Source organism: Coenobita brevimanus, chromosome 46, assembly GCF_032717465.1.
Source record: "Coenobita brevimanus isolate Jiangsu-jjx chromosome 46, ASM3271746v2, whole genome shotgun sequence".
Classification (NCBI taxonomy): Eukaryota; Metazoa; Arthropoda; class Malacostraca; order Decapoda; family Coenobitidae; genus Coenobita; species Coenobita brevimanus.
In genome coordinates this window covers 56,149,549-56,293,727 of record NC_136999.1, presented here as the reverse complement: position 1 = coordinate 56,293,727, position 144,179 = coordinate 56,149,549, and the positions used below count along the sequence as shown (strand labels likewise).

The following is a 144,179-nucleotide window of genomic DNA, read 5'->3' as shown; positions in this document are numbered from 1 at the left end:
TGTGCGAGTCATGAGTAGGTTTTTGATAGGATGTGTGTAGTTTTAAGAACGGCCCTGGCCAACACAGCTGGATAAATACAAACTGCCACAGCCAACACAGCTGGATAAATACAAACTGCCACAGCCAACACAGCTGGATAAATACAAACTGCCACAGCCAACACAGCTGGATAAATACAAACTGCCACAGCCAACACAGCTGGATAAATACAAACTGCCACAGCCAACACAGCTGGATAAATACAAACTGCCACAGCCAACACAGCTGGATAAATACAAACTGCCACAGCCAACACAGCTGGATAAATACAAACTGCCACAGCCAACACAGCTGGATAAACAGGGGTCGGACTGTGATGGCCTGGGGTCAAGCTATTCTGTCCAGTGAGAAGCAGTTCCATCACCCCAAACGTCAGTCCCATTACATATAGTCCATGGGCCACCGGGGTGCCCATAGCCACCTCACACAGCTTAGTCATACCATCTTATCTCAAGGTCAAGGTCAAGGTCACAGCAGGGTCAAAGGTACGGCCTTGGACCTATTGTAGGCAGCGTGTATTACACTGTGAGTGCTCCTTCTTGTTTGTGTTTGTGATGCCAGGCCTTGATCTATATCCATGTCATTGATTTGTAGTATGCCAGGCTGGGATGATCAACACATAATGGTGTGCAGTAAAGTCTGTTGTAGTTGTACCTTCATGCAAGGATATCTGTATTTATGGTAAGGACAAACTGCTTTGTTGGACGGCTTTATTTGTTGTCCACCCTCCACAGTGGCGGCTCAAGGAATCTGGCCGCCCTAGGCCAAAGTCTGAAGAAGAGACCCTTGTTTAATCGTTAATTTCACTCGACAATAGGTACGTTTTACTGGACGGATCTTTTGTTTACCTTTTTGTATTATATGAAAACCAGTTGGAGGGATATTAGCCATAAAATATTTGGAAATCCATTTTATCCAGATAAATACTGACTTATAAGTAAGAGTTACCTCATCATCGTCAGTATCATTATCATCAACATTATCGCCACCATCATCCGCGCCTATTTTCCTACCCGTAGGTGGGGTAAGGTATGACCCAGAAAGCAAGGAAACGTAATAAACATGAAATGGGCCACACACTCATTCATTCACCATTAAAGCCCCCTGAATCCTGATTGTCCCTAATAGGCACACCTTTCACGCGAAACTTCATAATTACCCATCAGACAGAGTCAATATGACGATTGTTGTGTTTACAAGGGAACACCAAATCCTTGTCATGCATTCCTCTGTACAAATTTCATCCACACAGCCTGAAACCTTGTTTGTTGTTTAGCCTCGTCGGCTTCCATGCATCTCTTTCTCACCCACTTTCTTACCACATCTGTCCACCTTCCTGGCCACCACGCCTGCCACCTTTAAACCCACTAACATACATTTTTAACCACCCTTTCATAAATATAAATATGATTCATGCTTGAATCAAAATGATAAAAATTCAGTAAGATAATCTTGATCCCACAGATGCTTTAACAGGGCCAATAAATATCAGGCTTTTCTACACTTCTACTTAATGTAACCTGCAAAGTACAACATTCCCTCCCTCCCTCAACTAGTTCTTCCCCCACCCCCCCACTAATTTGTCTGTTTCCACCACCACCTCCCCTCCTTCACACTCATTCTTCCTTCCTTCCATCGTTTTCTCTACCCCCCTCCCTGTCTCCTTCCTTTCCCCTCCTTATCCTTCCACAACTTGTTTTTCTCCTTCCCTCCACTCCTCCCTGAAAAGTACGCTTCCTCCATCCCCCTCCCCCTCCCTCCATCCCTCCTTACCTCCTCCCTCCCCCTCCATCTCTCCTTACTGCTTTTCTCTCCTTGTCTGTAGTTGATAGATTAGCTTTGTTATCCTTCCCAATACCAGACAGCCACTAACGGACCAACAGGTCTGTTGCTGTTTGCTTTCAAGTGGAGGGAGGAGGTAAGGTGGGGAAGGAGGGAGGGGGGATGGAGGGGATGGAGAGGGAGGAGGTAAGTGGGGAAGGAGGGAGGGGGAATGGAGAAAGAGTGCTTTTTAGGGGGGAGGAAGAGGTGGATGGCAGGATAATAAGAGGTGGAAAGACATGGAGGGAAAAGGAAGGAAAGGAAAGGAGAGAGAGAGAGGAGAGGTGTGACGGGAGGGAGGTGGTAGAATCAGGCTAGTTAGTAGAGGGGGAGGGAGGGAACATGTGGAAGGAATCTGGAAGGAGAGAGAATTTGCCGGCAAGATTTTAAATTCTTGTCAGTCTGGCCTCTGGACTCTGCTGCATGGTTGTGGAGAGTGTGAACGTGCGTGCTGCCTCTCCTCTAGTTGTAGGACTGTCCCACCGGCTTCAGCTTTTTGTTTCACAGCTAGGATGTTTCTAAGTTAGTTAGTACTCAGTCTCGTCCCTTCCCTGTTTAGAGATATAATAGGCGTTTGTATCTATTCCTGAGATTACCTTTGCTTACCTCTGGGGTGATCTCCCAACTGATCGCTCTGGGATGTGAATAAACACGGACGCGACCTCCCGAGAGTGGTTTGAGAGGGTCATCTTAGACTTCGTGCTGTACCCACGGTATCTTGTCCCTTGCTTGTCTTACTCATTCCTCCCACTTCCTCAGAGAGGGGGAGGTGGTTACTACGTCAATCCCCCTTTCTGCCTCTCCCTTTCTTAGGGAGGGGGGAGGCTCTGATGATCCTGCTATACTGCTACATGGACTGACTTACTAAATGACCGCCCCCAGACTCGATCACCGCTAGCCATCCCTGTACATAATGCGACATTTGTTCAGATACATGTTACTGGTTCTACTTCCCTGGCTAATCTCAAACCTTTCACATCAAGAAGGTAATCGATGGCTGTGTTGGTAAAGTTGAATAAGCGTAAAAACTTGCCTGTGGAGATCTGCTTTTCAAAACAGTAAATTCTGCTCAAGTTAAAGACTTGCTAAAGCGCACAAGCTTCACTGCTATGATGTTGAGCCGAGGATCCCTCACTCCATGAATTCCTGCAGGGGAGTTGTCACTTGTAGAGATCTCATGATCATGAAAGAGGACGATATCGTAAGTGAACTTGCCATGCAAGATGTCACTGATGCCAAGTTTATAACCAGATTCCCGGAAGGCATAAGGAAGAAGACTGCTACAATTTATTGACTTTTGGCAAAGTTAAACTCCTATCGAAGATCAAAGTTGGTTACGAAATTTTTTACGTAAGACCGTATATAATCCCTAACCCTCTTGGATGTTCAAAATGTCACCTCTGTGGACATAATGATAAGTTTTGCCGGGCCTCTGGCTCGGAGTGTGGCAAGTATGCAACTGTGAGTCATTCTGCTGACCACTGTACATTCCTGACTGAATGTTGCTTTCACTGTAATGGTGCTCACTCTACTTCCTCGAGGGATTGTCCCAGATGGAAAGAGAAGGAGGTCTGCACAGTGAAGGCAACGGAGGGCATATCCTACTACGATGCTAGGAAGAAGGTTAGGGAGTAGCATATAACTCCCAAGCCTAATGTCTCCCACTCGCCCCATACATCTCAGGTGCACAGGTCAATCAAATAGACTATAGCTATAGCATTGTCTTACGCTGCCACTGAGCTGTGAATTGGACTGCATAAGGCAAAATCAAGGGCAGTCTTGCAGAAGGTGGAAGTAGTAGTGACATCTACTGTATAACTGTATACCCTAAATGTAAATAATTTATTCTATATTTCTATAGTCATTGCAATGGTGTTCCTGTGGTGGCCTTGGGTTCGTGTAGATGTGAACGAAGTATCAGGACTGGTTCCAAAGAGGACAGCCTGATTGGCTGGTTCAAGGACGCTCATGCCTACATTACATACAGCCAAGGATGAGATGGAGGGCTGGAGTGGATAGATGGGAGAGGGGGTGAGAGTTGAAGGCAGGGCAGCCAAATAGCAGACGACAGTGCAGTGTGGAGGCAATTTGTTTGTGGCCACCCCAGTGGGATTAAGGAGTTTGGAAATATAGATAAGATAGACAGCTAGATCACTGAATTTCAAGCAACCACACAGTATTGATGTGGGAGTTAGCTCTGTCCACTGAAAACAAGCATATAGTAACCAAGGAGACTCATTTCTACCTCCATAACGATAAAGTTGATGAAATTTTGTGTAGTCACATAAGTCCTAAAGTTGGGTAGGCCAGTTCCGTCAGGTGAAGAAGACTACAGTATAACTAAGCAATAAGAATTTTTCACGTTAAGAAATAGAAATGAGATGCAGTTTGTAGCTTTTTCTTATTTTTCTCCTTTTATGTTTAATACGATTTATGTGCAAGAATGACATTACCTGCTTATATACCTTTGCCATAGCACTTCTTTGAGTGTTTTGATATTCTAATTCAAATAGGCCTACTGATGTTAGAGCAAGTTAATAGAGCATGTAGTAGACTATTCAAAAAATATTAGAGTACAGTTGTGACTAAAAAATGACGCCTAACAACACTGTTCTTGAGAACAGAGGTAAAGGATATCTATGTAGGTGCAGTCATAAAAATGTGATGTAGACTATTTCACTGTGCAAGTAAAGAGGATGCTTCTAATATTTCTAATACAGTACTTATAATACAATAATTTATTTTCTTACTTTTGTCACTACTGTTATTGTAAACCTTGAGTGTGGAGGGTGAGAGGTGTGAATGTTGAGGGTAGAGTTGAGAGGCGGACTGAAAGGGATCTGAGATGAAGACAGTGTGGCCTCAAAGAGACTGAATAGAAAAGGTGCTAGAGATCAAGCAGCATGGAGAGCTGCCTTTAGGTGATCTTGGACTTTTATAAATGAACGAATGAAGTAAATTTTAATTAGTTCTCTTTTTCTGAGCCTTTATATGGTAAAGAGGTTGAGCAATAAATTAAAGTTCTTCCTATATTGTGTTTTCCCAGTCCTGTTTTCTGAACCCTGCCTCGCCCCATCGGGATGAACGAAAACTAAGATTCACCAGATAATTTACTTTTTGCATTGGCTTAACTTGAATAGAGAAACATCATTATACTATGTAGGAATAGATGCATTGGTTACTATGTAAATTATGGTGCCAAGGGATCTTTGTAGGCAGCATGTGTTAGGGATGTAATGCTGTATGGCGGTGAGCCGTGGGCAGTAAAGGAAGAGGATTCTCGTATTCCCAGGCACAAATGTACAGAAATGATAATGATTAGGTGGATGTGCATTGCGTCCTTGAATGCGAGGCATGGGGGTACTAGGTTTACGATGGAAGAGTTACGGATCGGTGTTGTGATGGAGAGGTAGCTTGAGATGATTTGGGCATGTGGAGAGGATGGGGGATAGCAACTGGGTGTAGAAAGTGAGAAGTGTCAACGTTGGGGGTAGGGCTGCGAGAGACAGAATGAAAAAGACCTGGGACGAGGTCATAATGTGATCTCGGGGATAAAGGATTGAATAGGGAGACTGCCAGAGTTTGTACAGCATGGAGAGCCACCATTAGATGACCAAGGCCGACGCACGTATGCGTGTTGGAGCCTTTGGTAAACGTGCTGCTGGCAACATATGAAACTGTACAGCATAACACTGTAGCTTGGCTCTGGCAGTTGGTACGCCTGCAGCCCGTGACGTATTCTCGTTTGTTGTGTCTAGGAGAATGAATGAATGGGTTGCCAATCACTGGTTAAAGCTGACACGTAGTTACGAATCATATACTTAAATGATTCTAGTATAAATAACCATATGTACGAGTGTTTTCTAATAATGCCGTCGCTCATTTCGCTGATAGATAAACCTCAAGTGCAATGATAATCAAATAGTATTAAGAGGTTTCGCATCACAGACGGATCCAGTGGGTGCTCGCTAACATTGTCAGACGGTGGAACACACTCTTTATTCAGATCACTTCCATAAGGATGAGATGGAGGGATGGGGTGGAGAGGTATATGAGAGAGGGGTGTGTGAGTTGGGAGCGGGGCAGTGAAATGGCGGGGGACAGAGCGATGTGGAGGCGATTTGTTTGTGTCCACCCCGAACGGGATTGAGGCGTCTGGCAATAGATAGATAGACTTCTATAAACTGCATAATGGCATAATCTGCTTGTAGAATTAGTACGTCATTCGCAGATGTGGGTACTGGCTGCAACTGCCTTCATAAAACATCATCCTCCCTTCCCTTTCTGTCAATTTTTTCATTGCTGGAAACTTACTCCCATCTTCCCCTCCCCCCACTCCCTCCCCTGAACCCCCTACTCCTCTCACTCTCCCCTCCCCCCTCCCCACTCCCCCTTGACTGAGGGAGGTGGAGGTTGCAGAATCTGCTCTCCTTACATCTTACACCCATAGTTGTTACCTGCCTGAATGACCCTAGTGCGTCGATAGCCTGTTTAAAATGACAGTTCTCTCGCTCTCTCTCTCTCCGGCCACCTCACATCAGCAGATCTTACCGTAGCTGTGTTGCCAGTCTATAGTGCCACAGGGCTCTCTGACGGGAGGCGAGGACACCTGAGAAGCCACTAACCTCTCTCTCTCTCTCTCTGATAAATATAAGCCTATGTTTAATCATAACTAGATGGATACTTTATGTAGAATGACTCCTGATTTCAAGCAGTTTTATTTGGCTACAGTTGGTCTTCGCGGGCTGGTGGCTTATGGTTTTCACTTGTATTACTCCCCTCACTTCTGAAGGTTCTCTGTCGCTGAATAACATGGTCTGGAGGTAAGAAAAAGTAAGTATGAAGTCTCCTGTCAGAATGAGTTTACACACCTTCAGTAGTCGACACGTATAGGGGAAGAGTGAGTCTACGATAGGATAGTGTGGGATGTAAATGACACGCGAGAACTATTACTATCCATCTATAGTGTATGAATATTCTGTAATAACAAATACATGGCGGGAAAATCACATCACAAGCTTGACGTCTTTTAGTCAATAACACAACGCCTTATATATTGCTAACGTCATGTTATTATGCACGTGTGTAGGTTGTTTTGTTGTACTGCTGATCTGATTGTGTCTGAGGCAAAGCAATTACCGTAACACAAACAGCGAGCTACTTAATCATCAGAATTATAAGGCTGATATCCACATGAGCGTTTTTTTTTTTTTTTTTTTTTTTTTTTTTTTTTAGAAGAGAACAAATGGAAGGTCAGAGATAAAACCTGTAGATGGAGTGAGAAGAGACGAGAGAACTTGGTAGGGAAAAGAATATCGCCAGTTTACTAGGACTGAATGGGGAAGGCGAAGGAAAGTTGGTAGTCTGCTGTTCCAGTGGACGCGGGGTCGGATCCCGGTTGGTGCAGGGAACTGTATATGGATATGAATTTCGTTAAAAACAGACTTTGCCGATTTATGATCCGCCGGCATGTGGCAAAAACACCCTCACTAATACTAATACACCAGTCGTGTATGAGACAGCTCTAACATTTACAGTGGATGTTAGTGCCGAAGTGGTGTCATGTGGAGGTGTGTGGTTTACAGGAAGACTGCTGGGCTTCAGGGAACGGGCTCTGAAATCCTACGCCGTGAGTATGACACAAACAAAAATTCCAGTAGGTTATGTCTGGGAGAGCCCTTCTTGCAGTAGTCCACCACGGGCTGCTCCTGCTGCTGCTGCTGCTGACGGTCCATTTGGCTTAGAGACAGGATTAGCCAGTATGCCTTTGTATGTGTGATACAGGATCATCCGTAATCCCATCGTGTACAACAAGAGGCTGCCTATACCATAATCATGAATATTAAAGCGACATCTCTGCTGGTATCCTTTTGTAGAATCGAAAACTCCAGTTCTCGTGAAGATTCGATCCCCAGCGCGAGAATGAAGGTTACATTTCCATTTGCTGTTCCAGATCATAGAGTGCTCGGCCCCACGTCAACTGAGGTGCGTTGGATCGGCCCTTTTTGAACATGGCGCTATGCAGGACTCAGGAGGCCAGGTGAGGTGGAGGGTTAGTGGGAGGCTCTCGTTGCCGCGTGTAGATGGTGCACGTGTTGCCAGTGGGACGCACCTGCCACAGATTACAACAAGCAAGAGTCATACACAGTGTAGATCGAGCTAATGAAATGATAACATTGCCAGTACACGTTGTTTTTATCATTATGGCATATATTCAGGCCATTAATGTGCTTGGTGTTGATGTAGTGGTGTGGACGTGTGGCCTATAACACTATAAAGCTGCGTGTGTGTGTGTGTGTGTGTGATGTGGTGTGGTTATGTTGGTGGGGTTGGACTTTCATATACAATTGCCAATGTTGAATATTGTGTAGAAGGGTGGGTCATAGGCTGTGTGTGTGTGTGTGTGTGTGTGTGTGTGTGTGTGTGTGTGTGTGTGTGTGTGTGTGATGTGGTGTGGTTATGTTGGTGGGGTTGGACTTTCATATACAATTGCCAATGTTGAATATTGTGTAGAAGGGTGGGTCATAGGCTGTGTGTGTGTGTGGGTGGGTGGGTAGAAGCAGGCGTGAAAGCAAGGCAAGGAGAGTGTAACGGCTGGCAATCCACAACTCCGCCTTCCTCCCCTCTTCAGCTGCCTACCGCACTAGCTTATTGCATTTTCACTTACTACAGAGTGAATATTATGGGCGTTATGTAGTTTACACGGGACCTGATGTTTTTGTAATTTTTGTGTTGGTGATGAATATTATGTTGCCATGACCCTCACACCAGCCACATTTATGGGCCTGGATCAAATTATAGTATCAATATTGCGGGCCATTAGTATGTAATAACCTGTAATTTCACTCATTGGCAGCATATAATTGCATGTCTAACCTATTACAAACCTAATCCGACTTAGGGAAGTGTGAACTTTAGACACCCACTGCTGGAGACGGAATTTAGTCATTTAAAAAAAAAAAAAAAAAAAAATCAATTTCTATATGGTATAACATTCTTGTAGCAAATGACATTTTGTTTATACTCTTGAACACAAATTAGCCTAAGCTGCACTAACTTACCCTTCCTAATTTTAAAAATGTGTGAATCTCCCCACACCACGCCACGTACTGTCGCCACCACAGGACAGAGCCCAGTCGTCACAGAAAACCCAAGTTCTGTGTATTACTCTTGCAGGCAACACATCCTAATCTGTATTAGCCTAACCAAGTGTTAAAAAAAGTATTATTTGCGACGAAACTGGTATAACATATGCAGAATTTAGGTTTTGTGTTATGACAGTCTCGGAAACTGTCGTGCAAAAACTACACAATTGGCAATATTCTCCATGGCACAGTAATGTAGTGGATAATTATGACTCAAATGTATAACCCTTGTCAATGCTATTTCCAGTGTGTTATACATGTCTAATCATAAAACGGCCAAGTTCTAATCACATAACTGCCAGTACTCCTGTCGCCACTACCTCCCACTTAATGATCGCCTTCATACACACGAGTCGTCGGTAATAAAGTATTGGTGAGGAATTGAAACCTTACACACGCAATATCTTCCACCTAATTTAACAATCACATACGTAACTACTTACACTGGCAAATCTAGAAATAAGAATTTCTGGCTCGTCATTCAATACTGTGCTGAGTTGCAATGTCACTGTATGCGTTTATAAAATTCACCTGACTTGTGAGTTAATGTGTATAGGGTCAGGTGAACAGTCGACTGGGTTTATAATGTTGGAAGCCTGTTGTGTAACACTTGGGGTAATAGCCTAGTATTATCTATGTCTTGCAAAATGGACCTAGTTAGTCGACATCGGTCCCAACAGAGGGTGCATAGGCCAACGCACCGTGCAGACCGTCCCGAGGTTATTAGCAAACTTGGGGCTTTACCAGCTGTGATGTATGCTGAGACTGCCTGAAATGTGAGACACTATGACACTCGTCCCCCACCCCAACAGAACTTCGCCCCTGCCAGAATAGGAAGTACAGCTCTTAGCTGGCATGACAATGGCAGGCATTGCACGGGCCACAGTGCTCAGCGTGAGAACTGTGACTAAGTGGATACGGCGATCACATGGGGAGGAAACTGTTGCTACCCGTCCAACAAGTGGTAGACCACGACTGGTAACTCCTGAGGATGATTAGCGAATCCTCCAAGCTGTAATTGAGTGACCACTCACATCAACTGTTGACGCTCAATCGGTAGAGAGGTGGCCTGCGGTCCTACCGGTCTCAAGTTCAAATCTCCGCTGGGGCAGGGAACAGTTTAAGGATTTGAATTTCATGTTAAGCAGACTTTACCAGTCTACCAGAAGACTCGCTGACATGTAAAAATACCCCCGCTAATACCAATACACCGGTCCTGTATGAGACAGCCCTAGCATGTATTGAATATGGACGGTGGGTGTTAGCGCCGAAGTGATGACATGTAGAGGTGTATGATATGTAAGAGGACTACTGGGCCTTGGGAGCAGGCTGTGAAGCCTATTCCCAGAGTCGAGCATAAAAAAAAAAAAAAAAAAGAGCTGGGTTTACCGTGTAATCCCGAAACAACGAGACGCCATATTAGTGAGTGCCGTACAAGGTGGTGTATCCCAGCTAAGAAGGAAAAACTAACGCAAGCAGATAAAAGAGCACGACTGGAATTTGCTGGACACTATACCCGTGATGCATATGACGCAATTTCTTTGGAACTCGGTAATCTGGACAGACGAAGCATCGTTCATGACAACTGCTGCAAAGGCCGTGTTTGTTGGCCACCTCTGAACCCCAGGTATGAGGAACACAACATACAGGAGTTGAGATGTGGACGCTGTAGTATGACCTTCCATGGTTGGACGTGGTCTAGGGGACTATGAGACTTGACAAGAATAAATAGTTTCCTTAATTCAGAGAAATATATACAGATACTTGAAACAAATACCTCTTCCATTCGTGCTACAGCCATTCCTGCTCCTAACCCAAGTCGATTTGTTCATGTAAAAGCCTCATCCGCACCAGCCGCTTGATCAGGGATTGGGTTGCTGAACAGCCATATATTCAGGTTATGATATTGCCAACCAAAGGATGTGACGTCAGCGTAACTGAGAAGGTGTGGGCAGTGATGGTGAGAACATGGGATGCACAAGACGAACGAAATGAGGCAGCCATAGTAAATCATGCCACAGCCGAATGCGAGAATTTAAAACACTTATCAACCTACTGTCAACGTCATTTTTATTCAATTCCAGACAGGCTGAATACAATACCTGAGGCCAGTGGGGGAGGGGGAAAATATGAATTGTTCAGGCCGTCTGCAATATCATTGACTGGATTGTCACGAATCAATTCGCGACATTTCCTTTTTGTGAGAAGCCACGAACTATTAGTGGAAAACTCACTGTGTATCGCTCAGTTAACCGTTTCTCTCTCCATTTCGGGGTATACTTTCCAAATCATTCGTCACTTTCAAAAGTGACCGATTTAATGCACGCCACTAAGTGCGTTACTGAGCGATACAATTGTTTCTTTATCGTTCGCCTCTGCTTGCATAAACCGTTAGCCACGCCTTCTTTTGGTGGCTTGTCGTCCTGCCTATGCATTATTTGAATTCAGTTTAGTGTTTGCTGTGACGGAGACAGGACCTGTGCAGCAGTGCGAGAGGTCAGCTAGTACCCAAACTCCACTTACAGTTTCTCCAAGCTCCCACCTTTAGTTCTCCAGCTTTGGGTGATACACCGCATTCATTGACTAGTATTTCCTTTGTGTATTTTGTAGTCTTAAGAGTTTAGTTAAGGTGTTTTTCCTAGGCGTAAGTATTTAGCTTCTGTGTGAGTGAGCGAGTGCGTCTCATTTAATTTGATTTGAAATGTAATGTTAAATTTGTTTTTTTTAATTAATAAATTTAACAGTTCTATTTCTTGAGCTTAATGTAGAGTAAAAATCTTGTTTCATTTCTCCATAATTAAGCTTATTTTCCATATAGCTCCTAGCTTGCATAAACGTTTGCTTTCATAACTGGTACTTAGACCAGTCTTGTTGTATTAACTTAAAATCCGTTGTGCCAGGAGTTAATGCATCAGCAAGAACCTGATGTTATTATTATTAGTATTAGTTATTTATTGTCAGGGGTGATGTAACTTTCTCCAGAGGCTAACAGTACAGTAATTCAGCAATTGTGAGTAATTAGTCTCTGCTGTGTACTGTTGAGAAAGTTTATAAATTCTCGTTCTTAGAGAATCGTGCACAAGCCAGCGTAAAGTAATCGTTGCTTGATGTAGCAAGACAATCATTGTCTCTGCGCTTCAATATTATTGAATATAAATATCAATTTAAATAATTTTTAAGCATTATATCAAAATTACCGTGATATAAAAAAAAACACCGTGACAATTGGCGACCTCATTCCAGGATATTAACTCCTAGCTCTATAGCTATTCACGAGATAGTGCTCACTCATTCATATTTAGGTATTTATCATTAAAGTTTATAGGCACAAGCTTACTGGTGTTTACCCTTAATTTAGCAAGTGAATTTTGCTTTATTAATCAATAGAATACTTAACTCTAGTTTATTTTTGGTAACGCCAGACAATTTTATTCGCTTCTGGGAAGTCGCCGTACCCATTGTGTTTATTATTGAGTCTTCCCAGTCATTTACATTTTTTATTTATTCTTTGCCAGTTAACTGGATAAGACTGGTCACCACTAGCTTGTGTCTGTACTCTTTACTTGTGTTTATTAGTATTCGTCGCTAAGCAGTCAGTACTCAATTTCGGTTTTGCTTAATAAATTAGCGCCATGGCTACCGCTGTATTTGTACAGGAAGCCAAAGATATGGGTCTCACAGACCCAGAGAAAATACAGAGTTACGTTCTCTCACGGTTCAATTACGAGCAAGAACGTGAGAAAGATGCTCGTGAAGAGCGTAGGATTCAGCGCGAATACGAGCGAGAACAGCGTGAGGAACGTGAAAGAGAGCGTGCATATGAACAAGAGCAGCGTGAGAAAGAGCGCGAATACGAGCGGGAACAACGAGAACACGAACGTGCCGAGCGAGAAGCACGAGAAAAACATGAACTTGAAGTGCTGAAGCTCAAGCGAGATTCCTTGGCTTCAGACACGTCTGGTGCAGTTGGTCAAAGCTCCACGAGCGTTCTCCCTGCACATGTCCTGGCGACCCCACGCATCAAGCTTCCTTTATACAAGGAAAGCGAGCGAATCGAGCCGTACATAGCTCGTTTTGAGGACATGGCAGACTTATATCAACTGGATGAGGCAGCTAAGCGGCTTCAGTTTCTTAGCCTATTTGAGGGCCCTGCCCTCGATATTCTCCACAGAATTCGTGGAGACAATCTCACATATGAGATGATGAAAGCTGCACTCATTAAGGCGTATGGTCTCACAGTAGACGACGCCAAAGTTCAGTTCATGCGAGCTCGTCTCCAAGACAAGGAGACAGCTGTTCAGTTCCTTGATCGTCTCACAGCTTACTTAAATGAGTGGATGGAGAAAGATGAAACTCCTTCCACGCGTGAGGGGATAATTGACCTTATGCTGCGTACACAGCTAGAGAGGTCGTGGCCTGCTGAGCTCATAGCACAGCTTAAGATCTGCCAGGTGAAAGATGCCAGCCAAATGGCAGAGAAGGCTGACGCATTCTTTACTGCATACGGGTATCAAGCTCGTAAGCAAAACACCTGGAGCAGAAAAGATACTGCTAAGTCTGGGAAGCCGTCTCAGACTGAATCCCAGCACCAAGGCCATTCTCAGAATAATGGCCAAGGTCCAAAACCGCAGTGGAAGGACCAGGGGCAAAACACTCAGAAACCTGAGTGGAAGCGGTACAACAAGTACCCTAACCAGCAGCAGTATCAGCCACGCAACCGACCGTCGGGACAAACTTTTTCACCACCAGCTCAAAAGAGGCAGGAAGCGAATGCAGCCTTCATTCCTCAGCAGCAGCCTGGTGGTCACGTCCCTACTAGTGTGGGTACTTCCCCACAGTTCACTAGTCCCACAGTGACAGTGAACCCCCCTCCACAGATGGCCAATGTTCCATCTTATAATTCTCAAGGCACAATGTTTGCCGCATCAATTCAGCAGCCTCATGAGTGGCTAGCTGCTTCCTCCACAGGCCCCACTACAGGTGACAGCACCTTCCTTGTTCAGCCAGGGTTTGTGGGAGACATTCCTGTGAAGGTCCTGAGAGACAATGGTTCCTCAGGTTGCTCTGTTAAGCAGAGTTTAGTTCGGCCTGAGCAGTATACAGGTCGACAGATCCATGCAAAGCTTATTGATGGATCAGTGAGATTGTTCCCTGAGGCACGTATCCAGGTGGCGTCTCCATTTTTCACTGGCTTGACAGCTGCAGTTGTCATGCCAGAACCTTTATTTGACCTCATCTTAGGCAACATACCTGGCATCAAAAATAGTTGTGCCGTTGATGTTGCTACTCAGACTTCGGCTGCTGCGATAACACGAGCCATGGCCAAGGCTCCAAATCGCGTCACTCCGTTGACCGTCGCAACGCCGCAAGATCTGATTCGTAGTCAAGATGTTGTCCAAGAGCAACAGACTGACTCGACACTTGCCTCAGTGCGCAAGAAGCTGGAGGGTAAAGTGATCAAGTATTCACGGGGAGGTCAAGCCAGGTTCCCTCGTAAGCGAGGACGGCTGTACCGTGAGTCACAGACACCCCAGGGTGAGGTTCGACTGCAGTTTGTCGTTCCTGCAAAGTATCGCCGAGCAGTGTTTGAATTAGGTCACTGTTCAGCGATGGGAGGTCACATGGGTCAAAAGAAGACCTCTGACCGCATCCATGCTGACTTTTTCTGGCCAGGAATGGGACGGGAAATAACGAGGCTTGTACGTTCCTGTGATGTGTGTCAGCGTACCACTGACCGGGGACGTGTCCGTCCTGCGCCATTGAAGCCAATGCCCATAATCTCTGAACCGTTCGAGAGAGAACTCCTCAGAGGCGACTTGAGGCTATGGAAGACCCAAGTTTGCACAAGGATTCTCAGCTTCCCGATACTAATATAAGTATTATAGGTTAAGGGGGAAGTTCAAGAGAGAACTCCGCAGAGGCGACTTGAGGCTATGGAAGACCCAAGTTTGCACAAGGATTCTCAGCTTCCCGGTACTAATATAAGTATTGTATTGTAGGTTAAGGGGGAAGTTCGAGAGAGAACTCCGCAGAGGCGACTTGAGGCTATGGAAGACCCAAGTTTGCACGAGGATTCTCAGCTTCCCGATACTAATATAAGTATTATAGGTTAAGGGGGAAGTTCGAGAGAGAACTCCGCAGAGGCGACTTGAGGCTATGGAAGACCCAAGTTTGCACAAGGATTCTCAGCTTCCCGATACTAATATAAGTACTGTAGGTTAAGGGGGAAGTGAGAACTCTGCAGAGGCGACTTGAGGCTATGGAAGACCCAAGTTTGCACAAGGATTCTCAGCTTCCCGATATTAATATAAGTACTGTAGGTTAAGGCACAGGTTGAGGACCCGTGTGCGGTTCGAGGCTATGGAAGACCCGAGTTTGCACAGGGATTCTCAACTGGCCGACCATAATCGTGTGCTAAAATTAATGGCGACCTCGAGTGTACTTTTCATAGCATGTACTGACTGCTAGCCAGAGAGAGTAATTGTAACATAATAAGAATTTTGTCTCATTGACACTTTTGATGCTCCACCTTAATTGGTTTTGCAGGTTCAGCAATGGGTGTAGCAGTTTTGCTGTGCGGACCAGCTGATCATCTGCCGCACGCTGCTGCCTCTTCTCCTCTGCCTTCGTCGTCGCCATATTATTTACTGTGTCATTTTACACGTAGGTACAGTTACACTACAACTGTCACACCTACACCGTGTATTACATACACCACGCTACACAACAATTAGTTGTCAGTGTAAATGTAGCGAATTTTCGCTCAGTTTGACCTGAGTACAGGATTTTCACCGTCGTCACGGAGTTTTTCCCTCAACCTTGCTTCTATTAACGTAAATACGAGGTTTTTTCGCTCACTGGCGACTGCGATTTTCTCCTGTAGCAGGATAGCACACACACACCACAGTGTGAATCTTGTGTGACTGAGTTAGGATTTATATATATGTATATTGAAATCTTTCTTCTGAAGGAAGAAAGATTTAATTTTCATGGGGCGTAATGTCACGAATCAATTCGCGACATTTCCTTTTTGTGAGAAGCCACGAACTATTAGTGGAAAACTCACTGTGTATCGCTCAGTTAACCGTTTCTCTCTCCATTTCGGGGTATACTTTCCAAATCATTCGTCACTTTCAAAAGTGACCGATTTAATGCACGCCACTAAGTGCGTTACTGAGCGATACAATTGTTTCTTTATCGTTCGCCTCTGCTTGCATAAACCGTTAGCCACGCCTTCTTTTGGTGGCTTGTCGTCCTGCCTATGCATTATTTGAATTCAGTTTAGTGTTTGCTGTGACGGAGACAGGACCTGTGCAGCAGTGCGAGAGGTCAGCTAGTACCCAAACTCCACTTACAGTTTCTCCAAGCTCCCACCTTTAGTTCTCCAGCTTTGGGTGATACACCGCATTCATTGACTAGTATTTCCTTTGTGTATTTTGTAGTCTTAAGAGTTTAGTTAAGGTGTTTTTCCTAGGCGTAAGTATTTAGCTTCTGTGTGAGTGAGCGAGTGCGTCTCATTTAATTTGATTTGAAATGTAATGTTAAATTTGTTTTTTTTAATTAATAAATTTAACAGTTCTATTTCTTGAGCTTAATGTAGAGTAAAAATCTTGTTTCATTTCTCCATAATTAAGCTTATTTTCCATATAGCTCCTAGCTTGCATAAACGTTTGCTTTCATAACTGGTACTTAGACCAGTCTTGTTGTATTAACTTAAAATCCGTTGTGCCAGGAGTTAATGCATCAGCAAGAACCTGATGTTATTATTATTAGTATTAGTTATTTATTGTCAGGGGTGATGTAACTTTCTCCAGAGGCTAACAGTACAGTAATTCAGCAATTGTGAGTAATTAGTCTCTGCTGTGTACTGTTGAGAAAGTTTATAAATTCTCGTTCTTAGAGAATCGTGCACAAGCCAGCGTAAAGTAATCGTTGCTTGATGTAGCAAGACAATCATTGTCTCTGCGCTTCAATATTATTGAATATAAATATCAATTTAAATAATATTTAACCATTTATATCAAAATTACCGTGATATTATAAAAACCCCGTGACATGGATGTTCAGAGAAAGGTAATGAGAAAAATAATGTACTTTATACTGGTGGTTTGGTTGGGTGTGTGACTGAACAAGTGGTACAGTTTATGGTAAGCTGTGTATACCATCTATTAATTGTTATATTTATGTCGAATATCATGGTCTATCTATCTATTGCCAGACTCCTTAATCCCGTAAGGGGTGGCCACAAACAAATCGCCTCCATGGTGCTTTGTGTTATTTACAATTAACATGACATTACTGTTATTTGTACGTTCCGTTTTAACGTTTCTTTTGAATACCTTACATGTTTTATTATTATGTTGTCATAAATAGTTTTTACATGACAAATTTATTACTGGTATCAGTAATATTTGCTTGACATTCTTCTCAGTTAAAGCATGTTTGCATTACATAGTGTTAGACATTATTGGATGTAGACACCACAACGAATGAGTTATTTAAGACCACTGTTGTATTTATTGTTATTTACCACAAAATAAATAAATTATAAATATGATTTGTCTTACTGTTGTGTCTGTTCAATACTTTTTGTTTACATGGTTGCTAAACACATTGTCACAATGTAGTGATGTCATCCATGGGAATGGTTACTTATACTACAGAGAAAGCATGAATATTACTGTTTATGGTCGCACACTGCATACTTTTGATGTGTCGCATGATTCCAATATGCTGATGGGTTAGATTGCTGACTGTCACCAAATTTCTGCACGGAACCAATAAAACATAATAGTCCGGCAGCCAAAGGCTGAACCTTTGAAAAATACTCGCCAAGCTGTTTATGGTCGTTTCGGAAAGAGCAAGTAGCCTAGAATTGGAAACAGCGTGATGCCACTCATGCACCATTAGGTATTTCCAGAAATCCACGATGATGTTCTAGATGGCTGCCGTGTAACTTTGAAAAATAAATTACATCACAAAATCGTCAAATTTCTCCTGTTTCTTTAATCATTAAGGTCACAGAATCCATTTCTTTACTTATAACTGAGATACAATTGCACAAAACAAAGGTTAAGGTGATTTATATAACAAAAAAAAAAAAAAAAAATGCAGCTTGCGATTCATGTTTTCTCATTGTGGCTCATATTCATCTTCTTGTCATATTTGTATCTACTATTTCGCACCTAAACCCACATTTCATCAGCTAAGCATCATACATATCCATTGCGATTCTAGATATTGCTAAGAGCTGTACTTCCTATTCTGGGAGGGGCGAAGTTCTGTTGGGGTGGGGGACGAGTGTCATAGTGTCTCACATTTCAGGCAGTCTCAGCATACATCACAGCTGGTAAAGCCTTTAACTGTCCGCCTGGGTCTGGGAGTAGAACAGACAGCAGGAAGTATGCCAGAGCCAGACATAGTTAGTTGATGAATGTACAGTACTGTACCCTGCTTTAGATTATATACTGGCCAGTAGCAGGTGTAGTTAATGACCTAGCTCGGGTACTTGAGGCATATCTTCGTATAAAGCTTGAAGCCAGTGATGTGTACCTCATTTTTGACCGGTATTACCCATACAGTCCCAAGCGGTGTACAGGAACTCGGCGTAGTCTCTTGAATGACTCTTTCCATCTCACTGCACAGTCACCACTTCCTTGTCAGTCTGTCTCCCTGAAACTGGTAGATAACAAGGTACAGATCATTGAAATAATTTGTGACTGTCTTCTTCAACACTTCCAGGATGAGACTAGTGACAAGCGCCTCGTCATCACAGGCCCCGATCCAATGCCAAACGAGGTTCACCGTGGCATTCACATAAGGAGGAAGGAGTTGACTGTGACACACGAGGAATCAGATGTCATCATTGCCAATCAGGTGATCATTATGGCTGGACAAAGTGACAACATCATTTATTTAGTCAGCAATGACACAGTTACATTAGTCCTCCTGGTGCACTTCTAAGCAACCCTTGGTCTTCAATATGATGTGTTTATGATTCCTACAAGTACATCACGAACTGTTGTAAACACTGGGGCAACAGCTAGGAAGCACACGGAGATAGCACCATATATACTGCCTCTAAATGCACTATTGGCTGCGATATTGTCAGTTCTCTGTATGGCACAGGCAAAGCGAGAGCTGTTAAAGCTCTTCACAATCTACCTCACCTTTTGAGACAGAGTGAAGACATCCAGACACTACTGCCTCAGGCCGTGTCTTTCACTGCTGCTTGCTATAGTAGCACAACAGCTGGTACCATGTCCCATGTGCGCTTCAGTGTATGGCAAATAAAAACTGCCAGAAACAAATCAGACTCATTCAAACTTCGTCCTTTCTATCCACTACCAAAGCTTTTGGGCAACATACGGGCTCAGTACCAGGCCTGTCTCAGGAATGCAGCAGCTCATCATTCTGTACCAAATATAGATCCCAAAGAATATGGGTGGTGAGTTGATGAAGTCCATCACACACTGCTATCGGTGCCATTGCCACCAGGCACCTTATTAGCCCCATAAAAGGTCTGGAGCCTACTGTGTTGCAGCTGCTCATCAGAAAAAGTTTGTGCCACAAGGAGATGCACTTGGATAAAATATGTTCTACAAGCAACACAGATTCACCCTGATAATGCACAGTTCGATGCTTGGCATATTCATAAAGGTAGAGTTCACGATATACACTCAAATTATTACATAGAAGATGAAAAAAAAAAAAATTGACCTGCATAAAAAAGTGAGGCGTTTCTAGCTCCGTGTGGTCATAGTAAACAAACTCTTCCACTTTCACGCTAGATCACACGGCCCTAGGTCCCATACGTTTCTCAGGAAATGCACTGTCCGAACCATCCCACTGTCTGAACCATCACAGCCTTCCTCTATCTTACAGAATTACGGTATTGATGAAGATAATTGTCGTGGGTAAATTTCTAAGGTATCAGTGACAATTTTAAAATACTTCAGATTATTAAACACTATAAAAATAAATTTAATAATGTACGATAATTCCAACGAAAAAACGATAATTTTGAAGAGCCGGTACGCTAATTCCCATCTAAAAGTGTGGAAACACTGCCTCGAGGCGGTGTAAACTGTTGATGGATTAAACCCGCTTTACCAGCTCAAAACCTCGTTCTGAATGTTAACTGGGATTATTCAGTAATTCAGCGTTTAAAACTGAAACCTGAATTTGGACTGGAGACTCTGTTACAACACTTCATTACTTTTTCAATGAATCTTCACTATTTAGCGGGGCTTTATAAAAATTCTGGTTTTATCTCGTCCAGCCCTGTTGATTTTCCATATTATAACTTTGCCAGAGCATTTTCTTTTAATACACTTTTAGTTGGGTGTGACTTACCTATTGGGATCGTGATTATTCCGTGAGTCACTTCGGTTTCGGTTATAATGCTCTGGGAATTTAATGATAAGTTTCATACTTTTGTCTTTACTGTGTGTTACAAGTCACAGTTTTATTTTATTTTTTTTTTATACATTTGTATCCAGTATTCCTCAACCTTTCTGTTTCCTCACATACGGTATCAACTGATGGTTATCATCATTATATGGAAGTTTCATTCATACTCTTAACACTTATCCTTAACTTGTTTTCTGATATCCATTCCTTTTGTTTTACTTTCTTTGATCTCATTTGTTATTTTCATGTTTCCAAACTTCGTCTTTTATCATCTTTTGTACCTTTCACCTTTGGTCCACATTCGGATGACACTACCGTATTATTTTTTATTCTAAGTTTGCCATCCTTCACCAGTTATACCTGTTTCTTAATCTAATTTCCTTGTCATCATTTATCCATGGTGGTTCTTTCATTGCATTACATACAGTTATTATTCTACTATACATTCTTAGGAGGGCTTTGTCTGTCTTTACCTTTAATCAGATTATTTATCAGTTCTACAATTTCAACACTGTTTTCTGCCTTTATCTCACCTTGCAAATACTGAACATAATCCTCCAGTGCCTTTGTACTTGTGGTATATTTTCTTGGGGTTATTTTTTGTTCTTAGCATTTTCTTTTGTTCTTTATAATGTTAACTTAATAAGGTTATGATCTATGTAGTATATTTTGTTTTTCTTTAATTTCTTTAAATGTCATACATTTTATCATTCACTAGTACAGTGTCATATTCTTCTGCCCTCCTCTTCCCCGTTATGTCCTTCACAATTTGGGTTGTCATTTAATATACTCTACTTATCTAAATTTTTCCATCCATTCTATATATATATTCATTTTCATTCAATCACTGTTCAGCAATAATGCCAACATATCCAGTCATATCACTTAATAAAACATGTATCGTCCTCCACTTTTCAACAATCTTTCCATTTTCTATTTGCTTAGACTACTGCTGAATTGCATCCACAACTGATAAGGAACTAAAATTATTTCTACAGATGCTTCCTCAGTTTTCCATTACCAAGTATATAACAGATCTGTTTATTGAACTGATATTCCCCAAACTAAAAGGACCATTTTTCATACACAATAAGACCTCCTCCTTTTTCATCTTTAAATCTATATATACTAACACATATTGTCATTTATCTTTATCTATTTTCAACTGTGTTTTAGTGATACAAAATATATCACTCACTAATTACTGTTTCCAACTCATGTATTTATGCATGTTAACCCTTGTGAATTTATTATTTTCAATTTTACATATTTTTCTTCACAATTTACATTACCTACACTACCAAGATGTTGATTTTTATTGTTATTTTCTGTGGTTCCATCAATACTTCCTGCAATGACCATTCTGTAGTTTCTTTCATTCTTTCAACCAATTTACCTCTCCAGATTTTAGTTTCGCCATTTTTTCTTAATCATCCAGTTCTTTTTTCATACAATCATCTTCCTCCCTTTCCTTCTTTGTTATGTATGGAGATGTATCTATATTTTTCACTGAATCAGTTTCGTTTCTGAACTTTTCTCCATGCCCTATTACTAGTTTTGTCATTCATTTTTCATTTTCACAAGCACAGGTGTAGTCTTGTTGCCACGTTTCTTTCCCAATCTTATCACTTTCTCCAACTCAATGTCCTCCAACCCTAAGCTGTTCTGAATTATATCATTACATTTCTGTCCCTTCCCTTTCTCTTTGTGGCAGTGTCTTCTTCACATTCGCTTAAACATCACTACATTATTCTTCCCTCTTTATCTTCTCAAAAACATTTTTAATTGTTGTGTATGCCACTCATTTCATTAAATCATCCTTGTTCTTTTGTGCTGCATCTTCCAACTCCTCAGTTTTTGCCTCAGCCTTCGTAAATGTCTGCATAATCGGCCCCGTAAAACCACCACCTCAAAGACAAACGGCCTCCCCTTACGGGATTAAGGCGTCTGGCTACAGATAGACAAATAATCGGTCACTTGTGCAGTACACCTTCTACTGAACCACATAAGCTCTTCAAAAGTTGGTAAAACTTTGTCTAATTCAAGCGGCACTTTGTCACACCGTGCGTGCAACCATTTCTTACACAGTTCACTGTATAATCGTTCTTTCACCTTGTGGCATAGGCCTACTCCACATTCACTGTTGCGCTTTTCACATCTGTGCAGTATTTACTGCTGCAGTTTATATAGGCGATGACGAGGATAATGCTGCAGTTTTTCCACAAACATCACAGTGTTTCTTTGGTGAATTTGTCTATTTCTTTGGGTTTAACGAAAGCCGCCATTTCATTTAGATCAGGGAACAGGCGCCTTTACCTCTCCAGCCAGTACCTCGGACCTCCAGTGGCGTTTGTACTGCTCCACTTCCGCCACCGTTGCCACCATATTGTGTGGTTCTTGCCACAACCACAATTATGCTGGCAGACACATCGGTGTGGGGCACAAAAACAAAAAGGTGTAGAGTTTCATTCTTCTTGCCACCGAGGCCGCCTGTCTGCTAACCTAAACAAACAAAAGAGCATCGGGATGCGCGTCGTGGCCAAAATTTCAAATAAGGCAACAACATTTATTACACTAGAAAGTGATATGGGCAGTACCTCAAAAATAGTTCTGGATCCATCCACTGGATCCATCCCTGTGGATTCTGCAGCTCCCTTACCTTCATCCGTCATCGCATAAATTATTATAATTAAGTGCAAAAGAAAGAGGAAAGAATGAAGGAAAGAAAGATAGAAGATGGAAGGAAAGAAGGATGGAGGAGAGGACAGGGCAGACACCCGAGAGCAGCACTACATTGAGTGAGTGGATGGTGAGCGCCCCCACCTACCACAATATATATATATATATATATATATATATATATATATATATATATATATATATATATATATATATATATATATATATTTATTATTCAACGTTGGGTCTGGTTAGTACTTGGATGGGTGACCGCCTGGGTACACCAGATGCTGTTGGCATCCCTACGTGTCAGGTGGGGTTGGTGGAGGGTTGGTGCCCCTCCCTGTAAAACAATTAACTCTGGGCCGTTGGCCACCCCGTTTGGGATACATGGCGTCTGGCAATGAATGAATGAATGAAAGTGCTAAACGAAGCATTTGCGCCGGAAAATTAATAGAGAAGATCCCTCTAATTCTGCGTGAAAATAAATAAATGAAAATGTTATTTGAATTTTTGAGTTGAAACGATATTTACCAATATTATTACAGTAGTTGGCTGACTGCTGCTTTCTGAGTTGATGTTTGGCCCTACAAAGGAAAATAATCAGCTGTATTTCCATGTTTTTTTTAGTGCGGGCACAGAACAATACAAAAATAAATAAATAAAATAAAATTCTTGTCTAAGCCTGCAGTAACCCGGACCAAAGATGAACCAGCATACTTACAAAAGATTTGGTAAATGTCCATTATTTTAAAACGCGAGAATCATTATGAAACCAAAAAGATGAACTGAAATTTGAATGCCGATAGACATTATTTTAATCCCCAGGCGTTTACCGCTAACCGATACGTATTATTTTAATAACTATTAATTTTGTCTTTTGTTTTAATGTGGTAATTTTCATTTTTTTTAATGCATTAATACTTTGTTATTAAAATGAAGCAAAATCAGTTACTGGTGAAAATAACAAAACAGTTATTCACACAAGTTAGTGTACGTAATTAAAAAATTATTCTCACCAGCTGCCAGGTTATAAAAGGTCGCGGATGAGTACACCAGGGTCATTATTCGAGTGTATGTTGCAGTTAGTGCACGCTTGGGTGATAACACCGAGTTATTCCTATTAACGTTGTTCAAAGGCTAAAGTTTGTATAGTTGATACGCTTAAAGCTTTATATAGTATAATACATTAGTAGTTTACAATGTTTTCTGTCGAAGTCCTTTATGGGCCGGAGGGGCACATGGACCCAATAATGCCGTTTGTGGAGATGCAAGTTGGGGACCACACATTCCGAATGCTGATTGACTCAGGCGTGGACACCACAGTGTTACCTTTGTCGCTGGTCAAGCAGTGTGGTCTGCTGGAGAGTTTGGGACCGGCTGATGCAGACTCTCCAGAGGTGATAGTGGGAAGCTTGGGTAATACTGAGTTCCAGTGTAAGACCGTCAGTGGAGAAATGATCACTATTTACCCCTATGTTTTTGTGGGTGAAGATGGTCCCACTACACCGCTGTTGGGAAGGGATGTGTTGGTGAATTACCAGTGTTGTCTACGGAACTTCTTTCCCTTAAAGCCACAGGATTCTGACCCCCTACCAACCCTAGACTTTGTAATGACTGATGACCTGCCGGAACCAGTACAAGCTCAAATGGTCACATATACCATTAATGGAGTACAAGTGACCGGCCTCCTGGATACCGGCGGAACATACAATTACATTACTGAAGAGGAGGCGCGACGGTGTGGACTGGAGATTGTGGACTTGTACTATCCACGAAGGTCGGAAGGGTTGGCCGGTGTGAAGGAAATTACTCGCTATTGTCCGGGTGTAACCATAATGGTTGGCTCAACTGTGGTTGATACTGTGGACATTTTTATAGAAGAGGACCCAACTACATATAATATCTTTGGTATGCAACTTATGATTAGGTTTAATAAACTTTCTGTAACCAGTGATGGGTTGGTCCTTTCCGAGCTAGATGACTGAGTTCACTGTCTTACCTGTACACGACACTACAATTGTATTTCATCTACACTAATTCAGTATCACCCCCACCCCCCCACACTAACACCTGCCCTCTGTGTACTGGTGGATTAGGCCTGCCTGACCAGCTCATGGCGGGGACACCACTTGAAAAAAAACGAGCCCTGACACTACCTCCTGGGTGGTTTGGAAATGTGTCCACACACACACACACACACACACACACACACATACACACACGCACACACACACACATACACACACACACCAGCTCATGGCGGGGACACCACTTGAAAAAAAACGAGCCCTGACACTACCTCCTGGGTGGTTTGGAAATGTGTACACACACACACACACACACACACACACACACACACACACACACACACACACACACACACATTCCAGCAGAGTTTAGCAAGTAAACTTTCAGTAACGCGATATGGTCGTGTCATTTGAGTCAAAATTATCTTACTGCATCGCTTGAATTAATTGCACTAAACGTTTATTGAACAGTTAGCATCCTGTGTCTGTCCGTTCCTGGACAAAGAGTGAACCTCAAGTCTTGGGAGCAGGGTGGCTCAGTGGTAGACCGCTTGACTCAAGACCGCAAGGTAGAGAGTTCGCACCCAGTCTGGGTAGCCGCCTTGCTGGGAGGGGTAGGGCTCTCCCGTCACCGTAGCAGGGCTATGTGATCTAACTGAATTTTGATGGTTGGTGGTGTGTGAGTCATGAGTAGGTTTTTGACAGGATGTGTTTAGTGTGTGAGTCATGAGTAGGTTTTTGACAGGATGTGTTTAGTGTGCGAGTCATGAGTAGGTTTTTGACAGGATGTGTTTAGTGTGCGAGTCATGAGTAGGTTTTTGACAGGATGTGTTTAGTGTGCGAGTCATGAGTAGGTTTTTGACAGGATGTGTCGTAAAAGGCGACTAAAAGGGTTGGCGGAGGGTTAGTGCCCCTCCCCGGAAAACAACTATAGTCTCACCAATCTAAAACCAAGGTTTGGGTGGAGTCCAGCCGGGGATTTCCCGGCGTACAGCGTTGCCTTGTTTCCTATACTCTGATTGGGTAGTGGCTGACCTGACACCGTTAGAGTTCGTCCGCTCACACCTCGCCACCTGGCCTGACATGACTTCACCCACTTCTGTGTGTGTGTGTGTGTGTGTGTGTGTGTGTGTTTTGTGTGTATGTAAAGACAAACTAATTTAAGTTATAAATATAATTTAAGTTACCGGTATATATATAACAAAGTGAACAGTGGAAGCACGTGACAGAAGCTTAATCTCCCTCCAATGGATTAACTCCCAGTATGGGCCTGGATGTTGCCGCTCGTGAGTGTTTTAACTTATTTATTTCTATTAAGAAAATAGCGTATGTTCTACTGATTCCTTCAAATTATATTATAAACGTAATTGTTACATTACTTACCCAAATTAGAACTACCGTGAAAGTCGGTAAAAGTAACTACATTTTTTTCAGCACCACTGTAAAATATGTATGCCACGTTTCTTTATTGATGTACAAGAGCCATATGCATTACAAGTTTACCTTCCTTTGATATGCTAGAATACTTACGTTTATATTGTATTAGTATGTGTGTACCTATCTGTGATGCCTATTACATATATAACAGAATCTACTCATCGCTCGTTTAGGAAGTATGGCATGGCTGCACCCAGCGCCAGACCCCACCCAAACCTTGGTTTTAGATTGGTGAGACTATAACTAAAAAAACAAACAAGAAGCCTCGGACAAGGACTGACCAAACGATGATGACCCAGGACCGGACAAAGGACTTGGTAATGAGTACATGGAATGTAAGAGGAGCGAATGATGAGGTGAAAGAGAGAGAGATTGTCCAGGTGCTTGAGGATGCGAAAGTGGATGTATGTGGAATAACTGAAACAAAATGGAGAGGAGAAAGTGTGAGAGAATGGGAGTATGGATGGGGTATATGTGCAGGAGTAGATGAGAATGAGAGGGCAAAGGAAGGAGTGTGTAGAGTTGTGAGTAAAAGATGGAAGAAGAGCGTAAGACAGTATGGATCAGTTGGGTCAAGGATTGTGTGGGTAAAGTTGAAAGTTGGAATACAAATGTGGGCGATTGTGTGTGTATGCGCCAACGCAAGATCGTGCTAGAAGAGTGAGAGAAGAGTTCTGGACAAATGTGGAAGTGTGCATGGAAAAGTTTGGAAGGAATGAGAGAGTGTTTTTGATTGGTGATATGAATGGTAAAGTTGGTAATGTGAAGGTGGATGGAATAGTTGGTGAGTGGGGTGTGCCTGCTGAGATAGATGAGAATGGGAGTGCGTTAGTGGACATTTGTGCTGGGAGGGGGTTGGTGATAGCCAATACCCTCTTCAGGCATAAAATGATCCACAGGTATACATGGCGAGTGATGAGAAGGGTGGGTGGTGAACTGAATGAAAGGAAGGCAATGATTGATTATGTGTGTGCGGATAAAAGGATGCGAAGATGTGTAAAGGATGCAAGAGTGTATAGAGGTTGGAGGAGTGGACTTTCTGACCACTACTTGGTGGGGGCCAGAATTAGATTGGTAAGAGAGAGTAAGAAGAGAGTGGATGAGGAATTTGGAAGGAATTTGAGTGTAAAGTGGAGGGACTGTAAGAAAATGTTCTGGAGAGAAGTGAAAAGAGTAAGACAGGGTGGAAGTGATGTTAGCGGGGGAGTGAAAGATAAAAATGGTAGTTTACTAGTGGAGAAGGGAGAAAAAGTGAACAGATGGAGAGAACACTTTAAGGAATTGTTGAACGTAGAGGATGGAAGTAATGCGAGTATAAATGGCTGGGGAATGGCTGGGAGAAGGAGGGAGGTGAGAAGACAGGAAGAAATCAGTAGGATAGAAGTTGTGGAAGCAATGAAGAAAGTTAAATCGGGGAAAGCCCCAGGAATTGATGGAGTGTGTGGTGAAATGCTGAAGCATGGGGGAGAGATAGTAGTAGAATGGATGTGGAAGATGTGCAGATTGGCCTGGGAGGAAGGTAGAGTCCCAGAGGATTGGAAGTCAGGTATAATTATTCCCTTGTACAAAGGAAAAGGGGAAAAAGAAGTGTGTGGTAATCATAGGGGCATTTGTCTTCTTAGTATAATAGGAAAAGTGTATGGTAGGATACTTATAGACAGAGTTAGAGAAAGAACAGAGAAATTAGTTGGAGAAGAACAGGGAGGCTTTAGGAAGGGAAGAGGTTGTGTAGATCAGATATTCATTCTTAGATCTTTAGTGGAAAAGTTTCTAGAGAAGGGAAAGAAGTTGTATGCGGCTTTCATGGATTTGGAGAAAGCATATGACAGGGTTAATAGACAAGGATTGTGGAAAGTGTTAAGAATATATGGAGTAGATGGGAAGTTGTTGAATGCTGTGAAGAGTATGTACGATGGTGCGAAGGCTGCAGTGCGTGTGGATGGTGAACTAAGTGAATTTTTCTCTTTGAAAGTTGGGTTGAAACAGGGATGTGTCATGTCTCCATGGTTGTTCAATCTGTTCATGGATGGGGTAATAAAAGAGGTACAAGGTAGGGTAGTGGATGTTGGAGTGGCCCTGGTGAGAGAGGATAGTGTTTGGAAACTCCCTGTACTGTTGTTTGCAGATGATACTGTGTTGTTGAGTGAAGACGAAGGGGAGCTGCAAGGCTTGGTGGATGAGTTTGAGAGAGTGTGTAAGAAACGGAACCTAAAGGTGAATGTAGGGAAGAGTAAAGTGATGGTCTTTGAGAGAGGTGAAGTTAGTGAATGTACAGCGAGGTTGGATGGTGAGGAATTGGAAAATGTGAGTACGTTTAAGTATTTGGGTAGTGTGATGAGTAAGGATGGAGGTTTGGAGGGTGAAGTGCTTGAAAGGGTACAGCAGGGAAGAAAGGTTGCTGGTTCCTTGAAAGCAGTGATAAGAAACAGGGAAGTGAGCATGGAAGTGAAAAAGTTACTACATGACAGTATTGTGATACCAACTCTAACGTACGGAAGTGAAGCTTGGACATTGCTGGAAGGACACAAGTCAAGAGTGAGAGCAGTGGAAATGAGTTATTTAAGAGGAGCCTGTGGAGTCACATGGAGAGACAGGCTGACGAATGAGGATATAAAGGAACGTTGTGGTGTGGATGTGGATGTGATAGGAAGCGTTATGAGGAACACACTGAGGTGGTTTGGCCATGTGGAGAGGATGGAGGGAGAAAGACTGACGAAGAGAGTGTATATGAGTGAGGTGGAGGGGGAAAGAGGGAGGGGGAGGCCGAGGATGAGATGGAGGGATGGGGTGGAGAGGTATATGAGAGAGGGGGGTGTGAGTTGGGAGCAGGGCAGTGAAATGGCGGGGGACAGGGCGACTTGGAGACGATTTGTTTGTAGCCACCCCAAACGGGATTGAGGCGTCTGGCAATAGATAGATAGATAGTGTGTAGTTTTAGGAACGGCCCTGGCCAACACAGCTGGATAAATACAAACTGCCACAGCCAACACAGCTGGATAAATACAAACTGCCACAGCCAACACAGCTGGATAAATACAAACTGCCACAGCCAACACAGCTGGATAAATACAAACTGCCACAGCCAACACAGCTGGATAAATACAAACTGCCACAGCCAACACAGCTGCATAAATACAAACTGCCACAGCCAACACAGCTGGATAAATACAAACTGCCACAGCCAACACAGCTGCATAAATACAAACTGCCACAGCCAACACAGCTGGATAAATACAAACTGCCACAGCCAACACAGCTGGATAAATACAAACTGCCACAGCCAACACAGCTGCATAAATACAAACTGCCACAGCCAACACAGCTGGATAAATACAAACTGCCACAGCCAACACAGCTGGATAAATACAAACTGCCACAGCCAACACAGCTGGATAAATACAAACTGCCACAGCCAACACAGCTGGATAAACAGGGGTCGGACTGTGATGGCCTGGGGTCAAGCTATTCTGTGCAGTGAGAAGCAGTTCCATCACCCCAAACGTCAGTCCCATTACATATAGTCCATGGGTCACCGGGGTGCCCATAGCCACCTGACACAGCTTAGTCATACCATCATATCTCAAGGTCAAGGTCAAGGTCACAGCAGGGTCAAAGGTACGGCCTTGGACCTATTGTAGGCAGCGTGTATTACACTGTGAGTGCTCCTTCTTGTTTGTGTTTGTGATGCCAGGCCTTGATCTATATCCATGTCATTGATTTGTAGTATGCCAGGCTGGGATGATCAACACATAATGGTGTGCAGTAAAGTCTGTTGTAGTTGTCCCTTCATGCAAGGATATCTGTATTTATGGTAAGGACAAACTGCTTTGTTGGACGGCTTTATTTGTTGTCCACCCTCCACAGTGGCGGCTCAAGGAATCTGGCCGCCCTAGGCCAAAGTCTGAAGAAGTGACCCTTGTTTAATCGTTAATTTCACTCGACAATAGGTACGTTTTACTGGACGGATCTTTTGTTTACCTTTTTGTATTATATGAAAACCAGTTGGAGGGATACAAGAAATAAAATATTTGGAAATACCCTTTAACCCAAGCAAATACTGACTTCTTAAAACAGTTACCTCATCATCATCATTATCATCATCATCATCATCAACACCATCATCATCACCATCATCATCGTCAGTATCATTATCATCAACATTATCGACATCATCATCCGCGCCTGTTTTCCTGCTCGTACGTGGAGTGATGTAAGACTCAGAAAACAAGGAAACGTAACAAACATGACAGTGGCTGAAGTAATGTGCAATGGGCCACACACTCATTCACTCACCATTAAAGCCCCCTGAATCCTGAGGGTCCCTCATAGACACACCTTTCACGCGAAACTTCATAATTACCCATCAGACAGAGTCAATATGACGATTGTTGTGTTTACAAGGGAACACCAAATCCTTGTCATGCATTTCTCTGTACAAATTTCATCCACACAGCCTGAAACCTTGTTTGTTGTTTAGCCTCGTTGGCTTTCATACATCTCTTTCTCACACACTTTCATACCATATCTGTCCACCTTCTTGGCCATCACGCCTGCCATCTCTTTCTCACACACTTTCATACCACGTCTGTCCACTCTGTCCACCACGCCTCCCACCTTTAGCCTCACAAACATATACATTTTTCACCACCCTTTTATAACCATAAAGTAATATGATTTATGCTTGAATCAATATAATAAAAATTCAGTAAGATAATCTTTACTCCACAGATGCTTTAACAGGGCCAATTAATACCAGGATTTTCTACATAACGTAACCCACAAAGTACAACATTCTCTTCCCTCCACAACTAGTTCTTCCCCACCCACCCCACTAACTTGTCTGCCTCCACCACCTTTCTCCACACCCTTCTTCTTTTCCTTTTCTCCACCCCCTCCCACTCACCTTTTTCCCTCCTCCTCAATTTCCTTTCCTACCTTTCCCCTCCCTGTCCTTCCACCACTTGTCTTTCTCCTTCCCTCCTCCCCTCCCTGAAAAAGCATGCATCCTCCATCCCCCACTCCCCAATCTTCCCCACCCCCTCCTTCCCCCCTTCCCCTCCACCTCACCCTACCGCTTTTCAATCCTTGTCTTTAGCTGACAGATTACCTTTGTTAGTTATAACCTTTTCTATGCTAAACAGCCACGAAAGGACCAACAGGCCTGTTGCTGTTTGCTTTCCTTTGTACTTAATTCCTTGAAGCCAATTAACGCACCGTTGATTTTGTTTTTGCTTTTACCAAACAATTTTATTCAGCTTTGAAGAGGCTTTTGGAACTGGAGAGATCTGATTTAGCCTTCAGTTATCCCTTCACTGCATGAGGTCTCTCCAAAACTGAATAAGATCGCCTGCAGTTACCAAGATTAAAATGAAAAATGCGTCAATGGAATGAAGTGGTTAACCTCATACTTTGTAGGTACAAAAATCATACACGAAGAGAAGAGGCCGTGTTTCCTAAGTAAACAATCAAAATACTGAGTTAATTATTGGCGCCGCGGTCTGACGTCAGAAGTAGCGCCAAATGAAACAAGTAGCGGCATCATCTTGGCCGCGGCACACCCTTCAAAAGTAATCATATTGGGCAGGCCCTTTCTCTGTCACGCGTGACGTCACAGAGAAAGGGCCTTATGTATCTAGGAGGTCTCGGTCTGGTACAGTCGGTCTTGGCCAAGCTAGTTAACGGTGACTTATGCCATGATCAAGAGGGCATTTTCCACCAATCCTTACATCCAAAATTCCTGCTTTTCTCCATGAGGATATTCTTAAGTTATCGGGGCAACTATTTAGGAAAAATTTTCTGACGGTCGTGTCCGTCTGAAGAGGCAAGAATTCCAGCAATAATCGGGGTCAAATGCATGCTGATATTTTATTCAGGTATTCAAATTGTACCGCTCACTTTAGTGCTTAGTCATCACGTAATATATTAATATTATTATGGATAAAATACTTATATAATAATTATAAAATCACAAGAGCAGTAAATATATATATATATATATATATATATATATATATATATATATATATATATATATATATATATATATATATATATATATATATATATGGGTGTTGGTTTGACCTGCTATTGTTTACAACCATGACCACCCTCACTCCAGGTCACAGACTTCCTCACGGTGGTATCCTTCTTGTCAGTAACATGAAAAACAAGACTCAACAAATGAAGCTACTGAAGTTTGCAGTCATATCCACTGTCTCGTGGTTTCTGGTCATCCAAAATAAGCTCTGACTAGTTTATAATAAATGCTCCCACTCTGCCTTCTAGTAACCTACTTGCCAGTCCACAAACATTTTATGGATAGTAGTCCGCTTCTGTATTGTAAACATCAACATAGCCAGAATAGCAGCATCCTTGCTGGTGTTTATCTTCACTGTTTTTCTTGTTCTCGTGCAGGTATCAGTAAAACTTAATAACAGAGAAGGCGATCATTCGCCCTTCTCTTATGGCAACACTTTTTTTCTTGCTGTGATAGAAGGGCTGGTGTGAGCACCTCTGAAATAATTTCCATGCCTGTGCTATTGCTTAAATATATCCCGGTGTGGCCACGGCTTTACCCTGTTGGTACTCTGCCACACCAGCTGATTTCCGCTCCGCCGGTGACAAGCTCTTACAAGTGGACCTTTGGCACAATCAACCTATCACGAAACATTCTCTCGTATCAGGTGTTTGGCTCCTCTCACAGTCGGAACAACTCTAATAGGGCCTATTCTATCACAGCTAACGCCAGACAATTTTATTCAGCTTTCATAGGTATTAATCGTCTCTACAGCTGACGCCAAACGACCGTGTAATGCCGAGGGAGTCAAAGGAGCAGGTATTCTCATCTTTTCCTGAGCGATTTACTGTATTTTGTTTATTACACCTTAGGCTACTGTCCCGTGCCGTGAAAATCAGGTAGAAATACAACAGTCAGTGATCACTTGAGAAGCAATGTAATGCCAGTACTTTACGAGAAAATAGTGTTCGTGACCAGAAAACTATGTGGTGTAAGTGGGTGGCTGCCATGGTGACAGGGTTTGAAAAAATGATGACCTAGGCAGCCCTCTGTCTAGCCAGGTCACTGAGGTGACGCAGTCCCGTGTTCGAATGGTGCAGTGCGCCTCTGCCTTCAACTTAGTGCCAGTATGTCACCCACTAATACAACCACCACACAGCAGTAAGCCTCTGCTGCTGTACACAGTGATATCCCAGGATACCTCGCATGCATGAGGAACAAAATGCCCAAGGATGACCTTGTCAATACTGTGAGTTGTACAACGACGATGATGTCAGTGTCGCCAGGGCCACCTTCTGTCAGCTGTTACCGGACATGCCAGACTCCCATATCAGGAAGAAATGCTTCAGGAATAAGAAGGATAATATCTCTACAATACTTGATACGATGCATGAGACGCCAAATGCCCATCCATCCTTGGCATGTCAAGATATTACAAATATTCCACCCACAACTCTGGGCAGCGCTGACATCACGACACTCTATCATCAGGTTACATCCCTCAAAAGTGAGTTATACATCTTGAAGACTGAAAGGGCAGCACAGGAGGAGCAGCTCGTGTCCCTTATGTGTGAACTTGAAATAAGCAATATGAAAAGTGAACGAGAGGCACAGGTGCAGCCACTGACAACAGTCACACATACACTGCGAGACATGAGACAAGAAATTGATGCTGAGATGAAGGAGATGAAGAAGTCCCGTGCTGCAGCCATGAAAGAGACAAGAAAGCCAATGGCGGGGTTTAGATCGCTTCTTGACGGTATACGTGCACGATTTGGGTACTGGGATAAAGTGCTTCATGAATCCCCCCGCCCGGACTAGAAATTGATGCTGAGATGAAGGAGATGAAGAAGTCCCGTGCTGCAGCCATGAAAGAGACAAGAAAGCCAATGGCGGGGTTTAGATCGCTTCTTGACGGTATACGTGCACGATTTGGGTACTGGGATAAAGTGCTTCGTGAATCCCCCCGCCCGGACTCTGCACCTGCCTCACAGCTTAACGCTGGGACGGGCTAGGTGTGTAGGAGCGGTGCGCTGAAAGAGAGTGTCACCACTCACCACACCACTCTCCCCACCACAGTGACAAGCAGTGGAGCCGCCACACCACCACAAACACCACGTTGTGACACTATCATTACAGCCAATACACCTAAGGAAGACCACGACACTACTGACGTGGTACAACCTTCAAACATCCCTGATAATGATATCGGAGCTGATACAGACCAACCGGATGAAGGTGATGTTATGATTGCTGACCAAAGGGGACAAGGGGATGACAACAAACGTTCCACCAGTCCAGTAATGGCTACTAGGGCGAAGGAAGTACCGTCTGACAGCATCACCGAGCAGCGGCAGCATCACCTACCTACGCTGACATCGCCACCAGTCACCTCCATCTGCTACTCGCATGAGAGCTAACACACCTGCGGACACTCCACCATTATCCCCAAATATCATAAAGCAGCAGGCTAGTGATGATGGTTATGAACTTCAGAAGAGAAGACACAACAAGCCCAAGCCACGGGTGGCAGTAGTGGTAACAACACGCGGCAGCCACCCCGCAGGCGTGGGTGGGGTACAGGAGCCACCGACCGCCAGGGATGTCCTAGGAACTGTCGCGTCGTGGTGAAGTATCTGCCTCGTGACTTCCCTAAGGAGGAACTAGCAGCCTATGTGAAGGAGATGCTGCAGGATCATCAGGCGCATGTGGGGGAACTCTGGAGGGGCGGCACCGCTGCGTTCCTCATCACTGCAAAGTGGCAACACTGGAATACACTAATGTGCCTAGACAACTGGCAGGAACATGTCTATGTTCAACGTTACTATCATCCTAAGTCACCACATGAGGACAACACGGAGGCCACTGCAGCCCCTGAACAATAATAGGGTATATCAGTGATGGAGGGTGGTAAGCTGAAAAGTGCCTCCTGTAACTGTCAAGGTTTGAAGAGTAGTGAACCACACATTAAAAATCTGTGTGAGCAAGCACAAGCAGTTGCCTTACAGGAAACATGGTTATATAATGATGAGGTTAACTTAACTAACAATATCCATAAGGATTACGCATCTTTTTCATTATCTGTCATTGATGAGTCGTTGGATGTTAGGCGGGGCAGACCATATGGAGGATTGTCATTGCTCTGGCATAAAAGCCTAAGAAAATACATACATGTAGTTGACACACAAGACTCCCGAATCATAGCAATTAGTTACAAAGATGATGAGTTCACACTACTACTCCTAAATGTATACCTACAAACAAACAGGGAAGAACAATCAATTTGTCTGGGTAAGCTGGCCTCATTAACTGATAACGCAGAAGAGAACAATATAGGTATTATTGGTGACTTTAATGCTGCCCCCAATTCAGATTTCTATAATGAAATTAGCCGTATGTGCCAGGAACGTTCTCTAGTGATAGCAAATGTTTCCTCACTGCCACCAGGAAGCTTCACGCATGTTAATCAGGGATGTCTCTCTTCTACATGGTTAGATCACGTTATCCTGTCACCTTGCTTATTAAGTGTCATGACAGGCTGTAACGTCTTGTACGACAGTATATCATCAGACCACTTCCCTGTTACAGTTCAGTGTTGCTGGTCTACCAGCCCTAAGGCAGGTAAGACCAACCAATAACGAAAAGATTAAATGGAACTTTAATGATATAGCAAAAACACAGGAATATGGTCGTGTACTGACGGACAAGCTCAGTACTCTTTCCATTGACCCTGCCAGTGTATGTGGCATTAACCACATAAGTAATAATCCAAGACATCGTGAGTTAACTGATGGTATAAACAAATATGTAACCAACTGTATGCTAGAAACAGGCAGGGAAGTCTTTGGCACTAGTAGGAACCAATGGCAGCAGGTGCCTGGCTGGAATGAGTTTGTGCAGGAGGCACATTCGACGGCGAGGGAGGCATTTCCTGAGTGGCGCTCACAAGGCAATCCACGCCAAGGGCCACTGGCTGAGTACATGCAGGGCACTAGGGCAAGATTTAAACTCTGCTTAAGATGGTGCGGGGCACATGAACAGCAGTTACTAGCCGATAAACTGGCAAGCAATAATACATACAACTTTTGGAAAGCTGTAAAAACAATGACTCCGAACTCCGACTGTCTACCATGACGAGAAGACCAAGCAGTAGGGGAGGAGGAAACAGCTGCAATGTGGAGTAGACATTACGAGGGCATTCTCAACGGTGTGAGGGACGATGCAAGTGAAAATGCCTTGCGTGAAACACTGAGGAATGTCACACTTCATGACTTCAGAAGCATTAATTATGCTGAAATGAGAGATTACCTAAAAGATCTCTCGAACAGCGAGGCCCTGGGACAGATGGGCTGCCGTCTGGTGCATACAAGTATGGACCACCCAGCCTGATTGTATGGCTAAGTGTCTTTGTGAACGTCTGCATTTGCCACAATACATTCCAGCACAGGTACTTGCCGTCATCACTGTTCCACTGTTGAAGAATAAAGTTAAGGATCCTGCAAGCTCTTTGCAACTACAGGCAATAGCAATTGCTACAATATTGTCAAAGATAATCGAATTAGCCATGCTACACAGACTAGAGGCCTATCTGTACTCTGTAGATAATCAGCTTAGCTACGAAGCAGAGAACAGCACTGAAATGTGTTTGGACGATTAAACACATGATTGACTGCTACACAAAACGAGGACCCAGTCTATCTCTGTTTTCTAGATTCTAGTAAAGTATTTGACAGAGTTAACTACTGGAAACTCTTTAATAAGCTACATGAAAGAGGTACTCCAGAATATCTTACAAACTTGCTCGTGCATTGGTACACAATGCAGGAGTTTTTTTGGGGGAGGCGGTAGCTCAGTCGGTAGAGAGGTGGCCTGCAGTCCCATCGGACCCAGGTTCAAATCCCCGCTGGGGCAGGGAACAGGTTAAGGATTTGAATTTAGTAAAAGCAGACTTTACTTCTTTACTACAAGACCCGCCGACACGTCGTAAAAATACCCCTACTAATACCAATACACCAGTCCTGTATGAGACAGCCCTAGTATGTATGCAATATGGACAGTGAGTGTTAGCGCCGCAATGGTGACATGTATAGAGGTGTCCGGGCCTTGGAGCAGGCTGTGAAGCCTTTGCCCAGAGTCGGACACATTAAAAAAAAAAAAAAAAGTTCATTGTTAAATGGGGTAACTCCTGGCCTTGTGGCTTCAAAGGAGTCAATGGCATTAGACAAGGTGGGATACTGTCTCCCCACCTGTACAATATATATACTGGTCAGCTTAGTATTACTCTGAGTAATTTGAGGCTAAGCTGTCACATATATGATAAATGCATTAACTCCTTAAGTTATGCAGATGACAAGGTGCTTATGGCCCCTACAGCCGATGTGCTGCAAATACTTATAGAAGCCTGCCAGGCGTATGCAGTCACGATATCATTTACAATACAACAAAAACTGAATGTATGGTAGTACCTCCCAAAAATTCCAAAGTAACCTATGTAAGATCTACATGGCTTAATGGGTGTGCATTAAACTTTGTAAAAAGTTTGACCTCTCTAGCTCACATCATAACAGAAGACAGAAAAGATGTTTGTGACATACTGAAGCAAATCAGGAAGCTGACGGCAGTTGGCAACACAACATTAAGGAAATTGTCTTTCTGTAGCCAAGAGGTTAAGCTAGAACTTTTCAGGAGTTATTGTTACTCAATATATTGTAACTCACTGTGGTATAGATATAAAGCATCTGCCATCAATAAAATCAGGGTGTGTCATAATGACATACTGAAAGGATGCTTAGGCTACATAGATGGACAAGCTCGTCCATCCATAATGTCAAATGCCTAGATGTGATAAGGCGGAATTCTGTATATAGCCTGAAGTGTAGAACAGATCAGTCTACCAACAGCATTATTACAGCAGTTAGACACAGTAGTGCCTATATGAACTGCGCAATGTACCAGGAATGGAAGAACGTGCTGCACAGGAACGTAACCACTGTCTGTGAACTACCTCAGCAGGTGGTAAGATGTATAAGGTACTTGTATAAAGGCATATGACTGCCATGTTAGATATATATATTTTTTGGAACACCTGTAACATAATATACAAATTATTACTGATACTTCAATTACAATATAATTTCACATATAAAGTACCACGACAATAATAACCGTGTATTACAAATACTACTTTAGCTATGTGTTTAATGAGGAAATAACACTATTATTATTATTATTACTGTTATTATTAATGTAAACAGCGCGTACGTCAGCTAGTGCAGGGCAGAGTGCAATAATCTTTCTATTCCCTTTAGTAAAGGACAACATGAAAAGGGAAAGAAATACTCCCTGCTGTAAAGAACCTGTCAAACAAGAATCATCCAACTTTTCAAGTGACCAACTAATAATCTGCCATGGCACTGAAGGATTTTTTTTCCCTGTTAACAAACCTAATTATGTTCATTCTCAGCTGGCGTCTTGCTGGGAATATAGACCCCATCAGTGGTGCCAGTGACCCTTGGAAATCCACTGATGGCACTAAATCCTTGAACGGCACCGTCCATCTCACTCCTGACGGCGTCCCTGACCTGCGGGGACCGCAGCCTCCCGACCACCCCTCAGACTCCCGGGCGGGACCTCCCTGCACCCAGACGCTGGAGATCCTCATCCTCCGTCAGGCGCCTGACTCAGATGTTCAGGCGACTGTTCGGCCCCAGCCCAGAGGGCCAGACTCCCACCCCGAGCCCAGAAGCCTCGGGCCCCTACGCCCCCAGAAGCCCAGGACAAGAGAGGACGCCCCTACGCGCTGTCCCCCGCCCACAGGACCTAGCCATCCCTGGCGGATCCCAGCCTCGTCAGTAGGGAGGCTGAGACTCCGCCGCCGCCCCTGCACCTGACTGTGACACGTCCAACCTGACGGTGAGTGAAAGTGAACACACGCAGCATACAGACAGTGCAGGAGTGACAGAGTAAAGTAGGCCGGTGGTTAGAGCATAAAAGAAAGTGGTGGAAAAGATAGTGCAATAGTAAGACAGTGAAGGACGGGCCTACCATAGTGCGCAGTGCTGCTGTAAGACAGTAAAGATCATACATAGGCCCCTGAGTTGAAGTTCCAGTAGCGCCAGCTCCACCCGGGTACACAGTAAAGTAATGAAAAAGTGATCCACGGGCCAAGGTACAGTGAACAATCTATGCAACAGTGACGGCATGTCTCGAAAAGGTCACACTTAGGCCCAGTGTAAAATATTAACGCTACCCTGGAAAATCGAGATAACCACCACCACCTGCCTAGGAAATCTAAATTCCCCCACCAACTTAAGTGTCTAGCTCAGGTGTTGTTCCCCCTAACCAATCTGGTCCTGTACAGTATCCTGCATGATACTATTATTCCATATCTGCAGCCCAAGGATTATAATTGTCCAGTTTGTTTGTATTTGTGACATGTGCTCGTTCCTGTGTAAGATTTAGTAATACACATGTAATGTGTTGCCTTGAGTTTTTGTGTCCTGCCTCTCATTTGTGTAAGCTCCGGTCTAGAAAGAGAACCCAACTACACACTAGGTGCTCCAGGGACGGGAGGCCGACCCTAAAACACCTAGCATTACACACACACACACACACACACACACACACACATAGATAGATAGATAGATAGATAGATAGATAGATAGATATATCCCTAGGCTGCTTCCCCCAAGGACAGGGAGGTAGCCGAGACAGGACAACACACTCCCCATTTACTCATCCATTCAAACACATTCATTCACATCTTAGCCCCAAAGGGGAGAAAGGACAGATCCTCACCGCACCACACCGCACAAGGGTCAACTGTGCAGTGCAATCAGTGACATCCGCAGCAGGGCCCGAAAGAAGACTTGGTTTACCCCTGCCACATCATAATAGACCCATCCCCTTACCTGCACCTGACCTGACTAGCTGATCAGACCAAATGCAGGAGAATATCCCCTCAAGGCTGCGTCATCAATTATTCATTCACAATTTCTCTCCATTTATTTCTGTCACGCACAACCACTCTTCCTTGCTCAACAGACATCCCTCTCGCATCCAGCGCTCTCTTCACACTGTCCATCCATCCTATCGTGGTTTCCCTCTCAGCCTTACACCTCTCACATCAGATCTAGGTATCTTTTTCACCAATCGCTCATTATCCATTCTCTCCATATGCCCAAACCACAGTGTAGAGACTCACACAGTGTGCTCATCTCTGGACCAAAATAAGGTTGGTTTTGCGCAGGTCATCTATGATTGGTCACCTTGACCCGTGACGTCACTTGGATACCTGTCCTCGACCTGTCTCGCTCACGAACCGGAGTGGCCGTGTCTGTGAAAGGCATTTCAGCTTGCAACAGTATGTAAGAGATCTGCAATGCGAGTTGCTGAGGACACCACTATATACCAATCAAAAGAAGACTGTTAAAGACAGAAGCACCCCCTGATCAAAATCTGCCTTCAAAACAACAAGATACGTAGTGAGTGAATAGTTTTATGGTGAAAAATAACTGACTACAGTAAGAGTAATAACTATTAGGGGATACACTGTGGCCCAAACCATCGCAACACCCTCGGCTCAACTCTACCAGCCATCTCCCGAACAACTCCAGTTCTCCTTCGCACTTCACCATTTCGCACTCGATCCATACGTGTCACTCCACACATACTCCTCAGACACCTCATCTCCACTACATTCAAACTTTTCCTCTCTGCTACACCTATATTCCATGTTTCAGCCCCATATAACGCAGTCGGTACCACAGCACCCTCATACAGCCTTCTCTTTACATCCATCCTAAGCGAACGACATCTAACACTTTTTTCATTCCTCCCAGCACCTTACCTAAACTTCACTTTTGCATCTATTCTTCCATCCACAGCAACATCTACCTCCTCAAGCAACTCACCATTCAAAACTATATTCATCCCCCTACCATCTATCTATCTATCTATCTATTTATCTATCTATATACGGTACTGCAAGTAACACCACATACCCTCATAGAGATTCCATATTATACCCTCTGTGGATCTTTCAACCGCATGTTAATATGTTGATTTATTTCATCAAATTACTTAAACAGTAATCAAGCCATACATATTTTGACGGGGGACAGTTGTGTAGGGAATCGTCTGCAGCAAGAAAATCGGCCTCCATCCAACAACAACGATACAATCCCTAAAGAAGGAGAATGGTTGTACACTGAACATCACTGCAAACACCAAGCTCCCTAGCTCTGCACACGCAGTTTCCAGGGAAGAATAGTGTTGTAGACGAGGCAGAGGGTAGAGTCCTGGGTGAGTACGATGTATGCAGTATTTGGACCTGTGATGCAATTGATTCGACTGAGCTTATACTAAAACTGGAACGATACAGAGAAGGTTTACATGGCACCTGTGCAAGGATGACCTGTTGTATTGTATGTATAGTATACAGTACGCTGCATTCCAAGGGTAAGCTTATACTGTATTCTGGTGCAGGTATGTGGCCATCCTGCACTAGGTACACGAAAAGAGATTAATCAGGTTCCATAGAGACAGATGGTAGACAAGTGCATTCTTTGAGGCAGTAGACGCATGTTACCGAATCAGTTCTTCCTGATAGTCTGTTAAATTTTTCTGGTTATTTCTGGTTTGGTAAATGTTTCATGCAAGTCTGTTTCCCTGTTGTTTTAGCAGTGTTCCGCTGCGTCAGCTCATTTGATTCGACTGTGCCGTGGCGAAAGGGACCGCCCTAACCCAAGTGTTAATCTAAACCTAACCAAACCTAGCTTAACTGTATTTGATAATTAAATCTAACCTAACCTAATCGAACATTCAGCTTGGAAGTTGGGAAACGAAAACTGCCTGTGAGTACTGTGCATTGAGTGAGACAACAGTCGTAGGCACAGCTTATGGAATGTGGTGATAAACATATTAGAAATTTCTTTAGCAGGTAAAGGTAATTTACCACTCTGAAAATAGTCAGAAAAATACAGAAAATAAACTGGAGGAATATGAATTGAACTGATAAAGTCCATCTACCGCCTCAATAAAATGTACATTTACTGAGACAAATTTGTTCAAAAATGGATTAATGAGCTTCCATAGAGCCAAATTTTTGCAAAGAATTTCATAATTTGAGGTAAATTGTAGAGTGTTTCCCGTGAGTATTTGAACGTTATATACCATAACATGTAATTTTCAATAATTTAGCCTAGATCTCTATATCTATGTATTGCCAGATGCCATAATCCCGCAAGGGGTGGCCATTTGACTTTGAGTTATTTGTTCAAATGTCAAAAACACTTATTCCATGCAGAGTGGCTGCATAATTTATTAAAGTCCACCCTCTGTTGAGATCGAGATTTTATGTTGACTTTATTCAAATCCCACATCAGACCCAACATGGAGTTTGGCTCCACTGTATGGAACACAGGCTACCACGGAGATCAGAGGCTCCTGGAGTCTGTACAGCGCAGATGGACTAAGCAAATCAATGGCCTGTCCGAACTCAGTTATGCTGACCGTCTGAAAAACCTGGACCTGTATTCTGTAAAAGGGGGACTGATCAGAGCTGACCTCATTAAATGCTGGAAAATCTTCCATCGCCAGTCCCCAATTGCACCGCCTGAGCTTTTTTCTCTTCCTTCGTTAACTCACACCAGGGGCCATAGATTCAAGGTGGCCAAGCCCCACACTTCAGCCGAGTGTAGACGCAGGTTTTTCAGCATCAGATGTATAGACCTCTGGAACTCTCTTTCAGATGATGCTGTTAGCACTGACTCAGTTGCATCATTTAAAAAGTCCCTCCACTCACAACTAGGTCACATCCTGTTCGACTATATTGAATAACTACGACTCTTAATTCGAAGTCCTTCAAGTAGTGCAACTACCGTGCATATGGCACAAAACTCAGCCTCTAATCAATAGTCTATTCTGATAATGATGTACATAGGAAACAGGGCTGGCATGCCAGCAGGTATGGGCTGCCCTAATTCTTGAAAAGCAGATTCCTACCGAGCCATACTGTTAATTGTAATAGGGTAGCCAACCAGGTGAGTGGATGGCCGATCCTACCATCAAGGGGTAGCTCAGTAGCCATGATGCCGGCTTTGTGGCCATTGGATACTTCTTGAATCTATGTTGACTTTTTGTTTTTTCTTTCTTGCTGTATGAGAGCATTTAGTCAGTGTGTTTACAGGCTCTACAGTTAGGCTATTAATATTTTACAAAGTGGGTGCAGGACTTTCCAAATTTCCTCTCAAACTCATTTTTTTTTTACATTTTTATGTAGAGGTGGGTATGCAAGACTTACCGTAAATGAATATAGTTGTTTCAGCTTTACCATACATATTGGACTTTTTTTTTTTTATGCGAGGAAGAAGGAACCAAAGGCTATGAGCCAGCAATTGTTGTTCCTTCCAAGAAAAAAGCAAAATACAAGAGAGAGCCAAATTCAGGATCCAATCATTTCGAGATGCCTGGACACACTGCGTTTGAAAGACTGGAGGTCATAGGAAGCAGGAAATACAGACAGAGGGAGACAGTTCCAGAGTTGACCTGTTGCATAAATGAAGGACTGGGAGTAACGGTTAACTCTTGCATTAGAGAGTTGGACAGAAAAGGGATGAGAGTTTGCTGCTAGACGGGTGCTACGCGCCCATCGTAGAGGTGGAGGAATGCATACAGACAGTTCAGAGGAGCAGTGACCATTGAAGTAGCGATAGAAAAGAGATAAAGATGGAACAGTGCGATGAAGAGACAGAGTTTGAAGGGAGTCAGTAAGAGGAGGAGAGTTAATGAGGCAAAAAGCCTTTGACTCCACCCTATTGAGAAGAGCTGTATGTGGGGAGCCTCCCCACCCATGAGAGTTGTACTCCACACAGGGGCGGATAAAGCCCCTGTATAGAGTCAACAACTGTGCAGGGATAAAGAAGGAACAGAGTCGGCTTAGCACACCTAATCTCTTTGAAGCAGATTTTATAAGAGATGTAATATGATCTTTCCAAGATAAGTCCTGAGTAAATGACACCCCAAGCATGTTCAAGGATGATGCAGGCTTAAGCTGAATATTATTAAACATTAGTGGGTATACCTGTGGAAGATTTTGTCATGCCGATAGGTGCAAAAACTGAGTCTTTGATGCACTAAAAACAACCAGATTATTTTTACCCCAGTCAGAGATACAAGCCAAGTCAGACATTAGGTGTGCCATAGCCTCATCCCTTGTTTGTTGAAGTAACTACTGAGATGGACGTTGCGGGAACCAAATGGAAAGGTGAAGGGTGGAGTCATCAGCATAAGAGTGGATAGGGTTAGATGTACAGCTTAGAAGGTCATTGATGAATAAAAGGAAGGAGAAAGTGTATGCTGCCCTCATGGACTTGGAGAAAGCTTATGACAGAATAGATAGGCAAGGTATGTGGAAAGTATTTAGAATATATGGAGTGGATGGGAAATTGTTGAATGCTGTGAAGAGTATGTACGAAGGAGCTAGGGCTACGGTGCGAGTGGATGGTGAGCTGAGTGAATTCTTTGATCTCAGTGTGGGACTGAAACAGGGTTGTGTGATGTCTCCATGGCTGTTTAATATATACCGTACATGGATGGGTTTGTAAAGGAGGTGCAAGGTAGGGCAGTGGATGTGGGGGTGGCTCTAATGAATGAGGGTGAGATTTGGAAGATTCCGGTGTTGTTGTTTGCTGATGATACAGTATTGTTGAGTGAAGATGAATGGGAGTTGCAAGATTTGGTGAATGAATTTGGGACAGTGTGTAGGAGGAGGAAGCTGAAAGTTAATGTAAACAAGAGTAAAGTTATGGTGTTTGAGAGGAATGAAGTCACAGAATGTACAGTGAGGTTGGATGGTGAGGATATGGAGAATGTGAGTGCATTCAAATACTTGGGTAGTGTGATGAGTAAGGATGGAACTTTGGGGGATGAAGTGCATGAAAGGGTACAGCAGGAAAGGAAGGTTGTTGGTTCACTGAAAGCAGTGATGAGAAATAGGGAGGTGAGTATGGAAGTCAAGAAGTCACTGCATGATGGTATTGTGATCACTACCCTGACGTATGGAAGTGAGGCTTGGACCTTGCAAGAGGGGAACAAGTCAAGAGTGAGAGCAGTGGAAATGAGTTACTTGAGAGGAGCATGTAGAGTGTCATGGAGGGATAAGTTGACGAATGAAGAAGTGAAGGAACGTTGTGGGGTGGATGTGGATGTGGTTGAGAAGATTAGGAGAAATACACTGAGGTGGTTTGGACATGTGGAGAGAATGGAGAATGAAAGACTGACTAAGAGGGTGTATGTAGGTGAGGTGGAGGGAGGGGTAGACCAAGGATGAGGTGGAGGGATGGAGTTGAGAGGTATATGAGGGAGGGAGGGGTGAGTTGGGGGGAGGGTAGTCAAATGGTGGGTGACAGCGACTTGGAGCCGTTTTGTCTGCGACCACCCTTTGTGGGATTGGGGCGTCGGGCTATAGATAGATAGGTAGAGATAGTTGGTGATAGAACAGAACCCTGAGGAACACCACTGTTGATAGGTCTAGGAGAAGAATGATGGCCATCTACAACAGCGGCTATAGAACGACCAGAAAGGAAGCTATACATGAAGGCACAGATAGAAGGATAGAAACCGTAAGAAGGCAGTTTGGAAATTAAAGATTTATGCCAGACTCGATCGAAAGCCTTAGAGATGTCAAGTGCAATGGCAAAGCTTTTGCCAAAGTCCTGTAGGAGGATGACCAGGAGTCTGAAAGGTAGGTGAGAAGATCGCCAGTGGAGCGTCCCTACAGAACCCATACTGACGATCAGAAAGAAGGTGACACGAAAGGTGCTGTAAAATTTTTCTATTAAGAATTGACTCGAAAACTTTCGAGATACAGGATGTTAAAGCAATAGTTAGAGGGTTGGGAATGGTCACCCTTCTTTGGGACTGGCTGAATGAGAGCAAACTTCCAGCAAGAAGGAAAGGTACAAGTTGATAGACAAAAGCGAAAGAGCTTGCCTAGGCAGGGTGTAAGCACAGATGCACAGTTCTTGAGAACAACAGGAGGGACTCCATCGGGGCCATGTACCTTATTAGTATTAAGGCCTGTGATGGCAGAAAATACATCAGCTGAAGAAATTTTAATGTCAGCCATGAGGAAGTCAGAGGGGGGAAGTGATGGAGGAACAGCACCGGAATTGTCTAAGGTGGAATTGGAGGAGAAAGTCTGAATGAAGAGATCTGCTTTATCAGTAGAAGAAATAGCTACAAAGCCATCAGAGTAGAAAAGAGGAGGGATGGATGATGAGGTAAAGTTGTTAGAAAGGTTTTTGGCAAGGTGCCAGAAGGAGCGGGAAGAATTCGAGTTGGAGTGTTGAGAGCATTTAGTACAGATGAAAATATTTTTAGCAGAGCGAAGAACAGACAGCACAATTCGTTTTCGTTTTCGTTTTCGTTTTTAAAGGCTCCAACATGCTTGCATGTGTCGGCCTTGGTCACCTAATGGCGGCTCTCCATGCTGCACGATCCATTGCAGCCTCCCTGTTCAGTCCCTTAACCCTAAGGTCACACTTAATGACCTCGTCCCATGTCTTTCTCGGTCTACCCCTCATAACCCCACCCCCAATATTAACACTTCTCACCTTCCTCACCCAACTATCATCCCCCATCCTCTCCACATGTCCAAACCACCTCAATCTACCTCTCCTCATCACAACACCAATACACTCCAGTCCCATCCTACCTCTCAACTCTTCCATTGTAAACCCAGCCCCTCCAGGCCTTGGACGCAGGGACGCACTGCACATCCACCTAATCATTGTCATTTCTGTACGTCTGAGCCGGCGAATGTCTTCCTCCTTCACTGCCCAGGTCTCACTGCCATACAGCATTACACTCTTAACACACGCTGCATACAAAGACCCCTTAGCACGTAGGGAGAGCCCCCTCAATGTCAGGAGAGGCAAGAGCTCCCTGAACTTCTTCCAACCACTTCTCACCCTAGCCACAGAGCTAGCTCCAGCCCCACCTCCAGCACACAACATGTCTCCTAAATAACAAAACTCTTCCACACACTCAAGAGATTCACCAGCAAGTTCAATTCTTTCACGTCTGACGATCTCCACCTGCTCACCCCGGTACGCCGTACACATAAAATCAGCATTATCTCGCAGTCTACCTCTGATACCACTACATCTCTTATGCACCCATTTATCACACACACTGCACAAGATGGAATTACTTCCCACGCCCTTGTGGCAAACTGCACATGGCCACTCTCCCTCGTCTTTGACAGTACCGCCACCAACCCTAGATATCATCACTTTTGTTTTATCTCCATTTACCCTTAAACCCTTTTGCCCCATACCATCTCTCCACTTCCTAAACCTTTCCTCCGCCTCCCTTTCATTCTCTGCAATCAACACCAAATCATCAGCATACAACAACTCCCACGGGAGTCCGTTTCTAAAGTCACGTGAAAGGGCTTCAAGTACCATGATAAACAACATGGGACTCAAGACTGACCCCTGATGCACACCAACATTCACGGAAAACTCATCACTCAAATCTCCATTCACTCTCACCTGGGTGTGAGCACCCACATACATGGCCATAACCACCCTAACCAGCCACTCCTCCAAGCCAAGCTTTCTCATTGCCCACTTCACCACCTCTCTAGGGACTCTGTCAAAGGCCTTTTCCAAATCAACAAAAACAAAATAAAGATCCCTTCTCCTACCAATATATTTTTCCTGAAGCTGTCGAACAATGAATATGGCATCAGTGGTCCCCCTACCTGGCATAAACCCAAACTGCATCTCATCAATATTCACTCTTTCTCTAATCATACCTTCTAAAACTCTCTCCATTACCTTCATTATCTGATCTAAAAGCTTTATACCTCTATAATTCCCTCTTTCCAGGGCATCACCCTTCCCTATATACACATTTACAATTCCAGACAGAAACGTATAAAAGATGTGATTCAGGGGTGGGTTGGCTCCGGTACCTTTTATAGGCCCTCTCCTTGTTACGAACAGCATTATAACAAGCGTGATTAAACCAAGGCTTTCTTGCATTAGTCAGAGGATATGAGAAAGGAATGTATGCTTCCATGCCCAAGAGAATAACCTCCGTAATGTGCAGGGCACACTGAGATGGCTCCCGGCCATGGAAGTAATAATCATTCCAGGGAAAATCAAAGTACTGCTGCCTGAGTGCCCCCCAATCCGCAGCTCCAAAGTGCCACAGACGACGCTTCTTTGGAGGGTCCACAGGCGTACCGGAGCGATAGGACAAGTAAAGGTGATATGGTTGTGATCAGAGGAGCCCAACAGAGAGAAAAGATTAACAGTGTAAGCAGAAGGATTAGTTGTAAGGAAGAGGTCAAGTATGTTGGAGCTCTCTCCAAGGCGGTCAGGGATATGGTTAGGGTGCTGTACAAGCTGCTCTAGGTCATTAAGGATAAAAAGGTGTAGGCTAGTTCACCAGGTGGATCAGTGAAAGGAGAGGAGAGCCAAAGGTGGTGGTGAACATTAAATCTAGAATGAAGATTTCAGAGAAAGGAGAAATGGATAGAATGTGTTCCATCGTAGAAGTAAGATAGTCAAAGAATTTTTGATGGTCAGTAGAATTAGGGGATAAGTAAACAGCACAGATATATTTAGTCAGAGAATGATAGGAAAGCCGAAGCCAGAGTGAAGAGAATTCAGAAGAATCGAGTTCAGGAACACGAGAGCAAGAGAGGTCGTTGTGTACATATATACGCAACATCCACCTTTGGCTTTGAAATGAATATAGAGAAAGTAGGAGGATATAGAAAAGGGTTTGCTGTCAGTTGCCTCAGACAGCTGAGTCTCAGTTAGAAAAAGAAGGTGAGGTTTAGAGGAGGAGAGGCGGTGCTAAACAGAGCGAAAGCTAAGAGGAAAGGCGCGAATGTTGCAGATATAAATATAGATTTAAAACATATTAGGTGAATACTGTCAAAGTTTACCATGCACTAAGGCAGCTGTCAGAAGCTCCTAATGCACATTTTAGTTTAAGTGGTTTCCTAACTTTATGATATGCCCAGGCTGTCAGATTACTGTAGTGGAACCAGGTGACATTTGTAGTATGGTAATTTGGTTAGGCTAGATTAGAACTGAGAATGAGTTATAGTGTGACAGGTACAGGATTACATTTAGTGGCAACCCTTAAGTTAGTGGCTAGAAACATGGGGGACTGAAGAGAAGATCATTGCAACAAATAACAGAATTGGCACAAGAATTGCCAGATCAGCACATTTCAATTGCATATGATATGTTTTATCATCATATTGCTTCACAGTTCTCATTATATGAACTGTGTCAAAACATTTTTAATATAACTTTTGATAAGTAGTCTGACCTTAACACATACAGTATTCTTTTTGTCAGATGAACTCTGTTTACATCTGTGAGTTTAATAATTAGAGTTGGGCATGCAAGACATAGGCCTGTGCATAAAAATGTCTCAGCTGTACATTTTTCATATATTTTTAGCCTCCAATACAACTCTATGAAGAAAGGAAAGTTTAATCCCCCTCCCCCATCCAGGTATGGTTTGCCAGATTTCCTTCTTTTGCCAGATGCCTTAATCCCCTGTGGGGTGGCCACAAACAAATCACCTCCATGTCACCCTGTCCTCAGCCATTTCACTGCCCTGCTCCCAGCTCACACCCCTTTCTTTCATATACCTCTCCACTCCATCCCTCCATCTCTTCCTTGGCCTCCCCCTCCCTCTCTTCCCTTCCACCTCTGTCGCATACACTCTCCTCGTCAGTCTCTTGCCCTCCATCCTCTCCATATAGCCAAACCACTTTACTATTTCTCCTAACGCTTTCTATCACATCCACATCCACACCACAACGCTCCTTCACATCCTCATTTGTCAGTCTGTCTCTCCGTGTGACTCAACACACTCCTTTCAAATAACCCATTTCCACTGCTCTCACTCTTGACTTGTGTCCCTCCAGCAGGGTCCAAGCTTCACTTCCATACATTAGAGTTGGTATCACAATACTGTCATGCAGTGACTTTTTACTTCCATGCACACTTCCATGTTTCTGATCACTGCTTTCAAAGAACCAACAATCTTTCTTCCTTGCTGTACCTTTTCATGCTCTGCACCCTCTAAACTTCCATCCTTACTTATCACACTACCCAGGTACAGTACTTAAATGCACTCATTCAGCCTCACTGTACATTCAGTGACCTCATTTCTCTCAAAGACCATAATTTTGCTCTTCCCTACATTCACCTTTTCATTCCATTTCTTACACATTCTCGCAAACTCATTCACCAAGCCTTGCAGCTCCCCTTCGTTTTCATATAACAACACAGTATCATCTGCAATCGACAGTACAGAGAGTTTCCAAACACTGCCCTCTCTCATTAGGACTACTCCAACATCCACTGCCCTACCTTGTATTTCTTTTATAACTCCATCCATATACAAATTGAACAGCCATGGAGACATGACACATTCCTGTTTCAATCCAACTTTCAAATAGAAATATTCACTAAGTTCACTATCCACACGCACGGCAGCCCTAGCACCCTGATACATACTCTTCACATCATTGAACAGCTTCCCATCTACTCCATATATTCTTAGTGCTTTCCACATTCCTAGTCTATCCACCCTGTCATATCTATCTAACTGTCTATTGCCAGACGCCTCAATCCCTTATACTGGATGGCCACAAACAAATCGCCTCCACGTCACCCTGTCCCTCGCCATTTCACTGCCCTTCTCCCAGTTCACACCCTTCTCTCTCATATATCTCTCCATTCCATCCCTCCATCTCATCCTTGGCCTTCCCCTCCCTCTCTCCCCCTCCACCTCACTCACGTACGCTCACTTCATCAGTCTCTCACTCTCCATCCTCTCCACATGGCCAAACCACCTCATTGTGTTTCTCCTAACACTTCCTATCACATCCACATCCACACCACAATGCTCCTTCACATCCTCATTTGTCAGTCTGTCTCTCCATGTGACTCCACATACAGTACTCCTTTCAAATAACTCATTTCCACTGCTCTCACTCATGACTTGTGTCCCTCCAACGACGTCCAAGCTTCACTTCCATACGTTAGAGTTTGTATAACAATACTGTCATGTAATAACTTTTTCACTTCCATGCTCACTTCCCTGTTTCTTAACACTTCCTTCAAGGAATCAGCAACCTTTCTTCCTTGTTGTACCCTTTCAAGCACTTCATCCTCCAAACTTCCATCCTTACTCATCACACTACCCAAGTACTTAAACGTACTCACATTTTCCATTTCCTCATCATCCTACCTTACTGTACATTCATTGATTTCACCTCTCTCAAAGACCATAACCTTATTTTTCCCTACATTCACATTTAGATTCCGATTCTTACACACTCTCCCAAACTCATCCACCAAGCCTTGCAGCTTCCCTTCGTCTTCACTTAACAACACAGTATCATCTGCAAACAACAATACAGGGAGTTTCCAAACACTGCCCTCTCCCATTAGGGCCACTCCAACATCCACTGCCCTACCTTGTATCTCTTTTCTAACCCCATCCATATGCAGATTGAACAACCATGGAGACATGACACATCCCTGTTTCAAGCCAACCTTCAAATAGAAAAACTCGCTCAGTTCACTATCCACACGCACTGCAGCCTTAGCACCCTCATACATACTCTTCACAGCATTCAACAACTTCCCATCTACTCCATATATTCTTAATACTTTCCACAATCCTTGACTATCCACCCTGTCATATGCTTTCTCCAAATCCATGAAGGCCACATACAACTTCTTTCCCTTCTCTAGAAACTTTTCCATTAAAGATCTAAGAATGAAAATCTGATCTGCGCCTCCTCTTCCCTTCCTAAAGCCTCCTTGTTCTTCTCCGGCTAACTCCCTGTCAGTAAGTATCCTACCGTATACTTTTCCTATTACACTAAGAAGACAAATGCCCCTATAATTACCACACACTTCTTTTTCCCCATTCCCTTCGTACAAGGGAATAATTATACCTGACTTCCAATCCTCCAGGACTGTACCTTCCTCCCAGGCCAATCTGCATATCTTCCACATCCATTCTACGACTATCTCTCCCCCATGCTTCAGCATTTCACCACACACTCCATCAATTCCTGGGGCTTTCCCCAATTTGACTTTCTTCATTGCTTCCACAACTTCCATTCTACTGATTTCTTCCTGTCTTCTCATCTTCTTCCATCTCCCAGCCATTCCTCAGCCACTTATACTCGCATTACTTTCTTTCTATGTGTTCAACAATTCCTTAAAGTGTTCTTCCATCTGCTCACTTTATCTCCCTTCTTAACTAGTAATCTATCATTTTATCTTTCACTCCCCTACTAACTTTATTGCCACCCTGTCTTACTCTCTTTACCTCTTTGCAGAACATTTTCTTACATTCCCTTCACTTGACACTCAGATTCCTTCCAAATTCCTCATTCACTCTCTTCTTACTCTCTCTTACTAATCTTTTCTCTTCTTTCTTCCTTTCTACATATAAGTCTCTCTTTCATCTCTCAACTTCTTCCACGCCCCTATTTCTCATCCATTCATTATATCCTTTTTTCTTTTGTGCCACAGCCTGTCTCACCTCTAGATTCCACCGTGCTGTTCCTTGCACCCCCCTCCGTCTTCTCTTCATCCCACACACCATCTCACATGCTGCACATATTTCGCCTGTGAATATCTTGCACACACCTTCCACGTCCCCCATCTGTTGCAATTCATATTTACCCAATCGTTCCTCCACTTCTCTCTTATATTCTGCCTTTTTCTCATCCTCTTGTAACCTTTCGACTCTCCTTGCATATACTCCTTCCTCCCGTCCTTCCCTTCTTCTATTTCTCCATTTTACTTGTCAGAAAGTCCACTCCCCCAGCCTCTGTATGCTCTTGCATCCATTACACATCTTTGCATCCTTTCATCCACACACACATAATCAATCATTGCTGTCTTTTCATTCAGTTCACCATCCACTTTTCTCATCACTTGCCATGTACACCTGTGGATCATTTTGTGCCTGAAAAGGGTATTGGCTGTCACCAACCCCCTCCCAGCACAAATGTCCACTAAAGCACTGCCATTCACATCTGTCTCAGCAGGCACACCCCACTCACCAACTACTCAATCCATCTTCACATTCCCTACTTTACCATTCATATCACCAGTCAAAAACATTCTGTCATTCCTTTCAAACTTTTCCATGCATACTTCCATATTTGTCCAAAACTCTTCTCTCACTCTTCTTGCACAATCTTGCGTTGGCGCATACACGCACACACAATCGCCCACATTTGTAGTCCAACTTTCAATCTTACCCATATAATATTTGAGCCAACTGATCCATACTCTCTTATATTCTCTTTCCATCTGTTACTTACAACAGTACACACTCCTTTTGCTGTTTCCTTCTCACCTACAGTACTCCTGCACATATACCCGATCCATACTCCCATTCTCTCACACTCTTTCCTCTCCATTTAGTTTCAGTTAATCCACGTACATCCACTTTCGCACTCTCAAGAACCTGGATAATCTCTCTCTCCTTCACCTTATCATTTGCACCCCTTACATTCCACGTCGCCATCCGTATCATGTCCTTTGTTTGGTCCTTAGTCGTCGTCTTTTGGTCAGTCCTGGTTCGAGGCTTCTTGTTCGTATTTTTAGTTAGTTGTTTTCCGGGGAGGGGCACTAACCCTCCGCCAACCCACTTGCTGTTACGTAGGGAACACGTGTCGGTTGGTTATAAGGTTACCACCCTGTCATATGCTTTCTCCATCTCCATGAAGGCCACATACAACTTCCTTCCCTTCACTAGAAACTTATCCACTAAAGACCCAGTATTGAATATCTGGTCTACACAACCTCTTCTCCTCCTGAAACCTCCCTCTTCTTCTCCAACTAATTCCTCTGTTATTTCCTTAACATTGTCAGTAAGTATCTTACCATATACTTTTCCTGTTACACTAAGAAGACAAATTCCTCTATAATTACAACACATTTCGTCTTCCCCATTTCATTTGTACAGGGGAATAATTATATCTGACTTCCAATCTTCCAGGACTCTATCTTCCTCCCAGGCCAGTCTGCACATCTTCCCCATCCATTCTACTACTATCTCTCCCCCATGCCTCAGCATTTCACCACACACTTCATCACTTCCTGGGACTTTCCCCATTTTGACTTTCTTCATTGCTTCCACAACTTCCATCCTACTGATTTCTTCCTCTCTTCTCACATCCCTCCTTCTCCCGGCCATTCCCCAGCCACTTGCAATACTTTCATTCTCTTTGTTCAGCATTTCCTTAAAGTATTCTTTCCATCAGCTCACGTTTTCTCCCTTCTCCATTAGGAATCTACCATTTTTATCTTTGAATCTCTGACTAGCTTCTTTATCACCCTGCCTAGCTCTCTTTACCTCATTCCAGAACATTTTCTTACATCCCTCCACTTTACACGCAGATTCCTTTCAAAGTCCTCGTCCATTCTCTTCTTACTCTTGCTAATCTTTTCACGTCTCTCCTCCTCTCTACATATAACTCTCTCTTCCATCTCAACTTCCTCCACACCTCTGTTCCTCATCCAGTCACTATATGCTTCCCTCTTTTGCACCACAGCCGGTCTCACCTTTTCATTCCACCAATTTGTTCCTTGCACCCCCATTCGTCTTCTCTTCTCCCCACACATCACCTTGCATGCTGCACAGATTTCTTCTGTGAATATCTTCCACACACCTTCCATATCCCCCATCTGCTCCAAATCATATTTACCCATTCGCTCTTCCACTTCTCTCTTATATTCTGCCTTTTTCGCAGATTTCATACCTATAATTTGGTGGTAGATGGTGACCACCATGACCCACTCACTTGATGTAATGCTACGTACTGTACTTCTTCCTTCATCAATATCATTCTTTTTCTTCGTCTGCCCCTCCTCTTTTCTTGTTTCTCCCACCTTTTGTCTCTTTTATTGTTCATCTCTCCTTTTCAGGCAACTTTACATGGAGTGATATGCCAAATGGTTTTCTATACCCTAAGCCATTTACAGTGCTGGGTGGTAACCATATAACCAACCCACTTGTGTTCCCTATGTGTCAACAAGTGGGTTGGCAAGGGTTAGTGCCCTTCCCCTTAAAACAACTAACTCAAAGACAAATGACCACCCCTTACGGGATTATGGCGTCTGGCTATAAAGATAGATAGACTAGTATTCATCACAGGTGATGAAAAGTTTGTGACAAGGATTGGTTTTACAGTAAACTCTCAATTGTCCAGCATAATTCAGCCAATCCCATCTCCGAATAACGTAAAATGCCAGATATTGCCTAGTACCCCCATCGGCTCAATGTTCGGCGTCAAACCAGATATTATGTTACTGTCCGTCTTGACCCTGTATCCTAAAAGCTTTCCAATGAGTAAAAGATGAGAAATAACCATAAAATACAAAAAAGTAATGATACAGTACAGTAATTCAGTAATACCATGCTGGTTGGCTACCGATTACAAGCCGGTTGATACACCTCAACGCTGGATATTGCACAGAACCACTGGTTACATTAGGTTTATGCGCCGGATGTTGCATAATTTCACCAGATATTGCTTTAATAGAGCTGAGCCAGCAGTTCCAGATATTGCATTCGTCCGGATATTGCGACAGCAGATAATTGAGAGTTTACTGTTTAGTATTCTAGTTTCAGCCCATTATACTGTATATCATATTGTATTGTATATAAAGGCTTCAACATGCTTCCATCCCCATGGTCACCTAATGGTGGCTTTCCATGCTGCTCAGTCTCTGGCAGCTTCCCTATTCAATCCCTTATCCTTGAGGTCATACTCTTTGACCTTGTCACAGGTCTTTTTTGGTCTGCCTCAGGCATCCTTACCCAGGACATTCAACACATCTCGCCTTCTACTTCCACACCTAGTAGCCATCCTCCATCATCCCAACATGCCCAAACCATCTCAGTCTACCTCTCCTCATCACAGCACTAGTAATTTGAAGTCCCATTCTTCCTCTCAACTCTTCACTCGCAGTCCTAGCCCTCCAGGCCTCGCATTCAAGGACACACTACACATCCATCTAATCTGTTATTTCTGTACGTTTGAGGCTACCAACATTCTCTTCCTTTACTGCTACTGCCCAGGTCTCACTACCATACAGCATTACACTCCTAACTCATGCTGCATGAAGATCCTTTAACATGGAGGGAGAGCTTTCTCAGTATCAAGAAAGCCAACAGCCCCCTTAACTTCCTCCAGCCACTCCTTACCCTAGGCCCAAAGCTAACTTCACCCCCAACTCCAGTACATAACATGCCCCCCCCCCCTCCCTTTTTTTAATGTGTCCAACTCTGGGCAAAGGCTTCAGGGCCTATCCCCAGGCATATCCTCAAGGCCCAGTAGTCCTCCTACATCTCCATATGTCACCACTTTGGCACTAACACCCACTGTCCATATTGACTACATGCTAGGACTGTCTTAGCAGGACTGGTGTACTGGTATTAGTGGGGGCATTTTTATGACATGTCAGTGGGTCTTCAGGTAGATCAGTAAAGTCCACTTTTTATGAAATACAAATCCATAAACTGTTCCCTGCCCTAGCGGGGATTTGAACCAGGGTCTGTTAGGTCTGTAGGCCACCTTTCTACTGATATATATATATATTTTTTTTTATGTGAGGAAGAAGGAACCAAAGGCAACGAGCCTGCAAAACTGTTCCTTCCAAAAGACAAACAAAATACAAGAGAGAGTCAAATTCAAGATCCGATCATTTCAAGATGCCTGGACACACTGCGTTTGAAAGACTGGAGATCATAGGAAGCAGGAAATACAGACAGAGGGAGACAGTTCCAGAGTTGACCTGTTCCATAAATGAAGAACTGGGAGTAATGGTTAACTCTTGCATTAGAGACTTGGACAGAAAAGGGATGAGAGTTTGCTGCTAGATGGGTGCTACGCACCTGTCATAGAGGTGGAGGAATGCCTGCAGACAGTTCAGAGGAGCAGTGACCATTGAAGTAGCGATAGAAAAGAGATAAAGATGCAACAGTGCAGTGAAGAGACAGAGGTTGAAGGGAGTCAGTAAGAGGAGGAGAGTTATTGAGATGAAAAGCCTCAGACTCCACCCTATTCAGAAGAGCTATATGTGGGGAGCCCCCCCACACATGAGAGTTGTGCTCCACCCAGGGGCGGATAAAACCACTGTATAGAGTCAACAATTTTGCAGGGGTAAAGAAGGAACGGTGTCAGCTTAGCACACCCAATCTCTTGGAAGCAGATTTTACAAGAGATGTAATATGATCTTTCCAAGATAAATCTCGAGTAAATGAAACCCCAAGTATGTTCAAGGATGATGCAAGATTAAACGGAATATTATTAAACATTAGTGGGTATACCTGTGGATGATTTTATCGGGTTGATAGGTGCAAAAACTGAGTCTTTGATGCATTAAAAACAACAAGATTATTTTTACCCCAGTTAGAAATACAGGCCAAGTCAGACATTAGGTGTGCTATAGCCTCATCCCTTGTTTGTTGAAGTCACTGCTGAGATGGACGTTGCGGGAATCGAATGGAAAGGTGAAGGGTGGAGTCATCAGCGTATGAGTGGATAGGGTTAGATGTACAGCTTAGAAGGTCATTGATGTAAAAAAGGATGAGAGTTGGTGATAGGACAGAGCCCTGAGGAACACCACTGTTGATAGATCTAGGAGAAGAACGATGGCCGTCTACAACAGCAGCTATAGAACGACCAGAAAGGAAGCTAGAGATGAAGGCACAGATAGAAGGATAGAAACCGTAAGAGGGCAGTTTGGAAATTAAAGATTTATGCCAGACTCAATCGAAAGCCTTTGGGATGTCAAGTGCAATGGCAAAGCTTTCGCCAAAGTCCCGAAAGGAGGATGACCAGGAGTCTGAAAGGTATGTGAGAAGATCGCCAGTGGAGCATCCCTGACGGAACCCATACTGACGATCAGAAAGAAGGTTGTGATAGGAAAGATGCTTTAAAATTTTTGTATTAAGAACAGACTCGAAAACTTTTGAGATACAGGATGTTAAAGCAATTGGATGATAGTTAGAGGGTTGGGAATGGTCACCCTTCTTTAGGACTGGCTGAATGAGAGCAAACTTCCAGCAAGAAGGAAAGGTACAAGTTTATAGACAAAGGCGAAAGAGTTTGCCTAGGCAGGGTGTAAGCACAGAAGCACAGTTCTGGAGAACAACAGGAGGGACTCCATCAGGCCCATATGCCTTATTAGTATTGAGGCCTGTGATGGCAGAAAATACATCAGCTGAAGAAATTTTAATGTCAGCCATGAGGAACTCAGAGGGGGGAAGTGATGGAGGAACAGCACCGGAATCATCTAAGGTGGAATTGGAGGAGAAAGTCTGAATGAAGAGATCTGATTTATCAGTAGAAGAAATAGCTGCAGAGCCATCAGAGTAGAAAAGAGGAGGGATGGATGATGAGGTAAAGTTGTTAGAAAGGTTTTTGGCAAGGTGCCACAAGGAGTGGGAAGAATTTGAGTTAGAGAGTTGAGAGCATTTAGTATGGATGAAATTATTTTTAGCAGAACGAAGAACAGACTTAGCACGACTCCGGGCAGAAACGTTTAAAAGATGTGATTCAGGGGTGGGTTGGCTCCGGTACCTTTTATAGGCCCTCTCCTTGTTGCGGACAGCATTAGAACAAGCGTGATTAAACCAAGGCTTTCGTGCATTAGTCAGAGGATATGAGAAAGGAATGTATGCTTCCATGCCTGAGAGAATAACCTCCGTAATGCGCAAGGCACATCCAGATGGCTCCCGGCCATGGAAGCAATAATCATTCCAGGGAAAATCAAAGAAGTACTGCCTGAGGGCCTCCCAATCCACAGTTCCAAAGTGCCATAGACGACGTTTCTTTGGAGGGTCCGCAGTCCGTACTGGAGCAATAGGATAGGTTAAGGTGATAAGTTGTGATCGTAGGAGCCCAACGGAGAGAAAAGTTTAACAATGTAAGCAGAGGGATTAGTTGTAAGGAAGAGGTCAAGTATATTGGAGCTCTCTCCAAGGTGGTCAGGGATACTGGCAGAGTGCTGTACAAGCTGCTGTAGGTCATTAAGGATAGAAAAAGTGTAGGCTTGTTTCACCAGGTGGATCAGTGAAAGGATTGGGCCACCACATCCCCAAATGACAAAACTCCTTCACACATTCAAGACACTTCAGCAAGATCAAACCTTTCACACCTGAAAATTTCTACACGCTGTCCCTGACACTGCACACATGAAATCAGCATTATTTAGCAGTCTACCTCTAATACTACCACGTCTTGTATGCACCCACATAGCATAAACACTGCACAAGATGGAGTTACTTTCCACACCCTTGTGGCAAACTGTACATGATGACACTCTTTTTGCTTTGACAGTACTGCCACCAGTCCCAGATATTATCACTTTTGTTTTATCTGTAGCTATTTACTTGCAGACCCTTGTACCCCATTCTGTTTCTCCATTTCCCTAATCTTTCCTTTGCCTCCCTCTTTGTCTCTGCATTTGACACCAGGTCATTAGCATACATTTCTCTTTTTTTCGGTCTTGTCTCACCCTTTCAACCATTTATTATATAACATTTCCAACACAAATCATTCATAAGGGAGAGAAGACTTAGGGGCTGGGGGGGAGGTGAAACTTTCAGGGACCCCATGTTGATTCTATGTCTACCAAAAGATATTGAGTTCCAAAAGTGGAGTCATGTACTAACCAACTTGGTATGCATTCCATCAAGCTAATCACAGTCCTGGGTTTGGTGATGTGACCTGCATCAGTCAGTCACAGATTTATCCTTGTGTTCATGTTCAGTCTTCTCATAGCTGAGCGGGATGAGTAGTGCTCTCTTAGCCTGCATTTTTCTTTTCTTTATACCAGTTTATCTTCTTTTTCTAACATTGATGCCAGCTTTGATGTTCTTGGCTCATAGTATTTTGCCTCCTTGCTTACATTATTCCTTCTTTTCTGTCTGTCTGTCATTCTTTGTTTTCCTAGCAATGATTCTAGCCATGATGTTCTTGGTTAATAGTATTTTGTCATTGAACATAGTGTCTCAACTGTGGCCAGGACTATACTTCACAAAAAGACATAGTTATGTTATCCCCTACACGATGACCAAATGGTGTCGATGGATAAGGTACAGTAATGTTATCTGTATAGGATGAAGGTAGAAAATTTCCATCCTGGGTTGGATGAGCTTATGTTACACAGGGTTCGGTTGGGTATAGTTATGTTAGGTTGGGTTAACAAGATTTGGTTCAGTTGCATCGCAGTGAGTTTAGATGAGGTTGGATTAGGTTAGGTTGGGTCAAGGTAGATTAGGTTGAATTAGGTTAGATATAGATAGATGTGCATAGATTAGACTGAATTTGGTAATGTTAGGTTTTGTTAGAGTGTTGTGTTGGGTCAGATTTACTAGGTTGGGGTGATTAAATTAGGTTAGCTGGGGTCAGTTTGGTTGAGCTATATTGGTTTAGGTTAGGTTGCATCAGTTGAGTGTGGTTATGTTGGATTGGGTTAGGGTGTCAGGTATTGTAGTTAGGTTAAGTCAGGTTGAATCAAGTTAGGATAGGCTATGTTATATACAGTTAGCTTGGGTTGGGCTGAGTTAGGTGTAGTTAGGTTAGATTCGAGCAGGTTGGAATAAGCTGGGTAATTTCACCTTAGGGTAGGTTAGAATTTGTTAACCTTTTTACCTTGGCTGTATTTTGACTGCCCATTCTCATGTGTAGGTGAAATTCGCAAAATTGCATGTTTCAGGGCCTGATATTTTAGCTAATATCAGACCTAGAACATTCAATAAACAATCCAAAGACTGACCAATCCTTCATCATTCCACTGCAAATAACCCCTGAAGGCCAGGCACTGGTGTTGAGGAATGAGATGAAGAATAGGGATAACTTTTGGTGGCGCACACTGGTCGTGTCCAAAGGCATGATCACATCCTTGGCTTTGATGTGCCAGCTAGCTGATCGTTTCCCTCCTACTATCACATCCCCAGGCACACTGTGGGGGAGAGACAAAAGGGGCTATAAATTTCACTGTACCTGCACTTACAACCTAAAACACCTGTAGTATAACACAGAACTTCACATATAACAATTTCCTGTGGAGCAATTTCACTTGTCATACAGCTTACTTCTCTAATTTTATATCCTAGTACAAATATACAGATCACTTCCATACATTTCTATTTTCATGGTTATACTTTTCAATAGCCTTTTTTCTATTTCGCATATTGTTAGTTCACCTGATTTTACTGAGGTAGCTTTTCTGTTTACAAACTACAAAGTCCCACACACCTGGGCTTAGTAGGTCATGAGCTGATGATAATCGAAAAAGCATACTTGGCAAGGGCAATGCAGGATAGTCAGGCAGGGTGGAGCAGTGAGGGTTATGCATAGATGCCTTGCACATTGCTTGCACAGCAGATACTTCCCTCTTGACTTTCACTCTCCGCACCTTCCTCCTCACCCTCAGACTCCTCAGATGACTCCTCCAACTCATTGGAAGGGTATGCTGCAGGGTCATCAGAGTCACTCTTCAGGGATGACATGAGATGTGAGCAAGATGGGAGAACAAAATCAGACAAGTTGGTATTACAGCCCATCATCCACATGCCAGCACTGCACATGAATGACTAACTTGGCAACTCACTACTACCCCAGCACCTGGGAGAGTGTGGTGGTGTTCAAAAAAATAAAAAATGAAAATTGGCAGGAGCTTCAAACAGTGGAAGGAAAGCATTGTCATATCAGTTCGACACCCAGGGTTCTTCCAGTACCCCACCCGTGTCAGACTGATCCAACACCCAAAGCAGTGGGGTTAAGTGAGGTTAGTGTTGGGTTAGATTGTTGAGTTGGGCTTGGTTTGTGCTGGAATGGGTTATGTTATAGTTATATTGGATTACATTGGTAGGGCTAGGTTAGGTTACACTGGGTTAAATAAGGTTGGACTTGATTGGGTTAAGATAGGTTTTGTTGGGTTAATTTAGGTGGAGGTAGGTTAAGTTGGTTAAGGTTAAGTTAGGTCAGCTTGGTTTAGGGTAGTTTAGGTTTAGTTAAATTGGCCTTGATTGGTTTAGTCTCTTGGATTGGATTGGGTTGGTGGGTTAGCTGGGCTTAGTTTATGTTGGACTGGATTAGGATAGATTGGTTTAGGTTAGGTTCTGTATTTTTTAAGTTGGGTTAGGCTATGTCAGATTTGGTTAGGTAGAGTTTGGGTAGTTTAGGTTGGTTGGGTCGGGTTGGGATAGGCTGGATTAAATAAGGTTGTTTGGGTAAGGCTGATTTTAGGTTTTGTTAGGTTAATTTGAGTTGGTAAATTAGATTGGGGTAGGTTAGGTTGGGTTGGGTTAGGTTGGATTTAGTTTGGATAGGAGAGGTTGTCATAGGCTAGGGTTTGGTTTGATCAGGCTGTGCTGAGCTAGTCCTTGATTGGATTGCAGTAGGTTAGATTTTAGCAGGTTTAGTTAGGCTATGTGTGGTTAGATTAGATTTGGTTATGTTTGGTTAGGTAGGATTAGATTGAGTTGTGGGTTAGGTTAAATTAATTTACTTTTAATTAGGGAGATTAGATTTGGTTAGGTGTAGGTGGGTTTTTGATTCAGCTATGTTTATTTGGGTTAATTTAGATCCATTTAGGTTAAATTGTGTTAGGTTAAGTTAGGGTAGGTTAGCTTGGGTTTGTTTAGTGTGGGTTGGGTTAGAGGTTTAGGTTGGACTATGGTAGGCTAAGTTAAGTTGATTTAGGTTTTGCTGCATTTGGTTGTATCAGGAGAGTTTGGGTTAGATTAGTTATCTTGGGGTAGGTAAGTTTGGATCACATTAAGTTGGGTTAAACTTAGTTAATTTTTGTTGGGTTACGTTAGGTTGGGGATGGTTCAGTTAGGTTAGGTCTGACTGTGTTTGATGTGGTTTGGTTAGGCAAGATTTTCTATCTATCTATTGCCCAAGGCCTTAATCCCATAAGGGGTGACCACAAACAAATCACCTCCATGTTGCCATCTCCCGCCATTTCACTGCCCTGCTCCCAGCTCACGCCCTCTCTCTCATATACCTCTCCACTCCATCCCTCCATCTCATCCATGGCCTCCCCCTCCCTCTGCCCTAGTGATTTTCCATGAAACTTTTTTTTGTGTGTGTGTGTGATCCGATGTGATCCGTGTGAGTTTGACGTTGTTTATCCTTGTAAATGGCGAGTTTTTTTTGTTCCCCTCTCCCTCTAAAGCCTCCTCTTTCCCATGGGTTTCCCAGTATCCCAGAGGGAGAGGAAGATATCTCAGAACTGGTCATTTCACATGGATATGAAGGCGGTAACTGCATGAATCACATCAGAGACTGTGGAAGAACATAGGTTTCATGGCATTAGTATTATTGATGGAAAACGAATGAAAATGTTCGGAATATATTAATAATGGTACCATAAATTTTCCTAGATATGTATCACATTCAGATCTCTTGATATTTATTGATAGTTTTTTCTTTTTGTTTTCTTTTTTTACCAGTGTGTTAGAGGTTAACCCATGAAGTGTGAGTTACGGCTTCAGTTGTGTATATGAGGGAGTAGGAGTCACAGCACAGGTTGTGCCAAACTAACCTGCACCTAAACACACTGTGAAGCCTCCTAGGGTTGGTAATTGAGCACTTCATGGATTAGCTAAATACAATACAGTACTTTATTTTAATGTTAAAAGGTATGTAGCCTGATTTCATAAAGTACAGGTAAAGTTCAGTTGCCATATACTGCATCATGTGTGCTGATGAGGAACCTGTATGTGGTGGCACTGTGCACCCTGGGGGGACCAAACCTTCTACTCTTTCTGTGCACCTTGCTATGAGGAAAGACCATGGTCTCACCCTGGCCTGGTGAGGCACTGTCTGCCACAAAGGGATGCTAGTTACCTACATGGTTTATGTACATCACACCCTCATTTTACAATGAGGAGAAAGTGAGAAGTGTTAATGTTAGGGGTAGGGTTGTGAGAAACAGACCAAAAAAGACCTGGGACAAGGTCACTGAATGTGACCTCAGGGATAAGGGACTGAATAGGGAGGCTGCTATAGATTGAACAGCATGGAGAGCCACCATTAGGTAACCAAGGCCAACACTTGCAAGCATGTTGGAGCCTTTATAAATGAAGCAAAACAATATGATGTGTGAGAAAAATCCATTTTACAGTATAACAGTTTATCATATGCTGAGTCAGCTTTAACATGGGTTCAGTGGGGACGTGTTTTTGGCCAAGGGTCACCCACAAAACAGAGTCTAAAAACAAGTTCCCAGCTTGGTAGTTCTATTACTCCACTGCACTTCACTTGCTGTTTTGCCACCAAGAATAAGTAAAAATTCTCACCTAATCTGGCAGTTATTTCACATCATTGCAGTTTACTTGCTGCTTGAACTCCAGCACCACACTATTGTTCCATCATTGTCACAAACACACCCAACAGTGACTAAGTTCAAAGGCCATCTTGGGACAGACAGTAACTGTAAGTTTGTATCATTGATTGTATAAGTAAAAATAGTAATTATACTTTGACCAGTGAGGCTTTGTACCATATGATAATGGTTGTATAAGCAAAAATGCCATCATATATCGAAAAAGGGTCCTAACGTTTAAGTCAGTGCATGGTATAAGCAATTCATCGCATTCCAGTTCATCATAAAATGAGGGTTTGCAGTACTGTACTTTAGGATGGCCCTACAATAGCAGTTGCTTTCCTGGTAATACCTATGGCAATGGGTCTGGTTGGCAAGACAGACCAGGGTTAAGCAGAAACGACAGTTGCATTGTGCTTATAAAAGACAAAATTTTGTGTTGGTGTGCAAGTCTAGTACGTATAAAATGTTACAATTTGGTGAGAATCTCAGAATGTTTAGGTAGTCAGTTGAGTTTGGGTAGTTTACTAGTTTTATGACCCTTGTCAATTAGTGATACCTGTTACATTTAGTTGAAGCCACTACCAGATGATATTTCTCTTTTAAACAAAATTAGCAAGAGTGCAGCACTGTAGTGACTGAGCTTTAACTGTGCATGTATGGTTGAAGTTATTTAATATGGTGATTTTGCACCATTAAGCATTTAACTGAATACCTGTTGCTTAGTTCTGTGCTAGAAAACACACACACACACACACACACACACACACACACACACACACACACACACACACACACACACACACACACACACTCTCTCTCTCTCTCTCTCTCTCTCTCTCTCTCTCTCTCTCTCTCATAATAACAGGACACTCATACATCAAGGTTTCATTTTCTTTTCAGTTTCTTATCCAGGCTGACTTTACCCATGGCTTCTCTTCTAAGGCAGGGCAAGAGTAAGTTTAGTGGTTTGTTACCTTGCCTCTGTTTTTCTCAGCTGATTAACCCTCTCGTAATTGGGACAACACTACCAGATGATTTTAGCCACTTGAGAGTGTCATAGGAGCCTGAGAGTGTTAATACTGTTACAATCCTTTCAGGCCCAGACAACTTGTGTACTGGTAACTAGTTCCTGCTGATTCTAGCTGTATATTAAGCTGGGTGTGTGTCATAGCAGATGTAGACTGTTGGCAATGTCACCATAACCCTCTCATGGTTCAGATGACTATGGTAATTAATTCTAAATAATTCCAGACAACTTCTTTTTGACTAAAGTTTTGTTGTTGAATCTGAAACTGATGCCTATCGCCATTAACATTTTCATGTTCAAAACAGCTCTAATATTGTACAGTAGTCAGGGTAATGTTAGTTTTATTAAGTGTAGAATGATTCATATGATCCATTATGTTACAACTCTATGTCACTAGTCAGAATATAAAATAAATCATCTGACAGAGGGATTGATCAACACTCACATTCTAGCCACCCTAGGAACAGGACTCCCTGGGGTGGATGGAAAGAGCCAGCTGTCCTGTGACTATGGCTTCTGTACTGTTTAGGAACTGTGTGCTTTGATTTGTGGTGCTGTTTAGACTTATCATCAAATTTGTTTTTGATGATGTGTGCATATATCATAGTGAATTTTTGATACTGTTGGTCATATATAATACTGTGCTGTACATACACAATCCATTTTAACTTTTTGTAAATTGCCATTTCTCCATTTTGACTTCTGAGCTGTAAGAAGAAGTTAACACCAATATATAATGGTAGTAATACAAAACTGTTTGGTAGTTATGTGCTTTGATATACTGTAAGAGGTGCTACCCAAAATTTCCAGTAACTTGAACAGAGGGAGCCGGCCGTTTGCAGTTTTGCCTTTTGCCACTAGGAGGAGTCAGCAGCACCCCTTGTGCATCAGTGTGGCCCCCGCCGTGTCTGTGGGTGCATGTGTTGTTGAGCTATGCTTACTATTGTAACGTGGTGTGTAGGTGGTTTTACAATGGCAGACCTCACGGAACAAAGAACCTGCATCAAGTTCTGCTTCAAGATCAACAAGACAGCTGCAGAAACTCATCATTTGCTTCAGCAAGCCTTTGGTGACAATGCCATGTCCCAAAGCAGAACATTTTTCTGGTACAATTGGTTCAAGAAAGAACGAAAAAAGCGCGTTCGCAGCAATGTCATGTGGATGTTGATCATTTTCTTCAGTATCCTGGGGATTGTTCACAAGGAATTCGTCCCACCCGGTCAATCTGTCAGTGGAAAGTTTTACTGTGAAGTCTTGCAGTGTCTGAGGGAGAACATCTGCCACAAACATCCAGAACAATGGGAGAACAAGGACTGGGTTCTGCATCATGACAATGTCCCCACCCACACATCAATTGTTGTCCAGCAGTTCCTGGCTTTCACTAACATGGTAGTCATTCCCCACCCACCCTGTTCGCCTGACCTTGCCCCCTGCGACTTTTTCCTGTTTCCCAAGCTGAAATTCCAACTGAAAGGGTGTCGATTTGATTCAATTGAGGAGATCCAGACAGAATTGCAGGAGGTGCTCAAGACCATCATGCCTGAAGCCTTTGAGGGATGCATGGACTTGAAAAAATACTGGGACCACTGCATCCATGCCCATGGGGACTGCTTTGAAGGCGACAAAGAGAACTAGGAGGTAAGGTAACTTATTTTCCTACAATATTCAAATTACTGGAACTTTTGGGTAGCACTATATATGGGGGTTTCAAGAATACTCCCCCAGTATCCCTGCTTGTCGTACGAGGCGACTAAAAGGGTTGGTGGTGGGTTAGTGCCCCACCCCGTAAAAAGAACTAACTAAAAAAGCAAATAAAGCGCCTCGGACCCGGACGGACCATACGTTGACGACTAAGGAACGGACAAAGGACATTCTGAGAGTAGGAGCGTGGAATGTGAGAGGAGTGAATGATGAAGTGAAAGAGAGAGAGATTGTCCAGGTGCTTGAGGATGCAAAAGTGGATATATGTGGATTGACTGAAACTAAATGGAAAGGTGAAAGGATGAGAGAATGGGAATACGGTGTAGGTATATGTGCGGGAGTCAGTGAGAATGAGAGGGCAAGAGAGGGAGTATGTCTGATGATAAGCAAGAAGTGGAAGGAGAATATAAGAGAGTATGGAACAATGGGTGCAAGGATTGTATGGGTGAGGATGAAAGTAGGTATACAAGCATGGGCGATTGTATGTGTGTATGCTCCAACTGAGGATCGAGTGGCAAGAGTGAAAGATGAGTTTTGGGCGAGAGTAGAAGCATGTATGGACAAGTTTGAGAGGAGCGAGAGAACGCTGTTGATTGGAGACATGAATGGCAAAGTCGGGAATGTACGAGTGGATGGAGTGGTTGGTCAGTGGGGTGTGCCAGCGGAAGTAGATGGGAATGGTAGTGCTTTGGTGGACATCTGTGCTGGTAAGGGGTTGGCAATAGCCAACACCTACTTTCGTCATAAGATGATCCACCGGTATACATGGAGAGTAATGAGGAGGATGGATGGTGAAATTGTTGAACGAAAGGCAATGATAGACTACGTGTGTGTGGATGAGCGAATGAGAAGACAAGTGTTGGATGCAAGGGTGTGGAGAGGGTGGGGGAATGGAGTCTCGGACCATCACTTAGTGATGGCCAAGGTAAAGCTGCAAAGAAAGTGGTTGAGGAGGCGAAGGGGAAGACAGGAGGAAGCAGCTCCTGTGAGAAGAGTGGAGAAATTGCAAGATAGTGAGAAGAGGACAGAGTATAAGAGCATAGTGGAAGAAAGATTGGGAAGGTATGAGCTAGAGCAGATGGAAGGGGTGGAAGACGTATGTAAGATATTCACGGAAGAGATAAGCGCAGCGTGTGAGGCGGTTTGTGGAGTGAGGAGGAGATGCAAGGGTGTGCAAGGGACAGCATGGTGGAATGATGAGGTGAAACGAGCTGTGGAACAAAAGAAGAAGGCATATGGTGAATGGTTGACGAGTAGAGGTAGGGGAGAAGATGAGAGAGAGACGAGAGAGGTATATGTGAGCAGGAGAAGGGAGGTTAAGAGACTGGTGAAGGAGAGTAAGAAGAAAGTGGATGAAGAGTTTGGGAGGAATCTGAGTGTGAAATGGAGGGAGAGTAAGAAATTGTTTTGGAAGGAGGTAAAGAAAGTAAGGCAGTGTGAAAGGGGAAATAGTAGGGGAGTGAAAGATAGGAATAATAGATTGTTGGTGGAGAAAAGAGAGAAATTGAGGAGATGGAAGGAGCACTTTGAGAATTTGTTGAATGTAGAGAGTGAGAGCAGTGTGAGTATAAGTGGTTGGGGAATGGCTGGGAGAAGAAGAGATGAGAGGAGGGAGGAAGAGATCAGTAGGTCGGAAGTAGTGGAAGCGATGAAGAAGATTAAGTTGGGAAAGGCCCCAGGAATTGATGGAGTGTGTGGTGAAATGCTTAGGTATGGGGGTGAGATTGTTGTGGAGTGGATATGGAAGTTGTGTAGATTGGCTTGGGAAGAGGGAAGGGTTCCAGAGGACTGGAAATCAGGTATAATTGTTCCTCTGTACAAAGGAAAAGGGGAGAGAGAAGTATGTGGTATCCATAGGGGTATTTGCCTTCTTAGTGTGACTGGTAAAATATATGGTAGAATACTCATTGATAGGGTTAGGCATATGACAGAGGAGCTAGTTGGAGAAGAACAAGGGGGATTTAGGAAGGGAAAAGGGTGTGTAGATCAGATATTTGTTCTAAGATGTTTAGTGGAGAAGTATCTAGAGAAGGGAAGGAAAGTGTATGCTGCCTTCATGGACTTGGAGAAAGCTTATGACAGAATAGATAGGAAAGGTATGTGGAAGGTATTAAGAATATATGGAGTGGAGGGGAAATTGTTGAGTGCTGTGAAGGGTATATACGAGGGAGCTAGGGCTACGGTGCGAGTGAATGGTGAGCTGAGTGAGTTCTTTGATCTCAATGTGGGACTGAAACAGGGGTGTGTAATGTCTCCATGGCTGTTTAATATATATATGGATGGGGTTGTAAAGGAGGTACAAGGTAGGGCAGTGGATGTGGGGGTGGCCCTAATGAATGAGGGTGAGATTTGGAAGCTTCCGGTGTTGCTGTTTGCTGATGATACAGTATTGTTGAGTGAAGATGAATGGGAGTTGCAAGGTTTGGTGAATGAATTTGGGACAGTGTGTAGGAGGAGGAAGCTGAAAGTTAATATAAACAAAAGTAAAGTTATGGTGTTTGAGAGGAATGAAGTCACAGAGTGTGCAGTGAGGTTGGATGGTGAGGATATGGAGAATGTGAGTTCATTCAAGTACTTGGGTAGTGTGATGAGTAAGGATGGAACTTTGGGGGATGAAGTACGTGAAAGGGTACAGCAGGGAAGGAAGGTTGTTGGCACACTGAAAGCAGTGATGAGAAATAGGGAGGTGAGTATGGAAGTTAAGAAGTCACTGCATGATGGTATTGTGATCCCTACCCTGACGTATGGAAGCGAGCGTGGACCTTGCAAGAGGGGAACAAGTCAAGAGTGAGAGCAGTGGAAATGAGTTACTTGAGAGGAGCATGTGGAGTGACATGGAGGGACAGGTTGACGAATGAAGAAGTGAAGGAACGTTGTGGGGTAGATGTGGATGTGGTTGAAAAGATTAGGAGAAATACACTGAGGTGGTTTGGACATGTGGAGAGGATGGAGAATGAAAGACTGGCTAAGAGGGTGTATGTGGGTGAGGTGGAGGGAGGGAGAGGGAGGGGTAGACCGAGGATGAGGTGGAGGGATGGAGTTGAGAGGTATATGAGGGAGGGGGGGGTGAGTTGGGGGGAGGGTAGTCAAATGGTGGGTGACAGAGTGACTTGGAGGCGTTTTGTCTGCGGCCACCCTTTGCGGGATTAGGGCGTCGGGCTATAGATAGATAGATAGATAGATATTTTTATACTCTTTGCTTATATGAAGTACTGTGCCTTGTCCATTTTCACCTGCCATAGTATTACCTTATCTTCACCTTCATTGCTAAGGTATAGCAAGAGATTAGCACTAAAACCTGATACTAGCCAAGAAAAAGTACTATTGAAAGGGATGTAGAGCCAATGTGCTGAGTTATTTGTGCAATTGACCCACTGGAAAGTTGCAAATGTATGAAGACATCTGGCAAGTTAAGGTGGACATGCCATACACTAGGGTAGCAGTCACTGATAGGGAAGCCACACATGCTTATTTTATCCATTGAAGGACCATGCATTGTTATACCAATAGCTCAACCTTTTTATCTTGGTGGAGATTTGCCCATTTTGTAGCATTTATCTTATTACCTGTTTGGCAGAATACGACAACACTGCAGCTTTATTGTATGTTCTCTTCTTAGTTCTTATTCATGACTGGCACCATATCCTAATGTTTTCTCTTGTTACAGCAAAACACTTAAGATGGAGAGACTGCAGTTTTAGGCCAGAGTTTATGAACAGAGTATAGGAACTATGATAAGCAGTAGTAAGGTGATGCATTCTTATCATATCTCACTAAGGGCCATTCATTGTCGGGCCTGTGTGAGATCGTGAGTTGAGAGGAAGTGTTAGGCCTGTATTTGTGTCAGTTAAAGAGGTTCCATGATATCACTTGTTTACCATGCTCATTTCACTTTAACTTGGCCTGAAATTGCCCTCTCTCTTCAGTGCTGAAGTATAGCAATACAGTAGAATAGCATTGAAATATGATGCTTGGCAAAAAATTGCACTTTCATCATCTTCATTGTTGAGTTGTAACAATAGATTAATACAGTATTAGAATATGATGCTAGTTGTGAAAAAGTACAATAGAAGAGGTGCATAGCCAAAGTATTGTCTTTTTCTCCCATTAAACTATGTGAAAAAAAAAACCGATGCTAAAGGACAAATTTCAGGACCAAGTTGAGGTGAAAAAATTTTAAGTGTGTTGGTTTATTGTGTGTAGTGTATACAGTGAAAGGCCACTTATTCAGCATCTGGTCTCATGGCATTTCCGGTCTTTCTGCAGTTTTCATAAATAGTTCCATTACGAAAGTTCTCTGCTCTTCCAGCACATACTGAGCCGACCAGAACCTGCGACGGGGTCACCAGCTCGTTGCTGGTAGCCATACACCCATAGTTGCCAATTTGTTGCTGGTGTCACAAGATCTACCACTTTTCATAATTTAGTGTTTTTCATAATCATTTAATGTCAATAAATATTATGCTTTCTTCTATACCTAGCGCTTTTTGAAGTCCAATTTAGCGCAAAAATTTGGACTTCATCTATAGCTTAGCGCGTTTTAAAGTTGAGCTTAGTGCTATTGAAGATTTCTGCTTGCCACCACTGCTTGTGATGTTGGCCATCATGACTCGTGAGTGTCTGGCCTTGTAAGCAAGACCTTTCGAAAGTTTGTAAACTTTGTCGTGCTATTTTACGGTGTACATATGTAAATACACCAGGGTTAAGGTAAGTTCATGTGTATTTTTTCATTGAATGTGTTAAATTTAAGTTGCTTATTAAATATTTAGTGCTCAGGGAAGACCAGTAATACTTACTAGACACTGTGGTTGCACTGGGGTGACTGACCATGATTGATAGAAACTTTTCGGCGGTTTACCTGGTCATCTGGCAGTTTCTGCTCTTTCGGCACCTGCTGGCCGTGAGAGTATTGGTGATGACAGTATTAACTCACTAAGGTTTCCCTGACTCATTCACCTGAACATAGTACAGTATAATCATTTGATATTAAGTGGAATAAAATATTTGAGCTCTTGAGCATGAGACAAATTCCATACAGTAGTAGAAGTGCCTGTGGCTTTATATGAAGGGACAGATAGACAAAGGAGTGGAGTTATGAATAGAATACATTAATATGGTGTGGGGGAGCAGCTGATGTAGTGGAAAATATTTTCATTCATTCATCATCCAATCCTACATTGCCCCATGAGGAGCATAGGAGCCCGGGGCTAGACAAGTCCTGACGTTTAAGATGAGAGTGACCAGCCTCACTCATCCCTGAGTGGCATTACATGAGCAATAAACCCCAACCATCCCTTGGATATAAACCTTTAACGGTTCAATCCGATTGGAGCACCGTAATTACCCACTAAACCACCAGGTGCCAAAATTTGGTTATATGGTTACCACCCAGCATAGTAAATGGTTTCCTGGTGTACAGGAAACCATTTGGCTTGTCATTCACTGTAGAGTCACCTACAGGCAGAAGGAACGGGAAAGAATGAAGGAAAAAAGACAGAAGAGGGAGTGTAAAGTCACCCATAGGCAGAAGGACTAGAAAAGAATGAAAGAAAGAAAGACAGAAGAGGATGGAAGGAATTTTTATGTGGTTCAGCCGTATGGAGTTAATAGTGTAAGAGGTTGATTCAGGGTTTGTATGAGTAGACTGGTTGGTAGGAGAAAGATAAGTTGATCATTAATAGGGTAGAGGGACAGTGTAGGAAAGTGTACGAGTTGATGGTTGGGAGGATAAAGATAGGTAGACAAAAAATGAAAGTATAGGGACAATGTGGGTAGTATGAGAAGATTGTTTGCTGTAGGAGGAAGCATTGTTACTGACTAGGGATGGAGATACAGTACTTGGAGTTGTGTTTGTTGAGACCACCCCTCACGGGATGAGGTTTTATGCAGTAGATTGGTGTTAACCCTTTAACCCCTACACCGCAGGCTTGTTTACCAATGACTTGCGTGTGCTGCGGGGTTATTCGGGCTCCGACAGACTCTCAAAAAATATTTGCCCAAAATCAGTTATTAGTCGTAGAATATTAAAATTATACAGTATATGCTTATGGCACATACCTTCAGCTTTCTCCTGGAATGTTTGTTGAGCCTTCGTCAGTTACCGTAAGACTTGTGGAGACCTCTGAAGTTGGGTAAAAGTCTCCACTTTACACTTCCCGACAACCCGTAATGTGATTACCACAGCCAGATATTAACACTATAAACACTACTCTATGATTTTCAAGTAGTTTGGGATCCATACTCCAAAAAAAAAAACACTGTGAAAGCAATGAAAATTATGAGCGCGTCTGACCGCCGCACTTGCGCTAGTTCGCTCTTGGTACTCTGTCATTTATTATTCATAAAACTCCTCACACTTTATATTTCTATTACTATATAACACTTATATATATCTACAGTCTTTATCCATAAGTTTCCTTCAGTAGTATTAGTTTATTGTCACTGTAGGGATTCAATTTCTTTCAGTAAAATACGTAGCATTCACTTTCTCGTCCTGTATACTGGCATTAAGAGTGAATGTCACTTTCATCTTCACTCTCATAACTCATAGTATTCAGACATGCTATAGTGAAACTTTCACTTTCATTACTCCTAGGGTATACACTCGTATTCTTATAATACTACTCATTTACATTTCTATTTACGTTCTCTATTTTATTTACGTTACAGTAATCCCTCTAATATCCGGACGCCCAATAACCGAACATCCCCACTAACCGAACCTTATCGTCCTGGGATCAAACATTCCCAAAATGGTCCGAAAATCCAAAAAAATTGGAAAAAAAATCGATTTTTTGCCGTCCGTAATTTGAACTTGCCGCGCGCGCCGCGTGAGAGCATTGTTTTGGTTCATCATTCCTCCGACGTCCGATAGAGCGCCACTGCATCCTCCCCACTTCCCGCCTGTCTCTCACCGCGACAAGACCTACGCTCTTCGCCATGGCTTGGGAAAAGTTAATGTGCAACACTTAAATTTAATGGAACATTATTTGGACTAAAGTGAACACTGTGAAAAGAACGGACTTCTGTGTGTTAGTGACTAAGTTCAGTGCAAGACTTCAGGAAGAGTGCAGTGCAAGTGCTTCAGGAAATCGTTCTTACTGTCAGAGTCCGAGAGGAGGCGGTTATTCATCGAGGTGGCCAGGGACTTGCTGTAAGTAGCCAAAATGTTTCATGTTGTACTATTTTCCATACTATATTTACCAGAATGTTTCATATTGTATTTTTTCCCATACTATACTTACCAGAAAGTGTCATACTGTACTTCTTTCCATACTAAACTTACCTCATGCATGTGCAGTAGGAATGTGTTTTTCAGAGTTCGGTTAGGTTAGGTTCGGTTAGAGTCCATAAGTACCAGAATGTTTATTAATGTATGAACATACTTCTAAACCCACATTTTATGTGTCTATTGCATTTATTTCAGTCATTTATGTGCCTTATTGGTGTGATTTGGGTGTTAAATAGGTGCTATGCATGTCCGGAGGGAGTTGTATAGGTGTTTCTCTGTGTTAGGGTCCGTAAGTACAAGTCCATAAGCTGGGGCCCAATATCCGGACAAAACCAATATCCGAACCTACCGATGGCTCTATTGATCCGGATATTGGAGTGATTACTGTATTTACATTTCTATTTTATTTACACTGTGTTATGCACTGTCACTTGAAGTAACTTATAAAACTATTTTCCACTGTTCACTTATACTTACAGTCATTACTTTCACTTGCTGTTTACACATTATTTACAATTCCACTTGCACTGTTTTACTCAATAGAAAGATCGTAGTCACTCTTTTATCAATTGTCAGCCCTTTACCTCTTTCCACACGAGGTTTAGTAGGGGGTAAAGGTCACAGGGCCCTTTGCATGGGGGTGAAAAAAGGCCCTGAAGTCAGCAAGAGGATGAGCCGTACCTCCTCTTCGGAAGATGAGAGAGAACTGATAAAGGAGGGCCGGCCCGGGTTGAGGCCTACTTAGGGGTTATTCAGTACTACCAACGTAGCTCTTGAAACAGCTATGTATTTCACTGAAATGATTGGCAGGAAATCTAGACAATACATTATAAATTAGGTAGTTCCAGGTGAATGTAAATATCACTTAGGCTTCTCCCTTCCCTCCTCATATGTATATTTATTACGAAAATAGATTATATGGCATATTTCAAGGGGATAAAAACAGCGAAAATTAGCGAATGAGTGCACGTGAGGTGTTGTCAGGTGATAATTAGCCAATTCCAGGTGTATGGCACTCTCACTTACCTTATTTCTTTCTTGTATATATTATTTGGTATAAGAATAGGGCATAGGGCTTATTTCAATGGATGAAATCAGTGAAAAATTCCAGGGAAGATTTACTTAGCGTAGCACGGCTGGGCAGGCGAGAGGATAGTGTAATGGAGGGGGGGGGTAGGGAGGGGAGTCAAGAACGGGGAGAAATGGCTAAATTGTCAACAATGGATGGGAGTACAGATGAGATTAGGAGTGCTGACTAGTGTTGGACATTGGCAGTACTGATAGATGATACAAGCCCCCACTTGGAAGCCCGGGTGAATTCAAAATAACACAGAATCACAAAAGCGACTCCCCGCGGTATGATCCCTTGCTCCCAAGCGTCACGAAAGTGACGCCCCGCGGTTAAGGGGTTAAATCCAGTGATATTCTATTTAGTAAGTTCTTGATACTCTCTAGCAGTTTTATTTATCATAGGAAAAGCCCTTTGTAATGAATGGGTTAATGAAGTCCATATTTAACCCAATCAACTTGAAAAATCTCTGATTAACCCATTAACTGCAGTGCCTGTGGTGTGGAAAGAGGGACGTTACCAAGTGATTTTTTTGGTCATACTGGCTCATGCAGAATATGGTGAAGTATTGTTAGTGTATGTTGATTTTTAGGTCGGTGTTTGTGCATTACTTTTGCCACAAGAGTATCCTGAATTTATAATTCTCTGAAACAAAAGAAATTACCTGTACAGTACTATATATTTTCTCCTTTCATATACTAGTTTTATGGGATGGAGATGAAAGAGGGCATATTGAAACATGAGTAGGCAAAGTTCCAAGTCTTTAACTGTAATAAACTCCATTAGAAGTAGTAGTAGATCAACCCTGGTCTCTCTGGTTGATCAGATCCATCAGCCACAGGCAGGCAGTCGCCCCTGGACAGCTATCCCAAAAGTTTCCTTACAGCATACAGCGCCTTGCTGCAACAAGGTGTGGGGAAGAGTGTAGGGGTTTGGCTCCTGGATGGACACTGTGTTTTAGTCAATCCACCCAGCTAACAGTAGCACCATAGTTGGCACCATGTCACCCATTTATGGTCTTTGGTCACATGGTTACAGTTCATTGTAACTGGCTTCCTGGGTTAGAGGAAACCATTAGGCATTTCACTTAGTGTTGGATCACTACACAGAGTGAGTGGATGATGGGTGCCCCCACCTACCACTGTTGAGCTGTAAACTCAGTACTGTATTTATCGGACTCTACTCAGGCTGCATTGCAGTTGGGGCAAGGTCTGCTATTGAGTTTATTTAGTGTTAACAGATTAAACTAAGGAAAATAATGTGAGAGTAACAAGAATAATATGAGAAATACATTTTGGTGAAGGAGTTAAGTTAGAATAGTAATATACCTAACCCTTATGCTTGTCTTGTAAAATCAAAACTGTATTCAGTACTGTATACTCTAGTATTACCAGATGGTAAATTGCATTATAACTTTATTAACCCCTTCAGTACAAAGAAGTACAAAGGAAAGCAAACAGTGACAGACCTGGTGGTCCTTTGTTGTTTGATATAAGGAAGGTTATAACTAACAAAACTGTTCTAACAGCTGAGGACAAGGATAGAAAAACAAGAAGGCAGTATTGTGGTGTCTGTTTGTGGATAAATTTTTGCAACTCCCAGATTACAGTATTTTACTGTATTCAATATAGTTGAACCCCCTTATAGAGAAATTAGTCAAGGCTGTATAGTACAGTATCTACCTCCTATCCTCCTTCAGTTCAAAAACTATCCTGTGCTAAAAAGTCTTGGAGATAGCAAAAACAGAAAGAAAAAGAAAAAAAAAAAAAAATGTCTGGATTAAGAGAGTTGTGTTCAGTGTGGTCAGAAAAGAACTTTTTTTTAAGCAATGAATAAACGATTTTATGGCAGCAGTTTTTTAGTTAACGTGTGAAGCAGGTGTGTTGTAGTATGTTTGGTACACCTGTCCTTATGTTCACCACAGATGTTGCCCAGGTGGCACCGCTACAACTCATCCAAGTTTCATAGCATATTTACCTGTGCTGATGTTGTTTTGTTCATAACCAAAGTGTTTTGTAGTTGTTTTATACAGATGTGGTTCATCCTTATTTTTATTTGTATTTAGTAAAACAAATTGATAAATTATGTAGTGCATTCATATAACCATCATAATGGATTCAGTAAATAACTCATGTATTTTATCATTATAGCAGAGTACTACATGAAACAGATGACAGTCTTACCTGTGACAAAAGATGCGAGTAATTGAGACAGGGGCATTGTATTGTACATTGATGGAATACAGTACTATCTGTCTATCTATTGCCAGACGCCTCAATCCCATTTGGGGTGGCCACAAACAAATCGCCTCCAAGTCGCCCTGTCCCCCGCCATTTCACTGCCCTGCTCCCAACTCACACGCCCCTCTCTTATATACCTCTCCACCCCATCCCTCCATCTCATCCTCGGCCTCCCCCTCCCTCTTCCCCCCTCCACCTCACTCACATACACTCTCTTCGTCAGTCTTTCACCCTCCATCCTCTCCACATGGCCAAACCACCTCAGTGTGTTCCTCATAACGCTTCCTATCACATCCACATCAACACCACAACGCTCCTTTATATCCTCATTCGTCAGCATGTCTTTCCATGTGACTCCACAGGCTCCTCTTAAATAACTCATTTCCACTGCTCTCACTCTTGACTTGTGGCCTTCCAACAACATCCAAGCTTCACTTCCGTACGTTAGAGTTGGTATCACAATACTGTCATGTAGTAACTTTTTCACTTCCATGCTCACTTCCCTGTTTCTTATCACTGCTTTCAAAGAACCAGCAACCTTTCTTCCCTGCTGTACCCTTTCAAGCACTTCACCCTCCAAACCTCCATCCTTACTCATCACACTACCCAAGTACTTAAACGTACTCACATTTTCCAATTCCTCACCATCCAACCTCACAGTACATTCACTGACTTCACCTCTCTCAAAGACCATCACTTTACTCTTCCCTACATTCACCTTTAGATTCCGTTTCTTACACACTCTCCCAAACTCATCCACCAAGCCTTGCAGCTCCCCTTCGTCTTCACTCAACAACACAGTATCATCTGCAAACAACAGTACAGTGAATTTCCAATACTGATTACAAATATTGTAGGGTATATACCTTTATCTATATACAGTACTTGTACATATCTGCATAAACTCTATGTATGTGTCATACAGTATCTGTTTATATGTATGCTGTACATACCATGTGTGTTTGTTTGAGTAGCTATGTTGGTATAATTGTATAGTTAGAGTTTCAGTTAAGTTAAAGGTGTGTAGTGGTGGGATGGTGAGGCTGAGAGAGGTTGTGCCGTGATGATTGATTTCCTTTAATTAAATGAAAAGATTCCTCCTTCCCTCTTCAATACTTCCCCCTCATCTTCTCTCTAAAGCTTATTTCCTTTCTAATACTCCAGCCAATACTCCCCAACTGTGGTCCTGTTGTTCAATATATAACAGGTTTGATGAAGTATATGTACAGTCCTTATTATGAGTTGGGGATTTGTTTCAAAATATTACAACTTTATATCTACATAATAATGTAAGTATGTATGTGGACACTGATATATCAGCTTGAGAGGGAGCAGTGGAACTTTAGCAGGGATTTTTGTGTCATTTCTTGTGGACTTAATATCTTAAGAGAACATAAAATATAAAAATGAAATAAAGTGAGGATGTGCTTTAAAATGTGTGATATGTGTAGAGTGTGAGGTGAGCAGGAGGGATGAGGGATGGCCTAAATGTGATCTGGAGTCATTAAGGAGGAACTCCCCGTTATTGCTTATTGATCCATTGGGACATATTACCGAGACTAGCATGCACGCAGCTCCCACATCCCCTCCCTTTTTGTTTCATAATGATCTTTTTATACACCTTTCTCAGTAGGTCTTGATCTGGAAATCAATGTTATCAGTGATAATCCTTAATTGTGTATTGGAGTTTAGATTTGATATAAACACACTGTCATTATATTTCACTTTTTTTTTTTTTTTTTTTTTTTTTTTTTTTTTTTAACTGAGTTCATAGTCCATTAATATACAGAAAAAAAATTGGCTATCAGAGTTCCATAAATGATTTCACTTTGTACCCTAATTTGCAGTAATGTACCAGTTGTATAGCAAAAGTTGCAATACAGTACAAATAATGAAGACTGTCTAATACCAGTACTGTAATAACTTTTTTACATTCTTTTTTGTTAGTAAGTTCTTAGCACATTACTGAAACATTGTCTTTCAGGGTTCATGTACACTACTGTCTAGGCTGATTAATCAGTATTCCCCAGTATGCAATAGCAATTAATCATATGAGACTAGAATTGCAAGGCTATTTGCTGCCAGACCCTCAGGACTTTTGGAAGGCCTGTAAGTACACTTTGTACTGCAGTGTCTCAAGGAGAAAAGGAAAAGAAGGCATACACAGTAAAAATGAAGAAATATCACAGAGGCTGATTAACATTTACACATTGTAGCTTTAGATCCTAGGGAGGTCTGTATAACTATCCTGGAGGCTCTAGGAGGGCTGCAAAGGGCTAGTTTCAAAACATAAGGGTCTAGCATATATTATTTACGTTTACCTACAAAGTTACAAGAGAGAGAGAGAGAGAGAGAGAGATTTAATCAACAAAACAGGATTTAATCCCTGAGCTAGGCAACTATGGCCATATAGTCCCGCTAGGTTACAGGAGTGCGCTACCAGTCCTGGCACGGCAGCCCCGGGCAAGGCTAACTCACGACCTCCCGGCCATGAGCTCGATGCTCTACCTCTGAACCACTGCACCCCCTGAGAGAGAGAGAGAGAGAGAGTCCTGCGATATGACAGCATGGACTGGCATGTGCTGGTGTGTGCCAGACAAGTTACATGTTAAACAACCCTCAGTAACTTAGTAACTAAAGGAGTTTCAAGGGTAGCCTCTGCTATAAGGACCCAGCAAAAATTTGTGATGAGTTTGGATGCATTCTCATGTAATGAGGGCTGCCTGTATGTGTGTGAGGAAAAAGCCTGGAGATCCACCTGCCCAAAACTTTCTTCCCTTCCCCCTCTCCTTAAGCACTCAGCAAAAACATCAGTCTATTAGGCTAGTTCAAATTGCATTATAAGAAACTCGGCATGGAATTATGGTTCAATGTCCATTATTGGAAAATGGATTTGAAGTAATGGGTATTGAAGAGATTTAGATTTCAGTGCATTAAGTGTGTGTGTGTGTAATGATAAATACATAATCAATGCATATGTCTGTGTGTGTGAGAGAGAGAGAGGGGGAGGGGGAGTGTAGAGTGTGAGTGAGGGAGGAAGGGTTTGGGGTGTGAGGCAGGGAGGGAGGGTTTGGGGTGTGAAGGAGAGAAAGAGGGAGGGAGAGAGGGTTTGGGATGTGAGGGAGAGAAAGATGGAAGGAGGGAGGGTTTAGGGTGTGAGGGAGGGAAGGAGGGTTTGGGATGCGGAGGGAGGGAGGTACCAGTAATGAAGTAATGAAGGGAGGGAGAGAGAGGAAAGGGAAGTGGATGCGGAAGAGAAAAAATGTGTTTGGCAGGGAGGGAGGGAAGTGTTGTAGGGGGAAGGGAGGGAGGGAAGTGTTGTATGGGGGAGGGAGGGAGGGAAGTGTTGTAGGGGGAAGGGAGGGAGGGAAGTGTTGTTTGGGGGAGGGAGGGAGGGAAGTGTTGTATGGGGGAGGGAGGGAGGGAAGTGTTGTAGGGGGGTAGGGGAGGGAGGGAAGTGTTGTAGGGGGGAGGGAGGGAGGGAAGTGTATGGGGGAGGGAGGGAGGGAAGTGTTGTAAGGGGGACAGGGGAGGGAGGGAAGTGTTGTTGGGGGGTAGGGGAGGGAGGGAAGTGTTGTTGGGGGTAGGGGAGAGAGGGAAGTGTTGTAGGGGGGTAGGGGAGGGAGAAGTGTTGTAGGGGGGCAGGGGAGGGAGGGAAGTGTTGTTGGGGGGTACGGGAGGGAAGGAAGTGTTATAGGGGGGCAGGGGAGGGAGGGAAGTGTTGTAGGGGGGTAGGGGAGGGAGGGAAGTGTTGTAGGGGGGAAGGGGAGGGAGGGAAGTGTTGTAGGGGGGCAGGGGAGGGAGGGAAGTGTTGTTGGGGGGTAGGGGAGGGAAGGAAGTGTTATAGGGGGGCAGGGGAGGGAGGGAAGTGTTGTAGGGGGGCAGGGGAGGGAGGGAAGTGTTGTAGGGGGGTAGGGGAGGGAGGGAAGTGTTGTAGGGGGGCAGGGGAGGGAGGGAAGTGTTGTAGGGGGGCAGGGGAGGGAGGGAAGTGTTATAGGGGGGCAGGGGAGGGAGGGAAGTGTTGTAGGGGGACAGGGGAGGGAGGGAAGTGTTGTTGGGGGGTAGGGGAGGGAGGGAGTATTATAATAGAAGCGAAGGGTGAGTGAAGCCAGTGTAGTTGCAGCCTTGCCTTGTATCAGGTAGGTGGTTCTAGTCTCTCTCTCTCTTTCTCTCTCTCTCTCTCATCAAATACAAACTGTTAATTGTTGTCTTTATATCTGTGTTAGCACCTTAGCTCCAAGGATGTCATTTTTATTATGTTGCTTTGAGAACATTTTACTCAGTTTTGGATAGGTGCATCCCAGAGAAGGGATTATAATCATAGTACATTAAGCAGTGTTGCTCGTGGTCTCCCATTCTCAAAATGTAATTGTCTGGTGGTAGGAAGAATATTTTTACACATCATTATGGTGAGAGAGTGGTTATAAGTGAAATTGTTATTACATTACAGTATAGTGAGTCTTAATACTGCATTTGTGACCCAGATATATTTGTCAGTGCAGTTATGATCACTTGTAATGCTGTGCTTGGCTCTATGTGTGGTGTTGGTGATGTTGAGTAATTACTGATTTGCGTGGAAGGAAGATATCTTTATTGGTACCATGTGGTGTAATTCATTGTTTAACATGCTCTCACTTAACACGTTTATTGTGAAGCTTTTGATTAATGTAGAAACACTTTTTACATAGCACACCACTGTACTTAATGCAAATAAAGACCCCTTTTTTTTTTTTTTTTTTTTTTTTTTTTTTTTCCCATAGGCCAATAACAATGCTCAGCATACCATGCAAGACTGAATGCCTAATTAAGTCACACATTACATCCCCTTGATCCTTCACAACACAGCTTTAGAGTACTAATCTCCACACACTCTTAACTAACCAGTCTCACAAAATAAGCACCTGATGGCATTAATTCTGTAAAACCCTTACAACATACACTTCTTACACTAATAAGCATTAGTAAAGCCTTTGATACCATCTCCTCATGTAAATAAATCACCACAACCTACAATACAGTTATAGAGAATAACAACAAATGTTAGCTTGCTAACCTGCTTACCTGGTAGACAAGTACATGTTATACTCTGAGGCAGGTCAACACAAACTCAAAATTGCTTAATGGAGTTCCATAGGGCTTCATTTTGTCACCACACTATTTAGCCCTTACAGCCATGATATTCAAACCCCTCAGCTACCCACTGACAATGTCTCATGTGCAGATGATGTTACCCTAACATTTACTTATCACATCTCAGACACAGCCTGTATGGTATGGTACAGTAGTACAGTACACAGTAAAAAGATCATCTCAGCACACTTTAGGCATAGATCAAAGACAACAGGCTGATGATCACTACAGCTAAATCCACCAGCACACTCATCACCAGCAGCAGGCCTCAGTGCAGGTAGACACTGAACATCACTTAATGTGTCTGTGCCACATACTGTATCCCTCCACTAAGATCCATGGGGTGACATACCACACTGTACCCACCTTCAGGGACCATATACATGACATCAAGATGCAGTGCACCTTCAGACTCAGTGCATTCAGGGACAGACATTGGGAAGTGAAAAAAAAAAAATGTATCTCCATACTTTATAGACAATACATCAGATCATTGATGTCCCTCCTTTAGACATTCCAGCATTAGCAGTGAAGAACCTAGTACATATAACTCATTTCATGTGCAGGACAATGCACCTTGATCTAGAATATTATACAATATGCCCCGTGCTGACATTACCCATCAGAGTTGTTCTTACATAGAACTGATTCAGTTCACTTAGCTAGGTTTAGGGCAAAACACCACCCAGTCCTTTTCAGTTACAAGCTCAGGTTCAGGCTGGGTGGAATCACAGGTGAGCCATGCCCTGCATGTAGAATAGACCTGCCTGACATACACACGTAATACAGCACTACACAACACACGCCAAGCTAAGACACAGACCCAAAGGAGTACAAAGAAAAGCAAATAGCAACAGATCTGTTGGTCCATTTGATGCTGTTTAGTATAGGGAAGGTTATAACTAATAGAATTATTCTATCAACTAAAGACAAGATAGGAAAGCAGGAAGGCATCCTCCCCCCCACTCACCCACCAAACACTCCAGCCAAAGCTGGCAGGAAATAGTGAGAAGGACCACCATGCAGCAAGTTGTCATGGAAATTTCATAGGAAATAAGGAAAGGAAATCTTATTCAACACTATCTACCTGATAATGAAAGTAACTTTAAGTCAACGTTGTTTATTCATGTTGTTCTGTAGTTGTATCATCCAGGCTCTGAAAATATATATATATATATATATATATATATATTTATATATATATATATATATATATATATATATATATATATATATTTATATATATATATATATATATATTGTGTGCGTTTTTGTACACTGAAGAACGAGGGTTCACACCCCACCAGAGTAATAAACTTTTGGAGCATTCTTCAGGCCACGTACAGTATTGCCCCAATATACGATACCCCTAGATGCGATACCTCAGCTTAGCGATGGGGGTACAAATTGCATCAGGCCCCAATATCCGATGGGCGAGCCCTGGTTTAACGATGGGCCCTCTGATGTCTCGCCCGCAGACGATGGGCTGAAATTTTTACTTGCGCACGTTCCGCAGCCAGCTGAGCCTGCCTGCCTCCCAGGATGCACAGAAACGCTCGCGCAGCCCCCATACCCATCGCTCACCCCACGCTCACCCATATCGCTCTTCTCGTACCGGCTGTCTCAGAGTGAGGATCTCCCTTACGCTCTTCTGCCACGTACATGTATTGTATTGCACCACCAACATTACGCAAGTTGCTATCATAGTGCATTGTAACTGTGTTTGAGCAGTGCTGTGAGTAGAGCAGTGATTCTAATCATGTGTGCAGTGCAATGTGTGAATTTTAGCCAAATAAGTATGATCATGTCTGATAAGGGTGTTGCACGGGGTGGGGCTAGTGGGACGAGCATGGCAGCGTCCAGATTGACTCAACCGGATACATTTGTGTGAAGCCACAGAATGTGGTGAATGTTTTTTTGACATATCCGGTAGAGCCAGGATTCCGGGGGCTTGAATGATGAGTGAATGGAAGTGTGGCCTATTTGGATTGGGCAAATTTGTGCTGTCTGGACATTGCTACTCCTCACCCTGCCCTTGGGTGGGAAAGGAGGTCTGGATGATGATGATGATGTGAACATACTTAACTGGGAGTTAGACGACAGATACTTATCCAAGCGATTTTTAAAAGTCAGTACTGTATCATAGTTTCCTGCATTGGAGAGCAGTTTGTTCCATATATTTTCAGCTGTATTAAAGAAGAAATGTTCAGCTTCATGTGACTGAAATCATTTGTTGATAATTTAATTCCCATTACGTGTAATTTGAGTGATCAGCTGTGAAGTATTTATCGCTAACCATATTATCATGTCCTTTGAATATTTTGAATACCGTACTTGAATTAAATCTCCTCATAACCTACGGTTAGTTAAGGTGAAGAGATTCAGGGCTTCTTAAAGCTCCCCATATAGTGTATTTTTCAGTGTAGATATCATCTTTGTCAGCTTTCACTTTACTCACTCTAGGTTTTCTCTCTCTCTCTCTTTCCTCCCCCTCTTCTTTTATATATATATATATATATATATATATATATATATATAATATATATATATATATATATATATATATATATATATATATAATATATATATCTGTCTATTGCCAGATGCCATAATCCCGTACGGGGTGGCCACTTGGCTCTGAGTTACTTGTTTTACAGGGAGGGGCACTAACCCTCCACCAGCTCACTTGACACGTAGGGAGCATATATGTTTTGGTTATATGGTTACCACCCAGCATTGTAAATGGTGTCTTGGCTTACAGGAAACCATTTGGCTTGTCACTCAATGCAAAGCCACTTGTAACGAAAAGAAAAGCAATAAGTAGTGACAGAAAAGATGGGAGAAATAGAAAGAGAGGAGGGCAGGCACAGAAAAAGATTGATAAAGGCTAAGGAAAAAGTAGGCAGCACTACATCAAGTGAGTGGATGATGGTCGCCACCACCTACCACTATATATATATATATATTATATATAATATATTTTTATGCGAGGAAGAAGGAACCAAAGGCCATGAGCCCGCAGTAACAGTTCCCTCCAAGAGAAAAACGAAATACAATAGAGAGCCAAATTCAAGATCCGATCATTTTGAGATGCCTGGACACACTGCGTTTGAAAGACTGGAGATCATAGGCAGCAGGAAATACAGACAGAGGGAGACAGTTCCAGAGCTGACCTGTTGCATAAATGAAAGACTGAGAGTAACGGTTAACTCTTGCATTAGAGAGTTGGACAGAAAAGGGATGAGAGTTTGCTGCCAGACGGGTGCTACGGGCCCGTCGTAGAGGTGGAGGAATGCAAGCAGACAGTTCAGAGGAGCAGTGACCATTGAAGTAGCGATAGAAAAGAGATAAAGATGCAACAGTGTGGCGCAGAGACAGAGGTTGAAGGGAGTCAGTAAGAGGAGGAGAGTTAATGAGACGAAAAGCCTTTGACTCCACCCTATTGAGAAGAGCTGTATGTCGGGAGCCTCCAAACATGAGAGTTGTACTCCAAACAGGGGCGGATAAAACCCCTGTATAGAGTCAACAATTGTGCAGGGGTAAAGAAAGAGCGGAGTCGGCTTAGCACACCCAATCTCTTGGAAGCAGATTTTACAAGAGATGTAATATGATCTTTCCAAGATAAGTCCCGAGTAAATGAAACCCCAAACATGTTCAAGGATGATGCAGGATTAAGCTGAATATTATTAAACATTAGTGGGTATACCTGTGGAAGATTCTGTCGGGTTGATAGGTGTAAGAACTGAGTCTTAGATGCATTAAAAACAACCATATTATTTTTACCCCAGTCAGAGATACGAGCCAAGTCAGACATTAGGTGTGCCATAGCCTCATCCCTTGTTTGTTGAAGTAACTGTTGAGATGGGCGTTGCGGGAACCGAATGGAAAGGTGAAGGGTGGAGTCATCAGCATATGAGTGGATAGGGTTAGATGTACAGCTTAGAAGATCATTGATGAATAAAAGGAAGAGAGTTGGTGATAGGACAGAGCCCTGAGGAACACCACTGTTGATAGATCTAGGAGAAGAACAATGGCCGTCTACAACAGTGGCTATAGAACGACCAGAAAGGAAGCTAGCGATGAAGGCACAGATAGAAGGATAGAAACCGTAGGAGGGCAGTTTGGAAATTAAAGATTTATGCCAGACTCGATCAAAAGCCTTTGAGATGTCAAGTGCAATGGCAAAGCTTTCGCCAAAGTCCCGAAAGGAGGATGACCAGGAGTCTGAAAGGTAGGTGAGAAGATCGCCAGCGGAGCGTCCCTGATGGAACCCATACTGACGATCGGAAAGAAGGTTGTGATAGGAAAGATGCCTTAAAATTTTTCTATTGAGAATTGACTCGAAAACTTTTGAGATACAGGACGTTAAAGCAATTGGACGATAGTTGGAGGGTTGGGAGTGGTCATCCTTCTTTGGGACTGGCTGAATGAGAGCAAACTTCCAGCAAGAAGGAAAGGTACAAGTTGACAGACATAGGTGAAAGAGTTTGCCTAGGCAGGGTGTAAGCACAGAAGCACAGTTCTTGAGAACAACTGGAGGGACCCCATCAGGCCCATATGCCTTGTTAGTACTGAGGCCAGTGATGGCAGAAAATACATCAACTGAAGAAATTTTAATGTCAGCCATGAGGAAGTCAGAGGGGGAAAGTGATGGAGGAACAGCACCAGAATTGTCTAAGGTGGAATTGGAGGAGAAAGTCTGTGGGAAGAGATCTGCTCTATCAGTAGAAGAAATAGCTACAGAACCATCAGAGTAGAAAAGAGGAGGGAAGGATGATGAGGTAAAGTTGTTAGAAAGATTTTTGGCAAGGTGCCAGAAGGAGCGGGAAGAATTTGAGTTGGAGAGTTGAGAGCATTTAGTATGGATGAAATTATTTTTAGTAGAGCGAAGAACAGACTTAGCACGATTCCGGGCAGAAACGTATAGATGATGTGATTCAGAGGTGGGTTGGCTCCGGTACCTTTTGTAGGCCCTCTCCTTGTTGCGGACAGCATTAGAACAAGCGTGATTAAACCAAGGCTTTCTTGCGTTAGTCAAAGGATATGAGAAAGGAATGTATGCTTCCATGCCCGAGAGAATAACCTCCGTAATGCGCAAGGCACACTCAGATGGCTCCCGGCCATGGAAGCAATAATCATTCCAGGGAAAATCAAAGAAGTACTGCCTGAGGGCCTCCCAGTCCGCGGCTCCAAAATGCCACAGACGACGTTTCCCTGGAGGGTCCACAGGCCGTACCGGAGTGATAGGACAGGTTAAGGTAATAAGGTTGTGATCGGAGGAGCCCAACGGAGAGAAAAGATTAACAGAGTAAGCAGAAGGATTAGTTGTGAGGAAGAGGTCAAGTACGTTGGAGCTCTCTCCAAGGCAGTCAGGGATACGGGTAGGGTGCTGTACCAGCTGCTCTAGGTCATTAAGGATAGAAAAGATGTAGGCTTGTTCACCAGGTGGATCCGTGAAAGGAGAGGAGAGCCAAAGGTGGTGGTGGTGAACATTGAAATCTCCAAGAATGGAGATTTCAGAGAAAGGAGAAATGGATATAATGTGTTCCATCGTAGAAGTAAGATAGTCGAAGAATTTTTGATAGTCAGTAGAATTAGGGGATAAGTAAACAGCACAGATATATTTAGTCAGAGAATGACAGGAAAGCCGAAGCCAGAGTGTGGAGATTTCAGAAGAATCAAGTTCAGGAACATGAGAGCAAGATAAGTCATTGCGTATATATACACAACAGCCACCTTTGGCTTTGAAATGAGTATGTAGCAGCAGTGGCTCAGTGGGTTAGAGCGCTCCTTTCTGACCGAAGGGTCAGAGGATCGAATCCACCCAAGGGTCATTGGTAGACATCAGGAAGGGCATCCGGTCATAAAATGCTACACGCTCCAAACCAAAGTCCTCTACCCAGGGGCAACGCCTTAGCCCTTATCCAAAAAAGGGGTACCTGGCGTAAAACTCACTCTATAGAGAAAGTAGGAGGATACAGAAAAGGGTTTGCTGTTAGTTGCCTCAGACAGCTGAGTCTCCATTAGAAAAAGAAGGTGAGGTTTAGAGGAGGAGAGGTGGTGCTCAACAGAGCGAAAGTTAGAGGAAAGGCCGCGAATGTTGCAGATCTCACCTTAATCCTATGACGAAATTACTTAACCCTTACACCGCGGGCTTGTTTTGCTTTTTCATGCGGCTCCCGCAGGCATATTCACCCTTCGATAGACTCTCTAAAAATATTTGCCAACAATCAGTTATTAGTCCTAGAATATTAAAATCATATATGCTTATGACACATACCTTCAGCTTTCTCCTGGGGTGTTTGTTGAGCCTTCGTCGAGTACCATAGGACTTGTGGAGACCTCTGAAGTTGGGTAACGAAGTCTCCACTTTACACTTCCCGACAACCCGTAATATGATTACCACAGTCTGATATTATCACTAGAAACACTATTCTATGATTCTCAAATAGTTTGGAATCCATACTCCAAAAAAAACAAAAACACTGTGTAAGCAATGAAAATTATGAGGGCGTGCGACCTTCCCACTTGCGCTAGTTCGGCGCTGGTGTTCTGTCATTTATTATTCATAAAAACACTCACAGTTTATATTTCTCTTACTATATAACACTTATATATATCTACAGTCTTTATCCATAAGTTTCCTTCAGTAATAGTAGTTTATTGTCACTGTAGGCATTCAATTTCTTTCAGTAAAATACGTAGCATTCACTTTCTCGTCCTGTATACTAGCATTGAGAGTGAATGTCACTTTCACCTTCACTCTCATAACTCATAGTATTCATACATGCTAGAGTGAAACTTTCGCTTTCATTACTCCTAGTGTATATACTCGTATTCTTATATTACTACTCATTTACATTTCTATTTACGTTCTCTATTTTATTTACGTTATTTACATTTCTATTTTATGTACACTGTGTTATGCACTGTCACTTGAAGTAACTTATAAAACTGTTTTCCACTGTTCACGTATATGTACATTCATTACTTTCACTTGCTGTTTACACATTATTTACACATTATTTACAATTCCACTTGCACTGTTTTACTCAATGGAAAGATCGTAGTCACTCTTTTATCAATTGTCAGCCCTTTACCTCTTTCCACACGAGGTTTAGTAGGGGGTAAAGGTCACAGGGCCCTTTGCATGGGGCTGAAAAACGGTGGTAGTTAGCAGGAGCAAACAGACGTACCTTCACTTTGAAAGACGACAGTGAACTGATAGTGGTGGCCTCCTGCCGCCTGGCTTGGGTGAGTGCAATACTACCAACTTTAGCCTTGTGAGACCTGCTAATATGTAGCAATGAAATGATTAGCAGGAAACCAAGACAGTACATAATGAATTAGTAGTTCCAGGTGAATGTAAATATCACTTAGGCTTCTCCCTTCCCTCCTTATATGTATATTTATTACGAAAATAGATTATACAGCATATTTCAAGGGGAAATAAACAGCGAAAATTAGTGAACGAGTGCACATGAGGTGTTGTCAGGTGATAATTAGTCAATTCTATGTGTATGGCACTCTCACTTACCTTATTTCTTTCTTATATATATTATTTGGTATAAGAATAGGGCATAGGGCTTATTTCAATGGATGAAATCAGTGAAAAATTCCAGGGAAGATTTACTTAGCGTAGCACGGCCGGGCAGGTGAGAGGATAGGGTAATGGGGGGGGTAGGGAGGGGAGTCAAGAACGGGGAGAAATGGCTAAATTGTCAACAATGGATGGGAGTACAGATGAGATTAGGAGTGCTGACTAGTGTTGGACATAGGCAGTACTGATAGATGATACAAGCCACCACTTGAAAAAACGGATGAATTCAAAATAACACAGAATCACAAAAGTGACGCCCCGCGGTATGATCCCTTGCCCCACAGTTAAGGGGTTAAGTGAATGGAGTGGGGTAGTGTTGGGAAGAACTTAGAACCTCTCGGCACTTGTTCTTCCCAAACTCTTTCACCAGCTTTTGAAAACTTCTCTCCCCTCTCTACACGACAAATGAGCTCCAAACGTTGACTGTACGGTAACTGCAGCAGCTTCCTGACGCCAAATTGCTTAGAGTGCTTCATTGGGGGGTCGGGAGGGGCCATGGTAGGTAGGAGGCGGGGGGAAGTTGCACAAAAAAGGAGCGTTGTGGTGTGGATGTGATGGGAAGCGTTAGGAGGAACACACTGAGGTGGTTTGGCCATGTGGAGAGGATGGAGGGTGAAAGACTGACGAAGAGAGTGTATGTGAGTGAGGTGGAGGGGGGAAGAGGGAGGGGGAGGCCGAGGATGAGATGGAGGGATGGGTTGGAGAGGTATATGAGAGAGGGGGATGTGAGTTGGGAGCAGGGCAGTGAAATGGCAGGGGATAGGACGACGTGGAAGCGATTTGTTTGTGGCCACCCCAAACGGGATTGAGGCGTCTGGCAATAGATAGATAGAACTCTTGTACTCCATGGCGACGGTCTGTAGTGTGCGGACTTGCAGGACAAGAACAACAACAACTTGGCGGCATTAGTATGCAGACTTGCCACCAGGGATGCGTGGTGATTGGTTGTTGGGTTGCGATTTTCAATTTGAATGCCGCAGTTTACAATTTTCCTCAGAAAAGGCCCACTTGGGTGCCTAGGTCGCGATTTTCGTGACTTAACAGTGATTTAAGGGTGCTGGTATTCTGACAGCCACTTAGCCGTGATTTATGAACACGCGATTAACGAGGATTGATTGTATATACCTGTATATATATACTGTAATTTACGCAAGAGAGGCGACCATTAAAAAGCCAAATCCTCGAACATCAGTGCAGCACCACACACGGTTTGTTTTGATTACAAGATCGTGTCCTGCTTTTCCACAGTACTGTATTTGTAAGTTATATATTTACATTACTATTTTGGTAAGTTTATGTGCGAGTTAAAGTACAGTAATCCCTCATTATACGATGGGGTTCCGTTCCCGAAAACCCCATCGTAAAGTGATCCATCGTATAGCAATCCCATTATAACATGGAGTCAATGGGGATACGTTCCCAGACGTGCCTAAACTCTCACATACACACACCCTAGCACTCACATACATGAAATATCCTTATGTTTAAACATTTAAAATAACACATTAATAGTGAATAAAGAGAAAAAAACATGAAAACTACAGTATACAGTAGTTCTTACCTTTACTGAAACAAGCAAGGGTTGTTTATGTGATTCCTAGACAATTCGCCATGAAGTCAACAATTCGCCATCATATGGACGTTCCCCGTCAGGACAATTCCCCATCATTCTATAAATATACTTATTACTGATTAACTGATACTTTAATAACTAATTTTCAGGGGGATCTATCAAAGTCTATTTTCATTCAATAGCGTTGGCTTTGGATATTATTTGTAAGTTGCACTTTTAGACAATATTTAACTTGTTTCTACCTTGCTGTAGTTGACTTTGAATTATGTTCTAGCATCACCCACAGCTGTTTTCATTAATTTCCATTGGTACTACAACATCCTGCGTATATTTAAAAATGACTTTGAAGAGGTACAAGTACAGTACTAAAAAACTAGTGTACTTCCTAAATAAACTGATATGAAAATAAACGACGGAGAATCATCCTGACGACGAAAAGTCCCGATGGTGAATTGTCTTGTTATTGTTGTGATGGCGAATTGACTTGATGGCGAAATATCCCGAAACATTTATATAGACATAACATGAAGATTATTTGTATAATTCCAAAGTATGTCGATCGTTCACTTAAGGTAATTAGGCATTTATATAAATGCCAATGTCTCGTAAGTAGCCTTATGCTAAGATGAAGGAACGATCATAAATCAGCTGATTCATGTTTCAATATATTATTATTTTTCATTTATTGCCCATGATTTGGTGCCATATTTTACATTTACTATATAAACAATAAACCACCATCACTTTTATGACTTACATAATTCAAAAACAAGTGTACTTGCTAAATAAACTGATACGTAAATAAATGATGGGGAATCGTCCTGACGGCGAATTGTCCCGACTCGGCCTCACAGTCACAGCCCTCACTCATCAATGTCAGAACTGGCTGGCTGGCCAGGGCTAACTAATGAGGCTGGACCGGTGGACAAGTGTGTGTGGTCCAGTGCTGACAGTGTGAGGACGTTTTTGTTGCGTTTGCACATTCACTGTTCACTGAGCCGCGGATGATCCATCGTTGTAGCAAATTGTTCCCATTGTATAGCGGGTATAGGGTACTAAAATTTTGACATTGTATAAGCGAAATATCGTATAATACGGGATTACTGTACAGGTACTATTAATAACGTTAAAGCAAGAAAAAGTCTTATAACCAGATTACGTGATAGGCGTCAGAATATTGCCTTTTCTGTTTGTTCGTTAAATACTTGCTGTACTGCTTTTCCACAGTACTGTATTTGTAAGTTAAGTACAGGTATTGACTGTTCTGGTATGTACTTGTAAGTTAAGGCACATAAAGTTAAAGCATTAAATAATGCCTTGTAACCAGTTAACCTTTATTTATATGATTACCCATGATCAGCGTAAAGTCAATTCCCTGTCAGAACATGGATGATTTCTCGTCAGGACAATTTGCACCCTGGACGAATCCCTGTCATTCTATAAATATACTTATTATTAATTAATCAATACTTTTATAAATATACTTATTATTAATTAATACTTTATAAACTGTATTTCAGTGGGATCCATCAAAGTCTATGTTCAATAGCGTAGGCTTTGGATATTATTTATTAGTTGCACATTTAGTCACTGATTAACTTGTTTCTTCCTCAATGTAGTCGCCTTTGAATTATGTTTTAGCATCACCCTTAGCTGTCTTCATTAATGATTGCGAATTGTCTTGTTATTGTTGTGACGGTCCCAAAACCAATCGGTGTCGGAATGTTGCCTTGTGTTTATGTATTTGTATGTTGAAGTTTTGCTGTGCAGTACTGTAAGTTATAACATTAAATAAACCTTCTAACCACTTAAAGTGCTTCATATTGATTACCAATGGCAGATAACAGCAAAACACCACATTAAGGGGGTCTTGGGAGCAAAATAAGGAGTAGTTAAAACTTACGTGGTTTCGCACTGAATGCACCACGTTAGGAACAAAACCCTTGCATTAGGGGCAAGCTTGCTGTACTGTATTTGTAGCTTAAATATTCACATTACTGTTCTGGTAAGTTTATGTGCAAGTTAAATTACTATTAAATAACATAAAAGCAAGAAATAAAGTCTTATAACCAGTTTATCTGATATGTGTCAGAATACGTTCCGAGACAAGTCACGGTCATGTCAATTCGCCGTCAGACAATTCCTCATCAAAACATGGATGATTCCCCATCAGGACAATTCACACCCTGGATGATTCCCTGTCATTGTATGAACATACTTATTATTATTATTTGAATTATATTTTAGCATCACCCATAACTGTCTTCATTAATAACGGCGAATTATCATGTTTTTGTTGTGATGGCAAACTGACGACAGCGAATTGTCCCAAAACCAATCGGTGTCGGAAAGTTGCCTTGTGTTTACGTATTTCTATGTTGAAGTCTTGCTGTGCAGTACTGTATTTGTAAGTTATGACATTAAATAAATCTCCTAAAAAGTGTTTCATATTGATTACCAATGGCAGATAACAGCAAAGCACCACATATAGGGGGTCTAGGGAGCAAAATAGGGGGTAGTTAAAACTTAAGTGGTTTCGCGCTGAACACGCCACGGTTGGAACAAAACTCACGCATTCGGGGCGAGCGTGCTGTACTCCATGTATGAGGCATACTAAGGAATTACCGTTTACAGTTAGGAAGACAATTTCTGGTTTAAATTCCAATGCTCTGCCAGTGAATCTGTTCAGTTTATTGGCTAATTTAAGGACTCTGTACACTGTTTGTTTGGTTTCAAATTATGTTATTACAACTCCTAAGATCTTAAGATCTGTAGTGGAAAAGTGTCTAGAGAAGAGAAAGAAGTTGTATGCGGCCTTCATGGATTTGGAGAAAGCATATGACAGGGTGGATAGACAAGGATTGTGGAAAGTATTAAGAATATATGGAGTAGATGGGAAGTTCTTGAATGCTGTGAAGTGTTTGTATGAGGGTGCTAAGGCTGCAGTGCGTGTGGATATTGAACTGAGTGAGTTTTTCTAGTTTGAAGGTTGGCTTGAAACAGGGATGTGTCATGTCTCCATGGTTGTTCAATCTGTATATGGATGGGGTTATGAAAGAGATACAAGGTAGGGCAGTGGATGTTGGAGTGGCCCTAATGAGAGAGGGCAGTGTTTGGAAACTCCCTGTACTGTTGTTTGCAGATGATACTGTGTTGTTAAGTGAAGACAAACGGGAGCTGCAAGGTTTGGTGGATGAGTTTGGGAGTGTAAGAAACAGAATTTGAAGGTGAATGTAGGCAAGAGTAAAGTTATGGTCTTCGAGAGAGGTGAAGTTTGTGAATGTACAGTGAGGTTGGATGATGAGGAAATGGAAAATATGAGTACATTTAAGTACTTGGGCAGTGTGATGAGTAAGGATGGAAGTTTGGAGGGTGAAGTGCTTGAATGGGTACAACAAGGAAGAAAGGTTGCTGGTTCCTTGAAGGCAGTGATAAGGAACAGGGAAGTGAGCATGGAAGTGAAAAAGTTATTACATGACAGTATTGATACGAACTCTGACATATGGAAGTGGAGCTTGGACGTTGTTGGAGGGACACAACTCAAGAGTGAGAGCAGTGGAAATGAGTTATTTGAGAGGAGCATGTGGAGTCACATGGAGAGACAGACTGACAAATGAGGATGTGAAGGAGCATTGTGGTGTGGATGTGGCTGTGATAGGAAGCATTAGGAGAAACACACTGAGGTGGTTTGGCCATGTGGAGAGTGAGAGACTGATGAGGAGAGTGTATGTGAGTGAGGTGGAGGGGAAGAGAGGGAGAGGAAGGCCAAGGATGAGATGGAGGGATGGAGTGGAGAGGTATATGAGACAGGGGGTGTGAATTGGGAGCAGGGCAGTGAATTGGCGGTGGACAGGGTGACGTGGAGGTGATTTGTTTATGGCCACCTCGTATAAGGGATTAAGGTGTCTGGCAATAGATAGATAGACAGACAACTCGTAAGTTTTTTGTGGCTTACATTGTCAAGTTGAACATCATTCTTGTTGTAACTGTCCCTTATATTTTTATTGCCAGTGATAAGTTCTTTACATTTCTTAATATAGAAATCCTTTTGCCATGTTTGGATCCAGTTAAACAGTAGATGAAGGTCTGTCTGAATTGCCTACCTATGCAATGCTGTGTCTTCTTTGTTACCCGTTTTAGTATCATTGGCAAGTTTAGAAATCGTACAAAATAATCCTTCATCAATATCATTTATGTATACTAAAAAAAGAATAGGAGCTAGCATTAAACCCTGTGGCATTCCACTTGTAATGTCTATCCAGTCTTATTCTCATCCAGTTATTACGACTCTTTGGTTTCATCTGGTGAGACAATCTTCTATCCACCTGAGCACTCTGCCACTGAAACCATGCACCTTTAGCTTCTGAAAGAGTATTTTGTGTGGAACTTTGTTGAAGGCCTCTAGAAAATTGAGCTAGAAAAGTCAACGGACTTGGTCTCATCATGCATGTTCAATATATCGTTGAAAAAATCCAGCAAGAGCAATTGTTACGAAAACCATGTTGCGAACCTTTGATGAAATTGTTTGTTTCTAAGCGTTTAACAGACATGTCTCTATTAATAATTTCAGGCAGCTTACAAACTATGGATGTTAAACTAACTGGACGGTAGTTTTCTGGTTGTGCTTTGTTGCCCATTTTAAATACTGTACGTATCGGGGTTACGTTTGCAAGCTTCTACTCGTTTAGCACCATACAGCTCTTTAGTGATAAATAGAAAATTGATAAAGGCTTTGGTATTTCATTCTGTAGTTCGTTTAATATGCATGGAGATGTTTTGTCAGGTCCCAGTGTTTTATATTCCTTTTTTTACCAGTTGCAAGTTTTTCATTGCTTTCAGTAACTGTAATATCACTCATTATATTGCCTTATTCTATAGGAACTGGAAAAACTGCGGAAATCCTGTGTGTATTATCTATTGTAAATACTGATGCAAAGAAACTATATGTATTAAGAATTCATGTCATTTTAGTTTCATCATCAATATGTTCTCCATTATCTGTGATTAATGTAAATGGTATAGGGAACAGAAGAGATGGCCCCATAGGGGCAGTTACCTACCTGCAGTCAGCAGGTCTGCTTGGCCAGTCACTCTGGATTAAGAAAGCAGCTAGTGGTCAGGATATGCACTGAAGAATTAGGATTGGTATAACAGAGATTACTAAATACAGTACAGTAAAAGCTCGATTAACCGGCATCTGATGCATCGGCACATCCGTATAACCGGAGTGCAGATTCGATCCGGCATTGGGTCAAAAATATTCCGGATACTGGTCGTCCCCCCGTAATTCTTGATTAGTCCTGTACAGTACAGGGTAAAGTAGTGTACGCAGCTAAGTTTTCAAAATTATTTTGGTCTGAAACATATGCCAAATTTGTTTTTAAATAATTTTTCTTAATGTTTGCTGGTTTGTGTTCAGTCCTGTACAATTTCTCTTGCTGTCATTTTGTGTGTATTGTAGTGTACTGTACACTCACGATCACTAATTTCTGCTCAGGGATGCCCCCTTCGTACCCCCATATACCCAGGAAGACAGGAGGGGGGGACGAAACGAGCTCCACCCGCCTCTACCCCAGCTCCCAACCCTCCCCCATTCCCCTACCCCTCCCAGCCCCCCACTTGTCATTCTTAACTGGCAGATACATCTCAAGGCAACCTCATATTTTACACTCAAGTCACATTACTAATACACAAATATAAAACACTAGGATATGTAAAAAGTATATAATATGACTGTGAACATGATGCAGCAAGAAATTAATGCATCATAATGTTGACAATAAAACAAAAACGTTAACAACGGCCATCCCAGGCCTTATGCGTTGGGTGTTTGCATGCGTCTGTGTCTGTGCCTGCGTGTTTGGATGTGTTTATGTCTGTGTTTTTCATTGTGTGTGTGTGTGTGTGCATTTGCAAAGCAGTGCACCCAACACAGGAGGCCTGAGGTGGCCGTTGTTAACGTTTTTGTTTTACTGTCGTCATAATGCATTAATTTCTTGCTGCAACATGTTGATAGTTATATTCTTTTAACATATCCTAATGTTCTTTGTTTGTATTAGTAGTGGAACCAAGAGTGTTAAGCATGAAGTCAGCTTGAGATGTAACTGATAGTTAAGACTGACGGGTGGGGTGGGGGGTTAGGTAGAGGTATGGGGGATGGTCGTGAGCTGGGATAGTGGCGGGTGGAGCTCATTTCATCCCCCCCTCCCCTCTTTCCTGGGTATTCTGAGGTAGGAAGGGAGCACTCCTGGGCAGATATTAGTGAGCATGAGTGTACACGTACTGTGTCTACTGTAATACTGAATAATGTACTTGTTATGCTAGGTGTTTTTAGGTCGACTTCTCACCCTAAAGACACTAGTGACTGAGCGGGGTTCTCTTTCGAGGAACTAGAACACCTTAACAGAGGAACAAGGCATAAAAACTCGGCGGGCTACCTTAACACATGTGTTCTCTTAATTCAAATTCCTTACAATATACAGTACATACAGTGGTATACAAAACAAGGCACAGGTACTGTAATGCCAGGTGTTTTAGGGTCAGCTTCCCGTCCCTCTAACGCTTAGTGTGTAGCTGAGCTGTCTTTCTAGGCTGGAGCTTAGACAAATAGGAGAGAGGCAGGACACAAAAACTCAAGGCAACAATCTTACACATGTATTACTAAATTCTACAGTGGAACGGGTAGATGTCGCGAATACAGGTACACTGGACAATTATAATTCTTAGGCCTAGATATGGGTTGTTAGTATCACCAGGATACTACTTAGGTCAAGGTCGGGTAGGGTGGATAGCACTTAGACCAGAGGTTAACATATTATTATTGCAGGAAGTCCAGGTCATTTACTTGTGGAGTGGGTGACACAGTTTCACCGTTTGTAACTCTTACTTTAGCACTAGGGTCAGTGTCTGATCCGAGTGTGATACAGCGTTACTAGATGGTAGCGTATTCACTGTAATAGACCCGTATTTCACCGTTTGGCCGTATTCACGGTTTCACTTTTATTTTTATTCACTCCACACCTTTTATATCGTCACTGGTGTTTCTCGCACTGACGTCTGTTATGTGGTTAAATCACTGCCCTGCTTTCATGTCACTAAGTCACGGACACTGTGCTTTCACTGTCACTCCTTTCGGGTCTGGGCGTCATGGCGGTCAGGTAAAAGGACAGCGGAAGTGGCCTAGTCTCCCTACTGCTGGGGCTGGGTTTCGCCGGGGGCCTCTGTATGCAGGGGACACGGGATCATGCGTAGGGGGCGTCCTCTCTTATCCAGGGCTGCGGGTGGCGTAGGACCCTGCGCTTTCGGGGCTTGGGGCAGTAGTACGGCCCTCAGGGCTGAGGCCAAATAACTGCCTGAACATCTCACTCAGGACGAAGATCTCTGGCGTCTGGGTGTAGGGAGGTCCCCCCCAGGGTTCCTGGGCGCGGTCTGGAGGTCCCGAGGGCTGCGGTCCCCGGTGCTCGATGGCGCCGTCAGGAAGGGGCTGCGGCGCCGACCTGCGTCAGGTTCCATCAGGTGAGTCCTCTCCAGATCCGGCTGCAGGGAGGAGAGGCCAGGGCCTCTCCAGTACTCCTCAAAGCTGGGGACCCTCTCTGAGTCGTAGGTCGGTGAACAGGAGTCAGCACCTGATGGAGGAGCGGCTACAGGCCGTCTCCTGACGTAGGACCCAGCTACTGGCCATGGCCTGGGGGAGGGAGTGGCTACAAGCCGACTCAGGGGCACCTTCAAAGCAGCTACAGGCTGTCTCCTGATGAAGGCAGGAGCGGCTACAGGCCGTCTCCTGATGAAGGCGGGAGCGGCTACAGGCAGTCTCCTTCAGGAAGGTTGAGTGGCTATGGGCCGTCTCAGGAAGGACACCTTGAGTGCGGCTACAGGCCGTCTCCTGTTTTCCCTCAGAGCGGCTACAGGCCGTCTCCTTCAGGAGGGTTAAGCAGCTACCGGCCATCTCAGGGGTGCTGACTGGAGCTGGAGTAACAGCTCCACTCCGATGTTGTTGAGGGTTGGGTCGCCCGCAAGGTAGTTGCGGATTCCTGCTATCGTGGCGGCGGGCAAGTTGCGAGTCATAGGGGCACACGGCCTGGGCGGACTTATGTCCCTCACACACGGAGCTGGACTGCCACTGTCTACCTCTCCGTGAGCTCTTTCTGGGGGTGTCGTGTTGTTTTCAGAGCCTAAACCTGGCATTTTAGGGACAGTGACAGATTTATTAGTGGCAGTACTCACAACACACTTATACATACAGTGAGAATATCCTCAGTCAGGAATACATGCAAATAGCTCATAGAGGTTGGAGATACAGTCCATATAGTCTTTCTCCCTACAGTCCTTGTGTATAATGCTCTTTTTCTAGACTTTAAGTAACACACACACACTATGTCAGAGTCCACTTTTCTTAGATACGTTCACTATTAGCTTTCACTGCATTACTATTCTGAGCTCCAACACACAATATGGGTATGGTCAGTCTCTATTTCCTGGCGTGACATTAGAATTGCACTATAGGGTCTCTTGGGCTGCTGAAACCTGGGTCTTAATCGAGGTGGCACCTGGGCGTAGCAGGTTGGCCCATGGGCGTACCTTCCCGTAGCAGGCATGGGACTACTGCAGGGGGCGTAGAGGCCCGGGCGCAGTCCTGGTCAGGGGTGCAGAGAGGCTCCCTCCTGGTGGAGCCTTGACCTGGGGAGAGACCCTCGGGTCTGGGGCCGGATAGGGTCAGGAGTCGTTCCTGAAGCCTCGTGCTCCGGGCAGATCCGGCGTCAGGAGGAGCCCGGGGGGTCCCGCCCTGGGGTCCAGGGGACGTCCCTGAGAGACGGGGGACTGCATTCACCATGCTGCTGGGTTGCCGTCAGGGGTTGGCTGCGGCGTCCCCTCCGGGTGGCTTCTAACAGGTCTGGGCGCCGGCCAGGGGCGATCCGAAGGACATAGATCCCCTCCTTGGCGATCGGGCCCTGCCACCACTCCTTGAACTGCAGCTCCTCCTCAGAACCACACCTGTGGAGAGAGTGGGTAGAACATCCCACGTGGCCTCTGGGTGGAGGGTGGGCTGCGCCAGGGACTCCCACTGACGGGGAAGCCCTAGAGGTTGTGGGTGAAGGGCGTACGGTGGCCAACCCTTCCCCGACACGGACGGTGGCCGATGTCATGGTTCTGCAGACCCTAAGGGCAGCAGCAGAAGGTCATACGGTGGCCGACCTTTCCCTGACACGGACGGTGGCCAATGTCATGGTGCTGCTCCTGAAGGAGGAGGAGGCGGATGAAGGGTGTACGGTGGCCAACCCTTCTCCGACACAGACAGTGGCTGATGTCGCGGTGCTGCAGGGGGGCAACAGCAGAAGGACGTACGGTGGCTGATCCTTCCCCGACACAGACAGTGGCCAATGCCGCGGTGCTGCTTGGGACTGTGCTAGCACAAGTCCCACCCTGATCCTGGCAAAGGCTGGCCCAGCTGAGATGTAGCTGGCCATTACTGTGAGGATGCTGCTGGTCGTGTTGAGGGGAGGAGGGGCGTAGGGTCGTGACGTACCGGGTCCCGTCTCACTCGGACCCAGCGTATCCTTTACCTGCTCCACCTTAGTGTCTTCCTGGGGTGGGGATGGGGTTGCGGCTCCATCCTGGGGGGGGGGGATTCCTCGGGGGTGCGTATCTCAGTACTTTATGAAATAAAGTCCCAGGTTTGGTACTGTTTCATTTGTTTGACCTCCCAGAAAATTTTTAAGAGTAACATTTGATTATCCAGAAAATTCCATATCTGGAATGGAAGAATCCCTTTGCGTTCTGGTTAATAGAACTTTTACTGTATTTGAAGGTATCACTGTGTCTGTCTATAGCCAGATGTCTTAATCCTCTGAGAGTTGACTGCAAGCAAATTGCTTTCATGTTGCCCTGTCCTCTGCCATTTCATTGCCCTCCCCCAACTTACAACTCCCCCCCCCTCTCATATAACTCCACTCCATCCCTCCATCTCAACTTTGGTTTCTCCCTTCGTCTCCCTCCTTCATTCTTTATTTTTCTCATGGACTTCTGCATTTAGTATGTAAGTATGCACACACAGATACAAGATACGTATGATACAGTAAAACCTCGATTTAACGGCATTCATTCTAACAGCAACCCCAAACTAACGGCACAAATCTCCCGAGGAATATTTATGGAAAAAAAATAAAAATTCCCCCCAAATGGGTAAATATTAGAAAAAAATTCAAATGTGGCGGGCGCCGCGTGCATCTCGATCATCTGTTTGCAGTTTCCCGCCAACTGGGTATGTTTATGTTTACCCAGTCTTCCTCATGCCTAGCCTGACCTCAAAGTGAAAAATTATTAGCATGTAAGGTTAGCTTTAAGAAGTAGTGTTAGAGACTTCATAACTTAGTGAACTTATTTATGTAATGCCATCTATTCAACTCCAACTTGCCAGCTAACTTACCTGGATTACTGTACTGTACTGTACTTACCTGGATTACTGTACTGTACTTACCTGGATTACTGTACTGTATCTAACCTAACCTAACCTGGGTTCCAGTTGGAAAACTGGGAAATGAAATCCACTTTTTAGTATGTTAAGTTTCTTCCATTATGCCGGACACAATCGTAGGTATGGCTTAAAGAGCCTGATGATTATAAAGGAAGAAATCTTTCAGCAAAGGAAGGTAATTTACCACCTTCAAAACAGAAAAATACAGAAAACAAACTAGATGAATATAAAATGAATTGAAGTCTTTAGGCTGTATGCTTAGACGAAAATTTATGGGTTTCACAATTTTGGGGGATGAAATGGAACAAAAATGTTTGCTAATCAGAAAAAATTACTCTTAGTCAGCATTTAGTTTCACATTCTTCGTTCGATATCTTCTGTTCCCAACACATTTTGGATCGTGTGAGCATACAGTTGTTTCTGCTCCTTAAAGTGTGTACATTTACTGCTCATTTTTTTGTTCTTTCTTATGTGTATGTGTGAAAGAAATCATACTGATACAAACAATAATGTATTCCATTAACCCCTTCATAGCTGCCGGCCTTGAACAACACTTTACTGTTTCAGTGTCAGTGACATTGAGTTAAGGCAAGCTATATAAAACTGCAAACAATTATGGGAAGGGAACGAAGGTCACTGGTGTGTTTACACGACCCTACTCTACCATCCCAAGCAGTCAGGCATTCATTTCACTCCAGATGTTTTCGCTGATGTTTACATGCTTGTGTTACATGCACCCTAATTTTGAGTAAGAGTCTTTCAGCAAGAGAAGATAATTTACCACCCTCAAAATAGTCAAGAAAATTAGTCAGACAAACTAGAGGAATATGAACTGAATTGGTAAGGTCTTTAGCCTGTATGCTTACACGAAAAGTTATGGGTTTCACAATTTTAGGGGACGATATAAATGTTTGCTAATCAGAAAAAAATTACTCTTTCGTCTCATATGTTCTCGTAGGTTAGAATTCAGTTCCACATTCTTCATTCAATATCGCTCTTCCCAATATATTTCGGACCGACTGAGCACAGTTATTTCCGCTCCTTAAAGTTAATGTACATATACTGCTCATTCTTTGTTCTTTCTTATGTGTATGTGTGAAAGAGAGAGGACAGATATAAAGAATAATGTACAGTATTCCATTATCACTTTCATAGCTGCAGGCCTTGAACAACACTTTACTGTTCCAGTGTCAGTGACGTTGAGTTAGGGCGAGCTATAAAAAACTGCGAGCTGTTATGGGAAGGGAATGAAGGTCACTGGTGTGTTTACACGACCCTGCTCTACCATCCCAAACAGTCAGGCGTTCACAGTTCACTTCATCTCTGATGTTTTCACTAATGTTTGCATGCTAATGAAGCACGCATCCTTATTTTATTAATTCTTTCACGAATCATAGCAAATCACAGGATGGGTTCAGGGGGAAAAAAAGCCAGGTGTGCCAGACAAGTCTTTGCACATATGTAAGAAAAAGAAATTGATTTTAGAACTTTAAAAAAATGGTCCTGAGGCCGACCACGGCAGCATGCAAATTTCTGAACTCATGGCCACTGAGGGGACTAAACATACGCTTTACTTTAAGCAGTAAAAGCACCTTACCAAATCAGTTCTTCCTGATAGTCTATTATATTTTTCAGATTATTTCTGGGTTGGTAAATAAACGTTTCTTGTTAAATCTGGTTCCCCGTCATTTTTAGCTGTTCTGGTGTGACAACTCTTGTTTATTTCGTAGACGTAATTGCAGAAAGGACTGTTCTTCCCTACGTGTTTAACTAAACCTGGCCTAACTGAGCTAATCTGTACCTAATAATTTAACCTAACCTAACCTCCAGTTGGGACACTGGAAAACGATATCCACCTTTGAGCACGCTGAGTTTCTTCCACTGTGCTAGAAATGATCGTTGGGGAATGTGATGATGATAACAGGGAGGAAGGTGGTAGGTGATGGCGACCAGCATTCACTCACTTGATGTAGTACTGCCTACTTCTTCCTTAGCCTTTATCATTCTTTTTCTGTGCCTGCCCTCCTCTCTTCCTATTCTGCCATCTTTCCTGTCACTTCTTATAGCTTTTCTTTCCTTTACGGGTGGCTTTACGTTGAGTGACAAGCCAAATGTTTTCCTGTAAGCCAAGAAACCATTTACCAAGCTGGGTGGTAGCCATATAACCAAACCATACGTGCTCCCTACATGTCAACAAATGGGTTGGTGGAGGGTTAGTGCCCGTTAAACAAATAACTCAAAGTCAGATGGCCACCCCATACGGGATTATGACGTCTGGCAATAGACAGATAGATAGACTTACCTGGATTACTGTACAGTACTTTACTGCAGTACAGCACCACACCTACCTGCTTTCTTTTGTTCTAAATATAAAATTTTTTTACTGATTTTGTATGCCTGCACATGTTTATTTGCTGAAAAATGTGTTAGCGTGAGTTCCGGGGGTATCGATAGGTGTAAGCCCCAATCTAACGGAATTTCGTTTTTTTCGGCATGCTCATGGCCTCCTAGGGTGCCGTTAAATCGAGGTTTTACTGTACTTATTTTCCGCCCGAAATGTGATTTATGTGAGGCTGAGGCATTAATCTTTCGTGCTGGAATATAACCCTCACTTTGATCATTTTTCCATCACAATAGTTTTATGGAACACTCTTATAGTGTTGAGTGAGGAATTAACGTAATACCATTAGAAACTTATATTCCTGTTATGTTAAGTGCGATGAGACAGTTCACCTTTGTCTTTAGGCATTACTTTATGATTGATAGCAAAGAACACTTTTCATCTGCTGTGACACTTGCAAGAACTGATTGCCACATTTTTTTTGTTCATGTTGTATAGTACAGTAAGTCCTCATTTATAGTTGCTTTATTCAGAAGTGTTTTTTGTGCTATTAACCACTCAGTATGAATCAGCACTATCTCACTTAACTTAAGTGGCATTTCGCCTGAACACATAGAGTTAAATGAGGACTGACTGTAGATGAATGTTGACCCTTAAGTTTGTTGCCATGTTTTATTGATTTATTCGTGGTACCTCTAGATAATTTTAGTCAGGTTTGGGGAGATCTTTTGTTGTGAAAGAGTAAATGAAGGCAACATCTAACTCTATCTATCTGTCTTTTGCCAGACGCCTCAATCCCGTTCTGGGTGGCCACAAGCAAATCGCCTCCATGTCGCCCTGTCCCCCACCATTTCACTGCCCTGCCTCCAACTCACACCCTCCTCTCTCATATACCTCTCCACCCCATCCCTCCATCTCATCCTCGGCCTCCCCTTCCCTCTTCCCCCGTCCACCTCACTCACATACACTCTCTTCGTCAGTCTTTCACCCTCCATCCTCTCCACATGGCCAAACCACCTCAGTGTATTCTTCTTAACACTTCTTATCACATCCACATCCACACCACAACGCTCCTTTATATCCTCATTTGTCAGCCTGTCTCTCCATGTGACTCCACAGGCTCCTCTTAAATAACTCATTTCCACTGCTCTCACTCTTGACTTGTGTCCTTCCAACAATGTCCAAGCTTCACTTCCATATGTTAGAGTTGGTATCACAATACTGTCATGTCACTTCCATGCTCACTTCCCTGCTTCTTATCACTGCTTTCAAGGAACCAGCAACCTTTCTCCCCTGCTGTACCCTTTCAAGCACTTCACCCTCCAAACCTCCATCCTTACTCATCACACTACCCAAGTACTTAAACGTACTCACATTTTCCAATTCCTCACCATCCAACCTCGCTGTACATTCACTGACTTCACCTCTGTCAAAGACCATCACTTTACTCTTCCCTACATTCACCTTTAGATTTCGTTTCTTACACACTTCCCCAAACTCGTCCACCAAACCTTGCAGCTAACTCAGTGAAATAAAAAAACTAACCATAGCTGAACAAAATTACCTGGAGGTAGTAGCAAAAAAAAAAAAAAAAATCACCTAATTGAAGGGTCAGTTTTCCAGCTACTTTACTGTACTATGTTACTGGTAATTTGTGCTTCTGTTCTTGTTGTGTGTGAAGAGCACTTTATGTGTGTTTGCAGATATCTTGGGTGTTCGTCTGGCTCACGTGGTGCGCAGAAGCATGACCCCTCGACCACTGGTGCTGTGTGGGCCTTCGGGTGAGACATCATGTGAAAACTCTGAGTCCTGCTTTATTCTCATTGGCATAGGAGACTTCTTAAGACCTCTTCCTCAGCAATACATTTTTTGTATTCACCTTGATATTCTCTTCTTTGCTGCTTGTACTATTTTAATGTTGACATAACTTGCATCAGCAATATGCGGCAGAATACAGTATTAATATACAGTACTAACATTATATACAGAAATAAACTGGTCAGGAAGGGATGTTAGAGAGACTTATGCATTGACAAGAATATGGCTTGATGTCACTCGGGGACATAAGCAGGTTCTCTAGCATCTCTTCTATTAGGCCTATGATTTATGTAGCATACTGCAGTGTAGCAGCCGTGGCTCAGTGGGTTAGAGCGCTTCGCTCTGACCGAAGGGTCAGAGGATCGAATCCACCCAAGGGTCATTGGTAGACATCAGGAAGGGCATCCGGTCATAAAATGCTACACGCTCCAGTCCAAAAGTCCTCTACCCAGAGGCAACGCCTTAGCCCTTCGAGGATACCTGGCCTAAAACCAAATTATTATTATTATTTTTATTGCACCTTATTACTCTCTTGTTTGTTATATATGTCTTTATTGCATAAACATTGGTTGCATCAGTAGCCTACAGAAATATTAACATACCATGTACAGAAATATACTGTTAAAGAAAAGATGTTGGGGAGTCTCCATAACTTATAAGACTGTTGGCCTTGTTTAGAATAGATGGCATAAAAAAGTGATACACTGTAGAGAGAGAGAGAGGGAGAGAGAGTATATGTATGTATGTGTGAATATATATCTACTGTATATATAGATAAATAGATAGATATATAGATACACATGTATGTACATGTATACAGGCAGACCCTGAGATGTGATACCCATAGATACGATACCCTGGCATAGCGATGGGAGTAGAAATACCACCCTACCCCGCTAAACGATAGCCAAGCTTCAGTATAACGATGGGTTTTGCTTTTGTTAAATTGATTTTGATCATATTTTAGACTTAAATTTTGTGTTTAGGTTGATTTATAAGCTGTTTATAGACTTAGATGAATGTGTTTTAGTCATATGTAGGGTGAACATTTTCATTTTGGGGTACAGTTTCGTAAGTTTTATTTTTGATGTTTTCAGATTTTATTTTTGGGTTTAGGTGAGTTATAAACTGCTTTTAGGCATAGTTTAGCTTGTTTTGAAGCTATTGAGGGTTTAGGTTAGCAAGAAACTTGTTTTTGGACTCATTTGGGAGGACTTAGGACTTGGTTGGGGGGAGGGGGAAACCCGAGGCTCAAAAACGTATCCTTATACTTTACATGGTAAATCTACTCCAAGATATGATACCCTGCCTAGTGATGGGTTTCTACTTAATCAATTGGATCGTTAAACCTGGGTACGCCTGTATATATCATTTTTGTTTTTGTTTTTGTTTTTGAAGGCTCCAACATGCTTGCATGCGTTAGCCTTGGTCTCCTAATGGTGGCTGTCCATGCTGCTCAATCTCTGGCAGCTTCCCTATTTAGTCCCTTAGCCCTGAGGTCGCACTCAGTGACCTCTTTTCAGGACCTTTTTGGTCTGGCTCTCACTATCTTACCCCTAACATTAATACTTCTCACTTTCTCCACCCAGTTATCCCCCATCCTCTCCACATGCCCAAGCCATCACAATCTCCTCATCACAACACCAGTACCCTCCAGTCCCATCCTACCTCTCAACTCTTCTATCATAGACTTAGCTCCCCCAGGCCTTGCACTCAAGGATGCACTGCACATCCACCTAATCATTGCCATTTCTGTACATTTGAGTCTGCAAATAGCGTCTTCCTTTACCGCACAGGTCTCACTACCATACAGCATTACATTCCTAACACATGTTGCATACAAAGATCCCTTAACACAGAGGGAGAGCGCTCTCAATGTCAGGAGAGGCAGTTGCTCCCTGAACTTCTTCCAACCACTCCTCATTCTAGCCACAGAGCTAGCTCGTACCCCACCTCCAGCACACAACATGTTTCCCAAATAACAAAACTCTTCCACACAGTCAAGAGACTCACCAGCAAGTTCAATCATTTATCTATCTATCTATCTGTATATTGCCAGATGCCTCAATCCCGTACGGGGTGGCCACAAACAAATCGCTTCTACATCGCCCTGTCCCTCGCCATTTCACTGCACTGCTCCCAACTTACACCCCCCTCTCTCGTATACCTCTCCACTCCATCCCTCCATCTCATCCTCGGCCTCAATCATTTCATGCCTGGCAATATCTACAGGGTCATTCTATCGTGAGACACGTTACATTCAGAGACAAGTTACTGATCTACTCTCACTTGTATTTTCTTATATAGGCAATATAAATAAATGCCATTTGCAAGGTATACTACCAACACCTCACACTACGTTATGCCATAATCAGATTATTCATATGTTTTTATTCTGATTTTATATAAATTTTTTAAAGTGGCCTGAGAAATGTTACCCCGATGTCACCCCACCTTTTACTTTGCACGAGTATTTTCAATAACTCTGTGATTTTACTGATTCAGTCAAGAAGTGCTTTATATCAGTAATATGTCAATGTATGAGGATCATAACCATACCCAGCATATTCTATTTCTCCTAAGAATTTTGCTACTGTTAAGGAAAATGTGACCGTGAGACACGTTACGGGAAAAGTGAGAAACATTACTTGTGCGAATTTTGTTTTTCATATAATTACAAAGTCATCTCTTATGAAGGTTACAGTAGTTGTATCACAAAAGAATGTAAATCATGTATTAATGTGAAACATGATGAATTATCCAAGACATGATTCTTGTAAAGCAAGGTTGGGGGTGATGCAGTGGAAAAGAACAATGTAATTTTGAATATTATGAACATAAATTACCTTATAACATGTAGGTAACCCTACAGCCAGTAACTGATGTGAACATTACATGATAAGCTTACCTGTATATCACACTGGTGATATAAACAACACAAAAATTAAAGGTCAACTACTTGCTCATCGAAGATGGAAAATTCATCCTTTTAGACTAATTAATTGAGGAAGGAAAGTTCACCCCTTTGAATGTGTGTGTCATTCTTGACACATGAGAAGTTGGCAATACCTGCACAACCATATCCTCTGAGATCTCGTCTCTGTCCTGGTTGTCAGGAAAATGAAACTGGCTGTCACCCATTCTGTCTGTGCCTCTCTGTCTTAAATACAGTAATCCCTCCAATATCCGATGTAATAGAGCCAAAGGCATGTCCGGATAGTGATCCTGTCCGGATATTGGGTCCCAGCCTCCTGGACTTGTACTTAGGGACCCTAACTCAGAAAAACACCTATACAACTCCCTCTGGACATTCATTGCACCTATTTAAGACCCAAATCACACCAATAAGGGACATAAAAGACTGAAATAAATGCAAAAGAACCATAAAATGAGGTTTTAGAGGTGAGTTTATACAATATTAAACATTCTGGGTACTTACAAGTCCCTGGCTCCTGGACTGGTTTGAACTGCCAGTTTGCAGTCCACAGTTAATCCTCTGCACTCTAAATTCTAATTTCTTAACACTGCACAACACTGTAAATTCCTGTGTGTTCTAGTGGCGATGTATTGCAGTTTGTTCACTGTTTATTCACAAAAAACAAGCACCTGTGGCTTGCACTGCTATAAGCATCTGCTCTCGATCGGATTCAGGCTGTGACTGTTGATGATGGCGGGGTAACAGAGTTGCCAGATCGCAAGGGCCACATTACCAAACTCCTCAATTTTCATTACCAAATTCGTAAAGCTAGCATCAATTCTTCAGTAATTATATACACAAGTGGAAATACATGTAATCACTCTTCTTATAATTAACAGCATGTTGATTATTATCATGCTATATAGGCTACCAAATTAATCAGAGAGAGCAAACAATTCACCATCTCCATCCTGTGTATCCTCATACATGTGAAAAATCCATTTGGTAATGCATTATTCTGATTCATTACCAAACGAATTTTTCATTACCAAATTGGCCCACACTTGGTAATGAAAAATACCAAATGGCAATCCTGACAGGGGAGGGGGGAGGGGGAGGAAGGAAGGGGTGAAGGGACCATGGTGTAACAGCTGTTCGGCGCCACGCGGCAATTTCAAATTATGAGTGGGAAAAAAAGTCAGATTTTTTTCGAATTTTTTGCGGTTTTTGGCCCATTTTGGGAATACTGGATCCCCGGGACAATTATATCCGGTTAGTGGGGATGTTCGGATATTGGGCATTCGGATATTAGAGGGATTACTGTAATTAACTTCGAACATGCCTGGCTCCGGAACTGATTCTATCACTGCAACATAATGCTTCGACAACATGTTGGTAGTGTAATGAACTAGTACATTGTTACCTGGGGATGGTTTTTGTGTTGCCTCAATATCAGTAGTACTCTGTAACTCAGGCTGGGACATGAATGACTCTGATATTTCTGCAAGAGATGGTGTACTTTCCCTATCACTGCTAGTACTGGAGTCAGCTTGTGGGTCGTAGCCAGTCTCTTGAAGATAGCACTGCTTAAAAGGATTGGTCTGCAGTCAAATGATACAGTACTACTTTATAGTGGCCAAGAGGTTTTACTGACCTGCACTGCTGAATGGATTTGCTGCCTTACAGTTTTTCCAGATCTGTACATATCTTGACTTCTCAGTGTTTACATATTCAGTAGACACATACATTAGTTCAGTTTCATCTGTTATTTGTTCAGCCTCCTCATAAAATTCTACAGCAGACCTTACTGTACAGCGACCTTGCAAAACTCGCCTATAGACATTCCATTTTAGTAAAGCCCCAATCCCATCATGAGTGCCCTTGCCGTGATAACTTTCTTGAAAGTTCCATTCAGCAGTGCAGTTGTGGATGTCTTTGTAAAAGGTTAGAGCTGTCATAGAATACCTATTCTGGAAGTGGGCTGCTGCCCCATCAGTCCACAATGATACATGTGTAAAATGAATACCAGCAGAATTCAGTAATAAAAAATAGCACTATTAAACATCTGAACTTCAAGGCTAGAGTGTGAAGCTGTATTTGAAATTACTGCTAATGGCTTTGTAGCAATCTCTCCATCTTTGACATAATGAACAACTGTAGTGTAAATAGTCACAGATTGATTTTTGTTCAAAGATGTGCGTGAGAAACGTTACATCATTTTCCGGTAACGTTCCTCACAGTGGGCATGTAACGTGTGTGACGGACCATGTGGCTTACCAGGGTTTGTTTCAAAGTATCCCAGTGTTACATTATTAAGGCCTTGGGATGCCTATTTATAATATAAAGTTATGTTTGGGAGAGTGTGTAAGAAATGGAATCTAAAGGTGAATGTAGGGAAGAGTAAAGTGATGTTTTTGAGAGAGGTGAAGTCAGTGAATGTACAGCGAGGTTGGATGGTGAGGAATTGGAAAATGTGAGTACGTTTAAGTACTTGGGTAGTGTGATGAGTAAGGATGGAGGTTTGGAGGGTGAAGTGCTTGAAAGGGTACAGCAGGGAAGAAAGGTTGCTGGTTCTTTGAAAGCAGTGATAAGAAACAGGGAAGTGAGCATGGAAGTGAAAAAGTTACTACATGACAGTATTGTGATACCAACTCTAACGTATGGAAGTGAAGCTTGGACATTGTTGGAAGGACACAAGTCAAGAGTGAGAGCAGTGGAAATGAGTTATTTAAGGGGAGCCTGTGGAGTCACATGGAGAGACAGGCTGACGAATGAGGATATAAAGGAGCGTTGTGGTGTGGATGTGGATGTGATAGGAAGCGTTAAGAGGAACACACTGAGGTGGTTTGGCCATGTGGAGAAGATGGAGGGTGAAAGACTGACGAAGAGAGTGTATGTGAGTGAGGTGGAGGGGGGAAGAGGGAGGGGGAGGCTGAGGATGAGATGGAGGGATGGGGTGGAGAGGTATATGAGAGAGGGGGGTGTGCGTTGGGAGCAGGGCAGTGAAATGGCGGGGGACAGGGCGACTTGGAGGTGATTTGTTTATGGCCACCCCAAACGGGATTGAGGTGTCTGGCAATAGATAGATAGATGTTTGTATTCTCCAGTTTGTTAGCTGTGTACGGGAAAAATGGGGAAAAAACATGAGACACGTTACTCCTGAAATACTTCCATTTAAAGGTCATGCCACATTCTGACCACAACATATATGTAAACAACTGTAGTGTCAATCACAACTCAAATATATGCATTTTCAATAAAACACAGGGTCAGCATTCCAAACAATAACATACTCTGATCAATGATGTTATGAAAATTGCTAAATTCAGCATTGATTTTTCTTTGGTGACATAATATGACAATTTTTTATTCAGCTCCCTTAGTTGACAGTTTAGGCTTTTTCTCTTCAGATTCATAACATTCAATAATTAAACTTTAAAAAGATGTATAATTTATATACTTTTAATCAATTCTGATTTTGATACAAAAGCTTGACATCTTCGTGGAATGACCCAACATGCTCTCCTAGACACACCACACACATGAAATCAGTATTATCTCATGAGGCAGCCTATACCACTACATCTCTTATGCATCCACTTATCACAAACACTGCACAAGATGGAATTATTATATGTGTGTGTGGATAGGATACAAAATAATGTAATTCGTGAAAGATGCGGATTGAGAAAGTCGGTGGACACCAGAAATGAAGAGAGTGTACTGAGATGGTATGGTCATGTGGAGAGAATGGATAACAATAGAGTGGTGAAGAAGGTATATCTGAGCGAATTCGAAAGAGGGACGAGGCGAGGTAGGCCAAGGAGAAGGTGGAGAGATATGGTGGATGAATGTGTGAGGATGAGAGGTTTGGAAGTCATTGAGGCTAGGGAACTGACAGGAGATCGAGCTGGCTGGATGAATTTTGCGAGGACAAGTGCATGATCTGGGATTTTTGGCACCCCTTTTTAACATGGCAGCGTCTGGATTGACTCTGTCGGATACGATTATGTGAAGCTACAGAACGTGGAGAATGTTTTTGGCGTATCCGGTAGAGCCAGGATTCCGGGGGCTTGAATGATGAGTGAATGGAAGCGTGGCCCATTGGATTGGGCAATTTTGGTCTGTCTGGACATTGCTGCTCCTCACCCTGCCCTTGGGTGGGAAAGGAGGTCCGGATGATGATGATGATTATGTGTGTGTATATATATATATATATATATATATATGGTTAGCCTTGTTTGAGGCTGGTATATCTATCTATCTGTCTATCAGTCTATCTATCTATCTATTGCCAGATGCCTTAATCCCATACAGGGTGGCCACAAACAAATCGCCTCCACATCGCCTTGTCCCCTGCCATTTCACTGCTCTGCTCCCAACCTACAACCCCCTCTGTCATATACCTCTCCACTCCATCCCTCCATCTCATCCTCGGCCTCCCCCTCCCTCCCCCCCCCTCCACCTCACTCACATACACTCTCCTTATCAGTCCCTCACCCTCCATCCTCTCCACATGGCCAAACCACCTCAGTATGTTCCTCCTAATGCTTCCTATCACGTCCACATCCACACCATAACACTTCTTTATATCCTCATATGTCAACCTGTCTCTCCATGTGACTCCACAGGCTCCTCTTAAATAACTCATTTCCACTGCTCTCACTCTTGACTTGTGTCCTTCCAACAACATCCAAGCGTCACTTCCATACGTTAGAGTTGGTATCACAATACTGTCATGTAGTAACTTTTTCACTTTCATGCTCACTTCCCTGTTTCTTATCACTGCTTTCAAGGAACCAGGAACCTTTCTTCCTTGTTGTACCCTTTCAAGCACTTCACCTTCCAAACTTCCATCCTTAATCATCATACTCACCAAGTACTTAAACGTACTCATATTTTCCATTTTCTCACCATCCAACCTCACTGTACATTCACTGACTTCACTTCTCTCAAAGGCCATCACTTTACTTTTCCCTACATTCACATTTAGATTCTGCTTCTTACACATTCTCCCAAACTCATCCACCAAGCCTTGCAGCTCCCCTTTGTCTTCACTCAACAACACAGTATCATCTGCAAACAACAGTACAGGGAGTTTCCAAACACTACCCTCTCTCACTAGGGCCACTCCAACATCCACTGCCTTACCTTGTATCTCTTTTATGACCCCATCCATGTACAGACTGAACAACCATGGAGACATGACACATCCCAGTTTCAACCCAACCTTCAAAGAGAAAAATTCACTCAGTTCACCATCCACATGCAGTGCAGCCTTAGCACCATCATACATACTCTTCACAGCATTCAACAACTTCCCATCTACTCCATATATTCTTCATAGTTTCCACAATCCTTGTCTATCCACCCTGTCATATTCTTTCTCCAAATCCATGAAGGTCACAGACAACTTCTTTCCCTTCTCTAGAAACTTTTCCACTAAAGATCTAAGAGTGAATATCCGATCTACACAACCTCTTCTCTTCCTAAAGGGTTAGCCTTGTTTTGGCCCCAGCCACAAATGGTTTTGAACATGATGATGTGATGATGATAATGATGATAAGCATGGTCATGACAGTGTAGTTGTACACTACCTTCTTGAGGGGCTATAGCATTGTTCTTTTTTAGAGAATTTTCTTGGAATGTGTAGCACTTTTTGACTGGAGACTCCTCCAGGTGTCTTCCAGTGGCCCTTGGTTTGAATGGATCACATTCTCTCTTGGTTGTTTACTTAGGTTTTAACCTGCCAGACCACAATGACCACTTTAGCCATGAGCCTATGATCTTCTGTGGAGATTTTGTTGATAATTTATATAAATTGTAAGAATGAGGTGCATGAGGTAACTGTGTTGTGGTGCAAGGGTTGGCATGACCATGAGTGCATAATGATGTATTGGTGTTGCCACTAGAATATGGGTATGCCAGGGTGGTGACCACATCATGACATGGCTAGGTAACTTGAGTCTCTCTTGGGAGAACAGTTTGTGTGGGATTGATAACTAATAAGGGTTCAAGGAGGGTGCTGTTTAGCTGAAGTTTTTGAATGTCTGTGATCAAGTGATTCTAATTATATTTGTATAAAATAGTGTTGGGTGGTGGTGGACTCAGATTCAAGGCATTCTGTGTAATGCATTTTGTGTGTGTGTGTGTGTGTGTGTGTGTGTGTGTGTGTGTGCAGATGCATGCATGTGCACATGCAGGAGGTGGTGTAGCATATATGTCCAAGAATGGTATGAATCATGTGCAGAAATGTTGATCCTTACCTCTCATGGGCATGTGATCCTTGGTTTTCTTATGTTTCTCTGTGAAACTGATGTGCTTCTGTTTTCTGCATTCTGTTGTTATTCTTCAGGCATTACTTTCTGTGAAGTAATCAGCTGGTCTTGGCACGTGGTTTTGCTTCCAGTCCATAGACACTATTGGCTGTTCAGTGGCCAACCTTTTAAGAGGAAGCATGATGTCATTATGAATGTGTGTGTGTGTGTGTGTGTGTGTGTGTGTGTGTGTTTTAATTGTGTATTGTTTGCAACATAATTTTCCATTGTTTGTGACTAATAGTGGGACCATGGCTTGAGCTAGTCTGATTTTTATTTTTCTTTCTTTGTTTTGTTCTAAGGTGCAGCTTGTGATTTGAGCATATAGTTACATAGGTAGGATAGATCTTGTGCTGAAGCAACGAACTGTGTGGCTCTTATGTTCATGTGGTCATTAATTGTTGTTGTGTGGCTGCCTGGCTTCTTTGAAACTAAACTTGATGAACTGAAATTCACTCATTTCACCTGTGTTTTCCCAGAGATCTTTTGTCAAGATTCCATGATTATTTTGAAAATTTCTCAATTTTTTGATTGAGGTGCAAAAAGTGAGCTTGCCACTGTATGGTTGCATTCATGTTATTGGAAATTAGATTTAAAAAAAAAAAATGATTTATGTAACTAGGGAGTCTTCAGGAAGACATTACAAAGTTTGTTCGCATGTTTGTGCTTGCTGGTATGTTTTGTGGTGTGTATGTATTGCAGCAGCCTCATTGTATATGTCTGACATGGTTGGGTAGTTATGCCATTTATGTTCAGACTTTTTTAAGGGGCACTGATTAATAGGGCTGATGATCACTTTCTGCCACTGGAGAAGTGACCTGCCCCAGTCCGGTGCTTCAGGCATGAATATAGGTCTGTGTTGAAGGCTTTTAGAGTACAGGGTTGTTGTTGCTTCACCCAGTCTGTCTGACCAAGAAGACCTGTCAACCAATGGCAAGTAACTGCCTTGTGGGACTCTCCTACTGGCACAGTACAGTACATACACAATGTAAGGATTTGGTGCCTGCATGTGGTAGGCAGTGCCTCACCAGTTCCGATCTAGGGACTTTCCCAAAGTGAGGTGCAGGGAAATATGGGGAGGTTTAGCTGCGGCTGCCTCACCCAGGGTGCACAGTGCCCGCACATGTAGGCTTTCCCATTAGCACCTGGAATATAGGGTGAGAATTGCCGGTGAAATTGGTGTAGGAGTGGGTATGTAGCGTAGTATGAAGGACAGTAGTGTAGTGTAGTATGAAGGACAGTAGTGTACTGTACAGTATTTGCATCTACAGGTGCTGGCAAGTCAACACTGATGAAGAAGCTGACAGAGGAGTTTAGTGACAGCTTTGGGTTCTCAGTATCACACACCACCCGGCAGCCCAGGCCAGGGGAGAAGCATGGTGTACACTACTACTTTGTTGGCAGAGAGGAAATGCAGAATGCCATCACTAATGGCGAGTTTATTGAAAATGCAGAATATTCAGGTAGGTTGTCAACAACTGAAGTGTGTACATTTGGTAATGAACAGGGAGACAGTTCTACATCTCATTGAAACAGTACAGTGGTGTACAAAATTAAATTTGTGTCTTGTTTAAGAGTATACATTTGAATATTTGTGTATACAGAAATGTAGGAGGAGTAAGCATGGTGCCATGCAAATAATGTGGAGAAAACTCACACAAAGCTTTGAAAAATGGAAATAACCATGGCTTGGGAGCCATCATTCTTGTGTTGAGTGTTTGAGGGGGCAAATAAAAGCTCTGATAATGTACATTGAAGAGAATGAAACATCTTACTGTTTAAAAGAACAAACTTTTTTTGTTTGTTTGTTTACAATTAAAATCTTGTTCTAAAAGACAAAATTATTTGCATCAGGTGGGTGGTATATTATGCATGAAAGCACTTGAACAAGCTCTGGTAAAAATATGGTAAACAAAAAAAGTATACAGTATCCACTGTATATTACACCAGCAAACAGCACTGTTTTTCTCGTAAACAGATTTTGGTAACAATAGAAAACTGATGTTTATTTGCACACAGCCTTAATCACTAATGCCACAGTGTATGGGTTAATTTGTTTCTAGCAGTCCTTGGTGCTTTAGAGACAGGAGGTGTATAATTTGTGGGTGGATTGTATTATTATTACATAACCTGGCAAAACAGATAATCCAACAATGCTGTGGAATGAAGAATGATGCAGAATTCATGGTGTACTTATACTGTGATACTATAAGTTTGTCCATTGTAACAGTGGAGATGTTTATCTGTGTGCAGCCTATTTCCCATAGCTCAGTGGCAGAGCAGGACATTGTTATGGCTCTATATCCTCTCCACCTCTTCATGATTATTTATTATATACTGTGCCACAGCACAAGTATTCTTAAGCTCTTGTTATAGTTCATCATTCTAGATGGAGAGCTGGAAATTTTAGGCATGTTGAAGGATGGGTACGAAATTTTACTGTATTGGCATTCATTTACTAAACATCATAGTCTGTCCCAGAATACAGAGAAGCTTTTCCTACCATCATGCCATAGGGCCCCCTCCCCTCCCTGCACTTTTTATTTATTTATTTATTTTTTTTTTACCAAACTGTATTTGCACAGTGCTTATGCTACTCTGACAAAATGTTATATGGTAAGTTCTTAGCATACATTGCCTTGAATTAAATTACAAAAAGAGTGCCAGTTTAGATTCCATCGCTTTAAGTTGATGTACCTAATTTCCCCCAATGTACAGTACTGGTTATATGAAAAACTAGTCTACCTATCTGTCTGTTGCCAGACGCCATAATCCTGTAAGGGGTGGCCATTTTACTTTGAGTTATTTGTTTAACGGGGAGGGACACCAACCCTCCACCAACCCACTTGTTGACACGTAGGGAGCACGTATGGTTTGGTTATATGGTTACCACCCAGCGTTGGTCTCTTGGTGTACAGGAAGCCATTTGGCTTGTCACTCATTGTAAAGCCATCTGTAAAGGAAAGAAAAGCAATAAGAAGTGACAGGAAAGATGGGAGAAATAGGAAGAGAGGAGGGCAGGCACAGAAAAAGAATGATAAAGGCTAAGGAAGAAGTAGGCAGCACTACATCAAGTGAGTAGATGATGGTCACCACCACCTACCACCAAAAAACTAATGATACTGTATTTTGTTACACTTTCCTGGTATAATAAGGACGTACTGTATATAACTCAGAGCACTGGCTTTATATGTTGTAAATCAATTGACTTCCTTTTGTGTTTATTTCTTACTAAACTCATGTGATTTTATTCAACTCCGAAAAAACTTCCCAAATTGGATGAGCTAGATATAGCTTGTCATTAACCTCTGTGCCATTAGAAGTGCTGCCTGAGTTTAGTACGGTTGTCAAATGGTATAAAGAAAAAACTGAAAGAGGCCACTAGACTCAGGGGTTCAATAATCAGTCACTCCATTGATGTCATGTTTCTCTTAAAGGTTCTGTATAGAGGTTGACCATGGTATAGCTGATGTTTTTTACTGGCAAGAAACCAAACCACTTAGTTACTTACCAGTAGTTGTTGGAAACTGTTGGGAAAAAATAAATCAGAGATGTGAAATAAGATTTGTAATAGTGTTCTAGGAATCCCCATTTAGAGATTGGGAATAGTGTAGCTGATGTTTTTTTTATGGACTGGAAACCACACCAGCTAGTTATTCACTAATAGTTGCTGGAAACTATTGGGAAAAAAAAACTTAGAGATGTCAAATAAAATTTTAACTGTTAAGTCACAGATTGAAATTTATGTACTTGTTGCTGAATGTTTCCTGCCTAAGAGTGATAATTGTGTGGCTAGTTCCCGAGCTTGTAGTCATATTTCACTCTGCAGTATCTCCCAGGGTGGGTGGTGTCTACCCCTCTACTTCTTAATATCAGGGAATTAAAGATTGCACAGCAGTCAGTGAGTGCCTGGTTGTTGTGTTGTTACTTGGTTGTGTCTCTGTTCCTGCACTTATGACTTGGCTGTCATGTTATTCTGTGATTTTGAGCACTAGTGAAGTCATTTGAAGGACTGGCACATTTGAGAAATAAAAGATCAACTATTATTTTCATTTCTATTATTATTATTATTATTATTCATTATTATTATTATTATTATTATTATTATTATTATTTTGTGGTAGATGGGGGCGCTCACCATCCACTTATTTGATGTAAAGCTGCTCTTAGGTGTCTGCCCTTTCCTCTCCTCCGTCTTTATTTCCTTCCTCTTCTGTCTTTCTTTCCTTCATTCTTTCCTCTCCCTCCTGCCTGTGGGTGACTCTACACTGAGTGACAAGCCAAATGGTTTCATGTACACCAGAAACCATTTACTACGCTGGGTGGTAACCATATAACCAAATTATGGCGCCTGGTGGTTTGGTGGGTAATTACGGCGCTCCAATCGGATTGAGCCGGTGAAGGTTTATATCCAAGGGGTGGTTGGGGTTTATTTCTCACGTAATGCCACTCAGGGATGAGTGAGGCTGCTCAATCCCATCATAAATGTCAGGACCAACTTGCCTAGCCCCGGGCTTCTACGCTCCTCATGGGGCGACGTAGGATTGGATGATGGATTATTATTATTATTATTATTATTATTATATTATTATTATTATTATTAATGTTGGTGTTCTTTTCTAGCTAACTTGTATGGGACCAGCAAGAAGGCAGTAAAGGATGTGCTAAGCCAAGGAAAGATCTGCATACTAGACATTGACATGCAGGGGGTTATACAAGTGAAGAACACTGACCTGCAGGCCCAGTGTGTTTTCATCAGGCCACCCTCCATGGAGGTCAGAATAATTTTTAGTTTAGTTCAGTAACTTAACACATTATGTACTTTTTTTTTAAACTCAGGTAATTACAGTATATATTCAGTTGAGGAATGAGATTTCTTTGTTATATAGGTACCCTTTCTAGGCTGTATTATTCAACTTAGAAGACACTTCCACTTCTGAAGGGAATTTGTTATATTGGTTATCAAGTACCTGTGGGTGACTCAGCACGGAGTGACAAGCCGAATGGTTTCCTGTACACCTGGAAACCATTTACTATGCTGGGTGGTAACCACATAATCAAATTATGGTGCTTGGTGGTTTAGTGGGTAATTATGGCGCTCCAATCGGATTGAGCCGGTGAAGGTTTATATCTAAGTTGTGGTTGGAGTTATTGTTTATGTAATGCCACTCAGGGATGAGTGAGGCTGGTCACTCTCATCTTAAATGTCAGGACCAACTTGCCTAGCCCCGGGCTTCTACGTTTCTCATGGGGCGATGGATGGTTATCAAGTGAAGTATAGTACACTGGACTGTATCAGACTAATTGGAAGAAGTCTCAGTCAGAAAAAAAACAGTCTGATACTGTATAAGTAAGCCTTCATACTATTAGAACTTTTTTGGATATACTGAACTGATTTTTTACTACAGTCCAGTACATCTGAGGAAAATTGCTGCTATAAAGTACAGTGTGTGTGTACAATAATAATGCTGGACATAATGCAGTAGTAGTGTACAAGATGCACTGAGAAATGTGGTTGCCTGTAAATGAAGCTAGATGTTCATGTAAAACCCACTTAAATCTAAAGGTAAGCATTGGTAATGGTTACTTCAGATGACACTCTTCACTTAAATCAGGCTGAGTTTGGTGTACCAAAGGTGTATTGTACAATACTGTATATTGTATAAGTGGTTGGGGAATGGCTGGAAGAAGAAAAATAAAAAGGGAAGAAGGAGTCAATTAGGATGGAAGTGGGAAGACACTGGTGAAGTCAAACTGGGGAAAGCACTAGAAATTGAAGTGTATGGTGAACTGCTGAAATATGGGGGAGAGATAGTGACTGACTGGCTATGGAAGCTATACAGATTGACTTGGTAGGAGGGTAAGGTTCCAGAGGACTGAAGTTAATAATGTTAATTCTCTTGTACAAAGGAAAAATGTGAGGCAGTCATAGGGGTATTTGTGTTCTCAATGTAATAGGAAAGATGTGTGGTAGAATACTTGTCAGTAGAGTTAGGGAGACCAGGGAAGTAGCTGGAGAGAAACAGTGGGGTTTTAGTAAGGGGAGAGAGAGTGTAGAGTAGACCAGATATTTGTTCTAAGTTATTTTTACTGGAGAAATATTTAGAGAGGGGAAAGAAGTATGCTGCCATCGCTGATCTTGAGAAAGTATATGACAGAGTAATAGATAAGGAATATGGAAGGTCCTGTAAATGGAGAATTATTGAATGCTGTCAAGAATATGTATGAGTCCTCAGGAGCCACAGTGGGTGTGGAAAATGAACTGAGCAAGTTTTTTTATTTAGATGTTGGATCCAAAACAGGGATGTGTCATGTCTCCATGACTGTTCATTATACTGTATAAAGACTGCCACAAGAGATGTACAGAGTAGGTCAGTAGATTTTATAGTATATAGAATGAGCAGTGTAACATAGTGGAGTGACACATGGACCCTTTTAGGAGGACACAAGTCAAGAGTGAGAAGAATGGAAACCAGATGAGAGGAGCATGTGGTGTTCGTTGAGTCTCTGACAAATGACTAAGTGAAGGTGCATTGTGGTGTTGATGTGGATGTGTTGGAAAGCATTAGAAGTACCTTGATATTTTGTGGCCACGAGGAGAGAATGGGTAATGTAAGATTGCCTAAAAGAGTGTGAGTGAGATGGAAGGGATGGGGGAGGGGGAAACTGAGAATGAGATGGATGGAAAGGTGGAGTGGAGAGGTGTATGCTTGGTGGGGGATGAGTTGGAGAAAGGGCAGCATGATAGCAGGTGACAGGATGACATGGAAGCAGTTTTGTTTGTGACCATCTCTTCTGTGATTTAGGTTTCTGGCTGTAGATAAATAATGTCATAGGGAAAATAAGTTTGGGACGATACCCCTCTATAACTTGACCCTCATATTCCTGCCAAATCCAATTTCCACTCACCTTTTTTTTGGACAGAAGTTATGTCAAGGGATCCAGCACATTTTTTAAATTTCAGATGTGTTGGAGAGAGTAATAGGCACAAAGAAAAGCAGTAGCAGCAAAGAAAGATGAAAAACCTAATTATACATACATGTGCAACACCAAATTTCAGGCACCATTGGTTCCAGAGCCTTGCTGGATGAACTGTTTTGCTGGAATAACAGAGACCACATATGTCACATATAATAATTCAGCAGGGTCCAATGGATGTCACATTCAGTAGATTCTCAAATTTTGCATGATTAAATTTGGACATCTTGGTTTTTGATGGCACATCAAATATCTACGAAATCTCATTTTTCCACCACAAACTCGTGGTTTTTGGTAGGTTAAGACTGGAGTTTGGGATTCAAAATGTGTCCAAGACCACGTGGTCTCTGTTTGCAAACACAGACTGACTATATAGAAATGAAAAATTACAGGGGTCTGTCAAAATATAAACTCGGGTCGTCGTAATAGATCTATCTATCTATCTATTGCCAGACGCCTTAATCCTGTTCGGGGTGGCCACAAACAAATTGCCTCCACGTCGCCCTGTCCCCCGCCATTTCACTGCCCTGCTCCCAACTCACACCCCTCTCTCTCATATACCTCTCCACCCCATCCCTCCATCTCATCCTGGGCCTCCCCCTCCACCTCACTCACATACACTCTCTTCGTCAGTCTTTCACCCTCCATCCTCTCCACATGGCCAAATCACCTCAGTGTAATCCTCGTAACACTTCCTATCACATCCACATCCACACCACAATGCTCCTTTATATCCTCATTTGTCAGCCTGTCTCTCCATGTGACTCCACAGGCTCCTCTAAACCCCTCTGTGGCCACCGGCGTCGAATGACGTTTAGCCGATCAATGGCCGCAGGCGTTGTTTAAGCGCTGCCTAAAAAACTGCAAAAATTTTGGGAAAGTGAACGAACGTTCTGAACGTCTTCACACTGACCAACACTACACTCCCATACACCTCATCAAGCAGTTCAAAGCCTGCTGCTGTGATGAGTTCGTTTTTGTTTTTAAAGGCTGCAACATGCTTGCATGTGTCGGCCTTGGTCACCTAATGGCGGCTCTCCACGCTGCACGATCCATTGCAGCCTCCCTGTTCAGTCCCTTAACCCTAAGGTCACACTGAATGACCTCGTCCCATGTCTTTCTCGGTCTACCCCTCATAACCCCACCCCCAGTATTAACACTTCTCACCTTCCTCACCCAATTATCATCCCCCATCCTCTCCACATGTCCAAACCACCTCAATCTACCTCTCCTCATCACAACACCAATACACTCCAGTCCCATCCTACCTCTCAACTCTTCCATTGTAAACCCAGCTCCTCCAGGCCTTGGACGCAGGGACGCACTGCACATCCACCTAATCATTGTCATTTCTGTACGTCTGAGCCGGCGAATGTCTTCCTTCTTCACTGCCCAGGTCTCCCTGCCATACAGCATTACACTTCTAACACATGCTGCATACAAAGACCCCTTAGCACGTAGGGAGAGCCCTCTCAATGTCAGGAGAGGCAAGAGCTCCCTGAACTTCTTCCAACCACTTCTCACCCTAGCCACAGAGCTAGCTCCAGCCCCACCTCCAGCACACAACATGTCTCCCAAATAACAAAACTCTTCCACACACTCAAGAGATTCACCAGCAAGTTCAATCCTTTCACATCTGACGATCTCCACCTGCTCACCCCGGCACGCCGTACACATAAAATCAGCATTATCTCGCAGTCTACCTCTGATACCACTACATCTCTTATGCACCCATTTATCACACACACCGCACAAGATGGAATTACTTTCCACGCCCTTGTGGCAAACTGCACATGGCCACTCTCCCTCGTCTTTGACAGTACCGCCACCAACCCTAGATATCATCACTTTTGTTTTATCTGCATTTACCCTTAAGCCCTTGTGCCTCATACCATCTCTCCACTTCCTAAACCTTTCCTCCGCCTCCCTTTCATTCTCTGCAATCAACACCAAATCATCAGCATACAACAAGTCCCACGGGAATCCGTTTCTAAAGTCACGTGAAAGGGCTTCAAGTACCATGATAAACAACATGGGACTCAGGACTGACCCCTGATGCACACCAACATTCACGGAAAACTCATCACTCAAATCTCCATTCACTCTCACCTGGGTGTGAGCACCCACATACATGGCCATAACCACCCTAACCAGCCACTCCTCCAAGCCAAGCTTTCTCATTGTCCACTTCACCACCTCTTTAGGGACTCTGTCAAAGGCCTTTTCCAAATCAACAAAAACAAAATAAAGATCCCTTCTCCTACCAATATATTTTTCCTGAAGCTGTCGAACAATGAATATGGCATCAGTGGTCCCCCTATCTGGCATAAACCCAAACTGCATCTCATCAATATTCACTCTTTCTCTAATCATACCTTCTAAAACTCTCTCCATTACCTTCATTATCTGATCTAAAAGCTTTATACCTCTATAATTTCCTCTTTCCAGGGCATCACCCTTCCCTTTAGACACATTTACAATTACACTCTTCAGCCAATCATCTGGGACAACACACTCATAAATAATCCTATTTATCAGGTCAGTGACTAAACTCACCCCTATATCGCCTGAGGCCTTCAACATTTCGGCAGTCAACCCAGACACACCTGCTGCCTTCCCCACCCTCATCCTGCCTATTGCCTCACTCACAGTAGCAGTATGAATTTTCAATTTTTTCGCTCCTAGCCATGCCTAAACAACCACAACTACACCCATTATCTCGACCCAGGCAGAACATATCATCTTTGTCCTCTCTTGCAAATCACACACAACCACTTGCTTACGATTATGAAGTAATGCAGGCACATACAAAGAAGACATGATAATAAGTGAAAAATACATTTTTGTCTTGGTATCTTTACCTATTTCCTCAGGTTTGTTGTAATGGTTTGGATCATTTGATGCAGAGCAACTTGTAGAAAACTGTGAAAACCTTTGGGAAGTGAACGAAAATCTGGGACATGAGACTGACCTTGACTTCACCCTCTCACATATCATCTGTCAGTTCACCACCTGCTGTCATGACGAGTGGATGTACGGTTTTTTCGCTCGTGGCCATGTGTAAAAACACATAGTTACATCTATTATCTCGACCCAGACAGAAAATACAATCTTTTTCCTCCCTTGCAAACACATACAACCACCCTGTTTACGAGACAGAAATATATATTGCGAAAATAACAAGGTAAAATGATAAAGATGAACGTAAAATGATAGAGAAAGATGAACATGTCATTACAGAAAAAATACGTTTTCCCCCGTCTGTAAATTTATTTATTTCTGCTTTGTATCTGTATTCGTAATAATTAGACTTCTGAAACTGCATTACGATTCTATTTTTAGCCATGCTTGTGGTGTGGGAGCTCGAAGTTGCGACTCAACCTCCACATTGCTAATTGGATCTGACCCTCCACTTTATTCTCCTGTGGCAGAGTCTAACCTTGGAGGACGTGCAGTTTTCTCATTTAGGACCGAAAATTCAACTCTTTCACTCCCTTTTCCAAGCATGGGCACAACGATAACTTAAAAATAACTCGAAACTACCATAAACATATATCAAAAAGGTGGAAAAGTATTCATAACAATTTTTTTTTTCCAGCCATTCCTAACAGATTATGTACTGAAATCATTCGGTATCATCATATCTCATATATGCACAACATTTCAGCACCATTCGTATTGTTTTGGGAGGTAAAACAAAAAATAACAACACCTGCCCAGTTGCATTGCGGCACGCCCCTGGGGGGCGATATCAGTTGCCAATATTTCTGCAACATCTGAGCTCCATTGCAAGCAATAAAATGCGTCTAGGAAGCTGGGATTTGCACTGTTAGGTGCATCTGAACTTTCTCTTCAATATCAATCAATCAATCAATCATTTCCTGTGGCACCCTCGGGGATGCATAGGGCCTCGATGAACTCACACCACCACATCCTATCTTGTGCTAACTCCTCAAGATCTCCCCAACACTCATCTCCAGCTTCCCGTCTCATTGTCCTCACCCACGTCTCTTTTGGCCTTCCTCTACCTCTCCTACCAAGTGCCACCCACCCTGGTGTACCTCGTACTATTCCCTGTCTCCTATACACATGTCCTAGCCACTTCCATCGTGAGAATCTAACATATTCATCGACCGGCTGCACTCCCGTTATTTCTCTAATTCTACTATTTGGTATCCTTTCCCACCACTTAACGCCTAATATTCTTCTAAGCGCTTTGTTTTCAATCACCAAGAATTTATTTTCCATAGTCACTGTGCTGTACCAAGACTCGTGTCCATAAATTAAGATACTCCTAACCATTACCTTATAAAGTTTTATTTTTGTATGCACAGAAAAATTGTTATTATTCCAAATATTTTTAAGCATTCCCATTGCCTGATTAGCCTTCTTTAACCTTTCCTCGAATTCAAAGTTCAAAGAACCATCCTTGGCTAAATAAGTACCTAAATACATGTATTTAAACCTATCAACTTGCTTTACAACCATACCTCCAATGACACATTCCTGCGCATTTTCCATATTCATATTAATTATTTCAGTTTTTCCACAATTAATAACCAAACCCACCTTGCGACCTTCACTCACCAAACAGTCCAACACTCTTTGCATCTCTTCTGGCCCATCACAAATCAAAACTATATCATCTGCATAATCTAAATCCAAAAGTTTCCTTTTCTCTCCCCAAAGTATACCTGCACCGGTTTCTGTTCCAACGCGTTTCATAATGTAATCAATGACCAATATAAATAGTAAAGGCGATAGAACACCACCTTGAATTACTCCGGACTTGACTTCAAACGAATCACTCAGACAACCATCAACCATCACTTTACAAAATGTGTCCTCATGCATGTTCATAATGACCCTCACAAACTCCTCTGGTATTCCATAATGTCTCATGATCTTCCCCATAGTCTCTCTCAAAACACTATCAAAAGCCTTTTCAAAATCAACAAAACAAAGACTTAACGGTACTCTCATTTCATTAACTTGCTGCATCAAATGCCTAACTATAAAGATCTGATCATTGCAACCATGTCCCTTTCTAAAACCAGCCTGTTCATCCCTCAGAAGGCAAGGAAAAAAATCAATTTTCGATACTTCAAAAAATGGCCCCGGCGTCGGCCTGGCGTGCACAGAAAATTCCGAGCCTTCGGCCACAGAGGGGTTAAATAACTCATTTCCACTGCTCTCACTCTTGACTTGTGTCCTTCCAACAACATCCAAGCTTCACTTCCATATGTTAGAGTTGGTATCATAATACTGTCATGTAGTAACTTTTTCACTTCCATGCTCACTTCCCTGTTTCTTATCATTGCTTTGAAGGAACCAGCAACCTTTCTTCCCTGCTGTACCCTTTCAGGCATTTCACCCTCCAAATCTCCATCCTTACTCATCACACTACCCAAGTACTTAAACGTACTCACATTTTCCAATTCCTCACCATCCAACCTCGCTGTACATTCACTGACTTAACCTCTCTCAAAGACCATCACTTTACTCTTCCGTACATTCACCTTTAGATTCCGTTTCTTACACACTCTCCCAAACTCATCCACCAAGTTGTGCAGCTCCCCTTCATCTTCACTCAACAATACAGTATCATCTGCAAACAACAGTACAGGGAGTTTCCAAACACTACCCTCTCTCACTACGGCCACTCCAGCATCCACTACCCTACCTTGTACCTATTTTATTACTCCATCCATGTACAGATTGAACAACCATGGAGACATGACACATCCCTGTTTCAACCCAACCTTCAAAGAGAAAAATTCACTCAGTTCACCATCCACATGCATTGCAGCCCTAGCACCATCATACATACACTTCACAGCATTCAACAACTTCCCATCTGCTCCATATATTCTTACTACTTTCCACAATCCTTGTCTATCCACCCTGTCATATGCTTTCTCCTAATCCATGAAAGCCGCATTACAACTTCTTTCCCTTCTCTAGAAATTTTTCCACTAAAGATCTGAGAATGAATATCTGATCTACACAACCTCTTCCCTTCCTAAAGCCTCCCTGTTCTTCTCCAACGAATTCCTCTGTTATTTCCCTAACTCTGTCAATAAGTATCCTTCCGTACACTTTTCCTATTAAACTAAGAAGGCAAATGCCCCTGTGATTACCACACACTTCTTTTTCCCCTTTTCCTTTGTACAAGGGAATAATTATACCTGACTTCCAATCCTCCGGAACCCTACCTTCCTCCCAGGCCAATCTGCACATCTACCACATCCATTCTACTACTGTCTCTCCCCCATGCTTCAACGTTTCACCACACACTCCGTCAATTCCTGGGGCTTTCCCCAATTTAACTTTCTTCATTGCTTCCACTTCTATCCTACTGGTTTCTTCCTGTCTTCTTACCTCCCTCCTTCTCCCAGCCATTCCCCAGCCACTTATACTTGCATCACTTCCATCCTCTATGTTCAACAATTCCTTAAAGTGTTCTCTCCATCTGCTCACTTTTTCTCCCTTCTCCACTAGTAATCTACCATTTTTATCTTTCACTCCCCTGCTAACTTCACTTCCACCCTGTCTTACTTTCTTCACCTCTTTCCAGAACATTTTCTTACAGTCCCTTCACTTTACACTCAGATTCCTTCCAAATTCCTCATCCACTCTCATCTTGCTCTCTCTTACTAATCTTTTCACCTCTCTCTTTCTTTCTACATATAACTCTCTCTTCTGCCTCTCAACTTCTTCCACGCCCCTATTTCTCATCCATTCATTGTATGCTTTCTTTTTTTTTGTCACAGCCTGTCTCATCTCTTCATTCCACCACGCTGTTCCTTGCACCCCCCTCCGTCTTCTCTTCATCCCACACACCACATCACATGTGTTGAACTGGTTCTTTTTGAGAGTAATTGGGTGTACATTATAAAAGGTAGGAAATGATTCAAGTTACATTTTATAGTATTGATATTAATGTTGAAATTTTGCCATTCAAAATTAATCAATATTATAATGATCTGATTTCTGTGTGTTTGTTCGTTTGTCCTTTTGTTACCATAACACAGCAAAAACAGCACACTGTAGCTCCATTTTTGTCAGAGCAAGGTACTGCTATAATGCTCCAGTTTGAAGAATAAAACAATTTCCAGTCCATTCGAGCCACCAGTTCCCAAGTTATGACTCATTTCTTGAATTTGCGAAATGACTGCGTACATGCCTTTGGAAACTAAAAAAGTTCGCCGCACTGAGAGTATCCATGTTTTTCGCCAGCTCTGAGACCGTTTTTTTCATTTAAGTGTGTATACTGTATATAACATATATATATATATATATATATAGATAGATAGATAGATAGATAGATATAGATAGATATATATATATATATATATATATATATGAGCCTCTGTGGTACAGTGGTAGAGTGTGCATTTCGCACGCTGGTGGATGAGGGTTCGCCTCCCGCCAGAGTTGTAAAAACTTTGGGAATCGTTCACCGAGCCACTTGCTACTTTGGCGGGCATAAGGGGTGCTGTGGTTGAGCCAGTGTCGCATACTAGTATGCTTGCACCTAATCGGCTTAAGGCGGGCCGATTACACTTGGTTCACAGACTACATACACATCCAAAGCCACTACAACACTACAATTACTGTTACAAGCACTTCTCACCCTACATACAGTCTCTACCAGACAGCCTAAGCCACTGGGTAGAGATACATTGGCTTGTATCGTCCCTGCTTCGGTAGGGATAGGCCAGTCCTACAGTGGACCTCAACGGCTGATGATGATGATATATATATATATATATATATATATATATGTATATATATATATACAGCTACCGCAAATTGACTTAGGACCCCCCCCCCACAAGGTATTAAAAAACACAGAAATCATAGTATATCACAGTGTTTGTTCATGAAATGCCATTCATTAATATGAAATCATGTTTCCCTTGTTTTTCAGGACCAGTTGGATGTGTTTTGGCATGGAATCAGTTAGATCTCCAAAGTAATCGAAGGACATTTCTTTGCACCAAACATTTGTCAGTTCAGTCTTAAGGTTGTCCAAATTGGGTGTCTTCTCTGCCATGATTTCCTTCATCTTTGCCCAGTAGTTTTCAATTGGATTTAGCTCCGGACTGTTGCCAGGCCAGTCAGGGACCTCAATCCGATTATCCTGAAGCCATTTGGTCACCTTTCTTGACTTGTGACATGGAGCTGAATCGTGCACGAAAAAGTCGCACCCATGAATAGCAAAAAAGTTTTAACAAATGATCTTTAAGAAATTGAATGTACCGGCCACCATTCATCATCAAGTTCTTAGGAAGAAAGTAGAGGCCTTCCCTTCCCATTTCACCCGGGAAACACCCCCACACCATTACTGATTGTGGGTGCTTAACAGTCAGCACCGTGTAAGCAGGGTCTCATTGACTATGGGAGGCAGGGTGATGAACCTTGGCAGAACACATCTGGAACACTTGAAATGTGCTTTCATCGGAAAACATAACTTTTCTCCACTTATCCAATGCCCAGTGTGCATACTTATTGGCAAACTGAATGCGCTGCATCTTCATGCGATCAATGAGAAGCAGTTTCTTGGCTGCGGTGCAGCTTGGCAAACGCAGCTCCGTCTGCATGCGGTGTTGGATAGTTCGAATTGAGACGTCTTGTAACAGCCGGTGATGCATTCTCTTCAGTTCTGCTGCTGTCAGTCGAGGATTCTTGATTGCTTCCCGCTTCAGAAGCGTATCTGTACCTCTGGAAGTCATCCTCTTCTTTCCACCGCCATGCTTGTGCTCTGGTACGACATCAGGTGGCAGGCCGCGTGCTTCAGCAAGAATCTTTGTGATGGTCGACTTTGCGGGTCCAGTACATTCATAAACCATGTTGATAGGGACAGTATTGTGCCTCCATGCAATGATACGGACCCTCTCATCCCTTGAGCAGTACTTTCCAGGCATGACAACTCAACTCTTGGAAAATAACAGGGCAAACAGTAATGCATACAAAAAAAGAGGGAGGTGCAAGCTCAGAGCGACGGTAACATATACTCCCACTCTCGCTTCTGGGCAAGCACTGACGTGCTGAGTGTTTCACTAGCTCCCGCCAACACAAGAGGAGTTGCCAGTTACTTCTTGACCAAAAAATTCACTAGGTAGAGGTGGAAACACAAAGGAAAAACTGACAACTCTCCCATAGCAGTTATGTGTGTAGGTCCTAAGTCAGTTTGTGGTGGGTGTATATACAGTATATATATATATATATATATATATATATATATATATTTATATATATATACACATACATACAGTGTAACTGCTTAGCCCCGGGCTCCTACGCTCCTCATGGGCCAATGTAGGATTGGATGATGGATGGATGGATGTACAGTATATATATATATATATATATATATATAAATATATATATATATTTTTTTTAATAACAGAACGGAGGAAGGAAAAACAAATGGGGAAAAAAAAAAAATCCATACACCAGATTACTGGTGTCCTCTGTTCATAAAATATCTGTAACAGTTGGACTTGAACAGCTGTAGGTTGAAATTTGGAGGAAAACAACTCTGGGGAAGCGAGTTCCAGAGAGATGCAGTTCGGGGAATGAAAGAATTCTGATTGGCAGAAGTTCTGCAATATGGTTGAGTGACATTCCAGTCATGAGTGCTACCAGATGCCCGTGTAGCACGAGGGAAGGCATGGAGAGGCGGCACCATGGACGCAACTTCGTCTGAGCATTTGCCAAAAAAATATCTGTAAAATAATGCAAGGGAGGCAACATTCCTTCTTACTTGCAGGGGAGGTAGTTTATATGTAATGGCAGGGTTGTTAATGATTCTAACAGCTTTATTCTGAATTTTGTCTAGTTGTCTTAATGCAACCTCTCCACAACCATTCCACAAGGGTGAGCAATATTCAAGCTGAGAGCGCACATGACTTATAAATTATAGCTAACTGCTCATCAGCGAAGAAGTTACGAACTCTGTACAATAATCCAAGTTTCTTTGAGGCGGTTTTAGCAAGTGATCTGACATGAGAGGTCCAGCTGAGGGCATTGTTAAGTGAGACACTAAGAATTTCAATACTTTTGGAGATGGGAATATTAGTAGCATTGAAGGTAATGTACGAATCTGGTAATATCTGTCTATTAGTAAACTGTATATATTTAGTTTTACTAGCATTAAAAGAGACAAGGTTGTTTTGTCCCCATTCACTGATTGTAGATAGATCTTGATTTATGGAGATGGCTGTACTGAGTTGAGAGGTAGAGATATTAGACTTTGTAAATGGATGTCTGAGTGTGAATGAACTATGTAGTGTTGAGTCATCTGCATATGAGTGAATGGGATTGTGAGTGACAGATAAGAGATCATTAATATGAACCAGAAATAGGGTTGGCGCCAGAACTGATCCCTAAGGCACGCCGGCGTTAAATGAGTGGAAATTCGAATATACATCATCTACTTTTACTCTTATTTTCCTGTCACTAAGATAAGAAGAAATCAAAGGAACAAAAGACGTTAGTCCATAGCAAGGGAGTTTGGACAGCAGGGAACGGTGCCATACTCTGTCGAAAACTTTAGAGATATCAAGAGCTACTGCATGAGTTTCTCCAAAAAGATCAATTGATTGATGGATGATACAGTAAAAGTCCAATTCTTCGGCATCCAATTCCCCGGCAAATCTGACATTTCGGCAGTTTTGAGAAATAGTCCCAGTTACGAAAATCTCTGATCGTTTGGCAGATTTTCCGATTTTTTTCGTCAGTCTTGAAATTCTCCATGAGGACCCTCTACTGCTGGGGACTTCTTCCAGCAGTAGCAGACTCCAATCAACCCCTTCTATTGTATATATGTAATTAAGGAACCTACTATAAGTTTAGGTAAGTGCATGTGAACTTGTAGGCCTACTGTACCATTACATTTATATACAGTATGTTCACCAATTTCTTTATTTTTCATATTCATGTATAGTATTGTATTCATTACAGTATTGTACAGTATCAAACAGTATACAGTACTCTCTCCAAGCACATTTGTAATGATATGAGTGGTGATGATAGTGTTCACCGAAACATATAAGGTATTGAGTGGGTAGGGTTTTTGATAATTCGGCAATTTTGATTTTTCGGCACTAGCCTGGTCCCATAGATGCCAAAAAATAGGACTTCTACTGTATGAGTTAAGAGATTGAGTATGTCAATGGTGGATCTTTCGTGGCGAAAACCATATTGTCTATCACTAATTAAGTTGTTGGATTCAAGATGTTTAACAATATGCTTATTAATTAAAGTTTCAAATACCTTACCAAGAGAAGATGTGACAGCTATTGTATATACATACATACTGTACTGTGAAGAGAATCATCTGGTGTGCCTTGCAATATAATTTTTAGCTTCCTAAACCCATCTTGTAATTTGTAATGGATCTCAGAAAGATTCTCAAAATGGCTGCATACACACCTGTGGAAACTAAGCAAATGCGCAGCACTAAAAAAAATATCCTATTTTGTGGGTGGGGGGACTTCAATGTTGCCGAAATGGTTTGGAATGACTAGAAATGTGTATTACAAACAAAATGAGCTCATGGGAAAATTTATTAAAAAAAAAAAAAAAAAGGCATAATCCTGTGCAGTTTTTGTTAGAGCTAGACTCCTCAGAATGGTTTGATAGCAATTTTGCCAGAGCTACTGCCTAATAGTCCTAAGCATACAACATTTACTTAAAATAAAAAAAATCAGATTCATTCACGCAGTTTAAAATTGCTAGAAACCATGCAAAATCAGTAATGAATATTGTTAAATCAAACTTTCATCACAACCAAGCATCCAGACTATTGAATAATCCAAATGACAAAAGAATATTCTGGTCAGCTCTCAGTTCTGTCAATAATAGCTTTAACAAGTCATTACCCATTCCCCCACTGATATCTTCAGATGGTAACACTGTAAATGACCCACATGGTAAAGCAGACATCCTCGCCAGTACATTTGCAGGAAGTTCTACCATAGAGGAAGTTGGCCAGAACGTCCCAGTACTAGAACATAACTCTCCCAAAATTATTCCCCGTAAGATATGGGCTAGATATGTAAAATACATCCTAGACAATTTACCAACCAACCAAGGTCCAGGTCCAGATGGAATTCCTCCAATTGTTTTGAAAAAGTGTTCCTCAGAACTTGCTTCTGTTCTAGCTAAATTATTCAGACTATGCATGTGTTCTTCATCATTCCCTAATTCTTGGAAAGAAGCCATTATCCACCCAATTCCAAAGAAAGGAAGTTCCTCTGACCCCTCTGATTACAGACCAATAGCTGTCACATCTTCTCTTGGTAAAATATTTGAGACTGTAATTAATAAGCACATTGTTAAACATCCTGAATCCAACATTTTAATTAGTGATAGACAGTATGGTTTTTGCCAGGAAAGATCTACTGTTGATATACTCAGTCTTCTGACCCATACCATCTATCAGTCAATTGACCAGCATGGAGAAACTCATGCAGTGGCCCTTGATATTTCCAAAGCTTTTGACAGTGTGACACCATTCCCTGCTGTCCAACTCACTTGCCATTACCTATCATCTTTTGTTTCTCTGATTTCCTCATATCTCAGTGACAGAAAGATAAGAGCAGATGATGTATATTCCAATTTCCACTCGATTAATGCTGGCATGCCACAAGGATCAATCTTAGCTCCAACCCTATTCCTGATTCATATTAATGATCTCTTATCTGTCACCCGTAGTCCCATTCACTCATATGCAGGTGACTGAACACTTCACAGTTCCTTTACACTCAAACACCCATTCAAAAAGTTTAATATTTGCATCTCATAACTCAGTACAGCAATGTCCAAAAATCAAGACTTATCTAAGATCACTGAATGGGGACAGAATAACAGTCACATTTAATGCTAGGAAAACCAAATATATACAATATCCTAATAGGTAAATATTGCCTGATTCCTCTATTACCTTCAATGCTACTAATATTCCTATCTCTAAAAGTACTGTATTGAAATTCCCGGTGTTTCACTTAACAGTGGCCTCAGCTGGACCTCTCATGTTAGATTACTTGCTAAAACTGCTTCAGAGAAACTTGGATTATTGTACTAATTCCGTAACTTCTTTACTGACAAGCAGTTAAATAAAATTTACAAGAGTTATATGTGCTCTTAGGTGAAATATTGCTCACCCTTGTGGAATGGATAAGAGGTTGCACTAAAACAACTGGACAAAATTCAGAACAAAGCAGTTAGAATTATTAATAACCCTGCTATTACAAATGAACTACCTCCCTTACAATTAAGGAATGTTGCCTCCCTTGCATTATTTTACAGATACTTTTATGGCAAATGCTCAAATGAAGTTGCATCCGTTGTGCCACCTCTCCACACCTTCCCCTGTGCTACACGGGAATCTGGTAGCGCTCATGACTGGTCTGTCACACCGTCATATTGCAGAACTTCAGCCTATCAGAATTCTTTTATTCCCCAAACTGCTTCTCTTTGGAACTTGCTTCCCCAGGAGTGGTTTCCTGCCATACTTCACCCTATGGCTGTTCAAGTCCAACTGTTGCAGATTTTTCATGAATGGAGGATACCTGTAATCTGGTGCATGGATTTTTTTTTTTTTTTTTTTTTTTTTTTTTTTTTCTGATTGTCAAAAAAAAAAAAAAAGTAGGTTATTATCATACTGAATGAGAAAAAAAAAGTTGCCATTTGTTTTTGAAGGTAATAATGTGCACCAGCAGAACTATATAATACTGTAAATAAAGATGTGCTTGTAGTTGTATATTTATCCAACAGAATATGATTTTGTGACTCATGATTGCCCCTTTCCAGAAAGTGTGGAAATGTAACTCCTGTTTTCCCATAAGGTAGCTGCATTATTGAATGTGATCCTTACCCAGTGTGCCACCTGCAGGAGATGGATCATATCTACTGTGTTGTAAGAGGGTCAACAGTAATGCATAGTAGTTATTGACAGGATTGATAGTCAGTTATACAGGGGAATTGTACTCATTCCTGCAAAAATATGTGTAGACATGAAGTGCTCAGTAGTTGTTGGTAGGGCTGAAAAATAAATGATACAATATTTTACTTAATACTGAAGCATTGTACTCTTTCCCAACAGGCTTTGAAGGAAAGATTACAAGCGCGAGGCACGGAGACAGAGGAGAGCCTGCAGCATCGTTTGAATGTAGCAGAGAAGGAAATGGCATATGGAGCTGAACAGGGGAACTTTGATCTGGTGATAGTAAATGACGATGTGGACAGAGCATATGAAGAGCTGCGGTCCTTTGTGTTGCCAGCATTAGAGGACCTCAAAAACAATTGAGTCTCATGATGTGATAAATAATTTACTGTGAAAAAAGAGTATACTTCTAACAGTAGGCATTAGAGGTGTGGTTGTAGGTAGATTTTAAAGGTACTGCATAGTATGTTTTGCTAAACACAGGCAGCAGTGGCTCAAGACCTGAAAGGTGTGATGGGTTTAAAGAGCCATGTTGTATACTTTGCTTAACATTCCATTGCTGACAATGCTACTGCATTAGCTATATTGCTGTACTTATTTTGTTGTGGACTGTATTTAATTTGCTTTTACGGTATAGATCGGTAATTTGAACTCATAATTGTTGCAAAAATTGTAATTATTTTTTAATCAGTCTTTTTAAGCCCTCGCTTTTTCCCAAGACCTCTCTGATGGGGTAGCCATGACAGTTTCCAGAATGCTTTCTCCTTTGTACATATTTTGACCCGTTAACTGCTCTTCTTACAGTTTTCTGCTGTCTCACAAATCGCTCTTTTCCTATGGAACTACTGGTCTTCTCCATCCAAGAGTGCCAGTTACCCTTCTTTTTAAAATACAAGTAATCCCTCTGTTACCCAGATGTCCATTACCCGGACAATTCGTTACGTGGACGTTGTGATTGTACTGTTCAAAACCATTATTCATACATTTTTCCATTTTATTTGGACAAAATGCATGTGTCCAGGTGGAAATTCTGGCCCTGTGAATATTTTTGTGCCTGGCTGGGCGGGAATAGCCCTAATGCGCTGCCCTGTCTAGCTGGGTAATTCACCTGGAGTCCGCAAGAAGAGACCCCCTCAGTCGTTCTCAGTTCCCGCATGGCAACAGTGTAGTGAACAGCTCCTCTCAGACAGTTGTTATGGCGACACATGTGGTGGCTTTTGTAGTTGTTCCCTACCTGCTTCAGGCCTTCCTATTCCTTGCATGCCTTTTCCTAGGGTGTATGATGATGGCCTCTTCACCAAGGAAAAAAAGAGGGTAATGTTCACTCTGGAGAAGCAGGAGATCCTGGGTAAGATTGATGCAGGATGCTTGAATTGTGAGTGTTGACGTTGATTTTATTCTAGCTTACTGTACTGTACGATGATTTTATTGTATTTTACCATAATTTGATTCCATTTTACCATTATGTTTTATGTGCCCACTGGATTTTTCTTGTGTAGCCATTTTTTTCATATTTTTATCATGTCACTGCAGGGTATGGCCCAGCCGTGGTGATTGCATGTCTGTGGTTGATGGGTCTGCTTGACCATGATAATTGCTTGGCTGTGGTTTATAGGTCTGCTTAACCAGATAGAGTAGTGTTAAACAACAGGAAGTGTTGTACAATGTACTGTAGTGGCCATTTACACCAGCTTTCAAAGTTAGGTTATGGACAATGGGGGGGCCAGGGGAGAAGTCCATTAACCAGACACAGCCATTACCTGGATATTCCTTTGGCCCTATTACATTGGATAATTGAGGGATTACTGTACAGTCTTTGTAGTCCATAAAAAACTTTCGAGACCTGTCATGTTATCTCATAAAAGTGTACAAAGCTCATCTCACTAACCACGATGCATTGTGCAGTGTTCACCAAAATACTTAAAATAGAAACTTCAGTATGAGCTTGTTTGTACAGTAAACATGCTAAGTAATTTCACTTGGCTTACTTGCTGTTATTTTAACCAAGAATACTGAGAATCTGACTGTTCGAGTCTGGTGTTAAGATCAGTTCATTTCTCTTCACCTGCCACGTCATCCCATGACACAGTAATTTATTTATAGTCATATTACCATAGAGATGCAGCAACTTGTAGCCAGTTTTATCAGTAAAACATATAATTATGGAAATCTCTTTTAGATTAATAGACTTGTGGCCCTTTGGTGGTAAGGTGTATATCACATAAGGCCTGTATTCTTGTTGAGTAAGGTGGTGCCCTGACACCTCATCCTTTCCAGTTTATTTCCACATATGGCTTTTTGATAATTTCTGATATCACATCCATGCAGTTTACGTCAGTAAGATGTGAACAATATACAGGGGAGTATTGAGGTATAGCATGCAAAATAAATTGCAAGGGATGAGGTGTAAATTCAGCCTCCTAATCCAACCAGAGTATGACATGGTGGTGGACACATGTGCTTATTCCTTTTTAATTGTCTTGAATTCCATACTTTTTAAAAATCAGACATTAGTATTGTAAGTTCCCACCAAATTTCATAAAATACTTATTGTAACTTGATGGCTCACAGTCATGAAACTGAATATTGATCAACAGCACAACAGATAAGTGCTCTGTGGCATTTGAATGGTTGATAGAAAAAAATTATATCAAGCATAGGTGTGTCAGGTTTGGGCATTGGGTGATGTAAAAAGCTTTATAGATTTTATGACAGTTAAGAGAGCCCTGCATGAGTGTCTTAATGCCGACACTCGTATAGAACAGCTGCAGGCATGGGGAGGATGGAGAATGTAAGTAACAGGGGGCATTATGGAATGGAAGAAAAAGCTATAGGAGTTGAGATGTGGAATTGCTGAGGGAATGAAGATGAATACATTCATTGAGATAGTAGGGACACATGCAATGGATGCATAAAGATATAGTGCCAAAGAAAGTGTGAGAGTGAGACAGAGGATTTTGTTGGTACAGGCAGACCTTATGTGGTGTATGGGAAGAGAGTGGAGCAATACACTGGTAAAAGGTAAGGAAGAGGAAAAGGAGTGTTTGAAAGATTGAAAAAGTTGTCTGAAGATAAGGCAGTCTGGAAGTTTCCAAAAGGAAACAGAGCATTGGATATGATAACAGTGGAGTCATTAATAGTTCCAAAAATTGTACTTCATCTCATGTAATGTTAGAGGCCATCTGTTAATGTGACTGTGTTCTAGTGCACATCAAGTTAACACCACAACCATGCAGTGCTGAGTGTCAGGTATCTGGCAGTATATATATAGATATATTTGTGGTAGGTGGGGGCGCTCACCATCCACTCACTCGATGTAGTGCTGTTGTCGAGTGTCTGCCCTTTCCTCTCCTCCATCCTTCTTTCCTTCCATCCTCTTCTGTCATCCTTTCCTTCATTTTTTCCTTGTCCTGCTTACGGGTAACTTTACACTCCCTCTTCTGTCTTTCTTTCCTTCATTCTTTCCTTTTCCTTCTGCCTGTGGGTGACTCTACACTGAGTGACAAGCCAAATGGTTTCCTGTACACCAGGAAACCATTTACTATGCTGGGTGTTAACCATATAACCAAATTTTGGGGCCTGGTGGTTTAGTGGGTAATTATTGTGCTCCCATCGGATTGAGCCGGTGAAGGTTTATATCCAAGGGATGGTTGGGGTTGATTGCTCATCTAATGCCACTCAGGGATGAGTGAGGCTGGTCACTCATCTTAAATGTCAGGACCAACTGCCTTGCCCCAGACTCCTACGCTTCTCATGGGGCAATGTAGGATTGGATGATGGATGGATGTCATCATCATCATCATCATCATCATCCGGACCTCCTTTCCCACCCAAGGGCAGGGTGAGGAGTAGCAATGTCCAGACAGCCCAAAATTCCCCAATCCAATGGGCCACGCTTCCATTCACTCCTCATTCAAGCCCCCGGAATCCTGGCTTTATCGGATACGCCAAAAACATTCACCACGTTCTGTAGCTTCACATATCGTATCCGACAGAGTCAATCCAGACGCTGCCACATTAAAAAGGGGTGCCAGTAATCCCTGATCATGCATATCTCCTCACAAAATTCATCCAGCCAGCTCGATCTCCTGTCAGTTCCCTGGCCTCACCGACTTCCAAACCTCTCTTCCTCACACATTCATCCACCATATCTCTCCACCTTCTCTTTGGCCTACCTCGCCTCGTCCCTCCTTCAAATTCGCTCAGATATACTTTCTTCACCACTCTATTGTTATCCATTCTCTCCATATGACCATACCATCTCAGTACACTCTCTTAAATTTTGATGTCCACCGACTTCCTCACTCCGCATCTTTCACGAATCACATTATTTCACATCCTATCCACCCTCTGTACTCCACATATATTCCTCAGCAGTCCCATCTCCACTGCTCTTACTCTTAACTTTTCATTTTCATGCCACATCATAGTCTCACATCCATATGTTAAAGTTGGCACTAACACTCCTTCATGTAAGCCTCGTGCAGCTGCAACACTCAAGCCTCTGTTTCTCATCAAGGCCTTCATTGCACCAGCTACTTTCCTTCCTTGTGTCACTCTGCTTTCAACTTCTTTTGCACATTTTCCTCTCTTTTCTATCACTGTACCCAGGTATTTGAACTCTCTCACCAATTCCAGTCTCTCTCCATTCACTGTTACATTGCACTGGGAGTCACCTTCTCTCTCAATAACCATCACTTTACTCTTTTCTACATTTACTCTCAAGGCATGACGCTTACAGACATCAGCAAAACTCTACACTAGCCTACCAAGTTCTTGTCCGGTACTTGCAAGCAGTACTGCATCATCAGCATACAACAAATTTGAGATATTCCATCCATCACCATTCATTACCAATGCCATCCCTCTCTCCATTACTCGCGTTTTCACTTCTCTCATCACCCCATCCATATATATATTGAACAACCATGGGGACATCACACAATCTTGTTACATGCCCACACTGATTGTGAACCATTCACTTAGATGCCCATTAACCCTGATACATGCTTCACTACCATCATAAAAACTCTTGACAGCACCTAACAGCTTACCCTCTACACCGTACATGCGCAAAACTTTCCACAATCCATCTCTGTCCACTTTGTCATATGCTTTTTCCAGATCCATGAATGCCATAAACACCTTATGATCCTTCTCACAAGCCTTCTCTACTATCTGTCTCATTGCAAATATTTGGTCCACACATCTGCTGCCACTCCTAAAGCTACCCTGTTCATCACTCACTATGACTTCTGATATCTCTCTTACTTTCTCTATAATAATTCTTCCATATACCTTCCCTACCACACTCAGTAAGCTTATGCCACAATAATTCTTACACTCACTTCGTTCACCTTTATTTTTGTACAGGGGTACAATCACAGCCTTTTTCCACTCTGCAGGCACAGTTTCACTCATCCATGCCGTCTTACATATCTCCAACAAGCACTTCATTCCACTCTCTCCACTACATTTAAGCATCTCTGCATATACCTCATCAGCCCCAGCTATTTTCCCATTTTTCAGCTGCTTCACAGCACTCTTCACCTGTGCGATTGTCACGTCTCCTGGCACTGCATTCCTTCTCTGCACAGTCCCAAAACCAATCATGTTTACAGCTGCTCTGCTCTCTCGATCCCCATTCATCAGGCTTTCAAAATATTCTTTCCATCTGATCCTTACTTCATCTCCTTGGGTTAGTAACCTACCACCTACATCCTTCACACCATCCCGTTTCTTACCGCTTTCACTTCTACATTTCCGCACCTCTTTCCAGAATAACTCTCTATTTTCAGAGTAGTTTGCATTCACTTTTCTTCCTAGATCCTCATTTACCTCCTTCTTTTTCCTCTTCACTAGTCTCTTTACGTGCTTCTTGCTCTCAACATATTCAGTTCTTATTTCAACTGAACCCCTATCGTGTAACCACTTTAGCCACTTCTTCCTAATTTCCTCCACCGTTCTCTTTACCTCCTCATCCCACCATGCCGTACCTTTCTTCTTTGTTGTTACTCTTGCCACACCACATACCGCTTTAGCATTCCTAACTAAGCAATCCCTATGTGCATTCTGCAGTCTGTCCAGATCCATTTCATTCCAATGCAGTAATTCTAACTCGTCCTCTACTTTGGGCCTGTATTTATCTGCCATTTCTTTGATCCTCAGCTTCTCAACTTTCAGTCTTCTCCCTGACTGCTTCTCTCTCTCTTCTCCTGATCCACCTCACTCCTTTCAGCTTGATCTTGCATACCACAATCATATGATCTGACAGACCTCCACATCATCCTCACACAGCCCTCGTATCAGCAGCCATTCCCATCATTGACCTCTCTTCGAGCACGTAATCAATCAGGCTTCTTTCAACACGATCCCCCTTCCCTCTATACCATGTATATTTATGTGCATCTCTGTGTTTGAAATACGAGTTACAAATGCACAACCTCCTCTCCTGACACATATTCTTTAGTCTCTTCCCATTATCATTTTCTCCTGGTACTCTATTGCAACCCATTATGTCATCCTCAGGACCAGTACCTACTCTTCCATTCATATCCTCCATCACAATCACTGTATAGCTCCTGGGCATTTCTCCCACTACTTCACCCAGCATACCCAAAACCTGTCTTTCTCTCACTCCTGTCCTTACATGGTGCATACGCTACAATCACTGCCACTTTCACCTTCTCAAACTTGAACTTGACATATCTTGAGCTAACACATTTATAGTCTCTCATTCCCCTCTGCCACACCTCATTCATCAACAAAGCAACTCCTTCCTTGCATCTTCCTCACCC

The 144,179-nt window shown here is 42.6% G+C and overlaps 1 protein-coding gene and 1 non-coding gene across 4 annotated transcripts; both read left to right on the top strand.

Annotated features, from left to right (window-relative positions):
- The first annotated feature begins 41,779 nt into the window (after window positions 1-41,779).
- Window positions 41,780-139,515, top strand: LOC145398647 (guanylate kinase). Of its 3 annotated transcripts, XM_080271451.1 has the most exons (6): window positions 41,780-41,883; window positions 65,913-65,965; window positions 107,099-107,176; window positions 117,719-117,910; window positions 121,071-121,222; window positions 137,542-139,515. In XM_080271451.1, the coding sequence occupies exons 2-6, from the start codon at window positions 65,938-65,940 to the stop codon at window positions 137,743-137,745; spliced, it is 654 nt and encodes a 217-aa protein (XP_080127577.1). In that variant the 5' UTR covers window positions 41,780-41,883; window positions 65,913-65,937; the 3' UTR covers window positions 137,746-139,515. The 3 variants fall into 3 exon arrangements, with proteins under 3 accessions (XP_080127577.1, XP_080127579.1, XP_080127578.1); XM_080271453.1 differs by lacking the exon at window positions 107,099-107,176; XM_080271452.1 differs by lacking the exon at window positions 65,913-65,965 and having other exon boundaries at window positions 41,830-41,883.
- Window positions 41,919-42,024, top strand: LOC145398852 (U6 spliceosomal RNA). Its single transcript, XR_013897189.1, has one exon. It is a non-coding gene; the product is annotated as a U6 spliceosomal RNA (small nuclear RNA).
- Window positions 139,516-144,179: the final 4,664 nt, after the last annotated feature.

Bases quoted from the DNA above. Each gene is read 5' to 3' on its own strand.
- LOC145398647 (XM_080271451.1), top strand. From the start codon at position 65,938: ATGGCTTCTCTTCTAAGGCAGGGCAAGA. The intron at 107,177-117,718 runs GTGAGACATCAT...TTGCATCTACAG, and splicing joins GGTGCTGTGTGGGCCTTCGG to GTGCTGGCAAGTCAACACTG. The intron at 121,223-137,541 runs GTCAGAATAATT...CTTTCCCAACAG, and splicing joins TCAGGCCACCCTCCATGGAG to GCTTTGAAGGAAAGATTACA.